The sequence below is a fragment of the Myodes glareolus genome, chromosome 17 (genome assembly GCF_982192425.1).
Source record: "Myodes glareolus chromosome 17, mMyoGla1.1, whole genome shotgun sequence".
NCBI classification, from domain to species: domain Eukaryota; kingdom Metazoa; phylum Chordata; class Mammalia; order Rodentia; family Cricetidae; genus Myodes; species Myodes glareolus.
This window is the reverse complement of record NC_142042.1, coordinates 57190463-57334641: the sequence shown is the minus strand read 5'-3', so window position 1 is coordinate 57334641 and position 144179 is coordinate 57190463. Positions and strand designations below refer to the sequence as shown.

The 144179-nt window shown below is 42.8% G+C and overlaps 2 long non-coding RNA genes across 2 annotated transcripts; one reads left to right on the top strand and one right to left on the bottom strand.

The window, feature by feature from the left end:
• Positions 1-26009: 26009 nt before the first annotated feature.
• On the bottom strand, positions 26010-85485 carry LOC146891280 (uncharacterized). Its single transcript, XR_014997823.2, has 3 exons — positions 85354-85485; positions 27857-27963; positions 26010-26137 (listed from the first exon to the last, which is right to left on the bottom strand). It is a non-coding gene; the product is annotated as an uncharacterized LOC146891280 (long non-coding RNA).
• A 3251-nt stretch (positions 85486-88736) lies between these two features.
• LOC146891279 (uncharacterized) lies at positions 88737-94131 on the top strand. The gene is made up of 3 exons (XR_014997674.2): positions 88737-88921; positions 89062-89147; positions 90477-94131. It is a non-coding gene; the product is annotated as an uncharacterized LOC146891279 (long non-coding RNA).
• The last annotated feature ends 50048 nt before the right edge of the window (positions 94132-144179 follow it).

Sequence of the window (144179 nt, the reverse complement as noted above, 5' to 3'; positions counted from 1 at the left end):
GTATCCTTAAACTAAAATAAACATTTATTTTTCTCTTTTCTTCCAACAAAATTATTAAATTTTCTATTTATGAATCTTAAACATCTTTTAATATTTATTCTTAAGCACCTTATTTTTATTTCTATTACAAATTATTTATTTTAAAAATACTTTTCTTCTAGTTGGGTAGTGGTGGCACGTGCCTTTTATCCCAGCACTCTGGAGGCAAAGGTAGGCAACTCTCTGTAAGTTTGAGGCTAGCCTGTCTACAGTATGAGTTCCAGGACAGTTAAGGCTAGACAGAGAAACCCTGTCTCAAAAAAACAAAACCAAAACAACAACAACAAATACTTTTATTCCTTATTGTTTCATATATACACAATCTTTGTTTTTTAAGACAGGGTCTCATTATGTAGCACTGGCAGGGCCGGAACTTCCTGTGTAGACCAGGCTGCTCTTGAACTCAGAGAGACTTGCTTGCCTCTGCCTATTGGGTATCAAATTTATCTTTTATAGAGTTTTGTTAAATTCTATCAGTTTCTAATTCCTTGCTTTAATTTTTTTCAAATTTGTTATCTAGAACTACCATTTTTTTGTTTTTGTTTGTTTTTTATTTTTACACTTCTAGTTGTTTTCTATCGTCTTGATATCTGGTCAGATTCTTCAGTGTAGTGTTGAACAGACGTCCCTAGGAGCAGGCCTTATTGTCTGCTCTCTAATTCTAAAGGCATTGCTTCTAACGTTCCTCACTAGAAATGATGCTCAGTATAAATTTGGGATAGTCTTCATTGGAATGGCAACACTATTTTCTTTTATTCACTGGGTTTACTAATAATCCTTATTAGGAAGTGGGTAAGATATTCCATAAAGCCCATTTTTAAAATATCAGTACATTGACTGTAGTTTACATGCAATACAATTTAAATTTTAGAGTGCATAGCTCTAAATGATGATAAATTATCATAAATGGTGCTGTGCTACCACTGCAATCATACATAAATAGTTTCTATTACTATAAACCCTCTTGTGCTCATTTTCAGCCAATCACTGTACTTCTTTTTTCAAACAAAGAGATTTATTTTACTAGTATCTCGTCCACTATTTTGTATATACATCACCTGATTTCATGTTTAATTGTATTTGTTGCACTGTCTTTGTCCAGTTTTCACACTGAAGTGATTTGGGCTCATAGGAATATTATCTTTTATTCCATTTTATTAAATAAGCTTCTCCAAATTTTTTTAGTATGCTTCAATTTATAAGGATAGGGTTGTTGAAGTTTTCCATTTCAAATGTGTGATTTTAAATATGTATTTTAAATACATATGTAGAGAGAGATAATAGTCTATAAAATTTCTTTGTTTTGCCATTAATACCAGATTAATAATTTGATATTGGTGCAGCTATTGTCACTTGCCACCATGGCAACCCCACCCCTTCTTGGAACCCTCTCTTCTCTCCTAGGAGTTTAGCAGTGTCTCTAAGAATGTGCTCTACCCAGGGTTTAGTTATTCTGAGGGAATGGAATCTTGATATTCCAGTAGTCATATCTAGAGATATAAATTTCTTAAGTGAAATCTTAACCATTTCTAACCAGTTATTTGGAATATTTTCCTAAGAAGAGAATGAGATCAATAGGAGGGTTTTTATGTCATGTTTTTGGTCACAAGAATGCTGACTCAGCACATGGCAAAGTTGGGTTACACAGGCATTTGTACATCCCGGGGTATCACGGACGATTTTTCCAATAAAACTCCTCTCAAGTTACCAAGCAGTTGTATCATCTCCTCTCTGGCTTCTAGACCACTCCAGACTCCCTCTCCTTCTGGGCAGCCTCGCCACTGCCTATTTTATTAACAAAGCATCCCCTCATCTCCTCTCCTAATAGTGTGGCCTATTCCACAGGGAGACAAGCTCATTCTCTTTCCTATGCTAATGCCTCTACGTATGTTCTCACTATTCCTATTTTATCCAACTGTGTCCTCTCGGTTATCCCTTCTTTAAACTCTATTTTTAAATCCTTTCTCCCCTAGCTTCATAGGGAAAATAATTCTCATGTGAACTCTCTTTACTTCATCACATATTGAAACAGTAATGGCTTCCCATGAATATTAGACTCTAGGTGACTAGGTATTCCTTCTTGTCTCCCTTAACTTAACCCATACTGGTGGAAGTGTCTCATTCATTAAACTTTGTTTTATTTAAACATCTGAGTGAAATTCTGCCTACTTTTAAGACCCCATCTCACCCAACAGCCGAGTGATGTGGGATGTTCTTCTGTATATGTGTTGCTCTTATTGGTTAATAAATAAAGCTGCTTTGGCCAATGGCAGGGCAGAATATAGCCAGGTTGAAAGAGATAGAGAGAGAGTGGGCAGAGTCAAAGAGAAGCCATGTAGCTGCTGAAAGAGAAAGACGTCTGCCGGAGCCTGAGTCTGTTAGGACTTTGCCAGTAGGCCCTGATCTTGTGGTGATGAAGTATTGCTCAATAGACATGGGCTTATTTAAGATGTAAGAGTTAGCTGGAAATATGCATAAGCTAATAGGCCAAGCAGTATTGTAATTCATCTAGTTTCTGTGCAATTACTTCTGGCTAGGCAATGGGGGAAACAAACGAATAGTCTCCACCCATTAGCAGGGGTGCTCTAGTCTTTCAGCAACTTTGACCCCTTAGAATCTTAGTCTGTGAGATACAAAATTTTACAGAATCCTCGTGAGAACTAAATCTGGAGACAAGTAAAATGTTAGTTCAATAAATTCTAGGAATGAGTCTTGTATCTTAAAAGCAATATTCTACCTTCTTTACTGAAAGAGTTCTTTCAAAGGTCACTGTTTACCAAGTCCTAAGAATTGGGTAGTTATGGAAGTAACTAGGAGTATCCAAGATCTTGAACTCAGGATGCTAGAGTTATGAGTATTCAGAATACCAGTGTGAGCCCTATTAATCTGGTCACACCAGATAGTTTAGGGACCTCATGAGGACATCTTTGGCCGACTCACTAAAACAAGGTGTTCATCCCTTCAGAGTCCATCTGGGACATCTGGAATTGTTTTTTACTGTGTTTTGTAATTGTTAAGACAGTTTTATTGAGGTACAGCTGACATCTAGTAAATACACACATATAGTCAGCGGCTTTATAAGTTTCTCTTCAAGTGTGATAAAATACAGGTTACATAAAAATTATCACTTTAACAAGTTTTTAAGTGTAAATTCAATGCTTGTTAGTAAGTATTTTCATATTGCTGTGAGGCAATCTCCAGAACTAAGTTTACAGATTAAAACTCTATGTCCTTTAAACATCATCTTCCCTTATCTCCTTCCCCTAGACCCTGGTTGCCTCCATTCTACTTCTCCTTTCATGAAACTGATTAATCTAGGTATGTTATATAATATTTGGGTTCTACCCACACATTGGTTCATTCATATTGTAGAATGTGAGAGATTTTTCTTCCATTTTTTGGCTATATATCATTGTGTTGTGTGCATAAATCACAGTTTGTTTGAGCAGTCAGTTGCTGGTAGACACTTGGTTAGTTCTGCCTGTTTAGGAATGACTGGGTTAGAACATATTGGCCCCACTCTAGCCTGACCTTTGCTAGTAAGGCAATATGTATCATCCAATAGACTCTAAATGAGGATTGACTAAAATATTGTCCTAATCTCTTAACTGTCTACTCACTATGTCATTGCAAAGCCATCTGGGAATGGTGACCCTCAGCGACCTTAAGTTCTGTTGTCTTTAATATGATGTGTCAACTTCGTGTAACTTTCTAAGATCTCTCTCCTCTCAATTCTTATGCATCACCATCATCTCTGAAGTTTGGCAATAGCCTGACCCCAGTGGACACCTCCCTGGCGAGGCCATCCTGAACTAATTCATCTCCCTTTCCACCGAGAGTTGATAGACTCTGTGGTACACTAAGAACAGGCTAGCAATTTCCTCCTAACCAAAGTGGTGCATGCCTTAGTAGCTTCCTCTTAATCAATAGTGACAGAGGATTTCCAAACCTATGAGCTGACGTTTCTCATCTAGAGTCATTATGATTCACTTTGAAAAGCACTCTGGAGTTTTACGCTGCTCATAAACATTTGAAAAGAAATCACTTTATAGTCTAAGAGAGGAAATCCCAGGCTTGCTACAGGCATGGTCTATCTGAGGGCTGCTGGCTTAGAAAGAAGTATAAATCCTTCTCAGCATCAGCAAGAGCGTGTTTGCTTGCCACTAGGTGATACCGTGTATGAGCTCATGCCTCACAATCCTGCTGGCCACTCCTGCTGGATTGGTTGGCCGACGCGTGTCACATGATCACTTCAAACAAAATTAAGCTGGTTTTGACTTTTAAGTTCTCTGCTTCTTTGTGGCTTATGCCATTCTTCAAGATTCTGTATTCTGTGATAGTAGAAGCTTATATAATTCCAAACACGAGAGCACATTCTGCATTTTATTGGCCTTCGTCTGAGTACCCAGTAATTTTGAATTACATAACTCAGCATCCAGTTGGCCTGCTGTGAACCTATCCCTTGTAGCCCGAGTGAGGACTGGGGGCAAGGGTATCCTCTGTGGGTATACAGAGGACGCAGATGGCCTGAAGACAAAGGGACTTTTTGTGGCTAGAGGGAAGAGAAGGAGGAACTTGCACGTCTCTCCAGAGATGCAGCTAAACAGGAAGCAATGACCCAGGAGAGGAGAGAGAAAGAACACAATCTCACTGCATGATTCTAAATGACTTGATTTAGAAACCTCTGAAAAGTTCCGACCTGATTTAATTGGGGCCAAGACCCTCAACTCAAGAGAGGTTCAATATACAAAGGATGTAGTGAAGCTGTTTTGCCCACTGCTACAGCTGGCTTAGATTCCTTGGGCAAATCATTTCCAAAGAACATCCGAGCTCCCTGCAATATGCCATCCTTACACCATTTTCAATATGTGTGGACCATCTTCTTCCCAAATTAATCATTTACCCTATCTCCTCTCTAGAGAGTCCTTCTCTTCTCCCTTTGACAAGGCATCCATTGATAAACGGAGAACATCCCTGTCTAGTTCATACATGGACAAATGTGTCTTCATCTTTCTGTCCCTGGTTTGATAAGACCACTAGTAAGCCCAAGGCAAAGCAAAACAGGAAATGTTACCCAAATGAATGGGGAAGAAAAATGAGGCAAAGTGACCCTCGGAGCAAGGCTCTATGACTCTAGAATTGCTCAGATGTAAAGAGTGCCAGAAACTTCCCAGTGCCTCCAAACCAGCTATGTTTAGTAAGCAATTGCAGATGGTCCAGACCTGGTTTTACAAATAGTAGTTAGACATGTAGTCACATGCCAAGGCCTTGACTCAGCCGACAGAGGTTGTGGGATTACAGATGTTCGTCTTCACCCAAGAAGCCTGTTTCTCCAGCGCTCAAGCTCTAGGGCCATTAGCGTGACTCACTGATACTTCCACATACAGGCTATCTCGTTAAAATATTAACTGAGGGATGAGTACATAGCTGAATGGTAGATTGGTCATCTCGTAATCACAAAACCCTGGGTTTGGTCATCAACACTGTGTATACACACACACACACACACACACACACACACACACGCATACACCACACACGGGGGGGCATACAGATGATAAATACTAAATTATGTGATTAGAACATATTCTGACACCAATGTTCCTTCAAGACTTAATTAACCTGTGGGGTCTCACTTTTGTTACCTAGTATAAACTCCCCAGGTTTTAATTTGGCTTTATGGAATAAAGTCGCAGCCTTACACTTTCAAAAAGTCGGCAGTCTTCTAGCACAGATAATTAGCTGATCCTTCCTCTAAGCTGTGTGAATGTTGACTCTAACTTCGTGTCTTAGTTCACCAATCTGACATTTCATAAGTGGAATTCTTAACAAAGCAAAGACGTTTTCCAGGCCACCATGAGCCATTGAACACCAGAACTCCAATTACGAGACAGCAGCCGCTGCCAGTTTCCCTAAAACTCAAGTCTGCTTATGCCAGTCCTTTCCCTAAAGCCCTTCCATAGCCCATGAAAATAGAAAAATTCCAAACTCCTTAGGTGGCAGGAGAGCAGCTGGATCATTTTGGCTAAACATCCCTTGGCCAGCACACCAGGTTCACACTCTTTATTCCACACGCTATAGGAAGAGAGGCAGGAACAGAGCTGTTGAATGATGCTAAGAGAATGGCATGGTCCATTCCCATCACTCGTACCTTCTGTCCCGCATTGCCAGGGCATCCTTTTCCTCCAGGTAAACATGGCTCATGGCTCCTCCTTGGAAACAGAGTGGCAACTGGGTCCCCACAGTTCTACCACTGGAGGGGAGAGGAGGGCCCTCGACTTAGGGCATGACCCAGGTAGGGTAAGTGTTACACCAGCCACAAAGAGCCCAGCCTGGCCACACTCAGACCTGTGTCACACTTCCCTTCAGATCCCACTTCCTCCAGCAGGACCAGTCTCTCCTGGCCCATCTCTACCTCCTCGGAAATGGTTTACTTCTCTTTGACTTATTTCTTCCTAATATCCAGACAAAACAGTAAGGATACTATCAGAATTTGTTCAACTAGTAGGAAGTTAATAATTTCAGACCTTCTGATTTTATCTTATCAGTCCGAATCAAAACAGTCCTTCACTAAAACACATCCACTTGCCTGGATCTAACGGTGGTCAGAATAACTTCTTAATATTCTTATTGTGCTAAAGCTAGTTTGGGTTGAGTTTCTGTTAATTATAACCAGGATCCTGCAATTTGTACTTACTTAAACCAGGTTTCAGATGCCCTGACCTGTAGGCTGCCTATGACGGGGACTGTGGGTAACGTGTCCTGTGTTGTACTGGCCTCTGAAGAAACTGGAATTCTTACAGAAGTGTTGTCAGACAATAACAACTTTTAAAAATTAAGATCATTGCTTTGAGCACTTGGTCTCCAAATGTTAATTGGTTCATTGTGTCGGAAGCATGCCATTTATGTGGCACCAATTAAATGTGTAATTAGTTAATTACCTAAGCACGGAATTACTACTATTTTATCCTGACGGCTTCACTACAAAGCCATGTTGTCCCTAACTGGCGCTCCCACTGGGGTGCTTCACAGATATTTCTCATATCTTTCTCTTGAGCAACTGTGTAGAACATATGGCTGTCGTTCTCCATCCAAGACAGCTTTCCTTCCAAAGATGGCCATGGTCATTTAGGGTGGTGGTCACAGAACATTGTCTATGCCAGACTCACTTGAAATGCTCAGCAAGCCTCTGGTTTCTTCTTTCGGCAGCTCTAGGCTAAGGGTCCCCAAGTTTGCATTTCAAAGAGGTTCTGGATTGGATGTGGCTAGCCTAGGACTCACTCTTGACTTCACAGATACCCACACTCTAGTAGGTCTCCCCATACACAAGTTCTCTTTTCCTTACCAATTCTCAAAAGTCGTGTTGGGAGAATTGATTTTTCAGCAGCACAACAAATCCATTATTTGGAGCATTTACTTTGCTGGATTGGGGGTGACCAAACTCCAGTGGATCAAAGGCCAAGGAAATGAGTCAAGGAAGTTCAGGCTGGGCAGTGAGGAGATAGTGGAAGGAAATGTGGCCACCCCCTGCCCTCACTGTGAAAGAGGTGTGTACCGTGGGGAGCTGGAGCACGTGTGTCCCACCCAAAAGGTTCTGTTCTCTAGCCTGCTGCCTGAGATCACGGGCCTTGTATCAGGCTCCATCACTTCCTAGCTGTTTGAAGCTGGCAAGTCTCCAGTTCTCCGTGCCGTGTTTCCTTCACCCATTCAACCTGGATGGCTGAACCTGCCTTAGAGGGTTGGCCTGAGGATTGGCTTCAGGACAGAAGATAGAAGAAAAGGTGCCACATATTCAACTATAGTAACAGCAAATAATACATAATGCTGACTGTGTCAGCAAACACTAGCAAAAATACAGTGTACTTGTTAATTTGTTTATCTTTTACATAATCTCTGAAGTAAGTACAATTCCTAGCCACATTTTTTCTTATGAATTAACTGAGACATTGGAGAATCATCTAAGAAGCCCAACTTCATAGAGGCAACAAGTAGTAGGATTTGGTGATTAACTTGTCCTGGATGGTTCTCATTTCCTTCTTTTGCCACTGCACACCATACTAGCAGTGAAGCAAGACAGAGAAAACTCGTGGGAGTGTACCTGCCAAGGTATCCTTTGTTTCAAGTAAGAAGCTGAGAAACCTGAGGAGACTCAGTTAAGATCACCAAGCTTCTTCAACTCACTCCTTCAGGCACCCTGAACAAACTTGGCTTTTCTTACTACTATCACTGTGATTGTTGTTGCTTCTATTATTTTAGAGAAGGAAGGCTTTATTTGGGCTCACAATTGCAAGGTCTATAGTTCACCCTTGTGAGTGAGCTTCTGGCAGCCCCTTTTCACGTCTTGGCAGATCAGAAAGCAGAGAATGGATGCCACCTTCAAAGTGATCCACTCCTGCTAGCAAGACCACAATCCTGAAGGTTCCATAGACTCTGAAAGCATGCCACCTGCTAAGGACCACACATTCAAACACATGAACCTGTAGGGGACATTTCACCTTCTAACCATAACAGGAAGAAAGCACAGTCTCCATTCATCACTGATGCAAAGGTTTAAGGACATTCCTTCTAAGCCATCTCTTGCAGGTCACGATGCAATGTAGGACATGAGTCAAACGGTAGCCATTGGAATCATCATGGTTGTCCAATTTGCTTAAGTTATGCCTCATATTTCTTTATTGAATAGTTGATCCCTTTCTCCATGGGATGGATAATTATCATAACATAGATAGTTATTGAACTTATCATTTGCCATGTCTTAAATTACCAGTAGCTAAACCTTGATTCCAGAAAATGTGCTTACTTAACATGAGCCTGTGGAAAGTGGGACCACAGACTGAAAAAGTCCATTCTCCTGCAGAAGAGTGGGAACTGTGGCCATATCTTGATTTTTTTTTTTTTTTTAGCTTACAGGTCTGACCTGTCAAATCAGGTTCAAACCAGCCTCAGTACCTCCTCAGGGCTCAGAATGGGATGTCTACGGCAGGGGAAGATTTGAAGGTAAAAAAATTAACTCAGGTACATTATCTCTGTGTGTTTTTTATTTTTTTGGGTGAGGGGAAAAGAGAAGTGTAGAAGAAGAAGTGGTGATCTCCACAAGGTTTCTAGTTTTTGCAGACATAGTTGAAAACTTCCATAGGTGAAGATGATGATAATATGTATATTTAAATCACAAAAAGGACAGGTAAACCTGACAAAGTTGTACTCCAGAACAGGTGACCCGACCCAGGAAAGAGTCAGCATCCAAGGGAAATACCTGACATTCCAAACCATTAGTAAAGTTACTAGACTTCTCTGAATCCTAGACTCACCCACTCTCCTCATCCAGTCTCTTTTGTGATAACCAGCTTTGGGGATACCCAGATTTGTGTTAGTAAAGGTGGGCCATGCTACCTTCCTACTCAGTGCCTGTCTTTGTTAGGCATTTCTTTTTAAAAAAAAAATTATTGATTTTATTGAGCTACGTATTTTTCTCTGCTCCCCTCCCTTGCTCTACCCTCCCCTTCTACCCTCTCCTCATCTGTTATCAGGTAATTTTGTGGGATTGACTCTATGTAAATTTGACTGTTAGAACAAGGAGTGAATGTTATTGCTCTAAGGCTTCATGGTGTGGTGTTGCACGAGTACTTTCTTGCCCAAATAGCTAACCAACTCCATAAGGAGCCTCTTTGATGTCCATCTTTCTCTTGAAGTGCTTGGTGCTGCCAGGAGCAGACTTGTCTCATTGTCATGAAAAGTCCTAAGTTATTAAAACATTTTGAATGTCATATTTTGTAGTCTTTGAATGATTTGAAGAATACCTATCTGAAATATATCTGTGCACATCTAGAAAATTTAACATGATTACAAACTTGACTACTATAGATGATTATCTATTGATCTATATTTTTTATTATATATTACATTTTTAAATGAACTACACAATCACAATACCTTAATCAAGAGTAGAAATAGACATATAACAAGATTGACCTTAAATTTATACCAATAAAAAGGCAATATTTTTACCAATGTAAATTATTTATATCTATATCATATCCCCATTTTAACATAAAATAACATTTATAAACAATATTTGGGAATATGAACGCAGTTTTTTTCTCTCCAAACTGCTTCGTACTGTATGGAGGTGCTGTTAATTAGGTCTTTTATGGTATATCCTGTGTGCTAGGTTTATCTCAGTCAGCAGTTGAGTGAAGTAATTTTCTAAGGGTGTTTACAACAACCTTTTAGGAGGGTGAGGTCTATCATACCATATTGGTCTAGAAGCAATCTCCACGGGGTCTCATCTGTGAAAACAAAAGAAGAACCTCTTTTTCAAAGCATCATATTCTTAGACCCAAATTTTGAAGTCATAATACTTTTATAATATGCATGGTGGTTTAGCCCATACAATGAAATGTCTCTCTGTACTTAGCTCCTTTACAGTCAAAAAATTCAAAGAAAACACAATAATATACAGAATCCAGACTCTCTATGAATTTTCCATTTTTACGTGGCTTATTTTTTAATTTTCTTTAATCTATGATTATCTGTACTCTGTCTCTTTAAAGACTTTACCCTTTTTTAAAGCATTAACTTTATTTTATGACTCTGTATATTCTTTATCTTTTTTCTCCCAAGCCTGCGCACATTTATACAACATTGTGACCCATTTAGAGGTCTTTAATGTCTGAATCTGTCCTTATTGCATTGTCTGTAATTCTCTACTGTCTTGAAGAGCTTTTAAAGTGCTAAGCTGCTTGGTTGCAGCTGCTCTGATGTTGGTTCCATATCTCTCCAATTTTAAAATGGTGGAAGTACCATCAGTGTTAGCTCTGGGGCCGCCAGGCAGGAGCTGAGCTCAGCAGTCCAACCTGGAGAATGAGTGTGAGGGTGGCTCTTTGTCCTAGACTCCGGGCTAGCTTATACTCAAAATAACCACACATTGTATTAAATCATAGCCTGGCCCATTATCTCTAGCCTCTTATTGACTAACTCTCACATCTTCATTTAACCCATTTCTAATAATCTGTATATCACCACGAGGTTGTGGTTTACCGGGAAAGATTCAGCATGTCTGACCTGGCAGCTCCATGGCAGTTTTCTCACTCTGCTTTCTTTCTCCAAGAATTCAGTTCTGTCTTCTCCACCTACCTAAGTTCTACCCGATTAACTACACCAAGGCAGTTTCTTTATTCATTATCCAATAAAAACAACACACAAACAAAAGGAACTCCTATACCAGTGTGGGGGAATGGAAAGGTCATTCTGTTGTTCACACAGAAGAAGTTATACCGCTGAGGTGGTTTGGGAATTAATCCTATTTTGAAAAGCGAATCATGGCCTCACAAGGTTTCCACAAATTTGACAGTGACTTTTCCAAAAGACAAGTATTCCTGTAGCTCTGCAAATTGTGTTATTCCATGTGGATAGATGTATACACACCCCATGGATCTGCTCATTGGTCTGTCAGTTGTGAATTTACTATATAGTCAATGGGCTTTAACAGCACACTAAGGTCAGCTATGTATCATGGTGATACATCATTGATTTCCTGAAACAAATATAGGTTATTTGTTCTATCCTTGTCTTGTTGTTATTATTGTTATTATTATTTTTGATCCTGTCTATTTATTTATTGGTAAGCTTTTTATAGTTTATATGTGTATCTTTTTTTAATTTGGAAAAGTTTTCTTCTATGATTTTGTTGAATATATTTTCTGTGTTTTTGAGTTGGATGACTTCTATCCCTATTATTCTTAGACTTGCTCTTATCGTGGTGTCTCATATTTCCTGGAATATTTGTATTAAGCTTTTATTAGATTTATTGTTTTCTTTGACTGATGAGTCTATTTCCTCTTCATAAATCAGCACTTGAGATTCTCTCTCCATATCTTGTATTCTGCTGTTTATGCTTGCATTTGCAGTTCCTGATGATTTTTCCATATTTTCCATCTTCAGAATTCCATCAGTTTGTGTTTTCTTTATTGTCTCTATTTTGGTTTTCAAGTTTTGTTTCTTTCATCTATTTGATTGCTTTTTCTTCATTTTATTTAAGGGACTTGTTGATGTCTTCTAATTTTTTCCTTCTTTTCCTCCATGTCTTTGAGGGAATTTTTCATTTTCTCTTTGAAGGCATCAAAATTTCTCCTAAAGTTATTTTTTATGTCATTTTCTTCTGCTTAATCTATACTGAGGTGTTCAAGTCTTGCTGTTGTTGAGCCACTAGCTTTTAGTGGTGTTGCGATGCTCTTTGTGGTGTTGAGTGTGGTCTTATCTGTCTACCCATCTTTTCCTCTGACTGGTGTAGCTGTAGCTATGTCTCCAGTGATAAATCTTCCAGGTAACAGTGGATGCAAGGCTCATAACAGTGGATGCAAGGCTCAGATGGTTGCTTCTCATGGAGCAGTTGGGTCCACGGTTCCAGTCACCCCAGAGATCACTTGGTGCTCCCGGGGTTGCTTTGCAATCCTGGCGGTCGTTTAAGTCTGGTCCCACAAAGGTCACTGGCTTGGGCTTGCTCTGGCAGAGGTCGCTGACTCTACAATCATTTCTTTTACTGCCTTACCCTTGTTAGAAATATTGTCTGTAGAGGAGCAGATGAAGGTATGAGTGAATGTATAAAGTTGGCAAGAGCACAGCCTTGTCAAGGACCCCAATGACTCAGAACCATGGAGGACTAGTCTTCCCCTAACCCAAGTACAAATGTTGACATTATATGCAGAGACTATCAACCACAGCTTCCTCCTCGCTGCTACACCCACCTGAGACTGTTCTACTACAAAGGCCTCTTGTCCCAGCTTAGCTAACCACCTGCCACTTTGTGCAGGAGTTGTGGGTGGAGTGGGAGTATGTTCCTGTGTCTCTATTAGGTCAACTAACCTCCTGCGGGGAGAGGGGGCTTTCCTGTGTCTCCATCAGCATGCACAGCCCACTCTATCTCTGCTTTTCTGTACTGTGTTTTCTTCATCCCCTGGCACCCCAGTCAAGACAAACCTCAAGCCATGCAGGTCCTGGTGATTATGTCCCCACACAATCTTCATCAGGGTAGTCTTGCTAATCTTCTCCTAGATGTCCTAGCTTAAAGAGAAGGTGAGAAACAGCCCTAATAAGAGTGAGTTTATCTCTTCTAAGATCCTTTTCCGTATCTGTAGGCTGGGAACAAAAAACAGCATTCTCGTGTGCTCCCTAACAGAGGAAAGCACACATCCTTGGCTGAATGTGAAAAATCTGTCCAACTCCAAGGCAGAGGTGTGGTTATTATTCTGGTCTATACTGGCCACAAGAATGTGTCAATAAGCACACAGCAGCCAATGATAAACTTTTGAGAGCTTGGTGCAGCCCTCAATTCCTAAAGCATTGGTAACTTTCACTAGCATGAATGTAGCAGTGAGACCTCTACTGTTGCTTCCTACTATTTTGCTTTTTGTTCAACAAACGAACAGTGATCTGACTGTTGGGTAAGTATTATTTTATTATTTAATATACCATACTACCATCATGACATCAAGATCTAGAAACCACTAAGGTTAATGAACTCTAAAGTATCTCTGTTCTATCTTGGTACTTTGGACCCTTTTCTGTTCCAAGCATTGCCCACCTGCACCACCTATGATCGCTTATCTTCTGCCCACATTCAGTTCCGCTTCCCTTGCTCCATCCCCTCAAGTCTCCCAACCCTAGATGCTGTGAGACAATGGTCTTTTATCCTGCCACTTGTATGATTTTTAATAAAGCACTGATTGGCCAGTAGCCAGGCAGGAGGTAGAGGCGGCGCAACGAGAACTCTTGGAAGAGCGAAGTTTGCAGTTCGCAACCGTGACCCAGATGCAGAGGAAGCCAGATGTGACTGCCTCGCCAAATAAGGTACCGAGCCATGTGGCTAGCACAGACAAGAATTGTGGACTGATATAAGTTATAAGAACTATTAATAAGAAGCCTGAGCTACTGGGCCAACCAGTTTATAATTAATGTAGACCTCTGTGGGTTCCTTTGGGATTTAATGACTGTGGGAACTGGGCAAGAAAGAAACCTCAGTTAACACCTCCAGTCTCTTTGACTCCACTCTCTTTTTTTAAGATTTATTTTTTTATTTTATGAGTATGAGTATTTGCCTGCATGTATATTTATGTACCACACACGTGCCTGACGCTGTCAAGGGGCCAGAAGAGGGCATCCAATCTCCCTGAAACTAGAAAAATAGTCAGTTGTGGTAGAATAATAACCGAGCTGGTGTTCTTGTGTTGGGAAACAAGTCAAGGCTCTCTGAAAGAGCAGTAAGTACTCTTAACTGCTGAACTCTCTCTCCAGGCCCTCATTCCATGATTTTAACATTTCTTCCACTAGATTCCCTGATGCTCATCTAACTTTCTCTCTGCTCTACTTTCCCAGTCCCTTGTCCACCTTCAGAGACAGACTTGTTCTCCTAGCTCAGGGGTTCCTAGAAGTAGAAATCAGAACCCAGTTCAGGGGTTTCCAGAAATAGAAATCAGAACTCAGTTTCTTGTACCCAAACTGGCCCTTCTAAATCAGAAGGCTTCCAAATCTGCCTACAGGTCATTACATTCAGTCCTTTGGCTCAGAGTCTGGAGCTCCAAACCATGCTAGGCACAGTGTCCCTTCTAGATTTTTCTTCAAATGCTCTGCCCAGTTCTATTTTAAAACTTTTTATTGTTTTTGAAACAGGGTCTTATGTATCCCAGACTGACTTTAAACTTGCTAAGTTTAAAGTCAATATACAAGTATTCCCTTAAACTCTTGATCTCCCTGCCCTCACCTCTTGAAAGCTGGGATTATATGAATGGGCCACCATGCCTAGTTTTATGTGCTACTGTGAACAAACCTAGGACTTCATGTACTCAAAGCAACTATACCGACTGAGCTGCTATGATGGCTAGTTTTAATTGTCAACTTGACTCATTCTTGAATCACCTTTGAAGAGTCTCAGTGGGGACTTGTCTAGGCCAGGCTGGTCTGTAGGCATGCCTGTGGGAGACTATCTTGAGGTGGAAGACTCACTCACAATGGCTGGCACCATTTCATAGGCAAGAGATCCTGAACTATGTGAGTGGAGACTGTGAACTGCTCACCAACAGGCACACATTAACTTCCTCCACTCTGCTCTGGCTTGTGAAAGTACTGTGACCGTACATTTGCTGGTGGACTGTCCTGTGGACTTGTGAACCAACAGTAGCAAAGTGTTCTTCTCTTTCAGGCTGCTCTGGTCCGGGTACTGTGTCAAACCAAGAGAAAATCAAACTACAGCAACTGCACTCAGAGCTCTATCTTTATACAGTGTGTGTTTGTATGTGTATGTGTTATTAGAGGAAGCAAAGTTCATTAAAAGGAGGAGACCACCTGTTTCCAGAATTTATCAAGATCTGGTAGATTGGACAGATTTATATACAAAGGACACAGATTGGGATATAAACATACAGCATCCTTAATGATGTATTTTGTGTTACTAATGAGGCACGAAATGCATTCTAAAAATGTAATAGCTCAACAAATGGTGATGAGAAAGCTGGGTATCTACATATAAATGAATGATACTGGATGCATAGGGAAGCCACATATAAAAATTATATTCACCTGCACCAAAGAACTAAATATAAGAGCTAAAATTGGAAAACCTTTGGGAGAAAAAAGTTTCATTGCCATTGAACTTGACAACGATCTTGTAGAAATTATATCAAAGTCACAGGCAACAAAAGAAAAGCAAATTAGACTTCATCAAAATTTTAGAAGTTTGAGCTTAGGTTAAGGGACTCTTTCAGTAAGTCAAAGTGACAACCTACAGAATGGGAGTCATATTTTTAAGTAATATATCTGATAAAGAATAAATGTCTAAAAATATAATGCCCTCCATATCTAGAAAACTCTCTGAGAGTTTACCGAAATGGTTACATAATACCTATTCCAAAGGAGATTATTATATTCCAGAGGCAAAAAATGTACAATAAATGTGATAAGTAAGTAAAATGTGTAATATATTAAATAGTGGTAGCTGATAAGCAGAAAAGAACAAGGAAGTTCAATGGAAAATATTATAGATGGTTATATTCACCTGTGTGTATAAAATTTAGACAAAATGGTCAAAGAATGCTTCGCTGCAAGGGGAAACTGAGCAGAACATCGAAGGAAATGAGCCATTTGACTGTCTTAAGTAAGGAAGTGTTCTAGGCAAAGGAAAGAATAAATAAAAAGCCTCTGAGAAGAAGCAGTGCCCATACATTTGAGAGAAGCAAAGAAAGCTGTGTTTGAGCAGAGTGCTGTACTTCTGTAGGACTGTAAGATAAAAGGTTAATAGCGAGGCTATGAACATGGGAAGACTCAAGGCGATGGGAGATGAAGACGAACATGGGCATATGACAGCTGACAACACGGAAACACAAAAGAGCATTCAAAGCTCTTATAATAACTTTACTCCAGCAAATTGGAAAATCTAGACGAAATGGATAAATCCCTGCATACATACATTATCAACCCTGAATCACGAATAGTTTGAACTGCTAAATGGTGGACAACTGGGATTCAGTCAGAACCAAAAAGCAAAAAAAAAATCTTCCATCAAAGAAAAGCTTAGGATCTAATAAATTTGTTAAAGCACCCTAGCAAACATGGAAAAAATACTCAACAAAACTAAAGAAAACAGAATCTCTGGGATGGCTGTTCTTGGTTGTCGACATGACTATATCTGGAATTAAGTAAAACCCAAGCAGTTGGACATACCTGTGAAGAGTTTCTCTTGATGAATTATTGGAGGTGGGAAATCTCACCTTAAATCTTGATCTTTAGAAGTGGGAAGATCTAAATCAGACCTTAAATCTGAGCCACACTTTCTGCTGGGAGCCTATAAAAAGAACATGGAAGAAGGAAGCTTCCTCTTTGTCTGCTTGCCCTCACTCACTGGTAAGTCCATTTCTTCACATTTCTTCACTGGCAAGTAGTTAGAGACTACTTCTTTAGGATTCTAGTGTATAATGTAGACCAGCTGAGACAGCCAACCTTGTGGACTGAACAACTACTAGATTTTGGATTTTCTATCAAGTGGCAGTCATTGTTGGAATACTCAGATCATAACCTAATTTATTACACTCACTAATGAATCATATATACAAACACCAGAATCCTGAAGAAGTAGGCTCTAATGCCAGTAAGAAAAGAACCTGTCAATGAGAGTGAGAACAAGAGCTTCACTCTTGCATGTCAGATAGATAGATAGATAGATAGATAGATAGATAGATAGATAGATAGATGATAAGTAAGTAGATGATAGATAGATAGATAAGATAGATGATAGATAGATGATAGATAGGTACATGATAGATAGATAGATAGATAGATAGATAGATAGATAGATAGATAGATAGAGATGATAGAGATGATAGATAGATAGATACATAGATAGATAGATACATAGATAGATAGATACATAGATAGATAGATAGATGAATTCATTCTATCAATTCTGTTTCTCTAGGAAACCCTAAAATGGATTTCTTTCTTACATTCATTCTAGAAAGCCAACATTACTCAACACCAAAACTACATTATGGCATAACAATAGAAGAAAACTGATCTTATGGTTAATTTTGATTGTCAGCTTGATAGGATTGAGAATCACCATGACAGCAAGCCTCTAGGTGTGTCTACAAAGAGTTCCCAGATTGGGTTAATCAAAGTGGGAAGACTAACCCTTAATGTGGACTGCACTGTGGGCTGGGATACTGGGGAACCACCAGCATTGTTTGCTCTCTGCTTCCTGATGGGAATGCAATCTAACAGGCTGCCTCTGGTTCTGACTGCCTTGACTTCCCTGCTGTGATGGACTGTCACCTGGAACTGAGAGCCAAAATACACCCCCTCCCTTAAGTTGCTTCTATTAGGGATTTTGTCACAGCAACTGGACAAGTAACTAATACAACTGGTAACCATTCTTGCTGGTAAACACTTATGTAAATGTCCTCAGAAAAATATCAGCAAAGCAAACCAACAGCTCATTAAAAGTCATTAGCCATGATCTAATGACATTCACCCCTAGGATGCAAGAAAGAGTCGACATTTGGAAATCAATAAAAATGGCATTCTCCATTATTAAAATCAAGTCCAAAATAATTTCATGACTTCAATACAGCAAAAATATTTGACAAAATTCACTATACCTTTAGCTTTACTCCCAACAAATTAGGTATAATGAAGATATTTCAGCACAATAAAGGCCATAAATGACAATCCAGAACTAATAATTTATTGAATGGAGACAGTTTTAAAATCTTTCCTTTGAGAGTTGGAATGTGACAAGGACGCCTGCTTTCATCACTTTCATTCAACACAGCCTGAAATGTACTAGCCAGAGCAATTAGGCAAAATAAAGAAAGAACATCCAAATTGGAAGGGGAAAAATCAACTTTCTCTGTTATCAGATAACATGACTGTGTTTACAGAAATCCTTGGAGACCCACTCCCACAAAAGAAAACTGTTGGAACTAATGAACAAATTCAATAAATTTTCAGGATACAGAAGCAATGATCAAAAATCAGTATCACTTTTATATGCTAACAATGAATTATCTAAAAAAAATCAAGAAAAATCCTATTCAAAATAGCTATAAAATAAAATATCTGGGTGTAAATTAATGGATGATACACACAGTGAACACTTTAAAAAGTGGGTTGGTGACTCATGCATGCAATCTTAGCCCTTAAGAGACTGAGGCAGGAGGATTGCCATGAGTTCAAGGCCAGCCTGTGTTCCAATGTGAAAGGACCAACTCCCAATCATAGACTACCAGAGAGGTGTCTGAATTAAGGGTAAGAACATGTTTTTTAAAAAACCAAAAGTAACTGATGAGATACATTGAAGAAGCTAGAAATAAATGGAAATGTACCACATATTCATCAATTGAACGAACTTTAGAATTCCCATACTACACAAAGAGAGCCACCAAGTCAATGAAATTTCCATCTAAACTCCTATATGGCATGCTTTATAGAAAGAGAAAGCTGCTATGGAATAATTCTTCTACACATTATGAAAATGTTAATAACAAGCTGACTGGCCAATAGAAATTGGCAAGATTTCTGGGGCAGTGATTGTGCTGAGAAGAAAAAGGGTGGAGTCAGAAGAGTTACCAGCAAGAAGCACAGGAAACAAAAGATGAACATGTCATGCTGAAATACCAACACGTGGCAGAGGGTAGATAAGAAATATGGGTTAATTTAAATTATTAGAGCTAGTTAGTAACAAACATAAGCTATTGGCCATGCTTTCATAATTAGTAAGAAGTAGCCATGTTGGTTATGTGGGATTGGTTGCCAGGACACAGAGAAACTCCACCTTCAGAAAGCAAAAGCTTGGAAGAAATCACAAATGACTCATGGCAATCCACATTCAGAAGAATGAAGTTAGATACAATATTTCATTGCTTACCAAAAGTCATCTCAAAAATGATTAAAGATTTAAGTATAAGGTTTAAAATATAAAAATGTAAGGGCAACACATCAAGATATTGGCCTACATGGTGATGTTTTTGCAGATGATTCCAAATACACAAGCAACTTGACCCCCTTGGGTTGTCAAGGTTGTGCAGTAAGCCCCTTTACCCAGTTAGCCATCTCTCTACTATTAGAGCTCAAAAATCTCACTGAAATAGATAATGAGTAAGAATTTGTATGGGTTTTCATTACTATAATCAAACCCTCAGATGGAACTAGAAAAAACTACCCTGAGTGAGGTAACCCAGACTCAGAAAGACAAACATAGTATGTACTCAATCATAAGAGGGTATTATATGTAAAGCAAAGGATGCCAGACTACAATTCACAGCACCAGAGAAGCTAGAGCCTTCTTTCAGTAACTGATGGAACCAAATGCAGAGATTCACAACCAAGTACCAGGGCAAGCTCTGAGACTCCAATCAGAGTAAGGAGGGAATATATGAGCAAGGAGGGGGGGGTGAATATCATGATGGAGAAATCTAAAGACAGCTAAACCAAGTTCATGGAAACTCATGAACTCTAGACCAACAGTTGTGAAGCCTCCATGGGACTGAACTAGGCTCTTCATATGCGGGAGACAGTGGTGAAGTTTGAACTGTCTGAAGGGCCCTTGGGAGTAGGACCAAGTAGGATCTTGGCAGTAGGATATGGTGCATGAGCTATCTTGTTGGAGCTCACTCCCTATGGTGGGATGGCATGCTCAGCCTTAATGCGGGGCAGGGGGGGGGGGGGCTTGGTCCTGCCCTAACTTAATGTGCCAAACTTCCTTGACTCCCTCATGGGACCCCTTACCCACTGGAAGGAAAGGATGGTAGGTAAGCAGGGGAGAGGTGGAGGGGGGTAAGAGGAGGGGTGGGAGGGAGAACAGGGGTTGGAACGCAAAATAGAGAAAAAGATAAATAAAAAAGAAACAACTTAAAGGGAACAATTATGTATTCTGGTTTCTAATTTCAGAAAACTCAGTCCCTCATGGGATGTGTATGGAGGGCATGGTGGGCAAAGGCAGTTCACATCATGGCAGTCTAGGAGCAGAGAAAGGAGAGCTCTACAGCTTTCTCCTTTTTCATCTCTGGAAAAATCCACACAAACTCAGAAACGTGCCCCACTAATCTATGTGACTCTAAACTTCAAGTTGATCATGAAGATTAATCACCCTGGTGGTCAATGGTGGTATTGATAAGAGTAATTTCAGCTACCAGGGTGACAGAAGATGCGGTAAGCATAGTTCGGTGTGCTTGCTAGTGTTAAGGATCCATTCGTACAATATTAAGCAATCATCCTATGGTATACTTACATGAACCTAGAGTGTATCCTATATGGTTCCTAGGCTACCGGCCTGTACAGCACATTAGTGCACTGAACACGGTGATGCATATCTTGGCATAGCTACAAATGAGTACAAGAAAAACAATTAGATGATAGAAAACTTGGCTTCATTATAATCTTATGGTACCATTGTATTAATTACTTTTATCATCTCGGGGAGGAAAAAACCATCACTAAACAGCTTAAGGGAAGAAAATTTATTCTGGCTCACAGTTTGAGTGAACACAGTGCATCGTGGCAAGAGAAGCATGGTAGCAGGAATAGGTCACATTTTGAGGGGGTGGGAACTGGTTTACACTCGAGTAATTCAAGAAGTATAAAGAGGATAACACTAGTGCTGCTGTGGTTTTCTCTTTTCCCCCATTTTTATAGAGGACAGGAACCTAGCCAATGCAATGGGGTCACTACATTCAAGGTGGGTTTTTTGGTGGAAGGGGATGGTGATAGACCCGAGTCTCATGTAGAGAAGACTAGCCTTGAGTTTGCTCTGTAGGGAATGATGACTTTGAACTTCTGACTTTTCTGCCTCTACCTTTCTACTAGTTGAATTGTAAGTGTGCATTACCACATCTGGATCACAGCAAATTTTCCTTTGTTTTTCTCTGAAAACCCCAAATGTGTGCTTCACTAATGCCCAAAGTTTCTAGCTCACTCAAGATGACAATGAAAATTAACCATTACTCCTTCTCTCTCTCTCTCTCTCTCTCTCTCTCTCTCTCTCTCTCTCTCTCTCACACACACACACACACACACACACACACACACACACACACACACACACACAAAATCAGCTTTAAGTTAATATTCTTAGCTCCATTTGATTGGAAAATCTTTTCCCAACCCTTTACTCTGAGATAATGTCTGTCTTTGGAGTTGAAGTTTGTTTCTTATATGCAGCAGAGGAATAGACCCTGTTTTTGTATCCGTTCTGTTAGCCTGAGTCTTTTTATAGGCAAATTGAGTTCATTTATGTTAAGGAATATTAATGACAAATGATTGTTAATTTTTGGTTTTGGGGTGGTGGTGGTAGTGTGTGTGTGTTTTCCTTCTTTGTGATTTGATGCTGTGAGATCATCTACTGTCTGTGTTTTGTGGATGTAGCTGATTTCCATGGGTTGGACTTTTTCTTATAGTACTTTCTTTAGGGCTGGATTTGTGGATAGGTATTGTTTAAATCTTGTTTTGGAATATATTGTTTTCTCCATCTACGGTGATTGAAAGTTTTGCTGGATATAGTAGTAGTCTGGGCTGGCATCCATGGTCTCTTAATGTTTATATAACATCTGTGCAGGACCTTCTGGCTTTCAGAGTCTCCATTGAGAAGTCATGTATTTTTCTGATAGGTCTGCCTTTATATATTACATTGCTTTTTTTCCCATTTACCACTCCTAATATTCTTTATTCTGTATGTTTAATGCTTTGTTTATTATGTGGTAAGGGGTCTTTTCTGGGTCCAGTCTATTTGGTGCTCTGTAAGCTTATTGTACCTTTATAGGCATGTCCTTCTTTGGGCTGGGAAAGTTTTCTTCTTTGATTTTGTTGAATATATTTTCTATGCCTTTGAGCATTCTACCCATGGTCTCCACAGGCTCATGGCTACCACCACCTAAGCCAGAGCATATTCAGTTAAACTTCAAAAGTTCACATCATCTTTAGCAATCCTAATATTATATATATATAAAAGTCTGAAGTCTTTTATGAGATTCAAAGCAAACTCTCAGTTATGAGCTCCTATAAAATCAAAAATCAAGTGACATACTTCTGATAGACAGTTGCCCAGATTAAATATTCACAGTTCAAAAAGGAGGGATGGAAGTATAGCTAAGAAATATAAGACCCAAACCTGGCAGAGCAAACACCAACCTATTATCTAAGTTTCAGTGGGCTTTGATAGCCATGCTTCTCCAGTGTGATGGGCTGCATCGTATATGGCCTTTCTCAAATTTTCCCTGGTGGGCACCTAGATTTCTCCTTTTCCCCTTTTAATTCAGTCTATGTTGGTGGAGGTTGCTCATTTGTTTTGTGGCTACCTAAACCCAAAATAATCATATAGGAACCATGTTAATTGCAATACTTTTTGGTCAATAGCCTAATTGTATTTCTAGATAACTCTTACATCTTAAATTAACCCATTTCTATTATTTTTTATTTCACCATGAGGCTTGCAGTTTATTGATACCAGCGCATGGTGTCTTCTTTCTCTGGTGACTACATGGTGTCTTCCTGACTCCACCTACTTTTTACTCCTCTATCTTCTGGAATTCTGCACTGCAATAGGCCCAAAGCATCTTCTTTATTTACCAATGGTATTCATAGCATACAGAGAGGAATCCCACATCCTCTCTTTTTCCGTCTAAATAAAAGGAAGGTTTTAACTTTAACATAGCAAAATTATATACAACAAAACAGTTATCAAGCAAGAATTAAAGTTACAATATTTATATCTACTTTATCTTTTGTCATAACTAAGGAAAACTATATCTATTCTTCAACTCCATCAAAGACCTGAAAAGGATATAATATTATATATATATATAATATATATATTATATATAATATTACCTAAGTTAACAGGAAGTACATTTTAAGCAACTTCCAAAACTCGAGAATTGACAGAGATATCAAAGTTTTTCTGTAACACTGGGGCAACTATATTCAGCCTACAGGACCATAGTATCTGACAGACTTTTCAACAAAGCAGGAAATTTCAAAAACAGTTCCACCTATATCGGCAGTTTGTCAGTCACTTTTATCTGGCTCTACTCTTTTCTCATGTGTAAAGCTTCTGGCATGTGACAAAAAATTACCAAGCATTTAAAGAAGCACAAAGATGTAACATACAGTCAGAAGAACACAGAGAAATAAGGCAAACTCACAAATGAGCTAGATCTTGGCATTATTACACATGGAATTTACACTAACATTTATGATAATCTTTAGAATACAAATGAATACATATTCAAGTCAACTGAACAATGGTGGACTGCATCAGGTAAGTAAGATCTCAAATAATAAACACATGGAAATTGTGGGTGGACTGGAAAACATATTCCCAAAACAGTATGCTTGCTTAACAGTGGATTAGGAGAAACAGACAAAGGTGTTAATTAAATAAGTCAATATAATTAATAATCAGAGTGAAGGAAGATAAGGAACAGAGTCAACAAACACCAGAGCTCCACATACCAGTGAGATAAAACCTAATGGTATAAAAATGCAATTGCAGTCACAGAAATAGACAGAAGAGGAAAAGTGCATGGGATTCACAGATAGAGGTAAGCAGACACAAGAATTACTTAAGAAAGTGAAAATTTCCTAAAATTCATGACCCTAATCAACACCCAGATTTTAAAACAGTAATTAAAACTTCTAGTGGTACAAATGTAAAAATCTGACTAAAACTTCTAATAAGGTAAAAGTAAACAATGCCATGTTTGCTCCACCTGCAAATCAAAACCTAAAATGATAGTATTAAGACAGATACCCTGTCTGTACTTCCCAACTACAGTCACCCCAAGACTACTTGCCTGGGACCATGACATTCTCCCAGCCCCTTTCCTTCCCTCTGGGACTCCCCCTCCTTCTGAGTCCTCATTCCCAGGGACTTTCTATCCAAGTCATGTGGCTTCAGAACACAGGTAACCCGGTGTGGGAAGTCCTTCTACATATGTGTTGCTTTTATTGGTTAATGAATAAAGAAACTGCTTTGAGCCTATAGCAGGGCAGAGCAGAGGTAGGCAGGGAAAACTGTACTGAATGCTGGGAAAAAGAAAGCGGAGTCAGAGAGAAGCCATGTAGCCCTGTCAGAGACAAATGCCAGACGGAACCTTGCCGGTAAACCACAGCTACATGGTGATACAGTGATTAATAGAAATGGGTAAAATTAAGATGTAAGAGCTAGCCAATAAGAAGCTAGAGCTAATAGAGCAAACAGTGAAACATATATCCAATATAACAAAAATAACCTCAATTTTGTATCAATTTACAAGAATCAATACCAATGTAAAATATTTAAGACTAGTAGTTGTATTTTTAGTATAAAAGTAGATACAATAATCTACCCTTCTATCCTATCATATCTATATCCCCTTTTCTTTTCAGAACAAGATCCCTGAACAATAATCTTTATTTGGCTTTTTTCCTGACCATTACCAATAACGACTTGTAATCAAACCCCCTAAACAATAACAAATATTTATAACCCATTGAACGACTAAAAACTGCCCATCCCACCTCATAGGAATGTGGGCGCCATGTTCTTAAAACTACATCCTATAGTCTGGGGAATGACAGCATCTTTAGGGGACCCTGAAAAACAACTGGAATAATTGTCAAGTCCTAGGAACCTAGCTGTATCATTTATTGTTCATTCCTTATGTAATGGGAAAGTGCAGGGCTTATTTCAAGTCCTGGCCAGCATAGTCTGTGAGACTGTACCATCTTAATCAGCAACTTTGAAATTGTCCTGAGCAATTTGCAGTCTAAAGCTGATCTTTGAGTGGTATTTGTCAGATTAGTGGCATTACCATAATCCAGGTGGAATTGTCATTGTGGGATCCCATCCTCCTTCTGGAAACTTCGAAGGTTGCTGTTAGTCATGGTCATAGTTCACTATAGAAAATTTAAACATTTTAAATGTTATATGCAGCAGATCTCAAAGCAGTTAAAGGACCATAATTTGTTACATATCTCCAGAGTCCAAAACTTAATTCATAATTACCTGATACAGACTAAACCTGAAATCATGAACAAGAAACTAGATGAAGTCTTTTTCTAGAATTAGTTAGTACTCTATGTGACCATTAATACCATGACAAAAATTATGAATATGAATTTTATAAATTTTGAGCTAATATTTATACCTCAAGAAAAGTCTTAAGGAGTCAAAACCAAATAATTAGGAGATTAGTGGCAATAAAATAACCCCTAATTTCTGTTTTTTATCTATCTCATATCAGGTGGCTCTTCTAACATGAGACAGAGATTTTGGATTTTCCTTTAACAGGCATGTTTGGGTTTAAAGATGGAGGGAACCATGTTTCAACTTTAAAGTCAGTTTTAAGTTTTAATTGAACTGGGACTATAAAAAGACCATTTGTATTATGTGCCTGTAAAGGTGAGCAGGAACATTTAGGAAGATTTACGAAATTTTATCATGTTGAAGATGTGATACACCAATAGACCAATTTATTCTTTTTCGTGGGACAGTTTCTTTGGATGATTCCTCATTTTTCTTCATATGTCTCATTTGTCCAGTGGTCTTCAGATTCCTTAGCTGGATGCCTTCATTATCCTGGAAGGACAAAAATCAAAGCCCTGCTCCATACCTCAGTTTGAGAAAGTTCCCTTTTGGCAAGTTATATCTGATCAAATGAAAAATATTTGTTTTCTTAGTTAATTTAGATGAAATGGTCATGCTGTTTGATGAACTATCACCTCTTCTAATTAAGAGGTCTCTCTTGTTCTGGTTTCTCCTGAAAATTTTGTTTTATCTTCTGAAGCTGTTCTATATCCAGAGCAGTATGGTCTTTCACAATAGGTATTAGGTCTTTTAATTGCTCTGAGAAGGAGTTTCCCCACAGTGACAAGGAATGATTGAACAAAATTTAACATGGGGACCTGTGAGAGGCCCCCAAGGCATTTCTTGATGACAAAGGGTTACTCTGTCTGTCTCTTGTTGATCCGCATTTATTGGCCCAATGTCAGCCTTTGTACCTTCTGCATAGTCCAGAAGGCAAGGGTCTTCTGTTTGGATTAGAAGAAACATTGTTTCTAGGAAGGACCTGTTTACAACCCCTTCTTAGGTGACCTTATTTGCCACAATTAAAACACCTGACATTTTTATTTTTCTTCAAGCTTCTGGAAATCATCTGACCTATCCAAGCATCATCATGGTTATGAGATTCAATATTGAGTATATCTTGGATCCATTCCTCTATGGTGCTGATCTTGCCTTTAAAGGCCTATGCTTTTTTGTATTGTGAATTAGCATTTTTAAAGCCAGATATCCAAATATTATTTATCTAGCTTCTGAATTTGGTACCATTCTATTTACAATTGAAGTCAATTTTTGTAAAAAAAAAAATCAATGAAGGTTTCATTTGGGCCCTGTATAACTTTAGTAAATGACTTAGCTCTCTTTCCAACTTCTTCAGTTCTGTCCCAAGCATTCAAAGGCACATGAGCCAAGGAGTGGTCAGCACATAGAGACTATCTTGGTACATCAGCATAGTTGCCCTTTCCAAGAGTTGATCTTGGGAAATTTCAATACTTCTAGTCCTACCTCACTGTTCAATTGTCCTAATCTCATCTTTCCACCAGGTCCTCCACTGCAACTGAGGCCTGGGCTCCAATATTGCTGTAACCAAGTCTTTCCAGTCTTGTGAGACAGTTCTGTTACTAGTTGGCCATAAAATTAACTTCTCCCTCACAAAAGGTGAATGCAAACCATATGAGACCATCATTTCCTTAAATCTAACATTTCAACAGAAATCAAGTCAACTCTTACACAGCCTTGGGTATAGCTGTCATTTGGCAGTTGGCTCTGTAAGGTGACTAAACAAATTAAGGTTGATTGTTTGATAGCCTTTGACTGTTTCTCTTTAATTTTATAATGTAATGCTGAGGTTGGTTCTCCTTTAAATTTCTCTGTTTCTATCTGAATATCTTTTAAGGCTTGTAACTTATCAGTCAAGATGACAGTATTTTCTCTAGTAACTTTTTCTAAGGCTTGTATCTTGTTCCTCAAATCAACTAACTTGACTATTATATTAACCAACTATTTTAGGGATAAAATAAGAATTATCAAACCAATAGTGTTTATAACTGACATTACATAAATTCCATCTAGGTTAATCATCCCCTCATTTGAGTTTTCTATTTTAAACCATTCACTGTGTAATGTTACAGAGAACTAACTTTATCCATCACAATATAGTTCCCCATTTTTTAGCATGGGAAAATTCTTTTTTTTTAACGAATTCCCCCAATTAAGAATTCCCAACTGTCTCACCAAATTGTCTCACTGCTGACAATGACAGTGGACCTTGAGGCTGGTAACACATATGAGCGGAGAACACAGGTGGTGGCACAGTCTTGCTGAGGAGGGGCTGCAGCTGCCTACATTAAGAAATCAGAAAAGCACGGAGTGGAGCATGCTTTTAATATCAGCAATTAGGAAGTAGCGGTATATTGATTTCTCTGAGTTCCACGCCAGTCTGGTCTACAGAGTGAGGGCAGTCAAAGATACATAGAGAAACCCTATCTCACAAAACCAAAACAAGCAAACAAAAATATCAGAAAGTGCATAAATAAATAACTTTAAAATGCAACTCAAGGATGTTGAAAAGAAAGAACAATTTAAACCCAAATCTAGTAGACAGCGAGAAATAATAAAAAATCAGATCAGAAATTAATGAGATAGAAACAAAAAAAAGCAATACAAAGAATCAATGAATCCAAGAGCTGATTCTTTGAGGAGATAAACAAAATAGACAGACCCTTGTTGTTGGGAGCTGCAGACCCTCAGACCCTGAACTTTCTATGACCTCTTGCCTGCTAGAGTAAACAACTTGTTTTTCGATGCTTGCAACTTCTCTGAGCATGAAACCCTCATGAGTTCCTGATAACAAGGAAGTGGTTTCTGGTGGACTTGCAGTAGAAAATCCCGAGAGCTAGGGCATGGACACTAATCAAGGAGAGCACTATATAAGCTGCCCGGGAACATAATAAAATTGACATTCTTGTTTCAAGAGTGACTGGCATCTTTGTGTGTTCTTTAATCCCCAGGCCTCTGCCCGACAGTGGTTCCAGGTGGTACAGGCACCACAGGTGGAGGCCCAGTGAGATCAGGAGCTAGGGACACCTCTGAGGGACACCCTTTGGAAAGCTAGCTAGCAGGTAAGTAACAAAGAGAAGGTGAGAGGATGAATGGGAAGGATGGGGGCAGATTCTTCCAAGTCTGCTCTTGTAAAGGTACTACAAGTACAAGAAGTACTTGTAAAGGTACTTCTGCAGGTACTACTGAAAAAACGAGGTACCAGGATTAAAAGAAAAACAGCTGAAGAGTTTGTGAAAACCCTAGGTAGGGTTAGTTCATGGTTTCTACAGACAGGCGCCTTGAATATCCCTGACTGGGAACATGTTAAGGGAGACCTACAAAAGGAACTGAAGGAAAAGGGATCAGAGACCTTTCCAATTGGCATGTTTTCTCTATGGAGGCTAATTAAAGAATCTATGCTTACTTGAAAATTGTAGAGTCAAGGAACAGCTTAAGGAAGCCATTAGGATACTGGAGGGTGTCCAAGACAAAGAATCCCTGCCATCATGCAAAGGAGATCCAGAGGGAGAGGAGCTGAAGGAGCCTGAGGAGGCTCAGATCTCAGATAGTAGTGGTGCTGAGTCATCTCTAAGTACTGGGTCTATTCTCTTACCCCAACCCAGGAAAAAGAATCCCTTTTGCAAAGCCACTGCCCCTCCCATTAGTGAGAGGGAAGTAGAAGAGTTGTGGATACATTGACAGAACTCAAATATCCAGGCATTCCCTGTTATGGAAACTGCAGATCCTCAGGGGACGAGGCAGAGTCTACACCAACAGTTTCAGTTTAAGGATGTAAGACAGATTATAAAGGCCATTACTGCTTATGAACTGCATGCCACCTTTACTGCTGCCTTGGTGGAGTACTACAGGGATCAAAATTTGACTCCTAGTGATTGGATGCAGCTTTGTAGGGTGGTGCTTAGTGAAGGGGATTATTTGATTTGGAGGTCTGATTATCAAGAGAATTGTATGAGACACGGCAAAATGGAATGTCACAAATATCTTTGAAAATACCTTGCAGTTAAACTGGAACCAAAATAAGATATTTCATGCCGCTGTCTGTATGTCAGCAACAGCAGCAAGCCCTTTAATATCGCTACCAAGCAACTAATGCTTGCCCAACTAACTAAGCAGACTTCCTCTGAGTGCAGTGTGGGTCATCATGCTATGAGAAGGCCAACGAACCAGAGATGGGTAAGACAGGAACCTGTCACAATCAACCTAAGACAGAGGCCTTGTGTGCTAAGGCAAGTGTTCTTGATGGGTAAGATATGAATTTGTGTGTCTAAGACAACCTAAGACAGGCCTGGTCTCATTATATTGAAAAGGGGGAGCTGCTGGGAGCTGCACACCCTCAGACCCTGAACTTTCTATGACCTCTTGCCTGCTGGAGTAAACAGCTTGTTTTTCTATGCTTGCAGCTCTAAGCATGGAACCTTCAGGAGGTGCTGATAACAAGGAAGTGGTTTCTGGTGGGCTTGCAATGGAAAATCCCGAGATCTAGGGTGTGGCCATGAGTCAAGGAGAGCACTATATAAGCTGCCTGGGAACATAATAAAATTGACATTCTTGCTTCAAGAGTGACTGGCATCTTTGTGTGTTCTTTAATCCCCAGGCCTTTGCTTGACCACGGTTCCAGGTAGTACAGGCACCACACCTTGCTCCCAACAAACCAAAAGAAAGAATGAGAAAACTCTAACTAACAGAATGAACCAAATACCTTAATATGAAACCTGAGACACTGAAATTGTTAGAAAAAAATGTTGGCAGTATCCTTCGAGATACAAGTATAGGAAAAGACTTTCTGAATAGGACCCCATCCGCCTAGAAGTTAAAGTCAACACTTGGCATATTTGGGACTTTGCAAAATTGAAAAGCTTCTCTACAGCCAAGGGACACAATTAAATGAAGAGTAACCATACAAAGCAGGAAAGAGTCTTTGCCATCTATGCATCTGAGTTATTACCCAGAATATATAAAGAACTCAAAAAAAAAAAACCAGAGTCAAGAAAACCAGCAATCTATATAAAGATGAGCTATGGAGCTGAACATAGAATTCTCAATAGAAGAACTAAAATAGAACTCAATAGTAGAAATAAATAAATAGCTAAGAAATACCTCAAAAAGTATTCATCATCTTTAATTGCATTTTAATTGGGAAAATGCAAATTAAACAACTCAGACTTCATTTCACCCAGTCACAATGATTAAGATCAATCAAACAAGTGACAACAAAGACTGGTGGGATGTGGGGGGAGGGTAACCCTCATGGACTGCTGGCAGGATTGCAAGCTGATTCAGCCACTCTGGGAATTTGTGGAGAATTCCTAAAAAGCTAAAAATAAATCAACCATATGACCCAGTTAAACTTCTTGGCCTATTCCCAAAGGACTCAACATCCTACTCCACAGACACTTGCTCAGCAACACTTGTTGCTACTATATGCACAATAGTTGGTATCTTAGGGTTTCTGTTGCTATATAAAACATCATGACCAAAAGACACATGGGGAGGAAAGGGTTTATTTCATTTTATACTTCCAGGTAGAAGTTTATTATGGAAGGAAGTGAGAGCAAGAACTCAAACAGGACATGAACCTGGAGACAGGACCTGATGCAGAGACCATGGGCAAATGCTGCTTTTACTGGCTTATTTCTCATAGCTTTCTTGGCCTCATTTCTTATATTATTCAGGACCACCAGCCCAGGATTGGTGCCACCCACAGTGAGCTGGAGTCTCCCACATCAATCATTAATCAAGAAAATGCACTGTAGGCTTGTCCATAGGCCAATCTGGTGGGAGAGTGTTCGGAGTTGAGATTGAAGGTTTTGAAATGACTGTGGCAAGTTGACCTAAAACTAGTCAATGTAGCTAGAAAATGTAAACAACCTAAATGTCCTTCAAATGATGAAGGGATAATGAAAATGTAGTTCATATACCCAGTGGAATATATTCAGCTGAAAAGAAAAATGAAATCATGAAACGGTCAAGTAGATTGATGAAACCAGAAAATGTTACATTGAGTAAGGTAGCCTGGACCCAGAAAGTCAAAAACAAATGTTCTTTCCCATCAGTGGTTTTTAGCTACAAATCTTCAAATATGAGTATATAACCTAGAGTAATTGCAGAAACTAGAAAAGTAAAAAAGATACCATGTTCTGGGATTACTAGCGAAGAAAATAACAGGATAGTGTAATATAAAGGAAGAAATGGGGAAAATTGGGGGTCTCAATTTGGAGTGGGAAGGGAGGGTAATATAAATGGAGAAGGAAGGAGAAAAATAACACTGAGGATGCTTGTAAAAGCTATAAAGAACCATCATTTTGTAGTCATCTAAAATTACACTTAATGTATAAGATGTGTATGTGTATGCATATGAATATAATTTAAAATGAAATTATGCCACTTGGGATGATATTGTTTCCACTTAAGAGCCATAGACTCTCTAACAAAAGAGTTCCACTAACAGGCATGGGAAACCTCCATTTAAGTTGTTGGCCAAGCTAGTTCAAGAGACTCTCGGAACATTATAAGTTATTGGTATTGCACTTGGTTGCCTCCCAGAAGTTGATGTTAAGTCCATATTACTGAAGACACCACATACTTTAGACACAGGATTCATAGGAAGCCTCCAACCTGAGGTCTAGCTTTCATTATACTAGAAGATGCTATGCAAGCTGCCAAAGAAGGAAAAAGATCAATAGTCCTATCCTTCTATGATGCCTAAAAATCACAACAATGATCAGCATGACAAAATATCCCTAAATGAGCAAAAGGAGCAATAGTAGCACTTATATCTTCGCAATAACCAACAGCTGTCTAATTGGGCACAGGCCTGCTGAATAGAAGGGAAATTACACTTGGTACTGAAAACTTTCCAACTACAAAAATCTAGTAGGGTCATGGATCACGGAAGAGAATCTACTACTGTTCAACCCCAATTAATACATCAACAATGCAAATCCTGCATCTAATGCTCATGGAACATCAAAGAAGAGGGGTGAAAAGAGTATAGGAGCCAGAGGACAAGGAAGTCTACTGCAAGATAAGGCAGGTAAGCTGCACCAAAGAAATCTCAACAATGTGGCTGCTTAAGCAAGACCTGAAAATGATAACCTCAGTTGATATGCCAACACAGATGAGAGGTATTGGCCAGGGCCCAACCCTTCTATGAAGAGTTATAGGCAATCAAAAACTGCTTAGGGATAGAGAATTAGTCTTCTTCAGAGACAATCACTCTAATGATTATCTGTAGTAAGGAGGCTGCTAGTTTGTTCCAGCTACCCAGAACCAAAATAATCACACAGAAACCATATTAATTAAACCGTTGCTTGGACCATTAGCTCTAGCTTCTTATTGGCTAACTCTTACATCTTAATTTAACCCATTTCTATTAATCTGTGTATCACCACATGGCTATGGCTTACCAGCTAAAGTTCCGGCATCCATCCCTGGCAGGGCTACATGGCTTCTCTCTTACTCCACCCTTCTTTCTCCCAGCATGCAGTTTAGTTTTGTCTGCCTATCTAAGTTCTGCCCTATCATGGGTTCAAAACAGTTTCTTTATTCATTAACCAATAAAAGCAACACATAGACAGAAGAACTTCCCACACCGATTATCCAATCCTGAGTGTGGTCAGCCCTAAAAATTACTCAAACAAGCAACAATAAAAGGGCTTAACAGGTCACATTTATATAGTATTATAAAAGTTTATACAATATTATAATATATATGTATCATTATTTGCAGATGATGTGAAATCAGGGAAACAATCACAATAGCCCCCCAAATTATCTTGGGGTAATCTAACCAAACAAGTAAAGAATATGTATAATAAAATCTTTAAGGTATTGAAGAAGGAAATTGAAGAACACACTAGAAGATGAAATGAGCCCCCAGGCTCATGATTCAATAGGATTAATATTGTGAAAATGGCTGTCCTACATAAAGCAATCTTCAGATTCAATGAAATCCCCACCAAAATTCTAACACAATTCTTTATAGAAATTTAAAAACAATCTTCAACTTCTTATAAAAACACAAGAATAAAAATGGGATAACTAAAAAAAAAATCCTGAATAATAAAAACTGCTAAAGGTATTGCCATCTCAGATTTTAAGTTCTACTACAGAGGCTTAGTAATAAAAAAGCATAATATTGACACAAAAACAAACATATTGATCAATGAAACAGAACCAAAGACAGCAATATAATTCCACATGCTTACATAATCTGATTTTTGACAAAGAATCAAAAAACACACATAGAGAAAAGACAGCATCTTCAAAAATGGTGCTGGTCAAAATGTATATGTGTGTGTGAAAAAATGAAAATAGATACATATCTATCACCCCACACAAAACCCAACTCTATATAGACCAAGGACTTCAACATAGACCAGGTACCCTGAATCTGATAGAACAAGAAGTGGGGAACAGCCCTGAACTTACGTACACAGGAAAAGACCTTCAGAACAAGAACACCAATAACACAGGCAAAAGACCAACATTAATAAATGGATCTCATGAAATTGAGAAGCTTCTGTAGAGAAAGGAAGACCATCATTTGAACAAAGTGGCAGCCTACAGAATAGGGGAAGTTTTTATCAAGAGAACAAATAACACGGTTTTACTGTTTGTGCGGCGGAGGGCCCAGCTCATTATGGGGGGATGCCACCCCTGCACTGTTGGTTCTATAAAGGAACAAATTGAGCAAGCCGGGAGGACAAGCCAGTCAGCATTGCTTCTCCATGACTTCTTCAACAGTTCCTGCCTCCAGGTTCCAGCCCTGCTTGAATTCCTATCCTGGCTTTCTTCAGTGATGAACTACAATGTGGAAGTGTAACTCATAAAAACCCTTTCCTCCCCAACTTGTTCTTGATCATGGTGTTTCATTATAGCAATAGTAACCCTAACAAGGACAAAAGTTGGCACCAGGATAATGGGGTATTGCTATGACAGATTTGATTATGTTGTTTTGGGAAGGATTGTGGAAGGACTTTGTAACTTTGTGCCAGAAAAGCCATTGAGTGCTGAGAGTTCAGTGCGTTGTTCTGTGTGAGTTTGGAAGATTAGAATATTTAGAGAAGTACAGAAGAGGGAGGCCTGGGCTGGTGAGGTTTTAGAGGGAAGAAAAGAATCTACTGGGCCTTTGGGGGAAGAATCTGTGGTATCTAGCCATCACAGGCTGAAGAATTAACTGCAATTAACAAAAGACAAGACCCACTAAAGTAAAAGCGTTTGCTTTGCTAGGCCAATGGATGCTGACTAGGTGGGGCTGAAGAATCAGCTGTGGTTAAGAGACTAGCATCACTGAGGTGAAATCTTCAAGGAAGTGTTTTCTGAGAGTTATCACATTGAAGCTGTGTTCTAGAAGTGGCCCAGGTTGTACCTCATGCTGAAAGCCAAGCTTGGTAATGTGTAAGAGTCACCCAGGTGGTGCTGCTTTGGAAGGCATGAAAGGGTCATGGAGAGAGGAGCTGAGCCTTGGCACTTTGAGGGGCCAGAGAGGCCATTGTTGAAGGTACAGCCACTGCAGTGGATGATGCACTGGACCACAAATAGACACTGAGGCTTGGCACTGTGAAGAGAACCCAGGGGAGGCCAATGGTGAAAGTGCAGCCCAGTTGCATCAGAAACAGTCCAACACTTGAGGGATGGCAGTACTGTGGGATGATCAGGAAGGACAGTATCAGCAGTGGAGTGGAGCCAGCTGGAGCCTAGAAGACAGGCTGTGTGCGCTGCAGAGGGCAAGTTAGAGTATTAGCCCCGTCCTTTGGAAGAACAGAAGACTGAGTGGATTCCGGAATTGGATACTGAGCTAAATGCACAGTTGGAATTTGGTTTTGCTCTGAATTGATTGTGACTGAGTCCTGGTTCTTCCCTCTTGAAGAAAGAAAGACAAGAAAGAACCATTCTTTCTTTTTTCTTACAGGAACTTACAGTTGAAAGGTTTTAAAATTTTAAAATGGAGATTTTAATTTTGGAGGTTTGTCTTTCTTTTTTTTCTTTTTATTTATTTATAAAAATTTCCACTTCCTCCCCTCCTCCAATCCCCTCCCACTCCCCCCATTCTCTCTCCCCTTCCCTCTCCATTCCTAAGAGCAGTCAGAGTTTCCTGCCCCGTGGGAAGTCCAAGGTCCTCCCCTCTCCCTCTAGGTCTAGGAAGGTGAGCATCGAAGCAGACTAGGCTCCCACAAAGTCAGTCCATGCAGTAGAATAAAAACCCAGTGCCATTGTCCTTGGCTTCTCGGTCAGCCCCCATGACAGCCACATTCAGAGGGTCCAGTTTGATCACATGCTCTGTCAGTCCCAGTCCAGGTGACCTTATTGAACTCTCATTAGATCAGTCCCACTGTGTCAGTGGGTGGACGCACCCCTCGTGGTCCTGACTTCCTTGCTCATGTTCTCTCTCCTTCTGCTCATTTTCTCCAGCTTAATTTTGGAGTTTTACAGAGACTTTGGATTTTAAAAAGAGAGACTGGATCTTTTTAAAGAGGCAATTTCAAATTTTTTAGCCCATGAAACTTTTTAAGCTTGTAAAATGCTTTATATTGTGATGTCTTTATTAAAATGTGATCTTCAGGATGAACAAGAAAGGAAAGGTTGTAGCATAACAGTGATGTGTTTCTGTGTCAAACTGACAAGGAGTCAGTTGGGCTGGCTAGTTTTGTGTCAACTTGACACAAGCTATATTCATATGAGAGGGAGAAACCTTGATTGAGAAAGCGCCTCCATAAGATTGGGCTGTAGGCAACTCTGTAGTGCATTTTCTTAGAGATTGATGGGGACAGCCCAGCCCATTATAGATGGTGGCATCCCTGCACTGTTGGTCCTGGGTTTTATAAGTAGGCTGAGCAATCCCTGAAGAGCAAGCCAGTTAAGCAGCACCCCTCCATGGCTTCTGCATCAGTTCCTGCCTCCAGATTCCATCCCCGTTTGAGTTCCTGTCCTGGTTTTCTTCAATGACAGGCTACAGGAAATGTAAGTCAAATAAAGTCTTTCTCCCCAGCTTGCTTTTGGTCATGGTGTTTCATCGCAGTGATAGAAACTCGAAAGTAGAGCACAGATTTTTGTGTTTTGGTTTAGTATTTTTTTTGTCTCATTAGTTTTAGAATGTGTGTTTGTTGGTTTTAATGTTTGCTCCTCACCATGATGATAATGGGTTGAACCTCTGAAACTCTAAGTGAGTCACCCCAATTAAATGTTTTCCTTATAAGAGTTGCCATGGTCCTGGTGTCTCTTTACAACAGTAGAAACTCTAACTAAGACATTGAATAGAAAAAAAAAAACCATGAAGTTGGGTGGGTAGGGAGGTGGAGAGGACCTGGGAGGAGTTGCAATAGAGGAAAGAATAGGATTAAAATACACCATATACAAATTATTTTTTTTAAAAAAAAAGAATAAGAGGCCATGAATTTGAAAGGGAGTGGGAGGAAAACATGGAGGGTTGTAAGGAGGAGGGTGGTGATGCAATTATATCTTAACCCAATTTAAATTTTTCATTTAAAAATGATTAAAAGTAGTCAGAAAACACAAGAGCATATATTTTTTATTATTTTAAAAAATACCAATTCAAATTCTCACTCCCTTCTCTCCTCCCACTCCCCTCCCACTCTGTCCACGCACCCTCCCTTTCCATCCCCCTCCAGTCCTAAGAGAGGGCAATGCACCCACCCTCTGGAAGTTCCAAGGCCCTCCGTGCTACATCTAGGTTGAGCAAGGTATACATCCAAAGAGAAGAGGATCCCCAAAAGCCAGTACATGCAGTAGTGACAAATCCCAGTGTCATTATCAGTGGCTCCTCAGTCTGCCCCAACTCAACCACATTCAGAGGGATTAGTTTGTTCCCATAAGAGCCTATACATTATGGACACAAATGTCTTTAACAGTGAATTCTAACAATTAAGAGAGAATAATTCTGCACAATCTTTTTCAGGAAATAAATAAGGAAGGAATATTTTCTAATGTGTATTATGAGACTGGCCATACCCTTATTGAAAAACAGTAAAAGTCCTTGTAAGAATACTACACACCCAAATACCACATGAACCTAGAAAGAAAATGGTCAGTAATATTTTGGCAGCAATCAAGGGTCTCCCACTTGTACAGAGTGCTGGACCATTTGAGAATCAGTTAATGTAATTAGATTTTTAAAAACAATTTGATATCACTCAATTCTTTTTTACATTTACTTAGTGTATGTATATGTGTATTGCAGTATTGCATGTATTGCGCACTTGTATGTGTGCATGTGTGCATGTGTGTGTGTGTGTGTGTGTGTGTGTGTGTGTGTGTGTGTGTGCATGCCAAGGTATGTAAGTAGAAGTCTAGGGACAGCTTTTGGAACTAGGTTCTCTCCTTCCTCATAAAGCTTTCAAGAATCAAACTTAGGAAACAGATTCCTAATAGTGACTCATAATGGCATGTGCAGTACAACAGGAGTATCTAGTTTGTTAATATGATGGAAGATGAGTTTCTAGGGAAATGTAATGCATTAATTTACATATATTATGTAATATATTATTATATAATGTATCATAAGATGCCCTTTTATTGATCTTTAAATATTTACAAAAATCTGTCATCCAAAAAAAATTAGAAATCTTCAAAAGGCAAATCTGGCCAAATCAAAATATACTTTAGTGTCAAAACCTAGTATTTTTGTCTCACTCTTCTGAGCTATATTTATAGGTTTCAATGGCAATAAACTTCTCTAGTTTCTTCTTGTGGATAATCCTTTTTCCTTCAGAATACTGTACTTTAGCTTCAATCTTCATGTGGCTTTTACTATTTACATCTGGTTTGTTGCCTTTTTCTTTCTGTTTGCATAATATAAACTTAGAAGAAAATGAAAAGTTTTATGACATCAGACTTGACTGTGATTTCTTTGGTATAACAACAAAAGCACAAGAAGTGAAAAATGAATTTCACCAGAGCTTAAAACCTTCATACATTGAGGCCCATGGTAGCCCTAAGAACAGGAGACGAACAAATTAACATCTGAGAAATGACCAGAAGACACAGAGTGTCAATTCAGCAACCAAAAACCTTCCCAGTGAGGAGTGGGCGGAGGCTGGCCAAGCAGAAGACGGAGCACCTTGCAAAAAACAAACAGCATGGAACACTTTTGTTGCTCAAAAAGACCTTTTTATTTCCCTAATATATTTGCTTGGAAAGATTCACCCCTTTTTCCCAGTGTTTCTGAAGGCGTCTTTTATACCCCAAATGTGCACAAAGAGAATGCTTCCTGTACCTCAGTCACTACACTAGCAAACATGCTCTCTGAAGGAATGGTTTTTTAGAGCCCCACACTGAACTCTGCTGATGTACAGGAACCCAGCTTTGCTGTAGGAATTCCTACCACCAGTGGCCTTTAAGTTACCTGCCCACTTGGGCGTGGCCTCTTATACTATATATGCTGATGTAAAATGCGTGTCCGGCCTCTTTTCCAGCTGCGGGATTTGGTTGCTGTTCCCCGTTCCCCATTTGTGCAGAGGATTGTGATCTGTGAGACTACCCCTAAATAAATAACCCTCAACTCTGAGCTAGTATGGGATTTCTTTTAAGTGTCCTTCGCAGCTTAGGCCACAGGAGAGAATGGATGCACGTGGCCTGATTTTGTTTTACACACCAAAATGAAACCTGTTTATAGTTTGTATAAAAAAAAAGAATCAAACTTAGGTCGTAAGGCTTGGTCCAAGTACCTTTAATCACCATCTTTCTGGCCCCTTACCTGCTCTCTTCAATTTTTAGTGGAAATGGTGGCCAGTTCTATAAAAGAGGAAAAATTCTTAAAAGTTATAAACTTGGAAACAAAGAAATAAAACTACTTTCACTCCTAAATTACATAATCCCTTTTATGTGATTCCTATAAAATCTTAAAAAAAAAAGCCATTGGAACTAAGTGAGGTCAGCAAGTTCATAGCATGCAAGGGTTAGTTTATTAAAACAACATTGCTCATGCAACTGACACAGCCTAGAATTGCCTGGGGACGCGTGTTTGAGGAGATTATCTTAATTTAGGTGGGTAGATCCAGTCTACTGTGGGTGGCACCATTCTCCGGGAAAGGGGTCCTGAGCCGTGTACAGAGAAATACAGCAGAACACAGCAAGCCAGAAAAGAACATTAAAGCCTCTCGCTTCTGACTGAAGCTATGATGTGACCAGTTGTTTCAAATTCCTGTCTGCTTGACTTCCCTGGTATGATGGGCTGTCACCGCTTCTTCACTGGTAACCTGGGCCACACGGTTTCCCACTGTTCACCTCTTGTTTCCATTGTTCCCTTCTGTGGAATAGGAAATTGAGCTGCACGGTAACAGTCTCCTTCCAGTGGTAGCACCTGACCTCTGTCCCCTGAAACCATGATGTAGGAGGGTCTTCTGTCTATGTGTTACTTTCATTGGTTAATAAAGAAACTGCCTTGGCTTTTGATAGGACAGCAGCTTAGATAGGCGGAGTAGACAGAACAGGATGCTGGGAGAAAGAAGCAGAGTCAGGCAGATGCCATGGAGCCAGCCACCAGGTCAGACATGCTGAATCTTTCCCGGTAAGCCACCACCTCCTGGTGCTACACAGATTATTAGAAATGGGTTAGTCAAGATGTGAGAGTTAGCCAATAAGAGGCTAGAACTAATGGGCCAGGCAGTGTTTAAATGAATACAGTTTCTGTGTAATTATTTTGGGTAAAGCTAGCCAGGTGGCAGGTCACAGCCCGCTGCTCCTTCTACAGAACCATAATGATGCCTGCACAAAAACATGAAACGTGATTAGGATTGAGAAAGACAAAAGTTTATCAATTTCGCTATGAAGAAGAATATAAACAAATATAGAATGGACTACCCAGGGGGAATTTAAGAAAGACCAGGCAATCTCTATTCAAAACGTATTCACAGAACACCTGCCATGAGCTGGCCTCCGGAAATGCAATAGTGAACAGTTCAGTTATGACCTCTCTTCTTGTGATCCCTAACATAGCATAGCAAGTTTAGACCAGTCGAGAGTGCTTCAGAGTAGAGATCTGAACCAGGGACCCTAGAGCTCAATTCTTAAAGTCTACAAATTTTTGATTCTAAGAAGAAGGGGGAAAAAATCTCTCTTTTCTTCTAATAAACAAATGGGTCTTGTGTGCCCAGTTTGTGGCTTGGCAATGGTTGACTGAGGGCAGAAGAATAAAGAATACCAATACCCATAAAAGCATCCTCCAGCAAAAAAAAGAAAAGAAAGAAAGAAAGAAACAAAGAAAAATTTCATGTCGTCCTTGTTAATTAAATCCATCTTGTACACGAGAGTTCCTTGCATCTCCGCCAGAGGGAAATACCAAACACATGGTCTCAGGCCACTCTTCTCCTTAGGAAAGATTGGAAGGTGCTCTGTCAGGGAAAAAAAAAAGGAAAATCTCTTTCCAAAAAAGTTAGCCTATGGGCATTGTCCCCTTCCCCTGGCTCTGGATAATGTGTCTCTACTGGAAGCTGAGGCAGCTATGGAACGACCCAGACTAGAGTGAGAAGATGATTTGTCATGAGAGCAGTCTAGGCTCCTTCCTCTAGGAACTATCACAGAGATAGGGGAAATTTTAGGAAAGATGATCTTAGACACATGGTTTAGGTACACCAGGCCAACAGAGAGTTATCTGTCCACCAGAACAAACTTGTTATTTCTGAGGCGGAGGTGGGCAAGGGACAAAGGTGACCTGTTTTGCAGGTAGTTTAAGTCTATTCCTCTTTGGTATGCTCTCCGCTGCTTCTTATCAAAGGCACTCTTTGGGTCTGTGGGTCGATGTCTGATCACAGCTCTAGACTCTGTGACAGAGTTCCTAGACCTAGAACATTTCAGAATACCAAGTGAATGGACAACAAACCGTAGCTTGCTTCAGCCATTGACGGCTCTACCAAAGTGTTTTCGAGCTTGCTTGTAGCCTCGGCATCTCTGCTCATGTTTTCTCTCCCTAAAGCGTTTCCTGACTTCTCACCTGTGGAATTCCTACTTTTTCTTGCAGCGTTATGACAAGTGCTGGTTCTTTTTTTTGTAGCCTATGTGTGCGTGCGTGCGTGCGTGCGTGCGTGTATAAAACATGTGAGCAGGTTCCTAAAGAGGCCAGAAGAGGATTCTGGATCCTCAAAAGCTGGATTTAGAGAGCTCTGGTCCTCCACAGTAGCAATCAGTGCTCTTATTGTCATGTCTAATCTCTCACTCCAGCCCCCAAGAGCTATTCCTTAAGGAAGCTTTCCTCTATTCCAGTTAATATCTCTCACCTAGCATTCTAAGTTCCTCATACCAAATATTTTACCTTTTATTAAGTATTTGTGCCTACAGAGTTTTAGATTCATATTTTAAATTGTAGGTATATGAAGACACGGCACAGGCAAGTGAGTGCAGATGCCCAAGGAGGAGGCCAGAGATGTCCAACGGCCTGGAACTGGAATTATGGGTGGTTATGGGTCCCTGGTGTGGGTACTGGGAGCCAAACTCCAGTCCTCTGCAAGAGCAGTGTGTGCTCTTAACCACTGAGACATTGCTTCAACGCTGAACTTTACAAAACTGGATTGTTAGAGATCTGTAAACAGTGGTCTTCCTTACTCTTCTCTGCACCTCATTGTGTCCTTCCCAGAAGGCCCGTGTTTTCTCCCAACCACCCTGTATCTGTGCAGTGCAGGGTTAAGAACAAATGGGGAGGGAGATGACTAAACAGCTCTGGGAACATTACAGGCTAACATTCAAAACCTCTCCCACTCTAGAGAGAGATCATATCTCTCTCATATTCTCCCCAAGGTCACAAAGGGCCTTTCTTTCCCCATAATATAAATCAAAACGTAAGGAAACCAAACTCACACTAAGTGATGCTTAATTTACTATAAATAATTTGGAATTAGGCAGTTAAAGTGAATTTTCCAAATCATCAGTGCTTACTCATTAAAATAAAAAATTAATAATTTACAAAACACTTTCCTAGAGGCATTTAAAGTACCTGTGGGAAAGTCCAAAAGAGACTGACTGTAGGGTTGATATCAATGAAAGAGAGTTGGGAGATTAGAAAACAGTGATGTGAGAAAACTGACTTCCTACGATGTGCCCTCTGGTGTTTATGAATCTTGAACCACACAACCTTCTATTTACTGACCTAAAATTAATAACAGACAGGTATAGTTTCACAATTCTGTAACCACAGCCCCTGGGACGTGGAGTAAATAATGCAAAGATAGCCTGAGTCACATAGAGAACCCAGAGTCAGCCTGACCTACATAGTAGATCTTGTCTCAAAAAGCCAAGGGCTGGGGATGTAGCTCAGTGCGTGAGCACATGTCTAGTATATTCAAGACCCTGAGTTCAGATCCTAGTACTGCAAAAACTATAAATACTGACTTACCTTGCACCCTTAAATATAGGTGTTGAACCTAATGTCTTTTCTTTGTGAACTAAGGGTTACTGCCTTTCTCATAAATAGCAGGAGTATCGCAAAAGAAATTGACTGTACAGTTTTTTTTTCTCCTTGCCAAATGCTTCAAAATCTGCTAAAGCCTGTATAGGTCTTGCATTCTGCTGGCTTTTTAGGTTTTCTCTCTCTTCTTGGCAGCTTTCTCTTCTCGTGGCCACAGGTGATCGCTAATAGCTACCATTGTTCTATCTCTAATTTGCTCCACTTGCTTTGCTATGACTTGAAAATCTGATGATCTCACATGATAGGTAGGATTCATTAAGCAGCGATAAGAACAAAGAAGTTCCGGGAGTTAAAGGTCACCATTTACGTGGGCTCTGGTTTTACTAAGACCTGCCTATTATTTTTATCTTTTCTCCTTTTCATCTCTCTCTCTCTCTCTCTCTCTCTCTCTCTCTCTCTCTCACACACACACACACACACACACACACACACACACACACACACACACGTGTGTGGGCATTCTGAAGCCAGATGAGGGTGTGCAGTGTTCTTCTCTCTTTCCCCATCTTGGTCCCTTGAGGCAGGGTCCTTTACTGAACCTGAAAGTCACTATTTTGACTAGGCTAACTGGCCAGCAAGCTCCCAGGATCCACCTGTCTCTGTCCCCCAGCACTGGGGTCACAGGCACCTGTCACTATGCCCAGCACTGGTGATTCAAATTTGGTTCTCCAATTGGCAGAGCGAGTGCTCTTATCCACTGAGTCCCCATCCCTCATGCCCCTGGTGATGTTGTACTGCTGGACTGCTCTCCATGTCAAAATCATGTGGAACAGAACCTTCTGGTTGTGGGTCTCACCAGACAGTGATGGCAGACACCCAAGTGCTGATAAAGGCAGTACTTATGACAACTGGTGACTGTCGTGATCCCTTCCACCCTAGAAAACAGTGGAAAACACTGGGATAGCATCCAGAAATCCAGGCAGCGTGGAAGATTGGTGTCATTCAGTACGTGGACTTTGTGACATCATTTTTGGCCTCTCTGACTTTCCTTATTTCTATTTATTTGTTTTTAGTTTTTAGACTTATTTCTTTTTTTCTATATTCCAGACATTTAAAGACAAATAAGTGTCTCCAACTGTGTAGAATTAGTATTAATAGCACAATGTACAATGATCCTTTCTCTTTTCTATCAATGATGACAAAAAACTAAACCTAGAGACTTCAGACAATGTGAACCAAATACAGTGTAAGCTTCGCCCCGACTGAGGCTTCCCTTACCATGAAAATGGTGGAATCTTAAAAACTGAGAAAACTCTCAGAAGATTTAAGGGGAAGTTGAAAACTCAAGGGCAGAGTGTGAGAAGATGCCACTAATGTGGTGTTAATGGTGCTAGTGTTCAAAAAGGAAAGCAAAAGAAAGCTAATTGTGGAAATTACTGGCCAATAACTTGGGTACTCAGGGTAATAAGGCAGATGTTAACAGTGAAGATCCATCAACATCTGGGAAGGATAAAGTCACAAAGGATTTATGGAAAGAAGTGAGTTCAAGAGACTGTAAAAACAGAAAAGTCGAGCAAAGCCAGATCTTTAGTAAAGGATTTGGAACTTGGATAAAAGATTTTGTTCAACCTGGCATGCCATTTCTCCTCCAAGGCCAGCCCAGATTGCCTTGGAAAAGAACATGGTCACATGAACTCACTCACAGGCTGGGAGGTCATAAATAAAAGATAATAATATGAGAACACAGAACCAGCTCCAAGAAGGGGAATGGGAGGGGGCCTGAGGGCACTTCCCCAGAGAGCAGGGTCCAGTCTGGTTTTGATTAATATCTTTGCTAAGGATTTGAAAGCAGGAATAAACAAATGTCAAGAAAATGTGGAAAGCCATCAACTAGAGATAAGCACACATCACCAGCAAGCTTGCTCAACAAGACAGAGGCAAGAACATGGGACCACTGGAAATAACCTAGACCAAGGTAGCGTAGGACGGTGAATGGTTTAAATTGAAAAGTTAGCCTTTCTTTGAAGGGGAGGTGAGAAAAAGTGATTGCTGGAGAGGCAGGGTAGGAAAAGAGGGAGACCAAAGCAGCCAAGAGATAGAAATAATGTTTGATAACACTGTGTGGTAATTAGGAAAGCCAAGAACATAGGTCTGGTTCTGAGGTTTACAAATCTGTTACTGTGTTTCTGTCTATAGGAAATGATGGCTGGCCATTCACTCAAGGTGAGAGGAAAGAAAGCCAAGGAATGTGCCTATGGGGGTTCAGACACTTGTTCAGAACAGACAAGTCATAAGGGGACTCTTCTGTGTCTTCCTGAGTCAGACATCTTGAACCTTTCTTTGAATAGCACCTAGTAGATTACCCCATGTATAGCAAGCACTCAGAGACCACAGGACAGATACAAGGAGCTCTCAAATTCTTGGTAAGTCTATAATTATTGAGTGAAAATGAGCTGAAGATTGCTGCTAAGGGCCCTTCCAAGTTTCAGATTTGTGGGTTCTGTGAAAGGAAGAAAACATTCAGAGCCAGGAGTTTCTGAAGATTTCCAAGTATTTAAGTAAACTGACAACTGTCCCTGCTTCTGCTCTGGTGTAGGAGGTCCTTCCGTATTTGTGTTGCTTTCATTGGTTATTAAAGAAACTGCCTTGGCCTAGTTGATAGGGTGGAACTCGGGTAGGCAGGGAAGACACAGAACAGGATTCTGGGAAGAAGGGCTGTGTGACAGACGCCATGATTCTCCTGCCTGAGGATGCTGGTTAGACTCATGCCGGTAAGCCACAGTCAAGTGGCAATACACATTAATGGAAATGGCTTAAAACAAGGTGTGAGAGTTAGCCAATAAGAGGCTAGATACAATGGGCCAGGCAGTAATTTAATTAATACAATTTCTGTGTGGTTATTTTGGGGGTTAAGCTAGCCAGGCGGGACAGAACAAGGGGCCCTGCGCTTCTACTACACTGCTTTAGGTAGGCTTGCCCCATCTCTGCCTGACCTTGCAGATTTGCAGTGCATCTATTCCCCAGTGTGGTTCTGCCACCTGTGCCTTGCTTCCGTAACTAGCCACCTGTTGTGGAGCTGGTTCCTCAAACATCTCCCCTTAGAGAGGCTCAGAAATCTAACCAAACATATATGCCTTAGGAAGCTCAGAACAGTTCAGAATTCACAAGACCTCTCCCTAAAGTTATGAAAATGGTAAACAATGGCAGGCTAGAAGAGAGGCCAGTGGACCTGCCTGCACATTGGGAAGGGCACGCTGGGATACAGCTATCATGAGTCACCACCCATGCTAATGTGGGCTTTTTTGGTGCTACAACTGCCTTGCGGTCTCCCATGCTCCCGTAAGTAATTCCAATAAAGCCCACAGAGTCAGCAAGGTCGGCTTGGGCAGGATCATTTCTTTGGTCTGTAGATATGGTTCATGTCTTCCTGAAAAAAATAAGCACCATCTGTGACCGAACCTTGTTTTCTTCAGCTTGACCCACAGTGCTCTAGTGCTCACCAGGACCCAGTTCAGATGTGTGCATGTCCGCTTTTCTATCTCTGTGCTGGCAACTCTGAGAAAAAAGCCAAAGCGCCCATCATCAAATATAGCAACCTTCTTGTGTCTCAAATCCAGATGAGAAGCAGTCTCTTGACCTTCTAAACAAAGACTTGTCAAATTTTAATTTGTGCCTAAAATTTCTTGGGGTGGGAGTTGCCATTTCTACCAGTTTCTCAGGTCTGTGGAACAGATAATGTAAAAGAAAGCTTTGGGATCACAGCATCCAATAGAACCTTCTTGAAAGATGACAGTAATTCTTACCTAGCCTTGCCTCAGATGACTAGTGAATATTACCTTGCTTTGAGAATGAACTTTCAATTTTTTATTTAAATTAAATTAAATTGAAACGATTGTTCTGGAGAAGTTCAGCTGAACATTGTGTTTCAAGGAGCATTGGTGTGGAGAACCCCGGGTTTTACACATCCCTCCTGAGAAGACATGAATCATGCAGGGATCTGGGTCATAAAAACACTGCTTGCCCAACTAGATCTACAACTAGTATCATTGGGAATAAATGTTTAATTTAATTAATGCTTAGTTTTTATTGAAAATTATACTTTGCTTAGAGATAAAAAGAAAAATGACAGGGCCTTTAAAAGGAAAAAATGCAGAGTTTTGTTACCTTTACAGAGTTCTGACATATTATCAACTGCATTTACTGAAGCATAACATTTGCCTGTTTTGATAAATTGCATTACTACAATCAAGATCATGAACATATTTATTCTCTTGAGGCATTTCCTCATTTCCCTTTGTAATTCTATTTTTTTTTACTAATCTAATCCATTAACGCATAACTACTTCTTTTTCTAATTTACTATATTGGTTTACATTTCCTGGAATGTGAAATGAATGGAACAGTATAGATAGTATTTCTACCTGGGTTCTTTTGTAACTTCTCTATGTATGCATGTGTGTCATTTATTTGTTGTAATTATATGAATGTATGTGATGTACTGCGTACACATGTAGTATGTGTATCTAGTTCATGCTGGTGTAGTACCTGTGTAAACATGTGCAGAGACCAGAATAAGTTATCAAATGTCTTTCTCTATCACTCTCTGTTCTATTGACTTGAGACAGGGTCTCTTGGTGATGTGGAAGCTCATCATTTTTAGGCTAGGCTGGCAAGCCACTGAGCTCTCAGGATGTGCCATCTTCAGTCCCTAATGCTGGGGTTATGGACATGCACAGACATACACAGCTTTTTACATGGGGGCTGGAGATTCAAACTCAGGTCCTCCTGAAGCACTCTTACTCACTGAGCAATTTCCCCAGTCCATCCACCTTACTTTTTGAGCCAGGATCTCTCATTGTACCTACAGCTCAACAAACAGTTAGACTGATGTACATCAAGTCCCTAAGGGACTCTGGCTTCTGTCTCGTATCACTGGGGATACAATGTATGTGCCAACGTGTCTAGCTGTTTACAAGGGTGTTGATGTCTGAGTTCTTTTATCCAGCACAATTATTTTCAAACTCAACAATATTCACACATGCATATGTAGCTCACTCTTTTTTATTGGTTAGAAATATGCCATGAATTGTTAACTCCTTTCCTTGTTAATGGACATTTTAGTTATTTTCAGTTTAGGGCAACTTCAAACAATGTTGCCATGAGCAATTGTGTACAGGCTTTTGTATGGACATACGCTTTTATTTCTCTGGAGAAAATATTTAAGAGGAGAGTAGATTACAGGTTTAGTTTCATGCAATGTGACTATCTGGATTAGATATTGTATTAGTTATTTTTCTTGTTGTTTTAACAAATTGCCTGGCAAGAAGCAGTTTGGAGGGATGATATCTCTCCAGGTGAGGAAAGCACAGCAGCAGGGGTTGGAGACAGCTGTTCACATTGTATTGGCCGTCAGGGAGCAGTGGGTGAGCAGGAAGGGCAGCTGGTCTCTAAAACTCCAAGGCCCAGCCCCAGTGACACTCTAGCAAGGCTCTGTTCCCTAAGAATTTCATAGCTTCCCAAACAGTTCCCCCAGACTGAAGACTGCATGTGAGCATAATGCATAAGCCTCTGGGGAACAGTTCACATTCAAACCATGACAGTTATCAAGATATCATAAATCTACAGATGGAGATATGGCTCAGCATTTAGGACCACTAGCTGTTCTTAATGAGTACCCAGGTTCGATTCCTAGCACCCACATGGCAACCTTTCTCTGTAACTCCAGTTTCAAGGACTCTGATGCCTTCTTCTGGTCTCTATGGCCACCAGGCACAAATATGGTATGCAGACACCCATACAGGCAAAACACATGAAATAATAAATAAAATAATTTTAAAGGATAATATTAAGCTTATAGGATAACTTATGTATTATTCCCTTCACTTCAATTTTCTGGAAAGTTTACATAGGTTAGTATTATTTCTTTTTTAATCAATTTAATTTTTGAAGAAACTATCCTTTCTCATGTTACATACCAATCTCAGTTCCTGCTCTCTCCCCTTCTCCTGCTCTATCCACATCTCCTTCCCCCACCACACCCCACATCCATTCCTCAGAGAAGGTAAGCTTTCCCATGGGAAGTCAACAAAGTCTGTAACACATGGCTTTGAGGCAAGACCAAGAGCCTCCCCACAGTATCTAGGCTGAGCAAGGTATCCCTCCAAAGAGAATGAATTCTAAAAAGCAGTACCAGCAGTAGTATTATTTCTTTAAATATTTGATAGAATTTATCTAGTAAATCATTTTGGCCTTAAGTTTGCCTAATGAGAAGACTTTTCTACTGATTTAATTTCTTTAACAAATACAAACTATTAAAATTATCTTCTTCAGTAAGCTTTAATAGTCTGTATGATAGCTACTCTTCCTTTACTGTGATAAAATATCTTGTCAAAAGCAACTTAAGGCTGGGCGGTGGTGGCACACGCCTTTAATCCCAGCACTCAGGGGGCAGAAGCAGGAGGATCTCTATGAGTTCAAGACCAGCCTGGTCTATAAGAGCTAGCTCCAGGACAGGCTCCAAAGCCACAGAGAAACCCTGTCTCAAAAAAAAGTGACTTAAGATGAAAAGGATTAATTTTGTCTTGGTTCAGAGTACAGTCATCATAGAGACAAGTTCTGACAGAAGGGACTGACAAGGCATCCACAGACAGAAAGTAGAGAAAAACAACTGCTCAGCTTGCCTTCTCTGTTTGGCCTATTGCTTAGGCTTATTACTAACTGGTCTTACAACTTAAATCAACTCATAATTCTTATTTATGTTTAGCCACATAACTAACCTTTTTTAAATTCAGCATTCTTATCCTGCTTCCTCTGCATCTGCCTGGTGACTGCTCTCTCTCTTCTACAAGAATTCTCATAGTCTGGTTGCCCCAACTATACTTCCTGCCTGGCTACTAGCCAATCAGTGTTTTATTAAGCTGATACAAGTGAAAAAAATCTTTACAGTGTACAAGAGCATTATCCCACAGCATTTTCCTTTTAAAAAAATAAAACACAATTAATAAAAACTGAGAGAGATGTTGGGGTTCAACCTGAAGACTGGAAAAGCAAAGCAGCCAGATATTGGCTCTTACTCAACCTCAGACCAAAAATGGCAATCTTGCCTCCAGGAATCATATAATGAGACTTCTCCTTTTTGTTTAGACAGAACCCCACACCCTGGAATAGAGTCACCCATGGTGGACTCTTCCAGTGTTTGGTATAGGAGGTTATTCTGTCTATGTGTTGCTTTCATTGGTTGAATAAAGAAATTGCTTTGGCCTTTTGATAGGACAGAACTTAGGTGGAGTATACAGAACTGAATGCTGGGAAGAAGGATAGAGTGGCAGACACCATGAAGCTCCTTCCTGAGACTAATACTGGTTAGAGTCTTTCCCAGTAAGCCACAACCTTGTGGTGCTACACAGATTGGTAGAAATGGATTAAATCAAGATGTGAGAGTTAGCCAATAAGAGGCTAGAGACAATGGGCCAGGCAGTAATTTAATTAATAGAGGTTTTTGTATGGTTATTTCAGGTGTAAGCTAGCAGGGCGGCCAGGACAAAACAAAGAAACCCCATCCCTACTACAGAGTGTGGTCAACACGGACAACTACATCTACATAAAACCTGAGAGAGCTTGGAAAGTAAATCTAGACAGAAAAGAATAGAGTAAAGCTTGGTTTCTTGGTAGCAGCAATTTCTTGGATCTGCTCTGCTTGCCAGAGGCAAGCAAACGCTCTCATTTAAGAGAGGTTTCCTGACTCAGCTTTAGCTGCAAAACCCTGCAGCTCTTTAAGAGGTTCTGCCACAAAACACTTAAATGGTGTTGATGAAAAACTGACTGCATGCTTTTTGGTTTTCTGCCATAGCAGGAAAAAAGCTGCACTGTTTTAAAATGCTGACTTTCCGGGTCATCCTGCCAGGGCAAACTCTGACTCTTTCAAGCAGGCAGTCTAACTACAGAGCATTTGAGTGTGGTTTGTGAGCACACTGCTGCAGCTTGTTTGCTGACAGGGACCTTGATAGGTAATAGAGTTGTGACAATAATCATGGCTCCGACCAGTACCTCAGCCATGATGCTGAAATCTCAGAAAGCTAAGAAATGGACTGGATCTAACCATCAAAGCAATAGCTTTAATCCTCTTCATATTGCTTAGCAAGTTAAAGACTCATGTGGTCAGAAAAAGAGAGTGATATACAGTAAAGAGAGATTCAAAGACAAAAAAAACTGTGTTAAAAATATATGCAGGCTAAAGGTTAAAATCCTTAAAATAAAAAAGAGAGAGAGTAGTTGGGTATGGTGGTACACACCTTTAATCCCAATGCCTGGGAGGCAAAGGCAGACAGTTCTCTGAGAAATCAAGATATGGTGGCAGACACCTTTAATTCCAGCACTTGGGAGGCAGAGGCAAGTGGATCTCTGTGAGTTCAAGGATAGCCTGGTCTACAGAGGGAGTTCCAGAACAAAGATACACAGAGAACCTGTCTCAAAAAGCCAAAAGTTAAAAGTAAAAATAAAAGAAATAGAGGTTAAAATAAAGCCACATAAAGATGAAAAATACACAAAGAATCTTGATACTGTATATTATTATGCTCTCTTTGAATTGTTTGAATGCTGAGGAATGAGCAACAGTTGCTAAAAGGTATTTGCTTATGAATGCTGCTGAATTAATCCAAGATAGGTATTTTGAAAATACCTTGACTTTAAAATTGAAGTCAAAAGATATGTTACTTTGGATAAAAGATTTTGCTTTTGTTTCCACAGAAAATGAGAGGCTGTGGATTCATTCTAAATTAAGAAAAACCAGGTTTGATCAAGAAAGCCACCTGAGAAATCTCTGGTAGGAACAGATGGCCCAGATGTCTGAGTTCTACATCCAGAACAGATTCAACATTGCTACCTGAGATGATCAAGACTCACAGGATACTCCAGTCAGGACTTGATCATAATTCTAAATTTTCTTTAGGTCCCCATAAGATTATCAGTGCCCCTAACCAGCCTGAAGTAGCCTGGACTACTACGCCCACATTCCCAAAAAATGGACTATGGATATTTTCTTTTGTTTAAAAAAAAAAGGGAAGTGTTGCCTGCACTTTTCTGTGAACACCCGGACCTCGAAACAAGCGCGGGCTTTCCTGAACCGAGCCCATGAGAATGGATTAATATCCTAAGGGTTGAAACACACAGACACAGGAGACCGGCTCATTCACCAAAAGAGCAAATGGCAAATGGCAACTTTATTAAGCATAAGTTGGGTATATATACTATGGGGCAGAAAGACACCAGTCCCCCATCAGGAACAGGCAAAGAAAAAAATCAGGCGGCCATGCCCAAGGTCAGAGAGCAGCTGATCAGGGAAAGAGGAAGTCAGGTGGCCGTGCCCAGGGTCAGAGAGCAACTGCGGGCAGGAACCTAGCTTGTGGTGAGAACCTTGCTTGCAGGTGGAATTACTATAACAGAAGAGGGAGAGTTCTCTCTAAGCTATACCCTCGGGCTGTAGGTGAAATTATCATAACAGGAGAGGGCGAGTTCTCTCTAAGTTACACCCTCAGGCTAGTGCAGCAGGGCAAAGAAACCAGGAAGCAGAGGAAGAACGGCCCTGCATAGCGCCTCGAGCAAAAGGGGGAAAGACCTGTGTACCTACAGGGAAGTAGTGTGGGAGAATTGTCTATAGTCTGTCAATCATGTTTTAAAAAATTGCTGATTGGCCCAGAAGCCAGGCAGGAAGTATAGGTGGGACAACCAGACAGGAAGTAGAGGCAGGGCAATGAGAACAAAGTATTCTGTGAAGAAAGAAGCTCTTTCTGCAGTCCTTCCCAGACCACGGAAGAAACAAGATGTGACCTGCCCCACTGAAAAAGGTACTGAGCCATGTGGCTAACATAGATAAGAATAATAGGTTAGTATAAGTTATAAGAGCTAATATGAAGCCTGAGCTAATGGGCCAATCAGTTTATAACTTATATAGACCTCTGTCTAATTTTCTTTGGAAGCTTACCAGCTGTGGGAACTGGGCAAAACAGAAACCCTAACAAGCCCACTCTTCATACTACAAATGTCAATCAAGATCATCCTGACAATCCCTCATAGGCATGCTCAAGAGCTTATCTCCTAGGTAACTGTAGATCATTCATGTTGACAATATTAACCATCCCAGTTTGTATCTTCCAGAATATATGTTTATTTCATCCAATTTGTATTTCTTATTTGATATCTGATCAAAAGATATCTTTTTCATATTCTTAATATTGATGAAGAGTATATCAAAGATATAGCCTTTCTCATTCATGATGTTAGTGATTGGTGTGTTCTCAATTTCCTGATTGACTCAAGAGTGTTATCTTTTTAAAAGTTGTCTTCTTAAACTTGAACACTATCAATACTTTTATTAAGTAAACAAAACTCTTTGACTGGCTAGAGCTTCAGCCAGATGAAGTTGTCCAATGGTCCATGCTTCTGCTTTCACACCCTTTCCTTACCAGACTTTCACAAAGGTAGGTACAGCAAAGTATAAGGAATTCTGTTCTGTTTATTTGTGTATATGTATGGATGCCCATCTGCATATATGCATATGTATCATGTGTGTGTTTAGTGCCCTCAGAAGCCAGCAGAGGGTGCCAAACCCCTGGAAACTGAAGTTACAGACAGCTGCGAGCCACTGTGTGAGTGCTGGGAATCGTACTTTGGTCCTCTGCAAAAGTACCCAGTTTTCTTTACCACTGAGCCATCTCTTCAGCCTGCTGACACATTTTTAAAGCTATACGAGCAGCCTCATCATATGCTCTTTAGTTGACAACCATGTATTACATGACATTGTTCTCCAGCATAGGGTTGATCAAGGAACTTGTTACAATCTACATTGCCTGTCGGTCCTGCTTGAGCAAATCTACAGGAAGTGGTTGGCATATGAAAATATAGTCAGAGCTACAGCCACAGAAAAGAAAAACAGATATGTCCATAAGAGTAAAAACTGAAGAAGAACCCACATTATCATTTGCTTATGTTGTGATCTGTTGTTGTATAGGACTACAGATTCTTAAGTAAGAAATAGTGGGCATTTAAAATGTTTTTAGATCTATTTTAATTCATGGACATTTTTGTTTTGCCTGCATCTATGTGTGTATAGCATGCATCCACCTTTTGGATCCCCTGGATCTGGGGTGATGAATGGCTGTGGGCCATCATGTGGGGAACTGAACTCAGGTCCTCTGCAAGAGCAGTCGGTGTTCTTCACCCCTGAGCCACCTCTCCAGCCCTAGTAAGCATTTCCTTTTTTCCTTTTGCTTTCTTTATTAAAAATAGTTTAATACAATCTTTCCTCATTTTATATAGCTATCCCTATTCCCACGCCCTCCCCTCCTCCTACTCCACCCTTTCCTGTGTCCCACCCACTATCCACTCCTCAGAAAAGATAAGTCTTCCCATGGGGAGTCAACAAAGCCTGACACTTCACTTAGAGGCAACACCAAGGCCCTTCCTCCTATATCTAGGCTGGACGAGGTATCCCTCCAAAAAGAATGTGCTCCTAGATGCCAGCTCAAGGACTCAGGATAAATTAGTAGGCATTTCTTAACACTGGTGACCCAGAAAAGATGGGAAAGAGTTAAAAGTAGGTTATAAAAGCTGAAGTTTATCATGTAGGCAATGACGATCATCCCCAAGGTTTTTAATCATAAGTGGTGAATATCAATTGGATTTTTTTCTAAAAGTCCCCTCTGGGGTAAGATGGAAGATAAGTTTAAATAGACTACACTTAGATGACTGAAGAAGATATTGGATGACTCAGATTTGGACTACAGAGGCAGTAGGGAACGTGAATTAAATCCACAATAAAGACAAAGAGGAAAGAAAAAGGCTTAGATGCTCTTCTGTTGTTTTTCCATTGCTTGCAGAATATCAGAGAATGGCATAAATATATCCAATCAAACCTATATTACATATAATCTTCTAACTAAATTGCTACTAACTGGACCCCCAAGGCATCATAGCCGTAACTGTGCCATCAGTCATGACGGAGAGTAGAGGGGAAGGTGTGATCACATGGGCATATGCTGCAGTCTAATCTCTCTCATAAATTCTGCAGAGTCATTTCAGCATGAGAACGTATTGCTGGGCTTCTTCCCAGGGCAATCAAGGCAGAGGGTTTACACTACTGAAAGGCTCTGGAAATGTGAGTCAGAAGCATCATGGTAGCTCCATCTGAACTGATCCTTACAAGAGATTTCTAACCATCCTCCCCACATCCACTCTGTTCCTCCCACTCCCAGTCCATTCTCTACCTGGCATCCAAAAGATGCATAGAAGATAAAGAGAGAGAATGACATCAGCAAGGTGGTAGAACAAAAGATAATCTGCCTTTCCCTTCCTACACAGACTTAAATATTCGTCAGTCAGTCACCCAAGTACTAAAGTGGATTTGTAAGAGCTTAAGGACCTAGTGGAGCCTAAGATCAAGGAGGAATACTTTGAGAAGGCAAGATCACACATGAGTGACAGGACATCGACCATCATCACACTAAAGACGGAAGCAACCATATGATTGTGGGCTAAACTCCAGCCTCATTTGTCCATAGTCCTGCATTCTCTCCCTTCTACCAAGGGACACAGACATGCATCTCTGCCCTGTTGTTCAGACCATCCAATCTCAGACCCAACTGCATTCACTGAAACAGCCCCAACAATCGGTTTCATCACGATTCAAAGTTGTCTTGCCCATCAGAAATCTGCCTGGGGACTTTATAGAATTGGTCCATACAGATCTAGTGCCATGCCCATGGGCACCTCATGTAACAGACCTGACAGAGATCCAAATGTACTTACTGACACAGTCCTTTACTAAATCCTGTTCCACTGCAATTCGGAGGCAGCCTGGACCACCAAAAGAACATCCCCATATATTCAACAGGAGCATACTCAGGAACTGAGAGGGACCATGCTTCACTATGCCTCTAGCAGGTTTTCCAGCCATGGATGTGATTATTGACCCAGTCATCGTCATGAGACTTGTCATCAGTCCTGGTTAACTTTGATTCAGGAGGCAGTATCGGAGCCTTTACCTACAAAACAAACAAAACAACAAAAGCTAATCTATAATACCAGAGAAGCGTGTAATTCTTCAAATTAGAAGGCAACAGTGCAAAGTTACACGAATTGGGAAAAACCAGGCAGGTGTGATTCAAGCAAAGAAAGGTAATAAAGTTTTGGTTAAAAAAAAAAAAAACCTCGGAATCGGGCCCGCGACAGGGGCCCGGCGAGGGGAAGCTAGGACTCTCCCCGACCCCATAGACTCCCAGGTCAGCCTGCTCTGCTGGCTCCACCCTGCTAGCTTCCCCGCCAGCCATCCCAGCTTCCATCCAGAGGGCCTTCTGAGTGGTGAGTTGATTCGGGCCCCCGCGGGCCCGGCGAGGGGGAGCTAGGACTCTCCCCGACCCCATAGACTCCCAGGTCAGCCTGCTCTGCTGGCTCCACCCTGCTAGCTTCCCCGCCAGCCATCCCAGCTTCTATCCAGAGGGCCTTCGGAGTGGTGAGTTGATTCGGGTCCCCGCGGGCCCAGCGAGGGGAAGCTAGGACTCTCCCCGACCCCATAGACTCCCAGGTCAGCTTGCTCTGCTGGCTCCACCCTGCTAGCTTCCCTGCCAGCCATCCCAGCTTCCATCCAGAGGGCCTTCGGAGTGGTGAGTTGATTCGGGCCCGCAACAGGGGCCCTGCGAGGGGAAGCTAGGACTCTCCCCGACCCCATAGACTCCCAGGTGAGCCTGCTCTGCTGGCTCCACCCTGCTAGCTTCCCTGCCAGCCATCCCAGCTTCCATCCAGAGGGCCTTCGGAGTGGTGAGTTGAATCGGGCCCGCGACAGGGGCCCGGCGAGGGGGAGCTAGGACTCTCCCCGACCCCATAGACTCCCAGGTCAGCCTGCTCTGCTGGCTCCACCCTGCTAGCTTCCCCGCCAGCCATCCCAGCTTCTATCCAGGGGGCCTTCGGAGTGGTGAGTTGATTCGGGTCCCCGCGGGCCCAGCGAGGGGAAGCTAGGACTCTCCCCGACCCCATAGACTCCCAGGTCAGCTTGCTCTGCTGGCTCCACCCTGCTAGCTTCCCTGCCAGCCATCCCAGCTTCCATCCAGAGGGCCTTCGGAGTGGTGAGTTGATTCGGGCCCGCAACAGGGGCCCTGCGAGGGGAAGCTAGGACTCTCCCCGACCCCATAGACTCCCAGGTCAGCCTGCTCTGCTGGCTCCACCCTGCTAGCTTCCCCACCAGCCATCCCAGCTTCCATCCAGTGGGCCTTCGGAGTGGTGAATTGATTCGGGCCCACGACAGGGGCCTGGCGAGGGGGAGCTAGGACTCTCCCCGACCCCATAGACTCCCAGGTCAGCCTGCAGTGCTGTTTCCACCCTGCTAGGCTCTCCCACCTGCCATCCCAGCTTCCATCCAGGTACAAATTTCTATATTTCTCCCCTCCCACTGAGCCCAAAAAATTTCCCCAGCTCAGCTGCCTTGCACACTGGGCCTGCTCTATAGGGGCATCCCGGAAAGAGACAGTGCCTGTGGTTCAATACCCTGCTTGGGGAAAGGTAGGCATTCTATCAGTGAACTCCCTGCCCAACAAGGGAACCTGACCCGATACCAGAAGTTCCAATAGAGAGCATTTGATCGAAGAGATGGGCAGACGCCAAGGCAAGACCTCCTCCAACAATCTGAAAAACAACATGAAAATATCAGATCCCAATGACCCTACAACAGAAGGATTTGAACACTCTAACCCAGATGAAGTGGAAAAAAGTGCCATTATGAAAGCAATAGAGTCCCTTAAACAGGATATGAATAACTCCCTTAAGGAACTGGTCGAGAAGTATAACAAAAAGTTTGAAGAAATGAGTATAGAAATGGATGAGAAATATAACAAAAAGTTTGAAGAAATAAGTAAATCCGTGAGTGATACCCTGAGAAACCAAGAAAAAACAATCAAACAAGTAAAGGAAACAGTCCAAGAATTGAAAACTGAAATGGAGGCAATGAAGAAAACACAAAACGAGAACCGGCTGGATATGGAAAACCTAGGTAAACGATCGGAGACTACAGAATCAAGCATAACCAATAGAATACAAGAGATAGAAGAACGAATCTCAGATTCTGAAGATACCATAGAGAAAATAAATGCTCTGGTCAGAGAAAACGGCAAATCCAACAAATTCTCTTCACAAAACATTCAGGAAATCTGGGACACAATAAAAAAACCAAATCTAAGAATAATAGGGATTGAAGAAGGAGAAGAACTGCAGATCAAAGGCCCAGAAAATATATTCAACAAAATTATAGAAGAAAACTTTCCCAACCTAAAGAACGATATTCCTATGAAGGTTCAAGAAGCATACAGAACACCGAATAGATTGGATCAGAAAAAAACATCCCCGCGTCATATAATAATCAAAACACAAAACATAAATATTAAAGAAAAAATTTTAAGAGCTGCAAAGGAAAAAGGTCAAGTAACTTATAAAGGTAAACCTATCAGGCTTACACCGGATTTCTCTATGGAAACCATGAAAGCCAGAAGATCCTGGATAGAGGTACTGCAGAAACTAAGAGACCATGGATGCAAACCCAGACTACTATACCCAGCCAAGCTATTGTTCACTATCAACGGAGAAAACAAAATATTCCAGGATAAAAACAAATTTAAACAATACGTAGCTACTAATCCAGCCTTACAGAGAATATTAGAAGGAAAATCACTACCGAAGGAATCCAACATTCCCAACACGATCTACAATAACTCGAACATCTAGCGACCATTCACAAGCACAAATCAAAGAAGAAAAACACATACACTCTACTACTTAAAAAAAAAAAAAATGACCGGAGTCAACAACCACTGGTCATTAATATCACTTAATATCAATGGACTCAATTCACCTATAAAGAGGCACAGACTTAGAGATTGGATATGAAAACAGGATCCAACATTCTGCTGTTTACAAGAAACACACCTCAACCACAAAGACAGACACTTACTCAGAGTAAAGGGTTGGGAAAAGGTTTTCCAAGCAAATGGACCTAAGAAACAAGCAGGCGTGGCCATTCTAATATCTAACAAAATCGACTTCAAACTAAAATCAATCAGAAGAAATGGAGATGGACATTTCATACTCATAACCGGAACAATTCATCAGGAGGAAGTCTCAATCCTGAATATCTATGCTCCTAATATAAAGGCACCCACATATGTAAAAGAAACTCTTCTAGAACTCAAGGCGGTCATCAAACCACACACACTAATAGTAGGAGACTTCAACACTCCTCTCTCACCAATGGACAGGTCAATCAGACAGACACCAAACAGAGAATTGAGAGACCTATTGGAGGTATTGAATCAAATGGACTTAACAGACATCTATAGAACACTCCACCCAAATAAAAAAGAATATACCTTTTTCTCTGCAGCTCATGGAACCTTCTCGAAAATTGACCACATACTCGGTAACAAAGCAAACTTCCACAGATACAAAAAAATATTAGTAACTACCTGTGTCTTGTCAGATCACCATGGACTAAAATTAGAATTCAACAACAATGCTCCCCCCAGGAAGCCAACAAACTCATGGAAACTGAACAGTCAACTACTAAATCACCCCTGGGTCAAGGAAGAAATAAAGAAAGAAATTAATCTCTTCCTTGAATTTAATGAAAACAAAGACACAACATACTCAAACCTATGGGACACTATGAAAGCAGTGCTAAGAGGAAAGTTCATAGCACTAAGTGCCCAATTAAAGAAAGCGGAGAAAGCACACATTGGAGACTTAACAGCACACTTGAAAGATCTAGAAAAAAAAGAAGCTGATTCACCCAGGAGGTCTAGAAGACTGGAAATAATCAAACTGAGGGCTGAAATCAACAAAATAGAAACAGAGAAAACAATCCAAAGAATCAATGAATCAAAAAGCTGGTTCTTGGAGAAAATCAACAAGATTGACAAACCCCTATCCAAGTTAATCAAACGGCAGAGAGAGAACATGCAAATTAATAAGATCAGAAATGAAAAGGGGGACATAACCACAGACACAGAGGAAATTCAGAGAATCATTAGATCTTACTATGAAAGTTTATATGCCACAAAGTTGGAAAATGTAAAAGAAATGGACATTTTTTAGATAAATACCATATACCAAAGTTGAACCAAGAACATGTGAACAATCTAAATAGACCTGTTAGTCGCGAAGAGTTAGAAGCTGTTATCAAAAATCTCCCTACCAAAAAAAGCCCAGGACCAGATGGTTTCAATGCAGAATTCTACCAGAACTTCCAGGAAGAGCTAATACCTATACTCCTTAACGTATTCCACAATATAGAAACAGAAGAGTCACTGCCTAACTCCTTTTATGAAGCTACAGTTACCCTAATACCAAAACCACACAAAGACACAACCAAGAAAGAGAATTACAGGCCAATCTCACTCATGAACATCGACGCGAAAATTCTCAATAAAATACTGGCAAACCGAATCCAAGAGCACATTAGAAAAATTATCCATTATGATCAAGTCGGCTTCATTCCAGAGATGCAGGGCTGGTTCAACATACGCAAATCTATCAATGTAATCCATCATATAAATAAACTGAAAGAAAAAAACCATATGATCATCTCACTAGATGCTGAAAAAGCATTTGACAAAATTCAACACCCATTTATGATAAAGGTGTTGGAGAGACTGGGGATACAAGGATCATACCTAAATATAATAAAAGCAATATACACCAAGCCGACAGCTAACATCAAACTGAATGGAGAGAAACTCAAAGCCTTTCCACTAAAATCAGGAACGCGACAAGGCTGTCCACTCTCTCCATACCTCTTCAATATAGTGCTTGAAGTTCTAGCAATAGCAATAAGACAACATAAGGAGATCACGGGGATTCGAATTGGAAAGGATGAAGTTAAACTTTCGTTATTTGCTGACAATATGATAGTGTACATAAGCGACCCCAAAAACTCTACCAAAGAACTCCTACAGCTGATAAACACCTTTAGTAACGTGGCAGGATACAAGATCAACTCCAAAAAATCAGTGGCCTTCCTATACACAAAGGATAAAGAAGCAGAGAGGGAAATCAGAGAAGCATCACCTTTCATGATAGCCACAAATAGCATAAAATATCTTGGGGTTACTCTAACCAAGGAAGTGAAAGACCTATTTGACAAAAACTTTAAGTCGTTGAAGAAAGAAATTGAGGAGGATACCAGAAAATGGAAAGACCTCCCCTGCTCTTGGATTGGGAGAATCAACATAGTAAAAATGGCAATTCTACCAAAAGCAATCTATAGATTCAATGCAATCCCCATCAAAATCCCATCAAACTTCTTCACAGACCTTGAGAGAACAATAATCAAGTTTATATGGCAAAACAAAAAACCCAGGATAGCCAAAACAATCTTATACAATAAAAGAACTTCTGGAGGCATTACCATCCCTGACTTCAAACTCTATTATAGAGCTACAGTATTGAAAACAGCTTGGTATTGGCATAAGAACAGAGAAGTCGACATATGGAATCGAATAGAAGACCCAGATATTAACCCACAAACTTATGAACACCTAATTTTCGACAAGGGAGCTAAAGGTATACAATGGAAGAAGGAAAGCATCTTCAACAAATGGTGCTGGCATAATTGGATGTCAACCTGTAAAAAAATGAAAGTAGATCCATATCTATCACCATGCACAAAAATCAAGTCCAAATGGATTAAAGACATCAACATTAATCCGTCCACTTTGAACCTGATAGAAGAGAAAGTGGGAAGTAGTCTACAAGATTTAGGCACAGGAGGCCTCTTCCTAAGTAGGACCCCAGCAGCACAGACAATAAGAGAAACAATGAATAAATGGGATCTACTGAAACTGGGAAGCTTCTGTAAAGCAAAGGACACTGTCAGTAGGACAAAAAGGCTGCCTTCTGACTGGGAGAAGATCTTCACCAACCCCTCATCAGACAAAGGTCTGATCTCCAAAATATACAAAGAACTCAAGAAACTAGGCACTAAAACTCTAATTAACCCAATTAAAAAATGGGGTACTGAACTTAACAGAGAATTCACAACAGATGAACTTCGAATGGCCAGAAGACACTTAAGGTCATGCTCAACCTCCTTAGCGATCAGGGAAATGCAAATCAAAACAACTTTGAGATACCATCTTACACCTGTCAGAATAGCTAAAGTCAAAAACACCAACGATAGCCTATGCTGGAGAGGATGTGGGGTGAGGGGAACACTCATCCATTGTTGGTGGGAATGCAAACTCGTGCAGCCACTGTGGAAATCAGTGTGGCGGTTTCTCAGGAAACTGGGAGTCAACCTCCCTCAGGACCCAGCAATACCACTCTTGGGAATATACCCTAAAGATTCCCTAACATACTACAAAAGCATTTGTTCAACTATGTTCATAGCTGCACTATTTGTAATAGCCAGAACATGGAAACAACCTAGGTGCCCCTCAATAGAAGAATGGTTAAAAAAGGTGTGGAACATATATACATTAGAGTTTTACTCGGCGGTTAAAAACAATGACATCTTGAATTTTGCATGCAAATGGATGGACATAGAAAACGCTTTACTGAGTGAGGTAAGCCAGACCCAAAAAGAGGAACACGGTATGTATTCACTCATAAGTGGATTCTAACCATAATTAAAGGTCTTTGAGCCTATTATTCGTGATCCTAGAGAAGCTAAATAAGAAGATGAACCTGATGAAGATTATTTAGCTATCCACCAGGAGGTAGGAAATAGACAAGAGTCCCAGGTAACCTCGGGTGCATGGGGGGGTGGGAGGGTCGATGGAGGGGGAGAGGGCTAGAGAGAAGGGAGTAGGGGAGGAACGGGGAAAGCTTGGTGACCGGGGATGGGGGGGAGGGAGGTAGGATGAATATGGGATCAGGGAACAATATATTTCAACTAAGGGAGCCATTTTAGGGTTTACAGGAGACTTGATTATATATGGGATCCCAGGTCCAAGGAGAAATCCCCCAGATTGCTCTCTGGACAGAGGAGAGGGTGCCTGAATCGGCCGTGGCCCATGACCATACTGATGTATATTTTGCTTATCACCATAGATCCTTTGTCTGGCGAAGGACGGCTATGCAGTCGGAGGCCCACATTGGAGCAACGGATTGAGCCCCCCGAGGTCCGGAGGGGGAGCGGAAGGAGGAGGAACATGAAAGACGAAATCAGTACTGCGAGGGATGCTATCATCCACTGATACAAGGGAACGGATCTGATGAGAATTTACCAGGGCCAGTCGGACTGGGACTGAACGAGGACGTGATCTAGCCAGATTCTCGGAATTTGGCCGGATTCTCTGACTGTGGATGGCCCGGGGTCTTTCTGAAAAGCCATTGACTATGACACTGGGACCTGTTTCCTCTGCATATGCTGGATTTTGGGGATCCAGTCTGTTTGGACGCTCGCCTTCCTGGACTTGGAGGGAGGGGGAGGGAGCTGGAGCTTCCCACAGGGCAGGAAACCCTGACTGCCCTGGGGGACGGAGGGGAAGGAGGGGGGGAGTGGGGGGAGTGGGAGGGTGTTGGGAGGGGGGGCGGAAATGGAAACTTTTATAATTTAATAAAATTTACTAAAAAAAAATAAATAAAAAAAAATAAAAAAAAAATAAAAAAACCTCAAGGGAATAGAAATCTATAAATTTCTTTACAAAGAATTCAAAACAATTGCCTTAATAACAATAACTCAATGAGCTACAAGAAATCATAGACAGATAATGAAACAAAGCAAACAATAAATGGACAAGAGTAAAACTTTACCAAAGAAGAAATAAACCATAAGAAGAATCCAAAGAGACCCTGGAGCTAAAAATACATTGACTGAAATAAAAAATTCAACAGAGACCTTCTAAACAGTGTCTATCAGACAGAAAAGCAAAGCAATCGGTCAAAGACAAATCACTTGAGGTTTCTCAACTAGAGGGATGAGAAGAATGAGTCTATATGATGTTTACGACTCTATCAAGTGAACCACTAAATACACTGCACAAGTCTCAGGAGTTTAGAATGGCCATGTGACAGAAAGCTTAAAGACTAAAATTTTCTGATATGTAGGAAAGGTAATTAATATTCAGGTCTGTGATCCCAAAGGAATTCTAAATAGGTTCATCACCAAAATATCATCTCTGAGACATATAATTAAATGGTCAAACACCAAAGTCAAAGAGAATTTTGAACACAATAAGAAAAAGAAATGACTCACAAAGAAGGAACTATCAGCAAATTCCCAGCAAACCCTGCAGGTCAGGGTAGAGTGTGACGTCACAGTCAAAGAAACAACCGCACTGTTTATGGCGTCTAAAAGCTGGAGAAAGACTTTCCCAGATACTGGTTTAGATAGGCATTGAGGAAGTACCCTAAAAGATAATGTTGAAGATTAATCTCCATTATGAGCTGTGAAAACTTAATCCAACTATGGCATCACAAAGAGAGTGCTGGAAGGCCCAGAAAAGTTCGTCATAGTGAAGCCCCAATGACTGTGACTATCTACACAGATCTGAGAAGACACACAGACACCTTGTCCCTTGTTATGTGTTGCCAACCATCACTTTGGGACTCTTCCAGTAAGAAGTCTATCATCAGACAGTGCTCTGTAATGTTGGGACAGAGTTGTGAGCAAAAGTAACCTCTTTCTTTATAACACACACAGTCTGTGATACCATCTAACTGGCCACAACAAAACAAAAAACCTACACTGACATGGAAATGGGACATCGCTAATAATAAACATCTGAAGTGTGAGAGTGTCTTTGGAATTGAGTTATGAACAGATGAGCGTTTGAAGATAAAGGCTCAAAAACCTGCCATGTTGTAAGTGGGTGTTCCTGACAGTTCTTGGGGCTCAAATATAAGGAAATTGGGGAAGTGATCTCAGAACTAAATGAGGATTATATTGGAAACTGAATAAAGGTCTTGGCTCACCATCTAAGAACTTGGCTGAGTTTCATCCATGTCCAAGACTTTATAGCAGGCTGAAGTTATGAATGATGGTATGTTGGAGATTTACAAACAACACGTTCAGAGTGAAGCACAGAGATACTGGCTACTTTAAAAATATTTACAATGAGACTCAAAGGCAAAAGGAAGCAGAGTGGCAACCTGACCAGGGAAGGCAGGAAGAAAAAGCATGCAAGGCCAAAAAGTAAGAGTAGATGAACAGACAGGCTTGCCAACCAGGAGTGAGTAAGCATCACATTCACTCAGTGAGTCTCCGGAATCGCAGGTGCACAAACCTTCCAGGATAGAACCATTGCAGTAGAGGGCCCCAGGGTACTCTCTGTGTCCTCTCTGGTCAGGCCCACCACACTCTTCACTTCTCTTTGTTCATCTGGAACAGCTCTCCCACTGGTAAAGCCATAGACAGAGTCAGAGCTCCAGCAGAAAGCCCTCAGTAGAGAGAAGCCTACTGAAGCTGTGAAAGTGGATTTGCAGCAAGGACCTCAGCAATGTCCTTAGAAAAACATGCAGGGCTTGCCAGGGAAAGTGAGAGGCAGCAAACAAAACCAGCCCACTGAACAAATTCATAGGCACTCTCACAGGATAATGTATAGAAGATGCTAGATTTGGAGGGGTGAATTCATTGCTCTTTTTGAGTTTGGCTATCATCTGGGCTGGTTAGTCCTTTATATTTGCCTACCGTTCCCAGCTCCACCATTTCTATGGGAAGTATACCATTTGTTTTGATGTAGATTCATAATTGCAGGCAGTTTGTCTTAAATCTCATAAAACTTGGGACTTTGGAATTTTGCTGGTGGAATTAATTGTTGGAGACAGAATGATTATGTGTTCCATTGTGAGATGGATATAAACAATGAAGGACCTGGGCAGAACGCTCTGGGTCGGGCTATAGCTTGAGCATCCCCTTCCAAGGATTCATGTTTTGAAATGCAATCTCTATTGACAGATGCTATGAAGAAAGAACTTCATAGATCAGTATTTGGGTCTTTAGGGGGTGATGATTAGATGATGTCATCAGTATGATATTCTAAAGAGTGTATACTAATGTCTTTATAAGAGAGAAAGGCCAGAGGACAAATAAACACAAAACACTACAGAACTCTGCCATCCCGTCATCACTATGTGCCCTTGGATCAGAACTGAGTTCAAATACACCCCAAAATAGTTTGTCATAGTAACAGATCAAATATACCAGAAAGACTATGCTGAGTGTTCATGGTGATTACCGTTGTCTTCTATAAACATCTTCCTCTCCATCTCCTCTTTCTCCTTTGTCTTGAGACAGGATTCCATGGACCCCATGCTGACTTCCAACTCAATAAGTAACTGAAGAGGGCTTGAACTTCTGCTCTCCTGCCTCAGCCTCCCAAAGTCTGAGATTATAGACATGCACTACTATGTCTTGTTTATGTGATGTTGGGGATTCAACCCAGGGAATCATGGGAGTGCAACAGGCACTCAGTCAGCTGAGCTACAGGCCCAGCTCCTAGCTACAAAATGTTCCACAGAAAAGTTCTGAAATAACTGTAAAAGGGGGGTGGGCACTGACTAATCAGAGAGGACGCAAAGACCCACAGTCAAACATCAGGTGGAGTTTGGGGACAGAATCCCACAGAAGATGGAGAGGATGACTGTAGGAGCCAGAGGGTCAAGGACACCAGGATAACACGGCCCACAGAATCAACTAAGTGGGGCTCACAGGGACTCACAGAGACTGAAGTAGCAATCATGGACTCTGTATGAGTCTGAATCAGGTCCTCTGTGTACATGTTGTGGTTGTGTGGCTAGATATTCTTGTGTGACTCCTAACAGTGGGAAAGGGTGTCTCTAACTCTTTTTCCTGCTCTTAGGACCCTTTTTCTCCTAGTGGGTTGCCTAATCCAACCTTAATAAGAGGATTTGTGCCTAGTCTTATGGTAACTAGTTATGCCGTGCTTGGTTGATATCCCTGGGAGGCTTGCACTTTGCTGAAGGGAAACAGAGGAGAAACAATTCTAGGGGAGAGAGGAGGGAGGTGGGAAATTTTTAAAAGTCACTAATCAACATGAAAATGTATGATATGCTAGTAAGAGTAAACACATGACCAAATTCAGAATGTTCTTGTAATATCAAGATAATGAATAATTACAATTAACCTTAGTATAAAAGTTAAATGGAAGACACTAACACTAATTGTGTCTGTAATTATTTGTTAATGGGTACCGAATACAGAAAGCTATAAATTCTATAATATATATTATATAATATATATATGTATTAATTATATAATATATATATTAATATATATAATATAAAGTTGAGGTAGTAAAAGTGTTGTTTCTATATTGCTGAATTTAAGTGAACAGTTTTGGGTGTTTTGTGTAAGCCTCATAAGACACATGCGTGCACACACACACACACACACACACACACACAATCTATTGTACATACACAAAAAGTCAATAAAAAAATTGGATGAAAAGCACAGGAACATCTCATCCTCAAATCAGATCCTCAAGGAAGACAGCAATGGAGAAAGAAGAGACAAAACGATCAGAAAATAATTAACAAAATAGTAATATAAATCCTTACCAGGAAATAATTACTTTAAAAGTAAATTGGGAAGTTGGAGAGACAGCTTGGCAGTTAAGATTCTCTCTAATCCTGCAGAAGACTGGAGTTCTGTCTGCAGTGTCCACTTGGATGGCTTCCAACCACCTGTAACTCCAGCTCCAGGGATCCAATGCCCTCTTCTGGCCTCCACAGGCACACACATGAATAGAGATGAAATACGTTTTTTTTTTTTTTAGGTACTTAGAATGTCAAACAAACAAGACTAAAAAGACTTCTCCTTCATCACATTATATTATAGTTAAACTCTGAGCATGCAAGATAAAGAGAAAATGTTGAAAGCTGCCATATAAAGGCAAAGCCGGTAGGATAGCAACAGATTTCTCAGCACAAACTCCTAAATCCAAGACGGTATAGAATAATTTATTCGGGTTCTGAAAGATGCTAACTACCATGCCAGATTACTGCCTACAGCAAAGCCATCCTTCACATTCGAAGGAGAAAAACTTTGTATGGCTAATACAAACCAAAGGAATCCAGGCTCACTAAACTAGCACTATGGAATCCTATACACTGAGAAGAGAGATAAATACATCCTTGAATTCACAGGTAAAAATGAACCACATTAGAGTAATATCGGCAATGAGAATTAGAAATGAATGTGCCAACATTTGTGAAACAGAAAAATAATAGGAATTAATACACACTTTTAATAGTACTTCTGGATATTAATATTCTCAATTCTCCAGCCAAAAACACGTAGACTAGCAGATTAGTTTGAAAAATAGGACACGGCAGGTACAAGGGAGACACTGTTGAGGAAGCAGGCCCCAGCCAGGGACCTCTGTGGGACCAGTCATGAATCAGCAACCTCTGAGGTAGCACACCTGAGCCAACAACCTCCACCAGAGAAGGCTCCAGTCAGTGACCTCTGCCAGAGAAGGCCCGAATCAGCAATCTCTGCTAGCACAGGCCGGAAGCAGTTACCCCCACAGGAGCAGTGTCAGGAGTTACCACTGAGGGAGCAGGCCTGAGCCGGTGACCTCCATCGGAGCCGAGGCAGAAATCCCCACAGGAGCAGGTACAAGGGAGCAACTGCTGAGGAAGAGGCCTAAGACAGAGATATCTGCAGGTCCAGACGTGAGTAAGGACCTCCAAAGGAGCTGGCCAGAGCCTGAAAACTCTGCGGAACTGGGCCCAGGTCAGAGACCTCTGTAAGAACAGGTCTAGGACAGGGACAACCGCCACCAGAGTAGGCCTCAAACTGCAATCGCTGCTGAAGCAGTCCTGAGTCAGCAACCTTCACAGGAGCACAAGGGAGTGGCTGCCAAAGGAGCAGGCCCAAGTCAGAAACCTCTGGGGAACCTGGCATGAATCAGTGACCTCTGAGGCAGGAGGCCTGAGTCCACGACCTCCAGGAACACCAAGTAACCTCCTCCAGGGTGATTGGAACCTTGGCCTAACTGCATAATGAGGAACAACCATCTGAGCCTTGGAGTCACTGGCACCTGGAAGACTGATCACCAGAGACACAGACGGCTCAATAAAATCAATTAAAAAAAAATAGAAAAAAAGGAGAAAAAAAAAACAGGACACATCTGTTGACTGCTCACAAGAAACACACTTCACTGGTAAAGATAAATACAGTCCAAAAAAGAAAGGATGTAAAAAGATGTTCTATCTAAACAGTGATGGATCTTGATTGTCAGTTTGGTGGAGGTTTAGAAAGGCAAGCAGGAGCAGAAATCCTCACAAAATAGATGTTGAATCATAATTAGTCATAAATTAAAAGACACTCTATGTAGATTTAGCAAACAAGAGGCTATTACAATTTGAAATATGTATGCAACCCAAACTCTAGCACACCCAATTTCTAAGCGCTCATGGTCTCTATTTTAGAGAAAGTTCTCTTAATTGCTGAGGATGTGTGCTCTGCAGTGTTTGGGGTTCTCTTGATGTATGTTAAGTTCATTTGGTCAATAGATTTATTTATTATATTTCAGATACTGAGTCTCATGTAGCCCAGGTTGGCATTGAACTTAATCTGTAGTAGAGGATAGCCTTAAATGCCTGACCTCCTTGCCTCTTACCCACTACCCAAGTACTGGATTTATAGATATGAGCCATCACACCCAACACATGTATAATGTTACTTAGTCTTATGCCTTTTGGTCATCCAGACCCACCTTCCTCCAAAAAAAAAAAAAAAATCAACCAAGTAGTATAAGCTCTTAGAAAACAAGAATAAGACAAACCCCAAATTATTAAGAGATGGAAAAACAAAGCCAGGACAGAAGCAAATAAAATTACAACAGAAATACGATGAATCAATGAAGGATTCATTTGATTCTTTGAATAGAAAAACAAGATTGACAAGTCCTAGCTAAAAGAAAGATGTGACTTAAATTAATAAAATTAAAAAAGAAAAGACATTATCACAAACCCCAATGAAATCAGGGAATCATTAAGGCATATTTTTAAAAATCTATTTTACAATAAATTGGGGAAATTAGAAAAGTTGGATAAGTTCTAAATACACATTACTTACTGGCTAATTTAATATCAGCTTGACATAGGTTTGAGACATTGGAGAGATGAGAACTGTAATTGAAAAATGCCTCCATAAGATGGGCTGTAGGCAAACCTGTAGAGCACTTTCTTAATCAGTGATTGATGGGGGAGGGTGTTATCCCTGGGCTGGCGGTCCTGGGTGCTGTAACAAAACAGACTGAGCAAGCCCTGAGAGCAAGCCAGTAAGCGGCACTCCTCCATGACATATGTACAGAGGTGCAGCTCTTTTAAGAGGCCCTGCTTTGGGGCTGGTTCAACATACGCAAATCTATCAATGTAATCCATCACATAAATAAACTGAAAGAAAAAAACCATATGATCATTTCATTGGATGCTGAAAAAGCATTTGACAAAATCCACCACCCCTTTATGATAAAGGTGTTGGAGCGATTGGAGATACAAGGACCATACCTAAATATAATAAAAGCAATATATAGCAAGCCGACAGCTAACATCAAATTGAATGGAGAGAAACTCAAAGCCATTCCACTAAAATCAGGAACACGACAAGGCTGTCCACTCTCTCCATACCTCTTCAATATAGTGCTTGAAGTTCTAGCAATAGCAATAAGACAACATAAGGGATGAAGGGGATTCGAATAGGAAAGAATGAAGTTAAACTTTCATTATTTGCAGATGATATGATAGTGTACATAAGTGACCCCAAAATCTCTACCAAAGAACTCCTACAGCTGATAAACACCTTTAGTAAAGTGGCAGGATACAAGATCAACTCCAAAAAATCAGTGGCCCTCCTATGCACAAAGGATAAAGAAGCAGAGAGGGAAATCAGAGAAACATCACCTTTCACGATAGCCACAAATAGCATAAAATATCTTGGGGGTAACTCTAACCAAGGAAGTGAAAGACCTATTTGACAAGAACTTTAAGTCTTTGAAGAAAGAAATTGAGGAGGATACCAGAAAATGGAAAGATCTCTCTTGCTCTTGGATTGGGAGGATCAACATAGTAAAAATGGCAATTCTACCAAAAGCAATCTATAGATTCAATACAATCCCCATCAAAATCCCATCAAACTTCTTCATAGACATTGAGAGAACAATAATCAAGTTTATATGGCAAAACAAAAAAACCCAGGATAGCCAAAACAATCTTATACAATAAAGGAACTTCTGGAGGCATTATCATCCCTGACTTCAAACTCTATTACAGAGCTACAGTATTGAAAACAGCTTGGTATTGGCATAGGAACAGAGAAGTCGACCTATGGAATCGAATAGAAGACCCAGATATTAACCCACAAACCTATGAACACCTGATTTTTGACAAGGGAGCTAAAGGTATACAATGGAAGAAGGAAAGCATCTTTAACAAATGGTGCTGGCATAACTGGATATCAACCTGCATAAGAATGAAAGTAAATCCATATCTATCACCATGCACAAAACTCAAGTCCAAACGGATTAAAGATATCAACATTAATCTGACCACTTTGAACCTGATAGCAGAGAAAGTGGGAAGTAGTCTACAAGACATAGGCACAGGAGACCACTTCCTAAGTAGAACCCCAGTAGCACAGACAATAAGAGAATCAATGAATAAATGGGACCTCCTGAAACTGAGAAGCTTCTGTAAAGCAAAGGACACTGTCAATAAGACAAAAAGGCTACCTTCTGACTGGGAAAAGATCTTCACCAACCCCTCATCAGACAAAGGTCTGATCTCCAAAATATACAAAGAACTCAAGAAACTAGACACTAAAACTCTAATTAACCCAATTAAAATATGGGGTACTGAACTGAACAGAGAATTCACAACAGATGAACTTCGAATGGCCAAAAGACACGGTCATGCTCAACCTCCTTAGCGATCAGGGAAACGCAAATCAAAACAACTGTGAGATACCATCTTACACCTGTCAGAATAGCTAAACTCAAAAACACCAATGATAGCCTATGCTGGAGAGGATATGGAGTGAGGGGAACACTCATCCACTGTTGGTGGGAATGCAAACTTGTGTAACCACTGTGGAAATCAGTGTGGCGGTTTCTCAGGAAACTGGGAGTCAACCTCCCTCAGGACCCAGAAATTCCACTCTTGGGAATATACCCAAGAGATGCCCTATCATACTACAAAAGCATTTGTTCGACTATGTTCATAGCTGCACTATTTGTAATAGCCAGAACCTGGAAACAACCTAGGTGCCCCTCAATAGAAGAATGATTAAAGAAGGTGTGGAACATATACACATTAGAGTTTTACTCAGTGGTAAAAAACAATGACATCTTGAATTTTGAATGCAAATGGATGGAAATAGAAAACGCTTTACTGAGCGAGGTAAGCCAGACCCGCAAAGAGGAACACGGTATGTAATCACTCATAAGTGGATTCTAGCCTTAATTAAAGGTCTTTGAGCCTATAATGTGTCATCCTAGAGAAGCTAAATGAGAAGATGAACCTGAAGAAAATCATATAGTTATCCTCCTGGATATTGGAAGTAGATAAGATTGTCAAGTAAACTTGGGTGCATGGGGGGGGTGGGAGGGTGGAAGTAAGGGGAGATGGTTAGAGAGAAGGAAGAGGGGGAGGATTGGGGATGGCTTGGGGGAATGGGATGGGGGGAGGGAGGAAGGATGGATATGGGAGCAGGGAGGTATATATCTCAACTAAGGGAGCCATTTTAGGGTTTGAAAAAGACTTGATTCTGGAGGGGTTCCCAGGCCCAAGGAGAGGTTCCCAGATTTTCCCTGGGCAGCAGAGGAGAGGGTGCCTGAACTGGCCTTGGCCCATAACCATACTGATGAATATTTTGCATATCACCTTAGAACCTTAATCTGGCAATGGATGGAGATAGAGACAGAGACAAACATTGGAACACTGGACTTAACTCTCTAGGTCCAAATGAGAAGCAGATGGAGGGAGAACGTGAGCAAGGAAGGCAGGATTAGAAGGAAACTTCATCTGACGATGGATGGAAATAGAGACAGAGACCCACATTGGAGCACTGGACTGAGCCCCCAAGGTCCAAATGAGGAGCAGAAGGAGGGAGAAAATGAAAAAGGAAGTCAGGACCGCGAGGGGTGCATTTACCCACTGATACAAGGGGACTGATCTAATGAGAGCTCACCAAGGCCAGCTGGACTGGGACTGAACAAGCATGTGATCAAACCGGATTCTCTGATTGTGGCTGACATGGGGGCTGACTGAGAAGCCATTGACAATGGCACTGGGTCTTGTTTCATCTGCATGTACTGGCTTTCTGGGATCCAGTCTGTTTGGATGCTCACCTTCCTAGACCTGGAGGGAGGGGGGAGGAACTTGAACTTTCCACAGGGCAGGAAACCCTGACTGCTCTTAGGACTGGAGAGGGAGTGGGAGGGAGGAGGAGAGGGAGTGGGGGGAATGGGAGGGTATTGGGAGAAGGGGAGGAAGTGGAAATTTTTATAAATAAATAGATAAATAAATAAATAAATAAATAAATAAATAAATAAATAAATAAGAGGCCCTGCTTTGTTGCTGAAGACTTGAACAGCCAGCACTGGGTACAAACCCCCGTCATAGGCAGACTCAACATTCCTAGAGCTGGATCAGGTAAATGTGGCTCCACCAGCATGAGGCTCTGCTTTCACAGAATCAAGCAGGGAGGAGCCAACCACCAACATGCCATGTACTAAGTGCAGCTGCACAGTGGTAGCCTAGCAGTTTGGAGAGGGCTCCAGACACACAGGAAGTCAGGTCCAGACAGAAAAGCTTTGAACGAATACAGTATGCTGAAAAATGTGCTTAGGTGCTGAAGAAAGAGAAGAAAATCGGTATAGACAGTCATAGAAAAAAATAGTTTAAAATAATAAAGTCTTTAAAGAGAGTAAGTAATGAAAAAATGAATAAGTCACATAAAGATGAGAAACACACTGGATGTCTGGATCCTGTATGGTTTTGTTGACTTGGAATTTTTTAAATTCTATTATATATAAAGCAATAGCAACTGAGAGACATTGTTTTATGGAAACTGCTAAATTAAACCAACCTATATATTTGAAGAATGCCTTAACATCAAAACGGAAATCAGAAAATATGTTGTGTTAGGAGAGAGGTTATGTCTTTGTTTCCACAGGAAACAAAAAATTCTAGTTCTCTTCAGAATGATAAAGATCAGATTTGATCAGGAAAGATCTCCTGAAAATCTTGGCAACAGACATAATTGAAAAATCAAGCAAACAAACAAAGCACACAAGACAGGTGATGCATATGTTGATCTCTCTGCATGGGAACAGCTCTGAGACTGGATGAGACATGATAAATCTTCTTGATTACAGTGTCCTTGTGACTTATTATTACATGCCATCCTTTCATATTGCCAAAATAGAGGTTTGGTTATGTAGTCCAAATGAACTTATAAAGTTGACAGATGCCTTTTACCTGCTCAGACATAGAACAGAAAATCATCTTTAGCTGGTTTGTGCACACTATACATTTCGTGCTTGTGTTAATGTAGGTATATATGTTACCTTTAAAAGTTTGTGTGTTTTCAGAAAAAAAGAGCCAGACATCAATGAAAACAAGTATCCCAGGTGATCCAGTCTCTCAAAATGCCTTTGTTGCAGTTTTCTCAAAATTCTGCATCCAGGACAACCTCAAAGCTGCTAGCCAAGATGGTCCAATCACACTCACTACTCCAGTTATGACTTCAGATAAGCTCTACACTTTCCCGTCACACAGAGAAAAAATGAAAATTATTATAGCCAGCTTTCCCACAATTTGACCATTATCCCAATTTTCTCAGGGTCCCCTAAAGATGCCAATACCTCCAGACAACAGGAAGCACCCTAGAGAATATGATGTCCACATTCCCAAGAGGTGGTGTGGATGTTTTTTGATCATTCAGTGGGATATGGTGCTACAAGCCATGAGGCAACTCAGCAGAGTCAAGAGTTTTGGTGGAGGTATAAGTGAAGATGCATGGCATATTAGAATTATTGCCTTGTGAATAAAGTGACTGATTTTTTGCTGTAGATTTTTAACTGTAACTGACTCCCCTCCTGTTACGAATTTAGGATTCATCTCCAGCAGTTCAGGACTATGAGCTATGTGTGAAGACAGTCACAGTCTAGAATCCTGCTTCCCACTATCAGGCCTTTGCTCATCTCTCTTATGTAAACATAGAGATCTGCCTTCCTGTGGTTATCTTTATGGACAGGCATTTGGTCAGCTTTTAGGGTGCAGGCAAAAGCATTCCATTTAAGACATTTCTAGGTATCTCAGGACATAGAATTACTATTTGCCCAAAACTGTTCATTCACAGCAGCTCACATACATAGAAAGAATAAGCATGCCTTGGCTTTACCTCACTTATACGTAAAAAAAGGGATGACCTAAAACTAACCTTGTATTAAAAGATTCCTAACTCTTCATGTCGCCTTCACCTCAGTTTACTGGCTAGTTTAGTTCAGGAGATTTACTACTTGTCCCTTACTCTCAGGAAAAATAATTAATCATATACCCATAGTCCAGAAAAGGATGAACCTCCACTGATGCCTCTGATAGGAATCAAGCTTAAGAACTTGCTAACACTTGACAAAAATGCTAATGGACCAAGGACCATAAACTTCCCTTATCTGTTTACATATTTTGCCTGGTTATCTATGCCTGCAAGGATTTTTGTATTGTTTTGTTTTGTTGGTTTTTTAGTTTTTTGAGACAGGGTTTCTCTATAGCTTTGGAGCTGTCCTGGTACTAGCTCTTGTAGACCAGGCTGGCCTCAAACTCACAGAGATCCGCCTGCCTCTGCCTGCCGGGTGCTGAGATTAAAATCATGCGCCACCACCCCTTGGCTGCCTGTAAGGTTTTGTGGGCCTGCAAAGCTCGGTAAGAACAAAGGAAATTAACAGAAGCAAAAGTATTTCAGAAATTAGCAGAGATAGGAAAATGAAAAAGAAAAAGAAGAAAAAGAATATAGCAGAGAATTGGAATTTAAATTAGGATTGAGACAAAAAATCAGAATTAAGAAATTATAGACAGGACAGAAAAATTAGAATAGAGTACAAGGAAGAGAGAACAATAAAGAGACATGGATAGAAAGAACGTGTTGTGAGAAGACTTCTTAACACCCAGATTGTAGTTCCTTTTGCTTCTTGCGGCATCTTTATTTTGAACCCTGAGAGGAAGTTTTAGAGCCTGGACCTTTAAGGTTTCCAATAGTATGGCTGTTTGTTATTGTTTGGGGGGTTGGTTACAAGTTGTTATTGGTCATGGTCAAGAAAAAAACTAAACAAAGGAGATTATATTTAGGGATCTCTTTCTAAAGAGAAAAAGGGAACATATTGTTAAACAGTATAGAAATGATAAGATGAAAGGGTGAACTGTTGAGTCTACTTTTGAACAACCACTGTCTCAAATATTTTACATTGGTATGGATTTTTGTATATTGATACAAATATAAGGCTATTTTTGTTACACTGTATATATATATATATATATATGTACATATGTATACATATGTATATATATATGTACATATGTATATATATTTCTACTTTTGCTTACGGTATTACACCTATGCAGCTCATTTTAAAATGTAATGTAAAGTTCTAGTCCTTAAAAGCTATTATTTTGGGGGCTGGAGAGATGGCTCAGAGGTTAAGAGCATTGCCTGCTCTTCCAAAGGTTCTGAGTTCAACTCCCAGCAACCACACGGTGGCTCACAACCATCTGTAATGGGGTCTGGTGCCCTCTTCTGGCCTGCAGGCATACATGCAGACAGAATATTGTATACATAATAAATAAATAAATATTTTTAAAAAGCTATTATTATGAACCAATTAGGATAATTAAGAAATGCAGGTTAGAAGTTAGTCATCTAAAACAATCAAACTTATACTCATGTTAAGTAAGTTTTCAAGATCATACAGAAATATATTTTAGATAGATAGATGGTGTTCAAACACTTCATACACAAAATACGACATTTTAAATGTTTTAATAACATAAGGCTTTTTATGACAGTAAGACATGTCTGTTCCTGGAAGCACCAGTTTATTTCAAAAAAGGATGATGGGCATTGAAGGATCTCTGTATGGGGTTTTCTTTCACTGTGTCAAAGCTATTGCATTGGGGAAAAAACTGCCTTTGCCTCAACTGCTGACAGTACGCTGTCCAATTTTGACAAGCAGGACATAAAAGAAGGTGACTGTCAAATTTGCCAAGACAAAGTAGGACAGTCCTTCAAAGTTCCTGCTTCACAGAAAACTCTGTCAGATTCTATATATTCTCTGTCAGATTCTATATATTCTAGGCATGTAGCCTGAAGGTGGATGCCCCAATATTACAGAGGAACTTTAGGTGACTGTCCAGGCAGCTAGCTGTTTCTGCCATTTCTATACTTTTGGAAATTGCTTGTTCTGCACTTCCTGTTTATTCAAGTAATATTATATACTTTGGGGCCTCTGAAAGGGATTGAAGACTAGATAGTATACAGTTTTCCTTGTTACTAAATGCAGAAAAAATATGTAAAGTTTATAGGTTGAAAAACATGAAAGCTTAAGTTGTTTATCTAAAAAGATGTTTTAAGGTCTAAAAATATATTTTTAAAATGACAAGTTATGATAGAAAATGGCTTAAGTATAAAACTTTAGATTCATCAAGATAGGATAGATAATAGAGCATTTTCTCTGAATATGCCAAATACAAATGGACTAGATATTGTGAATGTAATTCTTACCTGATAATTGTTCTTATTACATATAAGACATAATGCCACATGGCAGAGTGTAGATTAATGTAAATAGGTTAATTTAAGTTATAAGAGCTAGTTGACATAAACCAGTAAGTTATGGCTGAGTTTTCATAATTAATATAAGTCTCTGTGTTATTTGGGAACCGACTGGTGTACAGAGAAAGGCTCATTACTAATATTTACAAATGAGTGAATCCAGGGCTACAAGTAAGGAAGATGAGGCCAAATGAGTCAGATGTTTCTCAACCAATTTTTAATATATTTTTTTGGTTTCTTTTCCTATTGCTAGGTTAAGATACACTGACAAAAACAACAGAGGGAGAAAGAGTTTATGTTAATTCGTGTTCCAGATTACTGTCCAGCATTGTGGACAAGTCAAGGCATAAGAAACTTGAAGTAACTGGTCAAAGATCACTAAGTGCATGAATGCTAGTGTTCATGGGACACTCTCTACTTTACACAGTCCAGGAGTCACTGCCTAAGGAATGGTGTCACCCACAGTGGGTGGGGTCTCTCACCTCACTTAATAAAATCAAGATAGTCATGATATGCCCAGAGGTCCATTTCCAAGGTGATTCTAACTTCTGTCACATTGGCAATTAACATAAACCATTGCAGAGAGATGCTTTTGTACCTTCTAGCCTTAGGCCGGCACACTTAAAAATATAGTAACAGTGATAGCAGTGGTATTTAGCATTTTATTATTGTGACAAAATGCCTGAAAACGTCGATTTGTAACAAGAAAAAGTATTTTGGCTCATAGTCTCAACCATGATTTTCTAGCTCAGCTGCTTTTGTTTCTGTGTGGAGGCAGTACATCTTGACAGAAGTACTTGATGGACAAGGTTTGTTTGTCAGTGACAAGGGATGGGGCTGGGGTAGAGAGGAAAAGAGAGAGAGCAAACAAGCATTCCAGGGCCTCAATTTACCCTTTAAGGGTATGTCCTCAGGTACGCAACTTTTTCCAATCAGGCCTCATCTCCTAAAGGTCTTGCTACCTACCTTTGGTTCTAAGCCTTCAACACATGATTTGGAGGACACATCTAAGAAATAAACAATAACAAGACATAAATTGTTCTGCAAGCTTTCAGTGAGTCAGGACTTTCTTCTCTGAAAACGTTTTTCCTGGAAGTGGCTGGGGAAGTTGAAAGTGAAGCTGTTGTTTTTGTCTCTGGTGTCACTAGTCCATGCCCAACGTACACAAAAACTGTGGTGACTTTCTGGCTCTATTTGGGACTACTGAGTGGGCTCTGCCCATCTCATCTGCTGAGAAATGAAGGACTGAGGATTATGTATGCAGCTATAATCCTCAGAAGGGAAGAAAGAGGAGAGCTAGAGAAAGGGTTAGATTCTGAGTCTTGCTGCCTAGCCCCTGGATTTGGAGTAAGGTTGGGTGGAGAAAGAGCCACTCCCCACTTTTTCTGAACCCAGATGGTAGGTCCGTGAGAAACACTTAATTGCCCACAGAGAGGACATATAACTTTGGCAGAAGATGCAAGCTAATCAAAAGCAGCCCCCAGTCTCCCCACTTCTCCCTGCTGTAAATTCAGCTTGATGGGTACAAGGAGAAATTCTGGCACTCCCTGGGGCTCCTAGGGTCACCAGTCATGATGCCAGGCTCAATGATGGGATGTTCAGAAGCAACCCATAACTTTTCATTTGGAAGATGAGAAGTTCCAGTCTGCCATGACCAGGCTCCTCAGGAACTGCCACCTAGATATGCGTTCTTTAAGTCCATCCCGAAACCATTCTTCCTTTCAGGTCAACAGCCTGCATGCTGGGGATAACAAAAAAAGCGGGGCCGGGGGGGGGGGGGAGTGAAGAAGAGAGGATGGAAAGATGGTTTAGTTGATAACATGCTTGCCCTGTAAGCATCAGGACCAGATTCACAAAACTCACATAAGAAGCCAGGTGTGGTGACACACATCTGTAACCCTGGCAACTGAGGAGATGAAGACAGGCAGATCCCTAGAGTTTCCTAGTCAACCAGCCTGCCAAGCAATGAACTTGGGGTTCAGTAAAAGATCCTGTCTCCATAACAGGGGACACCTGACATTGACCTCTGGCTTCTACATACATATGCACACTTGCATGCACACACACACGCACACACTACACTACACTACACTACACAACAAAAGAAGAGTATCTAGGGACAACCCAGCCTTGGAGACACAAACAGATTAAGGTACCAGTGAAATACCTTAACTTTCATCATTCTCTGGGGTACCACTGTTCATAAAATACAAGTATGACCTCGGGAAAACCACAGAAACACTACAAGCCTTAGTACTGCCTACCTGACACAATGCTACACACGAATCTCTGAAATGCCAGGAGCTACTCAGGGATGGACAAATGGCAGTTCTTTTCTGTCCCCAGCTGATGGGGCCACTGAGACCAAATATTAGAATCTGCCTTGTAGCCCTCCTCTTCTCAGGCTGTTCTTCCAGCACTTTCTTCGCTCCTTAGCTGCCGCTACCTCTAGACTGTGTCACTTCCACAAGCCTTACTACTCCTTAAGATCCATTCTTCACTAACTGCTGATATATAACAAGAGCTTGAATTTGTCATTAGTGCAATTTCAAAATATATAGCATATGAAGATAGCATGACCATTCATAACACAGCGGCATATGAAGATTAGCCAGGTTGGTTGAGAGCAAGGACATTGAAGCCACAGTAGATTTGTAACACCAGATGGGCTTCTGAAACACATCCCATGTAAATTTTGAGCTTGAACAGAAAACCATATTTGGATGCGCTGTCTTATGAGATCCAACAGCTGAGAGGTGCTGGGAGAGCCCTCTAGACCTGCCCCTGGGGCTCTCGCTATTTTACTCTGCTAGCAGCGAGAGGTAGAAAAGAAATGAATTTAGAGGCCCCTCCCATCTCTCATAATATTCTGACTTCCCAATACCAAAACCTAATAGTTTTCATCCATTCTCTCAGCCTCTGTTAGCCACATTTACTCATTAGTGAGACAGATGTTTGAAGGCTGGACCAGTGGGAACGGGGTGAGAAGAAAAGAGCCCGTTCTTTCTGGCTAAGCCACTTACTTCCATGTTTTTTTTTATGTTAAAATGTCCCCACCCCACGCAAGTGTGGCATGAAGTTTTTCATCATACTCCAAAGGCAGTCACCAAGCCGAGGCTTCCTGGGACGTCTGTGTCAATGTTTAGGGCTCGGCTGTGATGGGGAACGAACTACATCATAGCCAGTCTGCATTGGAGTTCCGGGAGAGAGGTTCATTCCAGCCCCGGTTTCAAGTGCTGTGTGCTATCGGAGGTGATCCCGTCCAAAGAAAGTGTCCACTGCTTCCTTAACCGGAAATGTCAGTGCAACGAGAGCTCTCTAGGCTACCCAAGGAAATGTGAGAAATGTGAACAGCCACTGGGTGTCAGTGTGCAGAAAGACAGCAGGCTGGCGTCCCCAAGGGCACAAACACTCCAACGAACTTTGGCTTCAGGTACACACAGGTTCAGCCCTAGAGGAGAGCTGTCCACTTTCCCCACTCTGGCTGGTCCCCACACAGTAATTGAACTCCCGGGTTTGGCAGTCCCTTGCAGCTCTGCTCGGAAAGGTCCCTAGTGAAGCTTTTCCTGACTTGTTCAGCCGTCACCTTGTCTCTCCACTCTCCACAACTGGGGTTCTGACCCCGACAATGACAACTCCCAGACAGTGAGCACCCCCTCTCGGTCTCCTCATGAGGTCCCTGAAAGCAGAGGCAAGCTTTCTTCACCTCAACTTTCCAAGTTTCAACACAGGACTGCCCTGAGCCTACCATGTCATGTTTTAGTTGAACTCTTTCATGAATATATTTGATACAAACAACGTTACCCTTTACCCAGGCTGTGAGGATATTTGTGTGTGTGTGTGTGTGTGTTAGAAGCCAGAGGTCAGAGGTCAATGCTGGCTCTCTTCTTTTCTCACATTCCACCTTGCTTCTTTAGACATGGTCTCTCAGTGAACCTGAGGATCACCATTTGGGCTAGGCTGGCTATCAAATGAGCCCCAAATTTTACCATACAGGGGAGAGAGAGAGGGAGAGGAGAGAGAGAGAGAGAGAGAGAGAGAGAGAGAGAGAGAGAGAGAGCTGCAGTTAGACATGTGCCTTTGAGCCAGGCTTTTTCATGGGTTCTGGACTCTGAACTCAGTTCCCAGGCTCACACTTTTCTCACTGAGCCGTCTCCTTGTTGTTATGGTGTGTGTGTGTGTGTGTGTGTGTGTGTGTGTGTGTGTGTGTGTTTACTTTGGTCAGCAAACACTGCTTTGATGGAGCTCCCCACAAATATATAGAACAAATGAAACTAGAGCTACTTGAGCTGAGTGGGTGGAGGCACTGAGAATCTAGGGGGCTCTCTAAACATAGTTCTAAAAATAGCAACCTGGTTACTGTGTCCGGTCATCTCCATTTTAACCCCTGATCCCCCAAAAGTTGACTGCCTGGGAAAGACTACATTTCCAAGGGTGGGAGTGGTGTTCCCCTCTACCCGGCACTCTGTGGGTACTCGGTAGACACTTAACACCTTGGAGAGAAATGGAACTAAAATAATATTAGAAATTAAAAAATAATGGGCCTTGAAAAAAATAGCCTTTTTGAAGGTGATGAGAAGTGGTCTTTCTGGCTTTTCCACCAAAGAGATCACAGGAAGGTGACTAAGAAGGTCTGAGGATTGTCTCTGCCCTGGAGGACTTTAGAGTTAAGCCATTGTGGTCTCTGGATAAGAGGGAGGTGAGAATGACCAAGTAGTCAAGAGTCCCTACTTCAGAACTGAATGACTCAAAGCAGGAAGTAGCTCCAATGTGTCTGGCTGCCTCCCTGGGTTAACATGGAGCAGGAAAGGGCAGTAAGCCATGGCGACACTGAGAAGCCCCTGAAGACATTGTTGTGTCCAGTGAGGGAGGCTGTTGTCCTCGAGCACAGCGCTTCTCAACCTGTGGGTCATGACCCCTTTGACTGCCAAAGACAACTGGAAAACACAGATATTTACATTAATAGTAAAATTATAGTAACGAAGTAGCGGTGAAATAATTTTATGGTTGGGGGTCACCACAACTTGAAGAAATGTACTCAAGGGTTGTAGCATTAAGAAGGTTGAGAACCATGGTGCTAGCACCTCTCACAGACAGCTCATGCAGCTCCCCGACATATGTGTCTCTGTGTGTGTGTGTGTGTGTGTGTGTGTGCGCGTGCGCTCTGATGTCTCAGTGCCCTTAAAAACTTCCCTGCTCAACACAGCTGCTCCTTAAACCTACCCCCTCCTTCATAGTCAAGACCCCCAGAAAGCAGCCTGTGTCTTGCCTCCACTTCCTTCTCTGTCCCTCAGCTCACTGTGATGTGATTCAGGGCTCAAATGGTCCTTCAACTCTGTCCCCGACTCGGTAACACCGACGGCAGGGACACAGCCCCACGAACCAGTGCCGGCTTCTTGCTCAAAACGGTCTTGATCCGTCATGACTGCTCGCCTGGCGTGATTCCTCTTTCTTCAGCAGCATCTTCTCAGCTCCCTTTTTGGTTGGATCGTATGGAAGGCCTCCATCTTTTTATGTTTCCCCATCTCCTGCCCCTGAATCTCCTACTCTTGCTCGGTCCAGTCCTTCATGTTGTCATAACAGCGCCAGGCCCTTTCAGGCCTCTCCAGTTCCCAACCCTTAGGAAAATCCTACCAGTTCTGTCCACCCAAAGAACCCTAACCCACTCCTTCCTCCTGTCACTCTCTGGGTTGTCTCTCACCCTTGACCATGTCTGTCACTCGTCACTGCTATCATGCACGGTGCCATGGATCTGAACTATAACCTGCGTCACTTCATTGCCTCAATTTGAAATCTTCCGTGGTATCCGTTGCCTAAGAATAACACCCAAGCTCCTTGTCAAGCCATCTATCCACGGCTCTTCTCTTTGGATAAGGCCCAGCATCACCTGGCCTCTCTCTGTGTTTCTCTATCTGTTTCTTCCTGGATTCTTTAACTCAAATTCGGTTTTAGGAAAAGTTTTAATTTAAGGTCTGGGAATATGGCTCAACCAGTGGTATGCTTACAAGGCACCCAAAGTCTTCACGCACATGAGGACAAATGCACACATCTGCATACACGTGTACCTACATGAACATGTACAACACACACACACACACACATAGACACACGCGCGTGCGCGCTCCTGAATGCAGCCTCCTTTTATACCTGATAACTCCACGCATGCTTCTAAAGCAAGTTCCTTCCACTAGGGAGCTTTTTCTGACCTTTTCTTCTCTGACCAGGTGTCTCCCCAAGTTTTAAACAGCCACTGTGCATGCTTCCACCTCGGCAATAATGGACCTGTGTTGAAATTGCATACTTGCTGATCATTCTCATACACTATCGTCTGAGGATTTGTGGATTTCTTTAGGAAAGGAGCCTTTTAAAAAGTCTGTCTTCCTGTAGGAAACACAGAACTTGGAAGATGGTGTTTGAGAAAGGTGTGGAGCGTCCACACCCCCAACAGCACCGCTCTGATTTCCTTCTTAATTCGCACCATGCTGTGTGGGACTTTATTTTGAAAACCACCACTCTTTGGAGTACTATATGATACTCCTGGCACATCTGGCTTTTGTGTCCATAACTTGGCAACTAACACAGCTACTTTTTCCCAAAGTGCTTCCCATTTGGGTACCACCCACACATTCTTCTTTGATGCTGAAAATGAAGGCCGGGGCTTTGCTAACACATTTAATACAATGCACGTTAAAGAGGCCAAACACCTAGCAGTTGCTCTCTTTGTAGCAGAAAGCAAGGTTAGCACAACCCTTGGGAGTGTCCAGTGTCTGAGCGTCAGACACAGCCTTAACACAACCCTCAGACACACCCTTAACACAACCCTCAGACACATCCTTAGCACAACTCTCAGGCGTGACCAGTGTCTGAGCGTCAAACACAGCCTTTACAAGTAACTAAGGAAGTATCGCTGTCCTTGTTCTAGTCTGGAAATGGAGCGTTTATCCAGAGCATTTGCCCCTCTCTCCCCCACGTTTCAGAAGATGATGCCCTGCCCCAATGTAAATCACCTTCAAACCCATTGCTGCGTCCCCAGAGGCTGCTCCTGAGCTATGATGTTCTGATGTCCACAAAGCCCTGCTCTCCCTTCTTTAATGCCTCCACATGGGCAAGAAGTTTTGTGATTAACATAGAGATTGACTCTGGAGATCAACTCCTTTGTTCCACTACGGAGACGCATGTGGGCCTATAGAGCTAAAGCAACGTGGCTAAGATGGGTGAAATCAGCATCCTTTACTGTATGTGCTTTCTGTGCGCTACTTTAGGTAATCTTTGCAACAGTCCTATAGAGGTTTGTTAATTTTTACTCCTGGTTCAAAGCACTCAAAATGAAAGATGTTTGGTGCTTAACAACGTATTGGAATGCTCACAGATGGGACGAAAGCATGTCCAAAGTTACACGTCTGCCGAGCGCAAACAAGGGCTCCGTGTGCACTGCTTTGACTCAGGCACTGAGTAATGTCACCAAGCCCAGCCACTCACCTCTGCAAGGCTTCTTTCGATTGCCTCAAAATGTATTTTGTCTTCATTTCTGATGGCTTGAGGTGGTTATGTGTTCATTATGAAAAAAAAAAAAAAAGCCGCACCGTGCAAGTGAACGCCGCTTTTAAACATTCAGGCTCTTTATGCAGTTGAAGTTATCTGTACTGTGAATGTGAGTTCCCATGTATTGATGTTCTCAGAATAAGACTCACCTGTGTTGGAAAGGAACAGTCCAGACGAGAGCAAACACCACTTGTAATCAAGTGGAAAATTCCCCCATGGCTGCAGAGTTGACTTGGAAAGGGACTGACTGAGGGCAGCAGGGGAGTAAACTCTGTTTACTTCAACCAAACAGCTGCCATTTGTGAGCAGAACTCAGACACCTGTTGCTTGAGAAAGGAAATTTTCAGATCTGGCCTTGTAGGGTTATTGCTGATAAGGGCCGGCCATGACCAGCTTCCAAAACATGGTATCTGGGACGCAAAGTTTATCTCTGTTTGCTCTTTGTTATCTCTATGTGTGTGTTAGTGGAACACATAGCTGCGACTCCAGTGCAGGATTTATTCCCTTCTTCATTTCTGGGAGGCACACTGACCTGGGCGTGGCTCTTTTAGACAGTGAAAAAGGTGGGGGTGCGGGGACCCCCATCTGGTTCATCTCTTCCTGTGATCGGCCCAAGGAACCTTTCTCTGTTCATGGTGCATAGGTTCCTTAGCAAACAGCTTTTTGCATAAATGCCTAGCCTCATACCAAGAGTTACTATCCACAGCTTATGCTGGAGAGGATGTGGGGCAAAGGGAAAACTCCTGCATTGCTGGTGGGAGTGCAAACTGATACAGTCACTGTGGCTATCAGTACGGTGATTTCTCAGAAAATTAGGAAACAACCTTCCTCAAGACCTAGCAATATCACTATTGGGTATATACCCAAAGAATCCTCAATTATACCACAAGGACATGTGCTCAATTATGTTCATAGCAGCATTGCTTGTTATAGCCAGAACCTGGGAACAACCTAAAGGCCCCTCGATGAAAGAATGGGTAAAGAAGATGTGGTACATTTACACAACGGAGTACTACACAGAAAAATTTAATGGCATCTTGAAATTTGCAGGCAAATGAATGGATCTAGAAAATATCATTTTGAGTGAGGTAACCCAGACCCAGAAAGACAAATATTATATGTATTCACTCATAGTGGCTTTAAGACATAAAGCAAAGAAAACCAGCCTACAAATCACAATCCCAGAGAACCTAGACAACAAAGAGGACCCTAAGAGAGGCAAACATGAATCTAATCTACATGGGAAGTAGAAAAAGACAAGATCTCCTGAGTAAATTGGGAACATGGAGACCATGGGAGAGAGTAAAAGGGGAGGGGAGAGGAAGGAAGGGGAGACGAGAAAAATTATGGCTCAATAAAAACAATAAAGAGTTATTACCCAGTTGAATCCACTTTCTTAAAGGGCCACACTGACTGCACCCTCATGATCACTAGGTAGGGGCGTGGAGGAATGATTTCCTGCCTGGAGAGCCAGTCTCATCCGTGATGACTCTCTTACCCATAGATGGCACCCCATCCCCCAGATCTCTCCCAGCTCCAGACTGGGGTTCATTGACTCAGCAGGCGATATTGAGAGTCTTTACTTTTTATCCAAGCTCCTAGGTGAGGTAATCAACTGTCCTTGGTTACTTGGGACTGGAGAGCCTCCAAGGTTTGAGACATTTAGAGCTAAGCGTTTCAGAAGCTTTGGGCAAAAGGAGATGAGCTGGCCGGCCTGTTCCTGGATGACGGAGGTCACGGGTATTTGCAGACTGGCCCCCAGGCCAACCCAGTTTACTGCCTGTTTCTGCAAGTAGTTTTCCTGGAGCATGGTCATTGCCTTATCCTCAGACCGCGGCTACTTCCGTGCTACGGTAGCGGAGTCAAACCGCCCAGCAGAGCCCACAAGACTCAGGAGCGTGCTTTGTTCTTTCTTGAAAACATCACTAACTACAAAGAAAATCGCACAATCCACCTCTCCATCACGAGGCGCTGCCTTCTCCTCAACTTCACCTTTTCCATTGCCTGTCCTTACTCATGGTTCAAGGTACGCTTGGCTTTTGGTAGCTCTGAAGACGTGCCAAGAACCGCTCCTTTCATTTGCTTTTGTTTTGCTTCTGCTACTCGATCTGCTCACAATGCCTTCTCTCCGCTTTGCTTGGTTTTATTTCTTCGGTCCAATAGAACATAATGCAGGGAGGCCTCCCTCCAGGAAGTCTTTCCTGGCTCTGCCCCCACTCTGCATCCAGTCTGAATGTCGGAGCAGCCTCTGGGTCACATCTCCATCATGGACCTCGCCTCTCTCTGTGCTAGAATGGGCCATTTGCTGGGCAGCTGCTCCCAGCAGGCAGTGAGGTCTGTGAGAACACTCTAGCATATTGCATGTCTACTTCCGTCTTCTGGGACTGCCAGTGGGGAAGAAGGCCAGGAAATATCTGCTAAATTATGAATATATAAAATGAGGGTGAGAATTGCGCTAAGACATTGGTCTGTTCATCCTCCCTAGAATCTTTAGATTGAGAGTCCTAGCCAGGACTCATATCCTCCTTGCTTTTGGAAAGAGTGCTATTCTGTGTATGCTGGCTCCTGATAAACTGTGAAGCTACTCTTAGCCTAGTTAGCCATGGCCAGGAGTAGGGGACAAGATGGGTAATGTTCTGTTTCCCCCGGCATGGGACTGTATGGTGCATACCAACTGGGAGCAGTGGCTTTCAGTTTTCTGTGTCACCATAAGGAGTTGGGGGTGGGGCAGTATCTAGAGGGTATGAGGTGTTTCTTTTTCTGAAAATAATTTTTGTTTTCTTAGAAAACTCAAGGAAAAATATGGGAATCCCCTTTCCTCTTCTGTTTTTTTTTTTTTTTAATCCTTCCCCTGCCTCAAGACGGCTTGTGTCCAAATATGCCAGATGTGGTTATACTCAGAGGAAACCCAGTTACAGGTTTTATGGATCTAAGCTCATAGACTGGCTGTAGATCAGCAACGGCATCCAAAGTGTACTTGAAGCCAAGCTCATTTTCCAACGTTTTGGTTTTGTTTTTAGGGCAGTTTGGTGGGGGTGGAGATCTCTGCTGATTTTAAGCCTTTAGAAACCTTATCTCTCCTAAGAAATGCTTCCACTCTTCGGACTAATCATCTCGGCTGGACAGGGTGGGGAACATCTGCCAACCCAGACCTGGGAGATGAAGGCAGAAGAATTGTGGGTTTTAGGCAACTTGGACCACATATAGCGAGCTCAAGAATAGCCTGAACCATAGAGGAAGAGGAAGAGTTGGGGAGAGGGAGGAGGAGAGAGGAAAACAAAGAGGAGGAGGAGGAGGAGGGGGAGAGAGAGAGAGGAAGACTGCTAAGTGCATTCAGCTCCTAGCGCTGGATCCCTAATCCCATGGTTCTCTGGGAGTGGGCAAAGAGAAGCTGGGGAAGCTACGGTGAAGACCGGCCCAGCTGGCACCTGCTCTGGGGCAGGAGTTACTGGAACTTGGCACACAGACGCAGCTGGTGGCACTCCAGAGGAAGACTCCACACCAGGTGACTTTGCAGCTTGACCTCAATTGCCTGTGAGGAGGCTTGGCGAGAACTGGCAAACAGTCTTCGGGCTGCTGCCTGCCCTCTGAGACCTTTTGTTCCAATAGCGTTCAATAGTTAAATCCACCCCCTCCTCTCCATAGGGCATAAGACAGATGAAAAGAAAACCTGTCTGCAAAGACAAAGGTGTCCAGTTCCGGCAGGAAAGTCGCCAAATGTCCGACCCAGGGTAAGTTGTGAGATCATCCCAAGTTTCTGATCTGTCTGTAAAGTGGGCACAATAATACTTTATAGCCCAGAGAGGCAAAGATTAAACTTACCTACATATAGACATGCTTCTGAGGCTCCTGGCACATATTACAAACCTTAAGTCAGCCCCTGGATGGACAACAGAGTCAGGGGCCGTGTGGAGGTTAAACTCTACCTTGCTCTGGAGGGCATTGTTTGCCCAAAGGTCAATGTGCTGGACTCAGTTCACACCACCTTCCCCTAAACTCAAGAGTAGACTTGGTGGCTACTGATTCTCCTGACCCTGTTGGAAAATAGGAAAGAGGCAAACTCTAGGATCCAGGATTCAGCTCCAGATCTAGACCAACTGAGTGGGGAGGGGTAGGGTTCTTGGAGTCCCTTTTCAGTTGCCGATTCTCTCCTGAACTGTAAACTCATGTAAGGTGTCATTTCCAACAGGCTTCTGACTTGCCTGCTGACGCATCCCTAATCAGATCTCCAACCACATCTGTCAGCTAAACTAAGCATAGACAGGCCTGCTGCTGGCTACAAAGCCCTGGTGCATGTGCCATGTGAGCCCAAATTCATGTCCAAAACCTAGCTAGTGTTCTTCCAAATCCTACCCAGGCTCTTCTTCATGTGTTCTCAGTTTAAGTCTGTGATATCATGCCAGACAAAGCCAGGAAATCTGGAGCCGTTCTAGGCTGTTCCCTTCCTTCCCTACTTCATACCTAATTAGCCTTAAAGTTGTTTATTTCTTAATATGGCAAGTGTTTGTGGGCTTGCTATATGTAAAACAGTACCATGTGTGCTGGGTTAAAAAGTTAGTGAACAGTAGAAACACAGTCAGTGTCACGGCAAAGAGGCGGGCAAAAAATAGATCTGGAGAGCATCATGTAGGAAGAGCACAGGGTGTTTTAACAAGCATGTAAAGAGGTCCTGGTGTACGTGAAGAGGTCAAAGAATGGGTATTAGTTTGAGATCTTTTGATTACAAATATCCAGAACTGACTGCACACAAGGGACAGAGAAACTACCGAGAGGATGTGAAAGCAGCTCACGGAAGCAAGGAGGAACTGCTGAGTTGGCCTTTGAGAAACTCCCAGAGTGGATAGTGTGTTAGTCAATGTCCCCCTTGCTCTGACTAAAGAGCTGACAAGAGGCAACTGAATGGAGAAGGGGTTTGTTTCAGCTCACAGTTAATGGAATAGTCTATCATGTTGAAGAGGTCATAGAGGCAAGGGCTTGTGGTCACATGGCGTCCACGGCCAGGAAGCGGTGAGGCACAGATGCCCGTGTCACACTCATGTTCTCTTTCATGTTCATTTCAGGCCCTCAGCCCATGGGTAACCCCTCACAGGCATGCCTAGTGGCTGCTTAATTCAGATATTACCAATGTCGGACCCTGTCTGCCTTTGTCCCTCATCTCTGGGTTGGTGCCATTTTCTTCTACTTCTGACAAGATTTCTCTACTCGGAGACTTAATCCACAATCCAGAAACACTCTGTTCCAAGGACAAGTGGATCTCTGTTGTTTCCTGACAGGAAAATCTGGGAGAGGATTTAGATTAACAAGAAAGAAAGGTGTTTTGAAGCAGACCTAGCCGGGGTCAATGCATAACCCTGCAACCAGTGAAAGTCGGTGCCTACCCTGCAGCCAGTGGGGACACTGCACAACCTTGCAGCCAGTGAAGACACTGCATAACTCTGCAGCCAGTGAGGACACTGCATAACTCTGCAGCCAGTGAGGACACTGCACAGCTCTGCAGCCAGTGAGGACACTGCATAACCCTGCAGCCAGTGAGGACACTGCATAACCCTGCAGCCAGTGAAGACACTGCATAACCCTACAGCCAGTGAAGACACTGCATAACTCTGCAGCCAGTGAGGACACTGCATAACTCTGCAGCCAGTGAGGACACTGCATAACTCTGCAGCCAGTGAGGACACTGCATAACTCTGCAGCCAGTGAGGACACTGCATAACTCTGCAGCCAGTGAGGACACTGCACAACCCTGCAGCCAGTGAAGACACTGCATAACTCTGCAGCCAGTGAAGACACTGCATAACTCTGCAGCCAGTGAAGACACTGCATAACTCTGCAGTCAGTGAGGATGCTGCCTACCCTGCACCAGTGGGGACACTGCCTACCCTGCACCAGTGAGGACACTTCACAACCCTGCAGCCAATAAGGACACTGCCTAACCTGGCAGCCAGTGAGAACACTGTCTATCCCTACACCAGAGAGGACACTTTCTCACCCACATTCCTGATCTTCATCCCTGACATGTATATTACTGACTTCCCTTCCCAGATCCTGGATTGATTTTCTCACTTCATTCATCTGTTTGTTTGTATCCTCACAGAGCACATTTATATTTGAACCTCTGAATTCAACATTCAGCATTTTACCTGGGCTCTCTAGAGGCACAAGACCAATAAAAAAAAAGACTATGAGCGAAGTGGGGTATTTATTAGATTGGCATATATAATGCAGTCTAGGTAATTCAGCAACGCCTATCTTCTCACTGGACAAGTTAAGGACACAAGAGTTACTCAGTCTCTCTGAGGTCTAGGGACCTCAGCAGTCTAAATCTGGCCCTGAAGACCTTAACTCTTGGTGAACCATTGGTCTTCAGTCCACACTGAAAGGATAAAGAAGCTAGAGTCCAATTACAGTAGCAGTGGCGAGATTAGCCAGGGCTCTGGAGGAACAGAACTGATAGAATGAACATATGTTTATTAAAATGGATTGGTTGGAGTGACTTACAGGCTGTGGCCTGGCTAGTCCAACAGTTACTGTCTTCCTACAGGAAGGCCAAGAATCTGACAGTTGTTCAGTCCATGAGACCGGTCTTCGGTATACAATGGAATCCCAAAGAAATAGGCTCTGATACCAGAGAAGGGTTGTCTCAACAGCAGGGCAGGGTAGATTAAATTAACAACAAAAGTGAAGCCAAGAAGGAAAGAAGCAGAAACTTCCCTCTTTCATGGTCTTCTGTGTGAGTGGGCCAGGTATGACCCAGCCTTAGAAAGATTCTTACAACCTCCGATGGTCCAGTCAAGAAAAGTCCTTCACAGGTATGCCCAGCTGCTTGAGTTTCAGTTGATTCCAGATGTAGTCACATTGATCAGTCATCACAGTGGATCAAACTGATCCTCACGCAAGCCTAACAATGAGAGTTCAATCCCTAGGACCCACAGTGAAGGGAAAGAACTGACTCCTGAAAGCTGTCCTCTGACCTCCACATGCGTGATCTCACTCACATATAAACATCAAACACACAATCAAAAGGAGTGTAAGTTCTTAAGCGAACTTAGAGAAATGAGAGAAGGGAAATAAAAATTAGAAACAATTTTGATAGCCAGTAATGGTAAGACAAAATCAAAATACTGCTGAATGTTTAGTAAAATAATAATAATAATAATAATAATAATAATGGAGAAAACACAAAAGAGAAAGAAAGATTTTCAAGGATAAAAACATGAATAAACAAAATTAGATAAATATGAAAGGGGAATACAGTTAAAGCACAAGCACGTTTTTGAACAGTAGGATTAAGAGCTGCTACCAGTGGAGTAAAAAGGAAACCAAAAGGAAGTGAGAAGAAGTGTTGTTGGCATGGCTGCTTTCTAATTTTCAGAAATTAGAAACTGTCAAATGGACATGAGCTGTAACATAAACCCCAGCTCACTCTGTGGGCTCCCTTCTTTCTTGTGACAACCACTGGTGCTAAGCCTGCCCTGGACGGGCGTCAAGTGGCCGCCAGAATTGTCTTCATCTTAGCAGCTTGCTTTCTTTGCATACCAGAGGCCTCAGCTGGCCACGCTCTGTTTTTGCAATCACAGTCTGGGAAGGGTCTCCCACCCTTCCGGTATTCTCTGGTTTGTACGCCCAGTCATAGCTAATGCTCTAACTGGTGTGCAGAGTCCCCCCAGTGTTCTGGGATAGAGGAAGCAAATATAGCACTGAGACGGGTACAGGCAGAATTGCCTCCATGATTTCAAGACACGCTGAGCATTACATCACTTTGATGGCAGGGTGAAGCTGTCTACTGGAACTCAAGAGATCCTGTTCTCTGCAGCAGTGAACCTCATGACAGATCGGTGGCTTTAGCCGTGGATCCACCTAATGGCCTCAGACTTAGAACTATCAGTTAGTGGGGTTTGCCTCTAATCATCGAGCGTGGGCCTACCTCTCTCTGTGCTCTTCTCTGCCTGAGCCTCACCTCACACTGCTTGCTCTGCTTGGCTTGCCAGCATCCGGTCCTGATGCTGTCCATGACCACTCCCACCATGCACATCTCTCCGTCTCTCTCAGGGCTACGGAGGGTAGGCTTGCGGCTTGCTGACTTAGGATTGTTCACAGATCTCAGGGCTCCAGAGTAGATCAGTTTTAAACAATCGGTTCCCTCTTAGACGGCATCTGGCCACAGCCCGCTAAGTCAAGGGCGGTGACAAAAATGGAATTCCTTCTCTGCTGATGCAGCCCGCAAGTGGAGTCACTGTCTCACCAAAACCACAACTGCAGCGGAGGCTTAGAGAACCATGGCCTTGTCCTGTGGGTAGGACCGCCGGGCTCTTCACTTGAGGCTACCTGGCTTATCTTCTGGGTGAGACTGTGGCCCCTCTCCCTACTGGGCAGCCACACAGTTGGAGCTGTGCTCGGCATGGTTTATTTCTCTCTGCTGTGCCGCCCCTTCCGTTTACCCACACTTGTCAGCTGTCCTACCACCCCTTGGGGATTTCGAGAGCTCTTCCCATCTCTTTTCGGAGTAGTGTCTCCTCCTTCTTCCCCTGACTCATCTTCATCGCGTTGCACGAAGACAACGTTTAACACAGTCTTACCCAGAATTCCTCTCTAGAGACTTTGTAGTATAAATGTCGTATTTATGTACTATGTGATGTTCTGATTCTATAATAATAGTATGTTGGTTAATTTTGGTTCTTGACTGCATTGAATAACACCTAGAAAACTGGCAAAGCATACATGTGGGCATATTTGTGTTATTTATTGGGAAACGTGGCATGGGGATCAGCATGTTGGGTTGGTAAGACCCACTCAGAATTTGAATGACACCATCCAATACACTGGGGGGACTGGACAGTGTATTGGGGGAGCAGAAGAAAGTGCCTGAGTACACTGTCTTTCTTCAGCAGTAGAGTTGCTACTGCTGCTTCAGTTGCCTATAAATATCGGGCTCTGATTCATTCTCTTTGTTTCTGTCAGGCCCCTGTTTGGATGTCAAATGCGTCATGACCTTTCCTGGGGAGATGTGAAGATGCCAGGCAGGAAGCCAAAAACCACTTCCAGCCAAGTCTAGCTGCATGAACCAATGAATTGAGCTGGAGATACTTATGGGAGAATTAGTGGGGGATTACATAATGGCGTGACAAACCTATGCAAAGCTACACCATCAAAGAAGTACTCTGCTCATACCAACAGCTGGGGAGGTGTGGTGCCTTAGTCACTGTTGTGTTGCTGTGAAGAGACACCATGACCACAGTGACTCTTACAGAAGAAGGCATTTAATCAGGAGCTTGCTTAGCCGGTTTCACTATGATAACCCATTATCATAACGACAGGAAGCATGGTGTCATGCATTACAGACATGGCCCTGGAGAAGCAGCTGAGAGCTACATTCTATGCTGTAGGTAGGCAGAAAGAAAGAAAGAGAGACACTGGGCCTAGAGTGGACTTTAGAAACCTCAAAGCCCATTCCCAGTGACACACCTACTACAAGACCGCATCTAATCTTTCCCAAACAGTCTCCCAGCTGATGACTAAGTACTTAAATATATGGGCCTGTGAGAGCCATTCTTACTCAAACCTCCACATTTTGTGGGCATAGTGTGCCTTCCCATCCCTCCAAGAGGGAGTGTTGACGGACCCAGCCCTCTGAGAGTCTCAGGTGGGTAGCCACAGTTGCTCTGTTTTCCAGTGGTAATGGTCATCATATCTGGATGACAGAGTTCAACAAAATGAACACATTCAAACACGGGGAAAGACGTATTTAATGTTACTGAACTGTACACACAAGAGAGGTTCAGAGGAGCCTGAACACATGTCACATGCCTATAATTCCAGCACTCAGCAGGCTGAGGCAGCAGAGTCATGAGTTTGAGGCTGTCATGAATGTTTAAATTAAAAGCCAGGATTGGCTACATACTGAGATCCTATATCAGTAGGAATTCAAGATCATAAAATCTGTGCTTTCCCCCAAATTCCTGCAAAGAAAATAGAAAATGAGGAATGAGAATTCAAGTTATAACTATTAGTTCCAAATTCCAAAGGTAACCTTATTTTATGAAAAACATTGAAGAAGAACCTAAGTAACCATGGTATTTTTGTTTCCTTTGTATATTAATGGTTTGTTGTTACTGTTACTGTTGAGTTTTTGGTTTTGTTTGTTTGTTTGTTTGCTTCTAAGTTTAAGTATGTGGGTATGGGCAAAAGTAAGGAAAGACTTATAATTTAAAAAAAACAGACTTCTTCAGTGATACTTCGTAAGGTTAGCCATTTTTAAAATGTCTAAATCTTGTTAACCTGTTATTCTGGATAGGTAATCTACTTCTACCAGCATTCCTTAGTTTACTTATTCGGAGTAATATCCAAGGGCTGGAGAGATGGCTCCGTGGCTGCGAGCTTTTCCTGTTCTTGCAGAGGACCTGAGTTCAGTTCTCAGCACCCATAGCCGCACCTCATAGAATAATAAACAAGGCTCCTTTCCTTCCTTGCTGAAATTTGTTTCTCATTCTACCTTTGTCTGCTTAGACCCTCTCTTAAAGTTAGCACTTTAAGCCCTTCCGTTAAGTTCCTTAAATACACAGTCATTACTCTATTCTCATCTCAGCCACTCCAGCTAGTTTCAACTAGTTTTCAACTATTCACTGTTATGGGATGGAAGTCCAAACACCCAGTGCAGCCATATTTGGATTATAAAGTCTTTAAAGAGGCAATTATCATAAAGGTTAGATAGAATCTACTAGGACTGTCATCCTTATGGAAAGAGCAAGAGACCCCAGGGACCAGGGCTGTGACTATTCAGAAGAAGGGCTAAGTGAGACCTGGTCACTGCAAGCCGAAGAGGAAGACCTAAGAGGAACCCAACCTGTGAACACGCTCGTGTCCCACTTCCAGCCCCCATAGCTGTAAGAGATGATTACTCTTTGTGCTTTTTAAGAAACTCAGCCTGTAGTGACTTGTTAAGGTGAATTTGCTCAATTTTAAAAATAAGGAATATTATTTTGCATCTTGATTTTTCCCATAATTTCTTTGTGTTTCACAAATGATCCTCGTTCATTTGATCTTGACCTTTAGAACTGTTTATAATATATTATGAAGTCATTATGAAAAACTTAAGACTTTCTTATCGTTTTCTTCTTTCTCCAGACTTTTTTTTTAAAAAAAAAAAAAAACAACAACAACTTATTTTTGATTTGTTTCTTTTCTTATCTTCTTTTACTATTTGGCAGACTTTCTGAAATGTCTGGAAACTCTTAGTTCCATGTGGGAAACCTACATTAAATATTTATAGATTTCATTCCTGTTCTTCATCTCTATAACTTAATGTGTATAAAAATTACATAAATATTGGGTTAAATGTGTGGGTCTTACAGTGTTATGGGCTTCAGGGACACACTCTAACCTCTCAAAGACTCTTTCTCTTTGACTTCATTTATAAAAGGTATATTGACGAAACTGTTTGCATCACACCCATCTACCTAAAAATAAGTGATAAAACAAGGGAAGAAAACCGTGGAGCAATGTCCATTGTAAAATCCATGCAAAATTCACAAAAACGTAAGCAAATACAAGTCCGTAGCTGTAAGGAATTATAACTACTCACGTTTTCTAAGCGACCCAACCCACAGTGACTTGTTAAGATGAATACACTCACCTTTAGAGGTAAAAAATATTATTTTGCATCATGATTTTTCCCGTGATGTCTTTTGTGTTCCGTGTTCCTCATTCACCTGATCTTGATCTTTTCACTTATTCATACTACAGAAAGTCTGATGCATGATGGTTCAACTTAAATGTATTTCAACTTTATGGCAATGGAAAAGTTATGCACATTCAACAGACACAGTATTTTGAATTTTTATCTTTTCTGGGTTTTCGGTGTATTTTTTTATTTTAATGAGGCTGTGTATCTCTGCGCAGCCTAGGTTAGTTTTGAAGTCAAGATCCTGCTGCCTCAGCCTTCTAAGTACTGCGTTTGCAGGCGTGCCCTACCATGGGCTGCTGTAGACTTGCAGTGTGCATCACGATGTTCTCTAGAGATGCTGGGCAGCGGGGTGAGAGGTGCAGATGGCAGTCAGTCATACAAGGACAAGGACAACCGGTGGAAGTCTTCAGAGTGTGCCTAAGCTACAAGATTATGAATGTCTTTATTTTTCTTTTCTGGTATTAGACACATTTTCAAATTATTATCATTTCAACTTATGGTGGGTTTACCGAGATCTAACCCCTTTGTAACAAAGGAGTGGCTGGATATAAAAAGGGAAGTACACCATAGTTAAGTGGGTGGGGCTTTTGTTCTTTGAATACAGAATTAGACTAACATGCAAAACCAATCAAAGTAACTACCGTGTAATATGAACTCAAAAAGAAAAATCACAAAATCATTCAACAGGCATAGGGAAAAATGAAAGTAATAACAATACCCATTTAAGGTAAAAAAGTTCTCAGCAATCTAGATGTATATGTGACTTTAATCTGATTAAGAGAATCTGTTGGGGGAGGGAGATACGTACTTATTTAATTTTAAAAGACTAAATTATTTCCTTAAGACCATAATAGAAAGTCAAAGATGTTCAATCTTACTTCTGATCAGCATGGTATTGGATGTCCTAGCCAGCAATAAGTCAAGAAAAAGAAATAAACACATATAAATTAGAGAAGTAAGATAGATTTATGTTGAAATTGTCTTTGTTGGAAATCAGATACTTTAGAAACCTTGAGTATTCTGCAAAAAAAAAATCTTACTTCAAATAACTAATAGACTTTAGCATAGCTTAAAGCAGAAAATCAATATAAAAATACATTTGTATATGTTAGGAATAGGTCTTTGAAGTTGGGAATTAAAAATATGGTCACATAAAATATGAAATACTTTGGGACCCATTTAAAAATATACATGCAAGACCCATACTGTAAAATCTCCCCCGTGTTGAAAGAGAATTTATAGAGAACCTAATGAAGCAATCACATGCCAGGCTATTGAACTGAAAGCTCTAATGTACGTGTGTCTTGATGCACTCTGCTTTGCGTTATTAATTTTCACAGACAGTGGGATAGTTTTCTGTTTGTTTGCTTTTACGAAACAAAGGTTTTCGGTAAACCTGTCTATTCACCCCAGTTTGCAACAGCACCATTCATTTTACATGATGTTTTTGTAATTCTCACAAAATTAGAAGTTTTTCGTTATTAGTCTGTGATGGTTTGCTGTGATCAGTGATCATTAGCATATGCTGTGATTGTTTGGGGGCACATGCACTACATCCATGCAAGATGATGAACCTCATATTTCCACTGACTGACTCCCACACCATCTCCATCTGTCTGTCTGTCTGTCTGTCTGTCTGTCTACCTATCTTGGGACTTCTGATTCCCCGAGACGCAACAAGGTTTAAGTTGGGTCAAATGGTAACAGTGGCCTTCAGGTGCTCACGTGAGAGGAAGACTCTATTTAAATTCACAAGCTAGAAATTATTAAATTCAGTGAAACATGTGCTCCCTGAGCCAAGGTGGATCTCTTGTTCCCGCTGGCCAAGGTATGGATGGAGAAGAAAGGTGGTTGAAGAAAATGGGAGCGCTACTCCAATGTGCCGGGTGACTTTATCATGTTGACTAGCGAACCACAATTTCCATAGCCAGCCTTAGTGCCTTAGCCAAAGCAAAGCGCTGGTCATTTTTAATTCTGAGAAGACTGAGAGAAGCAAGGAAGCTGCAGAAGAAAGCCACCAAGACTGATTGACAACCAGATTTGCCCCTGAAATTGCAAGAAAGACACGAGGTTGCAAGGCAGAGCAGCAAACGTTGCCACAGAAGGTGCTATGAACTGGAGAGCGGAGTCTCAGCGTAAACTAAATCGTTTTATATTAGGAGGAGGTGCCATGTAGCCCAGCACAAGCTTCAGGCGCAGGCTGACTCTCTTGCTAGGGGCTAATACAGCTGGTGACATTACGTGAAAGCCAGTACTCGTTTACCATTCTGAAAACCCTGGGACCTTCAGCCATTGGTCTCCATCTATTCTGGCTGTGCTCTCAGTGAAGCACATGGATGATAGCGTGTCTGTTTACAGCTTGGTGGCTTGACTATGTTGAGCCCACAACTGAGATACACTTCTCAGAAAAAGAGCTCCTTCAAAATATCACAACATTGAAGATGTGCCTGGCCACCCGAGGGCTCAGACAGGAATGTCCAGTGATAGCAATACAGTTTTAATGGCTGCTACTGAAATATCCATTCTGGATCCTATCAATCAAGGAATAATTTTGATTTTCAAGACATTATTTAAGAAAAAAAAGTCATAAGGCAGTAGCTACTATGGTTGATGACTGATCCGGGCAAAGCAAGTTGAAAATCTCCTGGATAGGCATCACCATTGTAGAACAGTCATAAACGTCATTAAAGAACATTTCTGACTCACGGAAGAAAGTTATCTCCTCAGCCTTCAGAGGAGATAACCCAGTTCTTCTGGATACCTTTGAGGGGATCAAAACTACCATGGGAGAAGTAACTTCAGATGTGGTAGGAATAACAAGAGATGAATTAGAGGTGGGTTCTGAATTGCTGCAGTCGCAAGGAGAGAACTTCAGTAGATAAGAAGTTGCTTCTCATGCATAAGCAGAGAAAGCCGAGTCCATAGTTGCTCTGTGTGAGGAGCAGGACTCCTGGAGGTGGGAGGGATATTGAAAAAGAGCTTGGGAAGGTTAGCCCCATAATCTCCTTGGTCACCAATCCCAAAAGACCTCAAGCAAATCCCTGTGTTGCTTTTCAAGGCTTGCTAGGTTTGCTTTTTGAAATTTTATAATGTGATACTCAGCTTCTTCTGGGCTGTGCATAGCACCATGATTCTCTTCCTGGAACATGTTTTGCAAGTCTTCCGTTGCTGGTTTGGGTCGCAACTGCACAATAGAGGCTGTTCTCAGGTTTATTCATGCTTCAGTCCCTGGGGGAGGGGGCGGTTGTAATGCAACAAAGAGCCGGACTCACTCTCCAGAGTGTCTGCAAGGAGGCTCAAAGATCAATGCTTTTAGAAAACCCCCAGAGGATGCTCATACTGTTGGTCCAGAGACCTCACTTTACAACCACACTATAGGAGACTTGTTCATATCTCATCTCTCCCATTTGTACAGGTGTCTCCCCACGACAGACCCGAAATCCACCACTCCACCTACACTCTTGACCTGATACAGAGGATTTTCTCTGTCTCTCTCATCTAGTTAAGAATTCATTGGGTCCGAGAAGGGGTGTAATTTATATGTTTTAATGTTTATGAGTGTTGACTTGCATGTGTGTCTATGCACCACATGCGCCCCTGGTGCCTGCAGAGGCTAGAAAAGGGCATTGGGTCTCCTGGAACTGGAGTTATAGGCAGTTGTGAGCCTGAGTCCTTGGCAAGAGCAGCCAGCACACTTAACCACTGAAGCATCCTTCCAGGATCCCATTCCCACACCCGCCACAAAAAAAAATGGAAGAAAGAAACTAGAGAGGGAATCTACTCCAGATAAAGATGCTGTAAACACTGCCGAATCAATAACGGGTGATTTCGGGTGCTACATCAATTTAGTTGACAAACAATAACTCAGTTTGAGGATATTGACTTTAATTTTGGAAGAAGTTTTGCTGTGAACAATATTACATGCCAGAGAGAAAACTTTCATGAAAGGAAGAACCAATCAGTGCAATAAACTTTATTGTGGTCTTCTTTAAAGAAATTCCCAAGATTAGAAAAAAAAATGATGACTTGCCAAAGGCGCAGCTGATTGCTAACTATTTTTGAAGCAATAAAGCTTAATTTTAACTAAGGCATCGACATTGCTTCCAAGCATAGATGTATTTAATGCTTTATAAAGTGTAAACATTGCTTCTGTGTGCACTGGAAAACAAAAGCAATTGTGTGTCTCACTTCATCGGCACATTCTTTTTACCTGTAGCATAATGGTTCAGAAACAAGTGCAGAATATCTCTGAGGTATGCCTCTCTTGTTAAAATGTCAGTTTTCATATATATCGCCCACAGATTTAAAACAACTCCAGTTAAAATCCTGTTTGTTTTGTCAGAAATTAACAAACATAAAATTTATACAAAATATAAAGGATTTAGGCTAACCAGAGCAATTATGAGACAATAAAACAAAATCAGAGCACTTCTGTTGTTCAGTCCAAAATGTATTAGGAAGCTGCAATGACCATAAAGTGTGACTCTGCCATCAAGACGTACAAACCAATTGGGAGACTAAATAGACACCAGAAAATCAATCCATAAAGAAGGTCCTCTATGCACAACCGCCCGTCGGTATCTACAAGTTCACATCCAGAGACTTGGATAAGTGGCTTGGGTATTTGGGTATCCATAGGTATAGTGATATTTTGATTGTGTTTTAACAAATAAAGCTTTCCAGAAGATCAGAGGGCAAAGCTAAGTCACTAAAGGCCGGGTAGTGATGGCATACACCTTTAATCCCAGGATTCGGGAGACAGTCAGAGGGATCTCTGTTAGTACAAGGCTACATAAGATTGAATCTGTCTAAAAAGAGAAACAGAGCTCACACAAATGATGTGGGAAGTCCTTCTGTATATGAGTTGCTTTATTGGTTGATGAATAAATCTGTTTCAGCCAATGGCTTAGCAGAGTAAAGTCAGGCAGGAAATCCGAACAGAGATACATAGAGAGAGTAGGCAGAGTCAGGGAGATGCCATGAAGGAGGCAGACGCCATGTAGCTGCCCAAGAAGCAAGATATTTGGGTCTGGGAGGCCGAGAAACAAAGTGCAGTCTCTGTCTACACACAAAGGTGATCCCAGCACTTGGGATTCCACGCCTTTAATCCCAGCACTAGCGAGGTGGAGACAGGAATGGTACGGCTGGGCAGAGAGAGGAACATAAGGTGGGAGGAGACAAGAACTCAGTGCTATCTGAGGAGACAGATACAAGCTGGAGATGCAGTCTGAGGACAGGATCATCCCTTCAGTCTAAGCATTGGTAGAGGCAAAAGAACTCTCTAATGGCTGGCGCTCTGCTTCTCTGATCTTCAGTATTAACCCCTGTATCTGACTCTGAGTTTTTATTAATAATACCAATTAGAATTCATGCAATACACGGCGACCTGAATCTAATGCCTTTCAAGTATCAAGAGACAACTTGCACCAGTGTAAGTTGTCCAACAAAAAATACAAAGACCACTTGCAATAGAAATGTATCTTCTCAGCAAACAGTTCCCAGAACATCAACTCTCTGCACCAAAGCAACAGTTTCAATCGTAACCTCACACCATCTTCAAAACCAGCTCAAAAACTGAGGCCTCGATAAAAAGAGTCTAAAACTTAATTGAAAACTAGGAGTGATCCAAGAGAAAACAAAGGCAAAGTCTTCTCTTTCAAAGGTTTTCAGCATAAAAGGGAATAAACTTTGTAAAACCTTCAACACTGCAGATGAATCTTAAGATAATTCTTCTGCTGGAAAGAAGGCCGACAGAAAAGAATTTAAGTCTAGAAAATGTAAAATAAAGACTTACAGTAATAGAACACAGAACAATGGTTATTCAAATGAGAGAGGCTGGGGGCTGGAGAAATGGCTTGGTGTTTGTGATCAGTTGATCCTCTTCCTGAGGACCCAAGTTAAAGTTCCTGGACTCATACGATCCACCTTACATCTCCCTGTAACTCCAGCTCTGGGGGGCCTGACACCCTCCTCTGGCCTCAGCAGGTACTGACACAGACACAGACACAGAAATAAAAACAGAATAAATCTTTAAAATATAAACTGAAACATGAGAGGCTGGATGAGTTGAGACAGAGGGACTAGACAGGGGCCCAGACCAATGTGTGTGAGAGAAGAATATTTATGCTAATTATCTTGATTGTCATAACAGTTTCATGGGTGTGCACTTTTGTTAAACCTCACCAAACACTAGCATCCACTGCTTATTACATGCTAACAAGCTATTCAAAACACACGGCACGTGTAATATTTCAAAAACGCAGGAAATAGAGTGAGGACAACTTGGACAGACTCGCCCTCTGTTGAACTAGCTCTCAGAAGAAAGGGCCATGGTGTGTCAGCATAGCTCTTGCCGAGAAGACGAATGCTTCTCTCTCCTCTCTGAACCCCTCTCCCCAGAGGCGGTTGCTTCAGAGTCAGCCTGGGTATTCTGTCTTGTGGTTGTGTTCACCGCCAGGAAGTCTTACCAAATGAGAACAGGCCTAGAATCTTTGTACAGATTTTGAAAGCAACCCTAGCTACCCAAAGCTCCTCCAAACCTCTTAAATAATCCAGTGAAATAGTTTATTAGACATTGGAATAAGGATGATTACAACGAAAATAATCAATATATTAACAACATGTCAGATGAATACAAGATGGAGCTGGATCCTTAAATATGAACTGATATAGGCTGTTAAGCACCCCACCCTCTGCTACCTTCTCTATGACCAGTAAAAACAGACTGCTCTCATTTGTAAATCTAAAAGCAGAGTTGTGTGATTTTGCATGAAAAAAGGAAAATGTTTGCCCACAAAGATTTGGTCACACTAACAAACTTTGATTGAAAGCTGACTGTCAGGGCATGAGGGATGCTTAACATAGCTATAATAGGCATCCTCTAAGAGGCAGATGAGGGACACAGTCAGGGTTTGATGGACAGATCATTCCCGGCACCGTTCCAGCCGTGGTGGGTTCCCACATACTACTTCAGGGCAAGGGCTAGGTGCACAGGCCTCCAGGCTAAAGTTTGGCCCCCGTGTCAGAAGGGAGACATCCTCTTTAAGCCACTGTCTTCAAAATGCTAACATCTTCCGTGGCATTGAAAGCAACCTGCAGGGCTGTTGTGATGACCTCTGCTCTTACTGGTAAGGAAGCTGAGGCAAGGAGGTAAGGAGTCGCCCTAGCCTAACCCAGGTCTCCCTGACCCCAGCACACAGGTCTTGCTTTGGGGATATCAATAGGGCCTCTCAGGTGGGCTACTGTGGAGACCTTGAGAGACAAGGATCCAGAGTTCATACAGAAGCACTGGGGCCTGGGTTTGTTGCCCCACTGGGCAACAGTATAGGAGACAGATCTATGGTGGCTATGAGGAAACCATGACCAAGAACCCAGGTGATGTCAGGAGTGAACCGTTGACTGGACCAAGGCCTGGAGAGAGCTGGGAAAAGAAGCAGAGGATGCGGGGTGAGTCTGGCGGAAGCGGCCCTCAAGACACCCCCTTGGCAGCTAGAGGAAGTTAGAGCCACAGAGATGAAGGGGGTTTCTTTCCTGTCCACGGCTGAGCTGGGACTTTACTTACCTCTTCACTCCCACCTGACGCGTGATCTAAAGGCCACATGGAATAAACAAAGGGCATTGATTCTAAGAGGATCCTGTAGGGGGGCTTATGCGTGAAGAGTGTGCTACTTCCTATTTGTCGATTTGATATAAGCTCATTTCAGCAGGGAGGAGGGAAGCTCAGGTGAGAAAATGCCTCCATCAGACTGGGCTATAGGCAAGTCTGTGCGGGTATTTTCTTGATTAATGTGGGATGACTGACCTCCCTATGGGCAGTGCTATCCTTGGTTGTATTACAACTCTAGGCAACCGAGGAAAGCTGCCATTTTCTTTTAGATTGAAGGCATACTTCAGTTAGTTCATACGTACAGAGAGAGAGAGAGAGACTGCCTCATAGCCTTAGATTTGATTTGATGCCTTTTTGAGGGTTCCCTCATTACCTGTCAGTCACCCTGAACGCGCCAACTGCAGACTTGTGACAAATTTCATCACTGGGTACCTTCTAGAACTTAAACAGGGATAACACGCCGTCCTCACACATGTGAGAAACATAGGCTCATGGCACTGTCTAGCGCAGTAGTAGCAACAGTGACCACAGATTCCCTGCAGATCACTGCATACTGTCTTTAGCAGAGCAGTAATGTGAAAAATGTTCTAGAATGGTGTATTCTTTTCTGTAGGTATATTACATTAGGTATATTGAATTAGAAGGGTTTTATGTGAATATTAAAGATGTCCTAGGGGAGATCATGGATGGTCAGCTTTTTTGGAAGTCCTTGGCTTCCTGCAGAAATGTCTCTGACATTTGCCAACACCTGGTAAAGTGTAGGCACTTAGACTTCTTTCTTAGCTCCTACACCCATCCCACTGCACCCTCTGAGACCAAGTGCAGGCAGAGGGAAAAGCAGGAGGCTCAGGAAAGTCCTGACGAGCAATCAGACTTTGATTAGTGAAAGTACTTTGAAGTGATACCAAAGCAGAGGAAAGAGATTGGGGAGCAAGTCAGGAAGTGGATTTCTGCTGTGGTCCTGCTTGAGCTCCTGCCCTGACTTCCCCTAGTGATGGTTGTGACAGGGAAGTGTGAGCAAACAAATCCCTCCCTCCTGGTTACATCCAGTCCTGGTTACATACCAAACAAACAAAACAGGGCAGGAAAGGATGCAATCGAGCCTGGAAAGGGACCGTAAGGCTCTAGATATGACCCAGCAATATTCCCTTGTCCACTTGTCCTCCCCACTGCCTTGGACAGCACAGCATGGGCAGAGGCAATGGTTGCCTCTGAGGAGGGGGACATAGACACACATGTCGGTTAGGCGCCTAAAGCTGATGCCTCCACAGGGAGACGTGAAGCTAGGAGGATCCCACGGTGCCTGAGCACAAGCTAGTGACTACAGAAATGCCTGCCTACCATGCCTCTACCATGACTGCCTCCAAAGGTTTTTGTCATCCATCACTCTTTATAGGCACCCTGCCAGTCCAACCTGAACACACCAAATACAGACTTGTGATCGATTTGCGCTCAGGGAACCCTCTACTACTTAGACAGGGACAGCGCCCTAGCCTCACACTTGTAGGAAGCCTGAGATTATAATGGCATCAAGTAGCACAGAAGTAGTAGCAGTGACCACAGATTCCCTGCAGATCAGCAGCCTGAGACTTTCTTGAAGGACAGGGACAAGGAACGAGATCCTTAGCCTTCCAGTCAACATCAGGACCTTTGGGGAACTGTAATCTCCTTAACATACAAAGTACCAGAGAACTGGCCAGAAGAATTTAAAGTTACTAAAACAGTGGAAGATTTTGTGTCTGTTTTTAAATCTTGGGGGGAGGAGCTCCTACACCCACATGAGAGCACCGGTGCCCACAGAGGACAGGAGAGTGCATCCCTGGGCTCTCACACCCACGTGTGCACGCTGGTGCCCACAGAGGTCAGGAGAGCGCATCCTAGAGCTGCAGTTAAAAGTGATGTGAGTCACAGGATGCAAGGGCTGGGAACCAAGCTTGGGTCCTCTCCTGTATGGACTCTTAACCGCTGAGCCATCTCTCTCCCTCCCAAATTTCTGTTTTAAGAAAACTATACAAACTTTAAGAAAATCCAGAAAGTCAGGCGGTGGTGGCGCATGCCTTTAATCCCAGCACTTGGGAGGCAGAGGCAGGCGGATCTCTGTGAGTTTGAGGCCAGCCTGGTCTACAAGACCTAGTTCCAGAACAGCTCCAAAGCTACAGAGAAACCCTGTCTTGAAAAGAAAAGAAAGAAAAGAAAAGAAAACCAGAGAAACAAGTGGGTGCTTCACCACAGGCATCTATAGAGTGACTAAAGTCATTTTTAAAAATAAAAAAGATATTGAGTCTTTTTTTTTCCTTCTCCTATCTAATTTTTTCCACATTACAGGATACAGTCGGAACAACACTGGCCACCTGACTTCCTCAGGCTTCCTTGATGACGTCACACTTGGGCAGTTTTCTCCAAACCAATGTGTGCTAATACTGCATAGTATCTATACACCAGTATATACTTGTGGACAGCCTTTCCAGATCACCTCGAACTCTGAGCTTTACAGTTATCTGTTTCTTCACCAGTGTCTAAGAGCTATACATTAAAATCTTGAAGAACAATTTTTGTCTTATCCATATCTCCCTTTAATTCAGTTGGCTGCCATTTTTTTATACTGAGGGCATATTTCCATTAGTTCAGACATATACAGAGAGAAAAAGAGAGAGGTTAAGAGAAGGGGAGAACATGCCTACTTCACAGCCTTCACAGATGTCTGCACAGCCAGGCCATTCCCTTTAGGCTGCTGTGCACCACACACCATACCACAGTGCCTGAGACTTACATGATCCAGCTACCTTCACCTTCCACCTCTCTCCTGTCCCCTAGCCTCACTCACTCTGCTCCAGCCACATTGGCCAAATGACAGACCCTACAGCTGAAGTCCTCAGTGTCTGCACAATTCCAGAGCTAGCCCCTCGGGTCTCCCAGAATTCAACTTAAATGTCACCTCCTTGGAGAGGACTTCTAGGCCCAATCATTGCCATATCATCTAATTTTTCATCATATTTATCACATACTACCATTATTTATATTTTTAATGATCGATTTCTGAGGCTAAGTGTAAGCTCCCTTAAGGAGCAGGGCTCTTGACTGCTTCGTCTAAAGCTGTGTCCCCACGGCCAAGAGCAGTGTTGACTGCACGGCAGGCTCTCAACACAAACTGCCAAATGAGCAAATTAATAAAAAGAGAAATGGCCCTGAAAACCAGCAAGCTAGGAAGAGTGGTAGGCTCTATTGATACGTTTCCACCCTCATGGTTATTCCAGGAAAGTTAGTGACGCTTGCGTTGATATCTTCTAGACAAGAGAATCCATGTGTCTCTGGTAGCAGACTCCTTGGTCCCCACCCCGACAGGACAAAATGTGGAGGACCCTGGGTGCACCAATCCCATGACAGGAGGAGGAGGAAAGAGCAGAAGGGCTTGACCTGATATGCCTCCTACAAAGCCACAATGGTAGATTGCAAAGATTCAACATGGCGAGACCTTTCCACCAATAGGAACTGCAGCATCCCTGGGAGATGTGACCAGAGAGCATCTCTTTTGTCTTCATAATCCTCCAACCTCTGTTGGGTGGAGTGCAGACTCGGGGGTGGGGAAGCAGGGGTCAGAAGGTAGAATGTAAGTGCTCAGAAGGCCCAGGCTTCAATGCTGGGTCCCCCTGTTCCCATGAGGGTTCTCATTCACTTAAAGTTCTGGTGAGCTCCTGTATCTCTCTATGTCTGTGCTCTTAACCTCAAAACATGGAAAATCACACCTTCCCACCGAACTCTAAAGGGACACTGTGGACATCCAATCACAGCATTAGCAGGTTCCGAACTGGATTCACTTCAGACGTTTAGTGTAAGAGATTCAACAGGCATTTCAGAGGCTGCTGGGTGAGAATAAGAATTTGATTATGAAGCTCTGGGGAGCATTATGGCTCAAGGCCATTGGCTTCCTTTCTGTTGGCCTTGGGCTAAATTCTTCTCACCCAGGCTGAGTGAGGTTCTCTTCGAATACTTGTCATCTCTGAAGGACTTTAATGAAGAGTGAACTGAGCTGGGACTTAAATGTTAATGTTGCTGATTTCCCTCCAGTTACTGTAAGAATTTTATAAGCAGTTTTACATTTAGAGTAGCATTCTCTCTCTCCGACAATTAGAGCAGACCAGTTCTGATGTCAGGGTTTGTGTTCATCAAAATCGGGGTGGGGGGGGGGAGAGAAAGAGAGAGAGAGATTGAGAGAAAGGGAGGGAGGGAGAGAGGACACACACACACACAGAGGGGGGGAGGGAGAAAGAGAGATTGTGAGACAAAGAAAGGGAAAGAGGGATACACATACACACATACACATGAGAGGGAGAGAAAGAGAGGGAGAAAAGGAGGGAGGGAGGGAGAGGGAGAGGGAGGGAGGAGAGCTTCTGTGGAAATCCCATGACTAAGAAAGAAATTCCATTCACATCACATTGATTGCAACCAAATTCTCGGGTTTTCAGGACAACGGGAAAGGATCCATGTGGTGTATCTTAGTGAATCTATTTTCTAAATATTTATATTATTTTTAATTGTGTCTATATAAGGGCATGGCTAATGTGCACGTGTAAGTGCATGTGACTTCTGAGTCCAGAAGAGGGCATTGAATCCCCGGGAGCTTGAGTCACAGGTGACTGTGAGCCACCATGATGCTTGGTGCAGGTGCTGGGAACTGAACCTCTGTCCTCTGCAAGAGCTGTACACACCCTTGACGCCTAGGCTACCTCTTCAGCCCTGTGAGTGGATGCATTTAGAACTTTGATGCTTGGGAGTATAAAATGGTTATTGCTGATACAATCCTGAGGCATGACCACTCCACCCATCAGCAATCCCTTAGGAGAACAGAAAACACAGGGTCCAAGCCATGGTCCTATCTCTTCAAAAATGCCTCAGCTCCTTCTCTGGTCATCGGTCGCTCACGTGACCACTCAGCTCTCAGCAAGAACACCAGCAAAGGGTGATTTTTCTCTGATTTCTTTCTCAGCCCCTTTGTCATCTGTGTAAAGGAGGCTACTGATTTTTTTTAATTGTGTATCCTGCTACATTACTGAAGGAATGTAGTTCTTGTGGAGGCAACAAATAGGTTGATCTGAGAGCCTGGGTTCTAGAACCATGTGGTTGGGATTTCCGTCCTGGCTGACGTACCATGGGACCTGGAGTAGGTGCCCCTTCTGACACTGAAGGAGATCTTTTCTCTTAGCTTCACGAATAGTCCTGCTTCTGTTGAACTTGAGGTCCGAGAGATGTTGGAAATTTTAAAAATGGTGTTGATATTCTCCTTCCTATGAATTGCTATGAATTACAGCTCCAGGCTGGCGATGCCTGTGGCCTCCCCTCTCCTAAGGCAGAGTGCAGAGCAGTGTTGGCTCCCAGCCTCCTGTGCAGCTCTACATTCCTTAACGTCTCCTCTTTGCTCTCTTCTTCAATTGAATTTCCTCCCTGATCTTTCACAGCTTGGTTTTGACCTTTGACCCATCAGCACACTCAGAGGCTGTGATCTTTCCATGTCTGCCAGGACAGCTGGATGATAGTCAACAAACCTAGCTCCACTATCGCCGTCTTGGCGAGGTGAGACTCTAGTGGTGCGTGTTTAATGTTCTTGGATTCATGCTATGCGGACACCGAGCGTTTACTAATGCTGTCACTAATACAGCCCCGTGATAGGCCAGCCACAGCGATGTTCTAGAACTCTCTTTATTTACTGTAAGATTGTGCCAGATGTGGTGGTGCACACCTTAATCCTAGTACTTGGGAGGCAGAGGCAGGTAGATCTCTAAGTTCAAGGCCAGCCTCGCCAACTACTGAGTTCCAGAAGAATCAGAGCTATGTAGGGAGACCCTGTCTCAACAAAAACAAAACAAACAGATAAACATATAAATAAGCAAGCAAACAAATAAACAATTGTAAGGTTATGTTGAGGTAACATTTGAGGAGGCGTCTGGACTGAACCCCAACCTGCTTTCCTCTGTCTCAGATTAACTAAAGCTACACCCACCCAGAGAAAACACTACCTTTCCAAGTCTGCTTCTGACACCACTCCCATTTCCTGCTTCTTTACATTCATGACAGATGGGAACTGGGAAAGCCGAATAAAACATTCCAACTGGGAAGTTTAATCTGGTGTTAAAAGAAGTTTAATTATACGAGGTCCAACCTGGTACCAGCTTGAAGTCAATTAGAGAGTTCCTGCCACACAGGTATCTCAAAACCTCGACTCTAATCAAACAGAATAACTAAATGAGACTGAATTTGAGCGCCCTAGCTACCAATTCAGGGTTCCAACATTTGTTAAGGATGTCATCTCCAGCCAAGCAGTGGTAGTGCACGACTTTAATCCCAGCACATGGGAGGCAGAGACAGGTAGATCTCTGTGAGTTCGAGGCCAGCCTGGTCTACAAAGGGAGTTCCAGGACAAGCTTTAACGCTACAGAGAAACCCTGTCTCGAAAAATAAATAAATAAATAAATAAATAAATAGAGATGTCATCTCCAAGTGTTCCGAAAACTTACACACACGTATACAAGTGCACATACCTACTTGCTACTATATTCACTAACTCTTACACACATGCACCCTATTTGTAAACCTCATCTCCACCTCATTCAGTCCTTCTCTTTGCTCTTCTGAACCAAGGCAAGGAGCTCAGACGTCAGGAAAGTGGTCGACCTCCAGACCACTGAGCATCAACCTACCCCATCTCCACCTCAGCTGCTTCCCACTTGCGGGCATCGCTAAGAATGTGCCAAGGTCTTGGTATACAGACTGACGTCACCACTCCAGCTGACCTGCCGCCCGAGATTTTTGTCTCTACACATGCCTACACCCATTGTGCTGTTTGTCTACCCTGTTTTGATGCTCCTCGAGTAATAAGACAGCCCGTCCCAAGGATGCCTAGAAGAACTGCGTGGTCTGGATGCACAACTCATAGTGAACAGAGCCCTTTTCCCAGTTGGAGCACAGTGAAAATGATTCTCTGATGGCGCTGTCTGGGAGAGGCACCTCTTCCTGAGCTCTGTGTCCTCTCGCCTCCTCCTTCTGCGGAGTGTTTCCCCTTGAGGTTCCCCCATTGCCTTTTCTACCCCCAGCCTAACCCACCTAGTTCACCACAAAAGCCTTCTCTTCTAGTCCAGGAAAAGGGACAGAAGTTGCCAACATCTCCCTCTACCACCACCACCCTCCAGTCTTTAGAAATTTAAAGATACAAATAGATGCACCAGGCTGCACAGACAGTAGCAAAGACCCCAGTGCCCAAAGAAGAAAAGGGGATGGGACCTAACAGCCTGCCCTCAGTAGCAGGACAGCAGGCTCTAGAGCACAAGCTGGCTAGGGAGAGCCCCTCCCAAAGCTTTCTGCGCCTACAAGGGCTTTTCAAGACCTTGCGAGACTCAGATGAATCGCTTTTCAATTCCACATCCAGTATCCGCTCGTTAAGTCCAATCAGTTAAAGACCTAGAAACAGGTCATTCCCAGAGTCTACCTGACATGCTTAGGAAGTTATTGATCTTTGCAGCAGGAGATAGAAGACAAAACCTGTTCGTCTTCTCGGATATGAGGGAATGGGCCTGTTCCACTTGGAAAATTAAAAAAAAAAAATTCAGAAATGGGCAGTTGAGGTAGGTTACCAGACTTAGCAAATAAAAATGCCGGATGTCCAGTTAAATTTGAATTTCAGATAAACATGCACTTTTTTTTGGTATAAGTATACCCCGTGTACTATTTGGGCAACCTGTGTTTAATCTGGCAATACCATCTCAAGGCTTGACCAGCTGCTGTCACACCCACTTAGTGCTCCCAGAAGCCACAGAACCACATAAGTACCCCTAGTCAGTCTAGGATTCCTACCTCCCAGCCTGAGGGCATGCAAGGTAGTCACAGGTCACACACAGCGGGCCTGTGTGGAAGTGAACCACCCTACTGGGTAAACCAGAGTAAACAGCCCAGGGCTGGAGAAGTGATAGTTTCCAGGAAGGGAACTGAGAAGGGAAGGCACAGTCTCCTGATTTTATGAGGAGAGAGAGAGGGCCCCCGCCCAATGCGCTTGCCTCTGGCTTTAACAGCTTGCACGTGTTTTTCTTGGAGGAACACTCTGGAAGCCCTGCTCCGTGGTGGGCATGCTTACACCAGGAATGAGAAGCGCTCTCACTCAGACACGTGCTTTATGGAGTGTTTTCATTCCTCTGAAGTCCCAACGTGTTTGCTCCCCTCGGTGAAAGGGAGAGGAGGTGCAAGGAGCGGAGGCAGCCGGCCCAGTAGCCCAGGAGGTTGCTGTCCAAATGCGCCTCAGCTGCTGCTGCCTGGCAGGCGGAGCCCCTCCCAGGAAAGCCACTGCCCGTGACCCCTGCAGCCTCTCAAGAAGGGCCTCCCTGCATCCTCCGAAGGGCTCCTTAGGGATTTCCAATATCTTCAGACTAAATGGCCTGGAAAGAATGATAATAAAAATGTACTTCAAAGCTAATGAGTCCCTTTCCTAGACATTATCTCACAAGGCTCTTCTGACCACCACGTGAGGCAGGAAGGCTTGAGGAGAAAAGCGAATATGTAAAGATCTACCTGGAAGGGTTTTCATTAGGCATAGTAAGATGTGTAAACAATTGTCAGGGACAGTGTTGGCTGGGAGGTAGGAAGTGTGGAGAATAAAGCAAGGCACAGAGCCCTTGTTGGGTTTTCAGAAGACCTAGGTAAGCCAGGCCTGGTGTGCTGAGGAGGTTTAGACTGGGTGGTTTGAATCATTTCAGCAGCTGTAGACTATAAAAAAAGGGGTCTATGTTCCAGCACTAAGTCCTAGCTGGCTGCTGGTTCCTACGTGCTGGCTTGGTGCGGGAGTTTGGTAAAGGAGGCAGGAGGTAGAAGTGGCTCTTAGATTCGTTGGTTTGCATATCAAAGGCAGGCTTTGAAAACAGGCATATGTTGTATTTAGGAAAAGTAATGCCTTCAAGTCCCCCAAATGCCTTGACGTCAAGGGTACAGAAAATAAGAAAATGCCCATTTCAGGAAGCTGGAGACACAACTTGCCAAGGACACCAGGCTGCTGGGGGAAGCAGCTAGGATTCAAGCCCCAGGGGCTCTAGCCCTCTGCTCCATCCAGAGCCCAAGTCAAGAAGTTCCGATGCTCTGGCGCTCCCTCTGGGTGACCTGACAAAGAGAATAGCCAACTCCCCCACTTTTTCCAGGGGCTAGAGAGGTCTCAACATCACAGGATCTTCAGTGTCAACGCCAGGTCAGTGCCAGGCAAACTAGAATGGTCGCCCCTTCATGTGCCAGCAGAGGATCTATCCCTGACTCCACCCCTTCTTCCCTTTGACTCTGATCTCCTAAGCAAGGCCTGATCCTGGAGCACACGGGAGCTGGAACACAGGCAGGAGAGCAGAGAGGCGGTTTGAGGACCACATAGCCTTTATTTCTGAGTCATTAACCAAGCTGACCTTGTCACTTGAAATCCTCCTCTGTCCCAAGTGTCCTCTCCTCTGCTCTAGTCACTTAACCCTTCCGTTCCTTTCGGACTGACTCCCTGACAGGAACTGGCATACCCGTTTTCCTGGAACCACGCTGATCCTGCCCAAACAGCTGGGATGTCTGTGTGCGCCCGCTCGGTGGCTATTGCACAACTGGATTTTGTGTTGACTTTGCACATTTAATTGCCCACTTCTTCCAGCAGGGAGTGCGACAGCCAGGGCCATATCTTCGAGCATCTATTAGTTCAGCAAACACTGATTGCCCCCTGTGTGTCTGATCTCAGGCCAGCTATGTCTATTCTATTCTAGATCTATTGTGATACAGTGAGGCTGAAAACTAAGCCCGTTCCTCTCCTTGTGGAGCTCACAGTCTGTTGTCTTAGACAGGTGTTAGCCAAAGGACCGCACATGCAGGGAGCCGGGAGATGGCTGCTGGGTAAAGTGTCTGTTGTGCAATCATGAGGATCTAAGTGTGGAGCCACAGAAACCACATGAAAAGCCAGGTATAAATGAGAGCATCTATAAGCTTGGCATGGAGGGGAGAGGGCAGGAAGCGCTGACACAGGGGTCTTCCTAGAGTCTGCTGGCCAGCCAGTCCAGCCAATTAATGAGCACTGAGTTCAGTGAGAGACCCTGTCTGAAAAAACAAGGTGGCAAGTGATAAGGAAGGACACACAAGGTCAACCTCCTGTCTCCATATATACAAACACATATGTGCAGCCACACCCATATGTACATGTATGTACACACAAACATCAGCACATATACTACATATGGATGCACACACACAAAGAATCATACAAGCAAAAACAAAATTATAGCTATATTGCTAGCTACTCGTTTTGATTACCATGTAGTAAGTACTGCATGGGAGCAATATCGGATATTAAGAGAGCTCATAATGGGAGGGCAGTAGAAGGCCCTTGGTCAGGGAAATGATGAAAGAATGTGATGTGGGATTCTCCTCTGTATGCTGTGATTACCATTGATTAGGCCTACAGCAGGGCAGAACAGAGCTAGACGGGGAAAACTAAACTGAATGCTGGGAGAAAAAAGGCGGAGATAGGAGAAGCCATGTAGCCCACCAGAGACAGACACCGGAATTTTACCCAGTAAGTCACAGCCATGTGGCTATACACAGATTACTAGAAATGGGTTAAATTAAGATGTAAGAGCTAGTCAATAAGAAGTTAGAGCTAATAAACCAAGCAGTGATTTAATTAATACAGTTTCTGTGTGGTTATTTCTGGTCTGGGTGGCCAGAAATGAACAAGTGGCCTCCTACAAGAGTATAGCCTGTGAAGCCGAGAAGGGGTTGACCAGAAACCTGCAAGGTCTATAGAGGCTTATGGGAAAAGGAGTAGCCTGTGCTTCTTTTGGAGCATCCCAAAAAGCAGACAGCTTTTTCACAGCAAAGCTTCTCAGTGGTGTCCAGGCGCTGAAGATATGGAGTGGTAGCAATGCTACACAAGACAAGTCCCTGTGACAAGGGTTCAGAACGCCAGTGGAGGGGGGAGTGTGGAGGTAAAGCAGGCCTTGGGGACTAAGTGTCTTATAGGCATGGAGGCCTGATAACATCAGGTTGTGGGGAAAGTCCAGTTGAGCTATAGTGTGGAAAACAGAACAGACGAGAACAAACGTGGAAAGAACAGACGAGAACAAATGTGGAAAGAGCAAATGAGAACAAATGTACAATTGTACACACAATTGTACAATCCACTGAGTAGGTGACAGTGGCTGGTCTAGAGCCTCTGTTTAGAAGAGGCCTAGCATCGAATAGATTCCTCAACCCTCCAGAAAGTCATATGCTAAGACCTGATGGGAACTGGGAGGGTAGGAAGGGTCAGATGAAGCCTGTTTCTCTGGATAATACCTGGCTAGTCGTGTGGTGATAACAGCTAACAATGCCATCCTCTAGACAACAGCTCACCCAGTCCTCGAAACCCTGTGAGGAAACTGAGGCACAAAGCAACATATTCATCCGAAGGCTTTGGCTGGGATCCACGCGGTCTGCCTGTCTGGAGCTCTCCACTGTTCTCTATGGCCTCTCTGAACAATGATGCTGTCCGCTCAGCTGAAGGACATGAGATGGCTACTAGACTTGGGCCGAAGTGCCAGCCGCAGTAGCACACTGAGCCCAAGGTCGAGGAGGAGAGCAGGAGGCACGGTTCAGAATGCAGACCCGTGCTTCCTCACAGCGGTCCTCCCAGGCTGGTGGCACTTGCTACACAACAGAGCCGCAGGAACAGCTGTTGAGTGTGAAATCACATGGTGTCAAGTATGCTGAGAAAATTGAAAAAGGGACCCACCCTGGGGACTTAATGGTTTTAGAGAAAACACAAGAGTTTTGGGGGGCCTAGGAGGTCCCTCAGCCCTAGGAAACATGGCCATTCCTCTCAATCGTATGCTGGTTCAGGGCCTAGGAGAACAAAACCGGGGGCTCTGGGGATTCGGGGTAACTGTAGCCAATGAGCAACTTACCAACACGCATGGAAAGAAGCAAAAGCAAACCCCCAGGTCGTCTGTGGACTTGTACACAGACTATTCTCGGTTCCATGCATTCTACCCACCCAGGTCTCAGCTGGGATCCAGCATCACTGGAGGGCGGTAGATCCTCCTTCTTCCTTTCTGTTTCAGGAAAGTAAAATGAGGAGCCCATCTGAGATACAGAAAAGAAGATCTAACTTCTCCCAAGCCTGCATGGCCACTGAAGGAGCTAAGGCTAGGCAATGGATCCCACTTTGCGACTCCCAGGCACTAGGGAAGACTGTTTTCTTGTCCAGCTATAGTGTAAGTAGGGGCTATCGCAAATGCAGGTCTCATCTTCAAGAACCGTTAAGAATTTCAAGAGAGAGCTGGTGAAATCGGTGGATAAAGTCACCTGCCACCACGCCGGACAACAGGAGTTTGTTCCCTGGGTGGAAAGAGAGAACTGAGTCCACAGAGTTGTCCTCAGACCTCCACACATGTGGCGTGCTAAACGCACAAGCACAGCCAACACTCACACAGAGTAAATAAGTACCTGCCTTAAAGGGGAACTTCTAGACAGCCGAGCATTCACCACGCATGCGCTTCTGCACACGGATCGTGGAAACAGCTATCGTGGTGGCGTGAGGCTTGTTGGGATGGAGTCGGAGAACAAAGCAGGAGCAGACCTTCCCACTTCCTGAAATGTATGAGAGGAACTAAGAGCTGGGAGACATCTTAGTCAGTAATGTAGATGCATGCAAACGCAGGATCTGACTTTGATCCCTAGAAACTGTGTAAAGAGCCGGGGGCAACAGCACACCTTTCCTAGCCCCAGGAAAGCTAAGACAAAAGGATTCTTGAGACTTGCTGGCGAGCCAGATTACCTTATTTGGCAAACACCGGACCAATGACACCCCATGTTCACCTCTAGCCTACATATGCATGTGCAGAGACATGCACACACACACATACAAGCACCTAAACACATATCAACATGCTTACATACACATGTGCCTTTACCCACCGAGCCCTAGCTTAAACAACAAACACAGTGATAGGTTTCATGAAGGCATTTCCAAACAGTTTTTATTTTATGTGCTTGAGATGTTTGATTTTATTTTATGGCTATGTGCGTATTGCCTACATGTATGTGCACCATGTGTGTGCCCAGGAAGACCAGAAGACAGTCCCCTGGAACTGGAATAACAAATGCCTGTGACTCAGCATGTAGGTTCTATGAAACAAACCCAGGTCTTCTGGAAGAGCAGCCAGTGCTCATATTCCCTGAGCCATCTCTCCAGGCCCATATGGGACAGTTTTTGAGGATCGTCCCTCCCTACTCCCATCCCTGCTCTCCAGCCAGTCCCCTGCCTCATCCCAGTAACCCCACTTCTGTGTTCAGGCTACACTTATTCTATTTTCCTCCCCCACTCCCTCGAGATCACTTTTTTCCTTTCTCACTTTCTAGTTTTACGACTACGTTCAACCAACTGAGAAGAGATCAGAGAGTGGACAGCAGGCGGAGGGATTTTGGCTTTGCCAGTCATCAGTGCATACACGATAGCTTGCCTCTGGGACATTGTCGTGCCTCTGAGTGCATCTTCTGAACTGGGAGAGGCAGTGGAGCGCCACAAATTCTCACAAAGTGTGAGAAATGAAGCAGATGGGCTCGGCTTCAACTTACTTCACAGAAGGCTTGTCCTCGGAAGCAAACATGCCTTCTTCTTCATGGATGAAGGTTTTTAAAAGCACGCAGACACAGAACACTTCCTTTCCATGTCTTAGTGATGATCAACACTCAAAAGACTTGAGCCCAGTGAACTTGCCAGAGTCGTGCATGGTGTGAAGCTGTTCACCAGAGCAAAAAAAAAATGGCTGAGATTTCTTGGGAACACAGAATATTTGACTTTTTTGAGCCGGAAAGTCTTCATTCAGCAGCCAATATTTAAACACAGTCAACTCCGCCTTTGCCTTCAGTTCAGATTGTACTTCACCTTAAGCATTAATACTTGTCCAAGATCTTGAAATAAAGGTGATCAAAGATACAAGAGGAAGAGGCAAAGAGGAATGAAGGCAAATATAAAATCAGTGACATGGAACCTCAGCACACCAGCACTCAGGTGGCAGAGGCAGGCAGATCTCTGTGAGTCTGACACCAGCCTGTTCTATGTATTGGTTTCCCAGCAGCCAAGGCTATGAAGAAAGACCCTGTCTCAACAAACAAAGAAACTAACAAAAATTAGCAGTGTGGCTGGGGAGATGGCATCATGGGTAAAATGCTTTTGGACAAGCATGAGGGCCTGTGTTTGGATCCCCAGTGCCCATGTAAGCTGGGAATGGAAGTGTACATCTTCAACCCAGTACTAAACGGGGAGGAAAGGCAGATCCTGGGCTCCCTGGTCAGCTAGTCTTGCTGAAACGATGAGCTTCAGGTTCAGCGGACTCTGATTCGAACAGAAAAGTGGTACAGCAACTGAGAAACACATCTGAGCATCAACCTCTGACCTCCACATACACCTGTGAGTGCATCCATGCATATATGCATACACCCCACACATAGTCACATGCATACATCCCAAGCACATACACATTCCATATAAGCTATACTACACACACAGCACACATACAGCCTCACAAACCAGGAATTTGTCATTGTTCCACCATTGGGGGGACACATTCTGAGAGGACATATATGAACCTTAGGGACAAACAATGTGCCATTCAGTGATTTCTAAGGTCCCTAAGATTCGCTAGAGTGCCAACCTTTGTATAAACTTTCAAATTAAATTGTCACTGGGAATGCTGGCATATAGCTTTAATCCTAGCCTTGGGAGGCAGAGTCAGGTGAATCTCTGTGAATTCAAGACCAATCTGGTCTATATACTGAGATCCAGGCAGTCACGGTTACATAGTAAAACCCTGTCTCCAAAATTATAAGAAAAAAAAAGGAAAAAAGAAAGAAGGAGAAAAAAAGAAAGAGAGGGAGGGAGAAAAGGAAGGGAGGGAGGGAGAGGGAGGGAGGGAGGGAGGGAGGGAGGGAGGGAGGGAGGAAGGAAGGAAGGAAGGAAGGAAGGAAGGAAGGAAGGAAGGAAGGAAGGAAGAAAGGAAGAATGAGTTAGCTGGCAGTTTAAATACAAGGCCCGGCCCATTTCCTTCTCAACGAGAAGCACGGATTCTGGTCTGCAAAGGTGTCCACCCGGTGCGTACATCATCTTAATTCTCCACCAGCAAATCATCCTCAGGGAAACAGAATGTGCTCTGAGCCGGCCTCTCACTAGTCCTTAGAAGGGAACTCTTTCCAGTGTACAGAACTCCTCACCTGAGGTGTTGACTGGGAGAAAAGCTGGTGAGAGGATCTTCAAGCAATGTTCCTCCCTCACAGCAAGATGAAATCAACTGCCAAGTTGTCCTGGGCTCCTCTGTCTCCCTGCCTCCCACTCCCAGCAGGCTGCCAAGTGCTGTCAGGTCCTGCCCTCATGACTTCTCTCTGGAATGCCTGCCCCGCCCCTTCTCTCCTGCCACAGCTTCCCTGCTTAGCCTCCTAGCTGGTCTTCTGGTTTCCTTTCTGTCCTCTTCCACTTTGTCTTCCACACTACGGACAGACTCGCTTCCTGTCCGTGCCTGGAGCATCAGCATGCTTGGTAAGACAGTTCTTTGACCTGCCGCTCTAGACAGACCCTGACCTGAGGCCAGCGGACTACCGTTGTCACCCTCCTGCTATCCTGGCAGAACAGCCATGCCACGGCGTGACGCCTCGTGTCTTTCTGCTCTCTGTCCCTTGTTCCCAGTCTTCTGTCCCCCTGTAGTGCCCTTTACCCTACATACTACCTCTTCTGGAAGACACGCTGCTAAAACGCAAAGCTCACAATGTTGTCTTACCAAAGGAGGGCGAGAACGGACATGGTGGACAAGCACCAATTTCTGCCATGCTGTCCAAGGTGGTTAGAAATACTTAATGCAAAGACTGGGAAAGCACCCAACATGCCATGTGGCAAAACAAATATCCATTCCCTCCTAATTTCTTTTTTTAAAAAAAAATATTTTTATGGTTTATTTAACTTTATTTTATGTGCAATGGTGTGAAGATGTCAGATCCCCTGCAACTGGATCTTCAGACAGCTGTGAGCTGCCATGTGGGTGCTGGGAATTGAACCCTGGTCCTCTGGAAGAGCAGTCAGTGCTCTTAACCTCTGAGCCATCTCTCCAGCCCTCCCTCCTAACTTCTATCGGCATCCCCCACCTGCCCAGCGGCCTTCCATACAGCAAGCTCTCATTATATTTTTTAATGAATGAATGCTTGAAGAAATGAGCTCATTTTGAAGGTCCACCATCACTAACTAGATGAGATCACGCGTAATTTGTTTATAATGTTGCAAAGGCTTGCATTAAAGTAGTTTCTTATTTATGTGGGGAAAGAGTTTTTTTTTTTTTTCTATATCATCCATTTGCTAAACTAATGGGATCATATTGAGTAGCTTTAGCCTCCGTTTAAAAAAAAGGAAAGAAAGAAAGAAAGAAAGGCTCCCATTAGGAAAGCTAACACTCTCAGAACTCCCTACTTAGTGTGTGATGGCTGAGCCACACCGGGTAGATCCCTGCTCCTTCTGCAGAGATTCGAGGCAGTACCTCACATTCTCTAGTGTGAGCATCCCCGCTTCCCCCTGTCTTTGGGGGCACTAGGATAGAAAGTGGGTGGGGAGGGAAGTGGGGGTTCTGTTATCCTGGAAGCTTGGGGAGAAGCCCCTGGCTCCAGGTAGTTATTCAACTGGAGGCCTTCCTAGCCTGTGACTCCCCAGAAGGAAATACGTGGAGAACGGTCTCCAGACCTTTTTCTGGGGCTCCGACTCCCTTAGCAGACAACCAGGACTGGCCCCAGTGCCAAGCACTGAGCAGCCTCAGGAGGAACTCTGTTTGGGGCCTGGAATGGCAGAGATGTTCTCCAGGGGTCACTCAGCAAAAAACTAGGACTGTCCAGGGCTTGCCCTTTTTAGCAATCCAGAGAATGTTCTGATATCATACCGGGCACACTGGCCTGAAAAGAAACACAGCCTGTGGATCCTCAGGGCTGCCTTTCCAGGAAGGAGCAGGTAGGGGGACCCATCCCGCTGACCAGCCAATCAGGACTGGTGCTCTATTAGCCAACTGTCAGCTACCCGCACAGCTGTCCCAGCAGCTGCCAAGCGGCCTGGCAACCCCAACGTTACCACTCTAGTCTGACTACTTCCTGAATTCTCTGCTTCTGTCTGCCTTACCTCTCTGGAACATCTCCCCACTACCCCCTTTGGTTCCTCTTTGGAAGCAGCATTAGCCTCTTCTGAGTTTTGTTTTGTTTGTTTTTGTTTGTTTTTTTAATATTTATTTATGGCCGTTGTTATTTTGCCCGTGTATATGTCTGTCTGAGGACGTCAGGTCCTCTGGAACTGTAGTTACAGACAATTGTGAGCTGCCATATGGGTGCTGGGAATTGAACCCTGAGCCTCTGGAAGAGCAACCAGTGCTCTTAACCGCCGAGCCATCTCTTCAGTCCCCTAAACCTTGAATTCTTGGAATTTATATTCTAAAATATTTTCTGAAATTGAAATGTGATAACCAAATTTCTCACAAGGTGATGTTTGTTACCTAATTATATCCTACCTTAGGAAGGAGATTCCTGGTTTTTTTTTCTAAAAAAAAAAACTGTATTTCCAACCGTACAGATGTGTAGGTGTCAATTTCAGCTGTATATAAATGTGTATAACTATACATATATGCTTGAATATAGATGTGGGCTAGTTTTTCAGTGTCACAACAAAATGCCCGAGGTGATCCACCAAAAAGGACATTTATCTTAGTGCACAGTTTCAAAGGCTCAGCCGTCTCCATTTGCTCTGTTTGTCCTGGGCTTGTAGTAAGGCAGTAAGTACATACATCATGGTGAGGAGGACATATGTGGAACAATAGCCAGGAAGTAAAAGAAACAGGAGGGGCCATGGTCCCAATATCCCTCCAAGGCCACACCGCCGATGTCAGAACATCTTACACCCGGCCCTGTCTCCTACAAACCAGTAGTGGCACAGGCTGGTGACCCTTTAGCACATGGTCCTACAGGTGGTATTCCAGAACCCAGCTTTACCCCCACATATGTGTAAATATGTATAGATTTAAGGATCTCTCTAACATTAACTGACTTAACGTTTTGGAATCCCTCCTAAGTACTGGGCATTGTACCGGATATGCAGATACAGTAATAATAATAATAAAAAAAAAGACTAATTCTTTCCTTGATAAAGATAGGGGCAAATCCACAATAAATAAGTGGAACGTGGGTGTCTGTATGTATACTTTGTGTGAACACGCAAACACACCGGGTGGCTGGAATATAGCAACTACCCTATTACCAGATGCCCATGAGAAATAGTGAGTTAGTATTTATTGATTATTATGAGGGACTTTTCTAGTTCTGAATCACCTTACACTATATAAGCTCTGATCTCCAGTTATCAAGGGTAAACTGAGGCACAGCAATCATTCAGCAATAACATGAAACTCAGCCCTAGAGATACGCTCACTAAGGCCCCCTTCCTTATTCTCTGTCTCGAAAACGGGCTGCTTTATAAAGACGCAGGGTGTTCACAGCTCTAAGTTCTAGGAAGGCCAAGTTCGGGGGCCAAAGTGTGGAGAAAAGAGAGATTTAGAACCCAGTTAGCATCATGAGCTACCATGGATGCAATTTCCTCCCCATATCTGCCTCCATTAGACGGTGAGGAAGAGATAAGTCACAAATGCATCATTGCAGGGGGTTCTTGTTTAGGAAAAGAAAGAAGACAAGGCAAGTGAGTGGACATGTTTTCACACCCTGCAGCACCTGAGGGCAGGGTGCTGCTTAAAGACCTGTGGAAGGCAGAGGTGAAGAGGGGGCCTGGTTACTGCCCCCTCCCTCTATCTCTTGAAACCAACCAGGCTAAATCACAGCTTCCGCCTAAGTTCTGGGAGTTGAGATGTCCTTTGATGGAAGATTTAGCCGGAAAACTAATCTGAGTTATTTCCCTACTTGCCGTTTATTGAGTACCTACCATGTGTGAAGCAGTTTGCCGGATCTCTTACAGAATTTTATTTTGAGCTGGAAATGGATAATCTGATTGTGCCCGAATGAAGGTTGAAGGGCATCTAGGTTGTTTCCAGGTTCTGGCTATTACAAATAATGTTGCTCTGAACACAGTTGAGCAAGTGTCCTTGTGGTATGATTGAGCATCCTTTGGGTCTATGCCCAAGAGTGGTATTGCTGGATTCTGAGGTAGGCTGATTCCCAATTTTCTGAGAAACCACCATACTGATTTCCAAAGTGGTTGCACAAGTTTGCATTCTCACCAGCAATGGATGAGTGTTCCCCTTACTCCACATCCTCTCCAGCATAAGCTATCATCAAAAAAAAAATTTTTTATCTTAGCCATTCTGACAGGTGTAAATTCCAGCTGAAGAGAGTGGAATGATAATATGAGCAAAGGGGTCAAGACCATGATGGGAAAACCCACAGTATCAGCTGACCTGAGCTAGTGGGAGCTCACTGACACTGAACTGACAGCGGGAGAAAGTGCATAGGACCGAACTAGGCCCTCTGAATGTGGATGACAGTTGTATTGCTGGGGCCATCTGTGGGGCCACTGGCAATGGGACCAGGATTTATCCATAGTGCTTGAACTGACTGAAGGCCATTCTCTTTGGAGGAATTCCTTGCTCAGCCTAGATACAGGGGAGAGGCCCTTGGAACTGCCTCAAAGTGATGTGCAAGACTTTGTTGACTCCCCATGGGAAGCCTTACCCACTCTGAGGAGTGGATGGGGGTAGGGTGGGGAGAAAGCAGAGGAAGCAGGAGGAGGGGATGGTGCAGCAACTGGGATTGGTATGTAAAATGAGAAAAGATTGTTTTAAAAATAAATAAATAAATAAAAATAATAAAAAAGAAAAGAAAATCAGAACTTGATGAGAAACTTACTAATGGTGAAGAAAAGAAATCAGACTCTACTAAAGAGTGCAAGGAATCTTGTTCTAAACAGACCATCAACTTTCTACATAGAAATTGCTGAACAGTCAACCTAGTGTTTTAAGTAAAAGCCATGAATAGGAAAATTTAATTCTCCCTCTTGTTCATGCCGGTGTAAGCCCTTCTGTCCTGTTCACAATAACTGCCATTCTGAGAATATTGTCTTTACATGCTTCAGGGTATGGAAGGACAGCAGGTTTGACAACAGAGATTTAAAACATGCACTATACAAGGCAGTGGTGGCTCACACCTTTATTTTTATTTTTTTAAATTGATTTTATTGAGCTCTACATTTTTCTCTTTTCCCCTACCTTCTTCTCTCCTTCCCTTCAACCCTTTCCCATGGTCCCCATGCTCAAATTTACTCAGATCTTGTCTTTTTCTACTTCCCATGTAGATTAGATCCATGAATCTCTCTCTCTTAGGGTCCTCATTGTTGTCTAGGTTCTCTGGGTTTGTCAATTGTAGGCTGGTTTTTCTTTGATTTTTGTAAAAAAGCCACTTATGAGTGAGTACATACGATATTTATCTTTCTGGGTCTGGGTTACCTCACTCAATATGATGTTTTCTAGATCCATCAATTTGCATGCAAATTTCAAGATGTCATTTTTTTTTCTGCTATGTAATTGTAACACATTTTCCTTATCCATTCTTCTGTCGAGGGGAATTTAGGTTGTTTCCAGGTTCTGGCTATGACAAACAAAGCTGCTATAAACATAGTTGAGCACATGTCTTTGTGGAAAAATTGAGCATCCTTTGGGTATATACCCAAAAGTAGTATTACTGGGTCTTCAGGAAGGTTGTTTCCTAATTTTCTGAGAAATCACCATACTGACATCCAAAGAGGCTGTACCAGCTTGCATTCCCACCAACAATGCAGAAGTGTTCCCTTTACCCCATAACCTCCCCCAGCATAAGTTGTCATCAGTGATTGTGATCTTGGTCATTCTTACAGGTGTAAGATGGAATCTCAGAGTTGTTTTGATTTGCATTTCTCTGATGACTAAGGATGTTGAGCATTTTCTTTTTTTTAAAGTAATTTTATTAAATTATAAAAGTTTCCATTTCTGCCCCTCCTCCCACCACCCTCCGACTCCCCCCACTCCCTCTCCTCCTTCCTCTCCATCCCTAAGAGCAGTGTCTTCAGCCATTTTAGATTCCTCTGTTGAGAGTTCTCTGTTTAGATCTGTACTTCATTTTTTATGGCATTATTTTTTTTATTTGTTCTTAATTTCTTGAGTTCTTTGTATATTTTGGAGATCGGTCCTCTGTCTGATGTGGGTTGGTGAAGATCTTTTCCCATTCTGTAGGCTGCTGTTTTGTCTTGATGTCCGTGTCCTTTACTTTACAGAAGCTTTTTAGTTTCAGGAGGTCTCATTTGTTAATTGTTTCTCTCAGTGTCTTTGCTACTGGGATTATAGTTAGGAAGTGGTCTCCTGTGCCAATGCATTCAAGTGTACTTCCCACTTTCTCTTCTATAAGGTCCAGTGTGGCTGGCTTTATGTTGAGGTCTTTGACCCATTTGAACTTGAGTTTTGTGCATGGTGATAGATATGGGTCTATTTTCAATCTTCTACATGTTGATATCCATTTATGCCAGCACTATTTGTTAACTATGCTTTCTTTTTTCCATTTTATATTTTTTGCTTCTTTGTCAAAAATCAGGTATTCATAAGTGTAGATTAATATCTGGGTCTTCAATTTGGTTCCATTGTTCCTCCTGTCTCCTCCTGTTTCGTTTAATGCCAACACCAGGTTGTTCTCAGTACTGTAGCTCTGTAGTAGAGTTTGAAGTCCGGGATTGTAATGCCTCCAGAAGTTCCTCTATTGTACAGGATTGTTTTGGCTATCATGGGTTTTTGCTTTTCCATTTGAAGTTGAGTACTGTTCTTTCAAGATCTATAAAGAATTTTGCTGGGATTTTGATAAGCATTGCATTAAATCTCAAGACTGCTGTTTATAAGATTGCTGTTTTCACTATATTAATTCTACTTACCCAAGAGCATGGGAGATCTTTCCACTTTCTTGTGTCTTCTTCAATTTCTTTCTTCAAAGATTTAAAGTTCTTGTCATGCAGGTCTTCCACTTGTTTGTTTAGAGTTACTCCAAGATATTTTGTGCTATTTGTGGCTATTGTGAAGAGTAAAATTTCTCTGATTTCCTTCTCAGCCCATTTATCATCTATGCACAGAAGGGCTACTAATTTTTTTGAGTTAATCTTGTATCCTACTACATTAAGGAAAGTGTTTATGAGTTGTAGAAGTTCCTTGGTAGAATTCTTGGGGTCGCTTATGTAAACCATCTTATCATCAGCAAATAGTGAGAGTTTGACTTCTTCTTTTCTGATTTGTATCCCCTTGATCTCCTTTTGTTGTCTTATTGCTCTAGCTAGGACCTCAAGAACTATGCTGAATAGATATGGAGAGAGTGGACAACTTTGTCCTGTTCCTGATTTCAGCTGGATCGCTTTGAGTTTTCGTGTTAGTTGTTGGCTTGCTGTATATTGCCTTTATTATGTTTAGGTATGTTCCTTGTATCCCTGCTCTCTCCAAGACCTTTATCATGAAGGAATGTTGTTGTTTCAAAGTGAGGGCCCCTGTTTGTCCTGGCTGCCCAGCTATCTTACACCCAAAATAAGCACACAGAAACTGTATTAATTAAAATACTGCTTGGCCATTAGCTCTAAGTTCTTATTGGCTAACTCATACATATTAGTTTAACCCATCTCCCTTAATCTGTGCATCACCACATGACAGTGGCTTACCAGGTAAAAGTCTAACCTGCAATTATCTCTTACACTGCCTTTCTTCCTCCCAGCATTCAGTTCTGTTTTCTCCTCCTACCTAAGTTCTGCCCTATCAACTAGGCCAAGACAATTTCTTTATTCATTAATCAATGAAAGCAACACACAAACAGAAGGAACTCCTACACCATGTTGTATTTTGTCAAAAGCTTCTACAGCATCTAATGAGATATTTTATTTTTCAGTTTGTTTATATGGTGAATTACATTGACAGATTTTATGTATGCCAAACCATCCCTGCATCTCTGGAATCAAGCTGACTTGATCATGGTGGATGATGGTTCTGATGTGTTCTTGGATTTGAATTGCCAGTATTTTGTTGAGTATTTTTACATCAATGTTCATGAGTGAGATTGGTCTCTAATTCTGTTTCTTAGTAATGTCTTTTTGTGGTTTAGGTATCAGGGTAATTGTAGCCTCATAAAAAGAGTTTGGCTATGTTGCCTCTGTTTCTATTGTGTGGAACAATTTGAGGAGTATTGGTATTAGTTCTTCTTTGAAAATCTTGTAGAATTCTGAGCTGAAACCATCTGCTCCTAGATCTTTTTTGGTTGGGAGACTTTTGATGACTGTTTCTATTTCTTCTTTTTTTTTAAATATTTATTTATTTATTATGTATACAATATTCTTTCTGTCTCTGTATATGCCTGCAGGCCAGAAGAGGGCGCCAGACCTCATTACGGATGGTTGTGAGCCACCATGTGGTTGCTGGGAATTGAACTCAGGACCTTTGGAAGAGCAGGCAATGCTCTTAACCACTGAGCCATCTCTCCAGCCCCCTGTTTCTATTTCTTTTAGCAGTTATAGGTCTGTTTAAATTGCTTATCTGGTCTTGATTTAATTTTGGTAAGTGATATTTATCTAGAAAGCTGTCCATTTCCTTTAAGTTTTCCAATTTTATGGAGTACATACATATGGAGTATGTACAGGGTTTTCAAAAGATGACCTGATGATTCTCTGGATTTCTTCCATGTCTGTTGTTATGTCCCCCTTTTCATTTCTGATTTTGTTAATTTGGATATTCTCTCTCTGCCTTTTGGTTAGTTTGGATAAAGGTTTGTCTATTTTGTTAATTTTTTTGAAAAATCAACTCCTTGTCTCATTGATCCCTTGTATTGTTTTCTTTGTTTTTATTCTGTTGATTTCAGTTCTCAATTTGATTATTTCCTGCCATCTGGTTCTCTTGGGTGAGTTTGCTTCTTTTTGTTATAGAGTTTTCAAATGTTCTGTTAACTCTCTAGTGTGAGATTTTTTTTCAGCTTCTTTATATAGACAATTATTGCTATAAACTTTCCTCTTAACACTGCTTTCATTGTGTCCCATAAATCTGAGTATGCTGTGTGGCCATTTTTATTGAATTTTAGAACATCTTTAATTCCTCCCTTTATTTCTTCCCTGACCCATTGATGATTCAGGTGAGTCTTTTTTAATTTCCATGTGTTTGTGGTCTTTCTGGAATTAGTGCTCTTGTTGAATTCTAGTTTTAAGCCATGGTGATCTGATAAGATACATGGGGTTATTCCAAGGTTTTTTTTTTTCTTGTACCTGTTGAGGTTTGTTTGTTACCGAATATGTGGTCAATTTTTGAGAAGGTTCCATGAGGTACTGAGAATTAGGTATATTCTTTTATGTTTGGAGGGAATATTCTATAGATGTCTGTTAAGTCCATTTGTATTATAACATCTGTTAGTTCCCTTATTTCCCTATTAATTTCTTGTTTGACCTGTCCAGTGGTGAGACTGGAGTGTTGAAGTTTCCCACTCTTAGTGTGTGAGTTTTAATGTTTGATTTAAGCTTTAGAAGTGACTCTTTTACATATGAAGGTGCCCTTGTATTTGGGGCATAGATGTTCAGTATTGAAATTTCCTCTTGATGGATTTTTTCTGGGATTAATATAAAATATCCTTCTTTGTCTCTTTTGATTGATTTTAGTTTAAAGTCTATTTTGTTAGATATTAGGATAGCTACACCAGCTTGTTTCTTATGTCAGTTGATTTGAGAAAGTTTTTCCCAACCCTTTACTCTGAGGCAATGCCTGTCTTTTAGGTTGAGGTGTGTTTCTTCTATGCAGCAGAAAGGTGGATTCTGTTTTCATATTTAATCTGTTAGCCTGTGTCTTTTCATAAGTGAATTGAGTCCATTTATATTAAGAGATATTAATGACCAGTGATTGATAGTTCCCGTTATTTTATTTTTCATTGTTAATGTTGTTATTTTGTGTGTTTTTCCCTTCTTTGGGATTTGTTGCTGTGAGATCATCTATTGTCTGTGTTTTTGTTTATATAGACAACTTCCTAGGGTTGGAGTTTTTATTCTAGTACTTTGTGTAGGGCTGAGTTTGTGGCTAGGTATTGGTTAAATCTGGTACTGTCATGGAATATCTTGTTTTGTCCTTCTATAGTAATTGAAAGTTGTTCTGGGTACAGTAGTCTGGGCTGGCATCCATGGTCTCTGAATGTCTGCAAAACGCTTGACCAGGACCTTCTGGCTTTCATAGTTTCCATTAAGAAGTCAGGTGTAATTCTGATAGGTCTGCCTTTATATGTTATTTGACCTTTTCCCTTTGCAGTTCTTAATATTCTTTCTTTATTTTGAATGTTTAGTGTTTTGATTATTATTGGTGAGGGGCCTTTTTCTCTGATCCAGACTATTTGGTGTCTGTAAGCTTCTTGTATGTTCATAGGTATACATTTGTTTAGGTTGGTAAAGTTTTCTTCTATGATTTTGTTCAATATATTTTCTGTGCTTTTGAGTTGGACTTCTCCTTCTTCCATACCTGTTATTCTTAGGTTTGGTCTTTTCATGGTTTCCCAAATTTCTGGGATATTTTGTGTTAAGTTTTTGTTAAATTTAATATTTTCTTTGACTGATGAGTCTATTTCCTCTATTGTATCTTCAGCACTTGAGATTCTCTCTTCCATCTCTTCTATTCTGCTGTTTATGCTTGCATTTGTTGTTCCTGGTCATTTTCTCATGATTTCTGATTTTATAATTTCCTCAGCTTGTGTTTTCTTTATTGTCTCTATTTAAGTTTTCAAGTCTTAAATAGTTTCTTTCATATATTTGATTGCTTTTTCTTGGTTTCCTTTAAGGAGTTTGTTGTCTTCCCATTTTTTGTTTGTCTTTTCCTCCATTTCTTTGAGGGAATATTTTCATTTCCTCTTTAAGGGCCTCAGACATTCTCCTAAAGTTATTTTTAGGTCATTTTCCCCTGCTTCATTTATATTTGGTTGTTCAAGTCTTGGTGTTATAGGCTCCCTGGTTTTTATTGGTATCGTGTTGCTCTTTGTGGTGTTGCATGTGTTCTTACCTTGTCTACCCATCTTTTCCTCTGATTTGTATAGCGGGGGCTGTCTGGGACTCTGGTGATCAAACTTCCAGGTGCCAGAGGATCCAAGGCTCAGATGGTTGCTCCTTGTGATACAGTCAGGGCCATTGTTCCATTCACCCCGTTGGCCACTCGCTATTCCTGAAGGTCACTTGGCACTCCTGGGGTTCACTCTGCAATACCAGGGGTTGTTTGGGCCTGCTCCCACAGAGATTGCTTGCTTGGGGTTCTTTCTGCTGAAGTTGCTGTCTTGGGCCTGCTCTGGCAGAGGTCACTGACTCAGGCCTGTTTCCATAGATGTCCCTGGCCTAGGCCTGCTCCCATTGAGGTCCCTGACTTGTGCCCAGTCCCATGAAGGTCTCAGGCTCAGGCCTACTCCCAAACTCACTCCCGAACCCACAGAAGTCTCTGGCTTCAACCTACTCTGTCAGGGGTAGCTTCCTTGTACCTGCTCCTGTGGAGTCTGCTGCCTCAGGCCTGATCCCGTGAAGGTTGCTAGCTCAGACCTGTTTTTGTAGATATCCCTGGCCTGGGTCCACTTCCACAGAGGTTCCTGCCTTGGCCTCAGTCCCACAGAGGTCTCTGGTTCCAGCCCACTCCTTCAGAGGTCCCAGACTCGTGCCCGGACCTGCAGAGGTCTTGGGTGAAGGATTCTTGACTTTTTGATCTTGGTGTTGATAATTTCAGTCTCTTTTATTGGGCTTTAGGTTTTGTGTCTTTTGGACTGCTATATCTTATGTAGATTTCTTCACTGGAGATTTTTCTTTGGTTTCCTCACCATCAAAATCACCATTACCACCCTCTTCTTCATCACCATTTTCATCAGCAAGTTTTCTGTTTTCCTATGAAGCTCTGCTCCCACCTCTAGGGGCAGATACTTTCACCACCTGAGTCTGTGCAGCTGCAAAAAGCTTCCACGAAAGTCCACAGGCCTTGAGCCTTGAGTCTTAACTGCTAAGACTACAGCTGGTGTGCATTTAAAGCCCCCAGGGGAAAGCTGAATGTGTTACTCTCATTGTACTACCCCATGATTTGTTGGTTCTTCCCCATGTACCTACCTCCTTGCTTGTTTGAATATTTTTGTTTTTATTTTACATGAATGGGTGTTCTGTCTTTATGTATGTCTGTGTACAACAAGCATGCGGTACCCAAAGAGGCCAGAAGAGGGCACTAAATTCCCCTTGAAACTGGAGCTATAGCTGGTTGTTAGTGGTGCTGGAGCTGGGGACAGAACATAGTTTCTCTGGAAAAGTGGCTAGTGCCCTTAATCACTGAATCACCTTTCCAGCCCCAGGGCTTTGTGTGTGTGTGTGTGTGTGTGTGTGTGTGTGTGTGTGTGTGTGTGTATACATGTGTGTATGTATGTGTGCATGTGTGTTTGTGTGTGTGCATACACATAAAAAGATAAATACGGGTGGGAGATGATATATGGGTCTGAATGCAGGTGCCCAAAGGCAGAGACGTAGGCTATCAAGTTCCCTGGAGCTTAGGTTTTAGACACTTGGGAGCCACCAGACCTGGGAGCTGAGAACTATACTCCAGTCCTATGCAAGAGCAGGAAGCTCTCTTACCCACTGAGCCATCTCTCCCGCCCCAAACTGGCTGTGCACTAACTGTTTCTCATTTCTGTAACCATCTACCTGACAATGATAGTCTTTGTCAGCCGTTAGTTCACAGCCTACAAGATAGTTCTAAAGCCTTGCTCATTTAGGTTCATGTCTTTCATACTTCCCTTTGGACGGTGGCATGTACTCTTTGTTTTGAGAGAGGTTGGACTGACTACTGAGCCTTAGAACCAACGCATCAGACAGAATCATACTAGGGACCTCCTCCTTCTTTCAGCTCTGCTCCTGACGGCTTCATTGTGGCCTTGATTTCTGTCCTTTTGTTTGGTTGTTTACCCAACTCTTGTCCCTCTGTAGACACCCCAGTCTCCTTTCAACAAATGCCCTTCTCTCCTTATTATTTTGCCCAAATCAGCTGTGCTCAGCGTTTGATGCTTTGGATTGCAAAGGAAATTAAGTCATTTATAAACTGGTTTTGTTAAGTGTGGGAACCATTTCAGGATTCAAGGAAAATGTTCTCTGGAAGTGGCCATGAAGACTCTGAAACTCTTCCCTATAATTGGAGATATGTAATCACAATCCTTGTTAAAAAGTGACAAATGGGGGCTGGAGAGATGGCTCAGAGGTTAAGAGCACTGGCTGCTCTTCCAGAGGTCCTGAGTTCAATTCCCAGCAACCCACATGGTGGCTCACAACCATCTGTAATGAGATCCTGTGCCCTCTTCTGGCCTGCAGGCATACATGGAGGCTGAACACTGTGTACACAATAAATAAATAAATCTTTTTTAAAAAGTGACAAATGTAGTATACACACTGGTGGCAAGGTTTTGGGGGGGGGCCCTGGGTACCACAGCAAGCAGTTTAACTGAACTGAGGAAAGCTGAGCTGGGGTGAAACGGTCACGTGTCAGTGCATCAGGTTAACTGAAAGTGAGAGAGAGAGAACAGCACCTACCCCAGACAGAGGGCAGAACATCAAAGTCAGGGTCTCACCGTGAGCAGACTGTCTTAATCCGAGATCACTAAAGGTCTAATCCTGAAATGAGTGCCCCAAGCTACCAAATCAGACTCCCACTTCCATCTCTCACTCGGCATCATGTGTGGATTCTGCGCTATCAGGAAAGAGTGGAGTCCCGGGCAGGGACACTGGGATATTGGGAAGGGACCAAAGGAACCAAAGAACCTAAGCAATGTGCCCGCCCCTCATTCTCTCTATTGCATCTTTCTCTCACCAACCACAAGAAACAGCAGTCTAGCCTTCCGGACTTCCCTGCTCAGCTACACCCACTGGATGGCCAGGGTTTGAACTCAAGACGGCCTGGAGTGGATCATGCAGAACCAACACAGAGAAGAAACTTGCACACACAGGCCGGCAAAGGACTATTACTAAGAGAGACACATTGTGTTGGCGCAGGCTGTGAGGAGGGAGTGTATTGTTGCAGCTCCATTTCCCTAATAATCCACAGTCTGATGGCTCTCAGCTGGTTTCTCAATGGACACTATTGAAGGAATGGAATTCACTCGGTTTGCTGGCCTCAGGGCAATGGCTTGGTGGCATTTCGGTAGCTGATGTGACCTGAATTACAGCCCGTTGCATTTGTGGTTATATGTGGACATGTCAGAACACAAAAAGTAGAAGAGTAGAGGGGTGGAGAGAGAGAGAGAGAGAGAGGAAGAGAGAGAGAGAGAGAGAGAGAGAGAGAGAGAGTAAGATCATCAGCTAAAAAGAAGGTTGTAATAGCGGCCACACACAGTTGCCTGAGACAACAGTGCCCCTTTCCTAAGGACAGCCCTCAAAACCAGGATGGGCCCTGAGGTCTTTATCTTATGTGCATTCGTGTGTACCACCCCCGCCAACCCAGGTCACAGTGGATCTGGATGAGTGGGGAGCAGATGACTGAACAAGGGGCACAGTCTGCCCCGGGTTGCAAGCAACGAGAAAATCTGCAGAGAATTTAAAAACAAGAATAAAGCCAGCTAGAAGCCAGGCGGCTTTTTATTGTCCTCATGTGCCAGCAGTTGCAAACGATGTCAGGGATAAAGAACTCCTCGAAAAAAACATTTGTCGGTCTCAATTGTAAGCAGCCGCTGTGTCCCTGTTGAGTTTTAATCAGATGCATTTAAGCTCCAAAGTAACGCAGTCGTCACTACTTAAACTTTGTCCTTGCATTCTACATGGAAGTTAAGCTGAACTCTCAATTATGCGGCCACGCCTCCATACACATGGACTCAGCCACATAAGTCAGTTTCGGGTAAGTTCCTCACAGTTGGGATTACTCAGGCTCACTCTGTGTGCAATCCTGAGGTACCCAGAACTTCTGCATCTGAACTGGAGACGTGCAGAAAGCAATAGCAGCAGAGTGGTTACAAAACCAAAGGAGGAGAACCACGAGGGCTTTGTCACTGTTTCTTTGAGGGTGCCTGAGAATCGTGAGAGCTGTCGAAAGTACAGTGGGCTGCACCAGAGTACCTTGGCCATCATCACCAAGAACGGAGCCCTTGATCCAACAAGGGGTATAATATAATCTTTAGTGTGCTAACTCTGACTTTTTGCAGAACAGAGACTGGAAGTTTTACCTAAAAATGATAAAGTACGTGATGACGCTTTTATTTTACCAGAAGATTTCCAACCGCATCAACATTTGTGAGCTCTTAGAATTGATGTCTCTGACATAAAGACATGCATGCTGATATAACTCTTGTGCAATGGATTGCAAAATAAAACTTCTGTGACTCTCTGCTAGATTTATTCTTATATTGAGGTTTTTCCTGTTTGTTTGTTATTTCACATAAAATGAAGTTCTGCATTAAAATGTGTTATTCAATCAACCATGAGCGAAGGCATATGGATATATTCCGCTGTTCATCAAACATAAATACACAAAGATTACTTCTGATGAGATTAATTCCAGCCACGCAGCAGCTATGGAAACACACATTGCTTGCTCTAAATTCATCACTGTGAGAAGCCAGAATGCATCTACATTTCTTTTTCTTTACATCAATATACTAAAAAACTGTTCCTTTTACTTATCATAATGTACTGTTTGTCTCGTATCTTGATTTCTGCTTGTTTTATTAGGAGAGCTATCTTCGTAAACCTTCCACCATGCTTCTTCCCTGACACCATAGTCATCAGTATTAACTATATTTCATGATTATGACTGAACGTGACTATGCAGGGAGGTGACATGAAGATGCCTACGACAAGCATTTGTATCCAGAGCATGTAACAAACCCATTCGTTGTGAACCAGCCCACTTACCCCACTTTGAAAATAAGATGTCACTGTCAACATTTGGGATAGAGAAAAATCAAAGCCGACTCGGGAACCAACAGTGTCCTGAGGAGCCAGTGTGCTGCTGCCTTGGAAGCCCTGGAGAAACTGACTCTGCCCATCCCATAGCCACATGGATTACAGGAGACACTTCAGGGTGCTTCCAATAAGTAGCATCCCTAGCGCCAGGACCTGTTTCTACTCTTGTGGGAACGTTTCTCCACACGGGAGGATCCAGTGGTGGAGAAGGAGGAGAGGGATGAGAAAGGTAGAGCACACAGGCTCCAGCTTGCCCAAACTGTGTGCTGACATGACTATCCACCATGTACCCAGGCACGTGCTGCCAGGATAATCTGTAGAGACACTGCCAAGATGGAGTGGAGGACGCATTAAAGGAATGGAGGTGAAGAACGCCCAAACCGTCTGCTGACATGACTATCCACCATGTGCCCAGGCACATGCTGCCAGGATAATCTGTAGAGACACTGCCAAAATGGAGTTGAGGATGCATTAGAGGAATGGAGGTGAAGAACGGGGGTAGAGAGATCTAAAGACCTGAAGACCATCTAAGCCTGCAGGTAGCGCCCCAGGAAAGCTAGCAGTCACAAAGCCGTAAGGTGGCCATTCCCACTCCGTAAAACTGTCTACCCATCCACTCTTAGCACTACCAAGTAGAGTGGGCGTGGCCTGATTTCCGCTCGCCCCACCCTACAGCCTCAACGAACTGACCCGGGAATAGTCCCCAATACACTGAACCAATGAACTTCGCAGGAACTTTTTAGCCAGCTATTGAGAAAGCCAAAGTCACATTCTGTCCTGGGGCAAAGCTGCTCTCAGTCATGTTTCCAGCAGGCAAAGACTGCCATCGAGAGACAGGCAGAGATGAACAGGGGAGGAAGTAATAGGAAGGGTTTGGGTCTTTCGCTCTAGTGATGCCAGCACCCTCCTTCTGATTGGTTGTTCTGCCCGGCTATGGCCTCTGGTAGGTATATGTTTCCCTTTATGCTTCCAGAAGAAAGGTTTTGATGTTTGCAGTCAGGATGGCACAGGATGGGGCTGGCAGGAGGGCATAGCTGGGGAAAGTAGGGACTTCCCACCAAGCCTGATGACCTGAGTTCAATTCTGAGACTCACAGGATGGAAGGAGAGAAGTAATCAAGTTGTTTTCTGACCTCCGCGCATGGGCTATGCCATTCGCTCTCAACTGCACACACATGCACACCCTAAACAAACAAATAACAACACGGGATGTATGAACCTTTTACTTATATGTACTGGGCTACTTTCTGAAGGCATGGGAAGACACGAGCAGCCCTCCCATGGTATTCTTCCTGTCCACTCCTGAGATTTTCACACACTGCTGGGCTTGGTTGTTACCCACCCTCGGGCCAACATAGGCTGTGAGGGCAGAACGCTGGTGCACACCTATAGCGCTCAGAACGGATGTCCTTAGCACTGCTCCAGCTGAGACCTCCCTGTGCAATAACCTCACAGGGCCTGCTGCTTTCTTTTCTCCACCCCCTCTCCCCAAGAAACTCTCTCCTGATCCAGTGAGAGGGAACGGTCTCCCGTGAGCTGTCATCTGGAGTCCACAGGAGAGAAAGGACGGAACTGACTACTGTGGACACCCACCATATACCAAGCATTTATACATAGGATATCCCATGTAATCCCGCCAGGAGCCACATGAACGGGTACAGGCGTCCTCATTTTGCATGCAGCCCAACGACAGCCTGATCCCTCCTACCTCTCCTGTGCTGGTGATTAGCACAAGCCCTTTCCGTTTGCCACCCCCTCCTTCCCACCCCCACCCGTTGTTTTCCACATCAGACTTGGTACACCGAGAAAGCTGCGTCTCTTTCTTGAATTTCAGGTTGCCAGGGGAAGTCTCTATTTTCATACCGAACCTGGTTTCCTGGTGGGCACACTAATTGTTGCCTGCTAAAATCGCAACTCTGACAAAAATGTCTCTAATCTGCTTAGATGTGCATCGAGTCGGGGAGCTGGCCGGGCAGTTAAACCAACAGACCATTTCTAATGAGCTGGAAACCAAACGCCGTTTTAAAGAGCCAGGACCCAGCCTAGAGTCACCAGCACAACTGGAAACAGGCATCCCCAAAGCAAAGCTGCCCCTGTTGGATTTATCTCTGTCCTCCACATCTCTCCCGAGCTTTCAGCTCCTTCAGACCCTGAGAAGACTGTCTACACCCATGCATCCATGAAGCCGAGGAGAACAGAGACCTCACTCACGCATCTATGAAGCCGAGGATAGTAGGGACCTTGCCCCCACCAAGGGCCATGGTCTGTCCTCTGGGAGCTCATTCTGGGGAAGAGTGGATGAGTGAGTCTAAGCTCCTCCAGTGCCCCTCTGTCTTCTTCCAGCCCTCACTGCAGGCAGGACCAGTTCCTGCAGCAGAATCAACAGAAGCCAGTAGCAAGGTCACAAACTCAAATGCCCTTGGGGACCAGGCAGGTAAAGACGAAAATAGCTGGAACTTTATTAAATTGCAAGGGCTGTGCTCGCCTCCCCGGATCTCCACGGGGTTCATTAGTCACCTCTTTCCCTGTGCCATATGGGAAGATCCAGCTAGGCTTTCCTCCCAAATTGATTTTGGGGTGGGGGTGGGGGTGCTCATGGTGCTAGGAATGAGCCTGGGTCCTTTCAAGTGTTAACAAAGCACTCCAGTCCAACCTTATGTTTCTATTTTTTTTTTTTTATTTTGAGACAAGGTTTTATTGAATTGCCCAGTCTAGCCTTGAACTTACTTTGTAGCCCAGGTAATGAATCCCTGATTAGATGGGAATATAAACTTGTCCCATCAGGCCCAGCAACTGCCTACCCTTTTAAAACTACACCCCTGCCCCACTCTCCCGCCTGCCCCACCATTTCCCTTTCCCCAGAGAATTTTTGTGTTTTATTGTTGTTGAAGTTTGTTTTGTCAAGACAGGGTTTCTTCAGCAGCTTGAGCCATGGCTCAGCAGCTTGGAGCACCTAACGCTCTGCTCTAGTGCCCGAGGACGCAGGTTCGAATCCCGCCTGGTGATAACGATAATCAATAAATCGTTATCCATAAATCGGAAAAAAAAGACAGGGTTTCTTTGTATAGTCCTGGTTGTTCTGGAACTAGCTCCCAGCTCCATAGACCAAACTGGTCTGGAACTCACAGAGATCTGCCTGCCTCCCCGCTAGAGTGCTGAGTTTAGTGCCACCGCTGCCTGGCTTTCCAGAGAATGTGTTTCTTCCATGGTGGCTGTTTCACCTACCTGCGTGTTCATTGTGGGTCCCTCCCGTGCATCATCCACGGGTGCCAAAAGTCTGACAACTGTTTGCTGGTTCCCTTTCATAGTCTCAGTTCCTAATTCAAGCTGGACCATAGCTGCCCCGTAAACGTTCACCCCACACGCTAACACCCTCTTTTCGCCCTCGCAATAAATCCATGAAATAGGCACCATTTATGACGACGGCGATAACAACGCTGACTGTATAGACGGGGAGGAGGCTGCTTACACAGCTAGTTAGAGATGGACCCGGAACCCAGGCAGGCTCCCAAACACTGCACTGCTTCTAGCATGCTCTGCCATGTGACAGGGGCAGGAACTGGCAATTGAAAAATAGTTACCCTGCCTAAAAGGGCTCCCGCTTTCTAAAATTCCCCTGCCGAACAACAGCAAGGCAAAGAATCCTGGTGCCTTATTTAGTCCCAGGCCACAGTTAGATGAGGGCTGACCTACAACAAAAATAGACCTTTACTGGGTTGGAAGGGAATAGAAACTTAAAGAAAAATTACTCAACCGCTGGTGTTGGGAATCCATGGGTATTGGCAGTATGACTGTTTGCTCTTCAGTAGTGAAGTCTCTGCCAAGGGAGGGTACAAGGAAAGCTGATGCAGTAGAGAGCTGCTGGGGGCCCTCTGCATCTTTATCAACAGCAGCAGTTCAGAGAACTTTCTCAAGAGCTTGTTTCAGGGACCATTCAAATGACAGTCAGTCAATTGCCAATGCTTGGTCTCCTCAGATGCCAGCAACTTCAGGAGGGGAAGGGTCCAGCTACAGAGCCATGGACAGGCACAGTGCTTCTGTATCTACCATGAAGCTGGGACCTCCCTGGGTACCCTACTAGGACTCCCTCAAAGCCTCCTGCTTCCTCGATGGTGGTCAGTGCATGGTTAAGAGACCCAGACATCCCATCTGCCTTCGGATTCCAGCCATCTCACGCCAGTGTGTCTGGTTCACGTGCACAAGGAATGAAAAAGCCAGCCACAGCTTTCAGAAATGTCCTCAGTGCCAGCACCCAGAAGCCACAAGTATTTGTCACGTGCTGTGGGTCACGTTAGGATCATAAACCAGTCTTAGGAAAGAGGGCATTTTCCCTCTTGCAAAGCAGCTGTGAACAAGCAGTAATGGAGCCAACCTTTTCAGGCTAACCGCACATGCTGAAGCGATCAATCCTTTGAGCACCCAGGACCACCTTTACCGCGCCCTCAGAGCTGAGGACCAAGTGTGTGCAACGTGGCGTTATGGGGTGGCACAGACAGACATGAGCAAGGATATTCCCAAACAATGAGATAAGCAAGGTGCCAGATGTGAAGGCTGGAAGCCCAAGGAATGCAGAGGAGGGAGCCGCTCCCTGCTCGGGGTATGCAGCTTATCAGAGGAAGAAACCAGCCCTTAAAGCCAAGCTGGGAAGGGTTCGGTTGAAGCAAAGGAACCCCTGAAGGGGCTACCAGATGAACAGGTTAGACGGGAACTGTCTCACAAAAGCCAGAAAGAATTGTGATGTTATCGGTGTCTAGTCTTAGCATGGGCTGCCGCGTGGTGCAGGAAATGCCATTGAGCCTAAAAGTATTGAGGCAGAATCTAGTCCTCTAGGCACTTGGGATAAGCAGGGGTTTTGCATCTGACTCAAGTTGGACACTGTGGAGTCACCCCAGTCTCCTGAGCAGAACTTGCCTTCACCCCACTTTGCAAGTCAATGAGCTCCCACATCTGTAATGGGTACCACCTCTACTTCTTTATGCACCACAGCCAGGGTCCTGCTTGGTCTCTAACCTCAGAGGTCTGTGGGTTCAGACCCCTGCCCTGCCATGCTGATTGAGTGAACCTCACACAGGTACACACTTTCCTGGCATCTCGGTTCTTTTGGTAATGAAGAAGAGAACACTGTGGGGCTGAGGAGATGGCTCCATGGTTAAGAGAGCCTCCAGCTCTGGACCAGAGTTCATTTCACAGCCTCTGTCTCCGGTGGCTCACAACTGCCTGCAACTCCATGGGAGTCAATGCCTTCTACTGGCCTCCACAAGCACTTGGACTCACAGACAAGGAATCTTTTAAAAGGCTGGGTACCATGGAATGCAGAGGATTCTTGGAAGGATTCAACAAGAACAAGAAGGTTAATGATGTATCCGGTTAGCGCAGAGAACTCAGCAGTGAGATCTACTGAAAAATGGAATGGAAAAGTGCTCTGTGAAGTAGAGAGGCTAAGGCAAATTCGTTATATGATTTTGCTGTTGTTGCTACAGGGGAGCTCTATAAGAAAGGGCGTTGGTTTTGTTTATTTGTTTGTTCTTGCCTCTGCTGCCACAGTTGTACCCCTAGGACCTCAGACAGCAGTTGGCATATAGTAGGCACTTGGGAATATTTGTGAAATGGTCGGATGGATGCCATCTCAGCATGAGATACCCAATTGAGAACTCAGCAAACAGGAAGAAGTTTGGCCCTGTCTTTGGCCAGCTCTGAGCATTGCTACTGCTCCAACTTGTTGGCAGGAGTGGAAGTCCAGCTGCCTTGCCTCTAGGTCTAGCTCCTTCTTGGCTCTCTGTGGCCCAGCTGCAGACTGGGGGAGCGGAGCCTGTGCACATACCTGTTCTATCTAACGGGTCCGACTCACCACCTCCAGATTGATGCTATTTTGGATCTGGGGGTGTCAGGAGTAGAAGAGGATGAGTTTGGGAAGTTGTGGCTGAGACATGAACACAGAGACTACTTAGGGCCTGAAATAGCTGGGAGGCTAAAAGAACATCTCAGAATAGCATTCGGCTTCACCACAATTCCAGGCCCAAGCCTCACACACACCCAACAGGCAAAAAAACACACAGTTTGAACAGCAGCCTGGGGCACGGGAAAGTCTTTCGGGTGGAAAAATGAGTCACCAAAGAAAACCAAAGACTGTTCTTGTCTGGGGAAGAGTGGCAGAGTCTCCAGAGGTTCCGATGGCTCAGCCTGGAGATGGTGGCTGTGTAGGGTGAGGGGTTGAGCCACTAGTGTGGTCACAGGGCCAAGAGTATTAAGAACTTTGTCGTGGTGAATACGCGATGGGACTGGAATTTGAGGGATAACCCATCTGCTTCCAAACATGACCGTTGGGACTTGACCTTTTAGGAGAGGAACACCATAGTGAGGATGCCATGATTGCAGCCTTTGGGTGTTTGGGAACGGCCTCTTGAAGTTCCCTGAGAAAGCTGCATGGATGAGCAGCACCCATAAGATGGGGTCTGGGGAAAACCTGGACCTCAGGGTGGCCTTCTGGCCCAAACCCTGCTGAGTCCAGCTTCCCTCAGAGTTGGGAGATACCAGGACATAGGGTCCAGAAGGAGCCAGAAGAAGTCACAAATCTCACAGGAGCTGTTGCCTCTGCCTTTGGAGCCCCAACTGACAACGAGAGAAGGTTCTACACCCCCTTCTCAGGATCAAAGACACTTGCCAACGTGTAGACTTTTCCAGTGACCTTGGATAGCAGAAGGGATCACTAGAGAGAAAAGCTCAAGAGACAGGAAGAAAAAAACAAAAACCTCAGATTTAGTCATGACCTAGACTTTCTAGGTCTCCATTCCTGTCCTGATGTCCAGGCCCCTGAGCCTAGCCAAAATGTCGCTACTGTCAGGTGCTATCTTTCCCATCTCAATCCTGAGATGATTCCAGATCGCCACCAGGGGGCGATGTGGAACAAATCCCCACCTGCTCTCCTGCTCTCTCGGAAGAGTTTTTGAGTTTGTTGCTTTTCTTTTCCCACAAAGCCTCAGACCACAACAACTGCCAGAAGAGGCTTTCTAAAGGACCCTCAACAGTCGCAGGGGGATTCTTTATGTCCCTTGTTTCGTGGGACAAAGGATGGTCAGGAGCTTCAGGCCTCATTTGGTCATTGGACAGTGTGAAGCAGTGCTTGAATGGACATAAACAAATGAATTGAAGCACACAGGCAGACACAACCTGGAAAAGACACTCCTGCTCCACAAAGGTCACATGACAGCACTATGTCAAGGTCTTGCAGCGACTTGGGTTAGGGTCGGTGCGGGTGCAGCCTATCTAATGAGGCGGATGTGACAGAAGTGAATTTGAATGGCCCTGCCCCTTTATGATGCCCATCTGTTTTCAGCCGAACTGACTTCTCTGTCCATTAAAGACACTTTGAACCTTATTTGTTGTGCCCTTTTGATGATGTTTAATCTATACATTTACTTTAGGCTTAGAGGATATGATTAGAAGCTTCTTCTATTCAGTGTTATATACGTACAATGCAAGTAACATCATAAAAATTAGTCAATACAAGTGGCCTGTGCCCTTTGTTTTTCTGGTAATTTATGTTATAGATGTAATCAGATGTTAAGCTTGTGTAAATTTTTGCATTTAGTCAGGAAAGGAGGAATCGGAAGTTGGGGGCAGGAAGAACAGGTATTATGGCCTTGGAGGAAGCAGAGGCTGGTGACATCATCACAGAAAGAATTCCGAATTGGGAGTTTAAAGGGATAGAGCTAGTCTGAGGGTGGTTTCTATGGTAGGCCACTTCTCATCTCTGGGCCGTAGCTGCTTTGCATGTTTGTTTTTGAGACAATTCATGGTTAGCCTGTCACCGTGTAGACCAGACTGGTCTTGAACTCACAGAAATCCACCTGCTTCAGCCTCTCCTGAGCTGGGACTAAAGATGTGTACCATCACACTTAGATTCCATTTCAAAAGTTCTGGCTGCAGACTGCTCAGTGGTTGCCTGACGTCCTGGCCTATATCCTACTCACGTAGGCTCCCCCAAGATGGAGGCATGAGGAGCTGATGGGGGCGGGGCATGAGGAGCTGATGGGGGCGGGGCATGAGTGTGTTCTAGACAGGAAAGGGCCTTGACTGGCTCTCAGAGATATACCCACTAGGCTAACTGCTGCTAGCCGCCCCCCACCTCCTTCAATTTAGCCATTGCTCATTCCTTGATAAGTGTGATGATAGGTATTGGGGTAACTACACATCAGTTCCTGACAGGCCCCTCTTGGAAGAGGCCATGATCCCCACATGCTTGGAGCTTTTTTCCTATCAGTGCGCCCAGTTTACTCAAAGGAATTACACCTGAGGCTGTAAATTGGACAACTTCCTTTCAGAGGGAGATATACAACCCCATGTCCTGATGGCAGGGAATGATGGCATCTCCTGGCCCCAACCCACACCCTTTACTGTCTTGAGGTTCAGATTGATCATGGACATCAAGTATCACCTTTGATTAGGTCTTGGTATTTTATAAGAAATGTTCACAGTTCTTATTTTGTAATCAAAATATAGTACCTTTAACAAAGCTCAGAGGTTAAT